This window comes from Eumetopias jubatus, unplaced genomic scaffold, assembly GCF_037043125.1.
Source record: "Eumetopias jubatus isolate StellerSeaLion01/CBP00866 unplaced genomic scaffold, mEumJub1_p1.0 scaffold_8, whole genome shotgun sequence".
In the NCBI taxonomy this organism is placed as follows: Eukaryota; Metazoa; Chordata; class Mammalia; order Carnivora; family Otariidae; genus Eumetopias; species Eumetopias jubatus.
The window spans coordinates 121,195,504-121,339,682 of NW_028274814.1; the positions used below are offsets into that span (position 1 = coordinate 121,195,504).

Here is a 144,179-nt window from a genome sequence, read left to right on the forward strand (position 1 = left end):
CTAGTGAATTTCTTTTATTTTTTTAGAACTTTTTTTAAAGATTTTATTTATTTATTTGACAGAGAGAGAGACAGCGAGAGAGGGAACACAAGCAGGGGGAGTGGGAGAGGGAGAAGCAGACTTCCTGCGGAGCAGGGATCCCGATGGGGGTCTCGATTCCAGGACCCCGGGATCATGACCTGAGCTGAAGACAGACGCTTAAAGACTGAGCCACCCAGGCTCCACTGCCTAGTGAATTTCTTGGTTTGTAAATGAGACCCTTCAATATCTGACATCTATCTATTTCTCTAGTTTCAATTCTTGCCACCCCTTGGCTGCAGTTACTAGCACTTACCTGTTTTTGCTCACAATGTTCCATTGTCCAGAATATCCTTCCCTTCTCTACTCTTTTGGTTTAATTAAGATCTAATTATTTAAGACTCCTACTAAGCACTATCTCTTCCACAAATCTAGCCTGATCCCCTCAAACAAGATCAGGTAATCCTCCTCCAGTCTTCCATGATTTCCTCTGGCTTGACCATATCCCTATTATATTTTATTGTGATTGATTTATAACGGTTATCTCTCTCATACATCAATTCTTTCACTGAATTAATTTATTCAACAAATATCTAGAGTATCTACTATGTGTCAGTTAGTTTAAACAATGGTACATGAGCGGGTGCCTGGGTGGCTCAGTTGGTTAGGCGACTGCCTTCGGCTCAGGTCATGATCCTGGAGTCCCTTGGATTGAGTCCCACATCGGGCTCCCTGCTCGGCAGGGAGTCTGCTTCTCCCTCTGACCCTCCCCCCCCATGTGCTTTCTCTCTCTCTCAAATAAATAAATGAAATCTTTAAAAACAAAACAAAACAAAACAAAAAACAATGGTATATGAGCTTATTGCAAGCAGGGACATTATCTTATCCATCTTTGTATTTTTTGGTGCTTATACAAAGTCTGGTACATAGTAGATAATTCAAAAAATGTTTAGTGAATAATTGAATAGATGGATGCGTGAATATTTGAAATCAGGAGCATTTTAAAACAACACTTATGGGGCGCCTGGGTAGCTCAGTCAGTTAAGCATCTGGTCATGATCAGGTCTTGATCCCAGGTTCCTGGGATCAAGCGACGTGTGGGATCAAGCGACGTGTGGGGCTCCCTGCTCAGCAGGGAGTCTGCTTCTCCCTCTGCCCCTCTACCCACATGTTCTCTCTCTCAAATAAGTAAATAAAATCTTAAAAAAATAATAAAAAATAAAAAATAAAACAACACTCATGAATTTAAGTAATCAATTCAAGTATAGGGAAAAGAGCGTACAACATAAAACAGAAAGAGAATTTAAAAATTCAAGGGACACCTGGGTGGCTCAGTCAGTTAAACATCTGCCTTCAGCTCAGGTCATGATCCCAGGGTCCAGGGATCGAGCCCCGCATTGGGATCCTTGCTTAGCAGGGAGCCGGCTTCTCCCTCTCCCTCTGCCTCTCCCCCTGCTTGTGCTCTCTCTCTCTCTCTGACAAATAAATAAAATCTTTTAAAAAATTCAATTAAATTGTATAATGATATAATCTGACAGTTTTACTCAACAAGGGATAAACTTCAAGAAGAGACAAAATAGTTAAGCTATTTAGGGGAAAATAGTATGAAATCATTTTTCACTTTCCAAATGCTTGACGCACATCGCACTGTACGAGCACTTATATTCATTATCTCTCTTTAAAGCATGTTGTTGAACAGAAATAAATATTAAATGCCTACAACTCCTCCACTTCCCTCAAAAGCCAAAAGTAATGAGAAATTGAATGTAAAAAGCTAACGTAGTAATGGCAGCCAAATTAAATTTAGTAAGATATGATTGAATTAATCCAAGAAGATTCCAGATGCTACGTTCAGAATACTTCCTTAGTATTGCTGTTTAACTGCATCCAACAGACAACATACCTGTTGTCATATACCTTGTGTTCAAAGAAGGGAATGAGAGAAAATCTATTAGCTGAGAAGTTCCAAGTAAGTCAGGCAAATAAATTTATGTCCTATTCTATAAATGCTTTTCCAAAAGTTAGTAATGCCTCAGAAACTTTTTTTAAAATATTTTATTTATTTATTTGAGAGAGAGAATGAGAGATAGAAAGCACGGGAGGGAAGAGGGTCAGAGGGAGAAGCAGACTCCCTGCTGAGCAGGAAGCCCGATGCAGGACTCGATCCCGGGACTCCAGGATCATGACCTGAGCCGAAGACAGTCGCCCAACCAACTGAGCCACCCAGGTGCCCTCAGAAACTTTTTTAAGGAAAAAAATATTACCCACTTTTCTAGTTTGCCAAGTTAATTAACTTCTCTCTAAAGCTTCAGTTACCTTACCTATAAAATGGGATAATAATAATGCCTACAAAAAATATTGTGTAGAAGAAATAATTTTATAAGTCCATATTAATGCTCAGCACAGTGTCTGACACATAGTAGGGCTCAATATTAGTATCAAGTAATAGTAAATGTTAATAGTATTTAATATTTAAATAATAATAATACAATTTAAATTTTTGTAATATTTTAAATTTACAATACTAATATTGAGTATAAATATTAAATATTTAATAATTACTCAGTGGGGTAGATGCCATTATTATTCCCATTTTGTCAACGAGGAAGCGGAAGCACAAGGAGGTTAAGTGACTTGCCTGGGTAATTTGGCTCCAGCACCCACAGTTAGATCTATTATGTTATTTTGTCTCTCGCATGACAATCTTAGGAAATTTATACTGAAAATATTTGGTAGTTTAAAGAAAATCTAAACTAAGGAATTAGATCAATTGCCACAAGACATCAAGTGAAACAATTCATGGCATCTATTCAACTGGGAAGGTCAGGTTCCTCTATAAAACTAGGTCATTTCCTAGAAAGGAGAAGGGAAAGGGAGAGAGAATGACACAGAAGAGAAAAAATCTGAGAGAGTCAGAAAAAGAGATGAGAGAGAGCCCAGGAGCAAGGAAACAGGCAGGTAGGTAATAGGCAGAAAGGGAGGTGAGACTTGGAAGCAGCATTGAGAGAGAAAATTTTCACCTTTTTAGATGAAAGGTAATCAGACAAAAGGCTTTCAAAAAGAACTACAGAAGAACTTGCTCTCGAGATCAAAAAAATAACCTTCATGTAACTACTTTTTATAACATTATATATTTATTACATACTCACCCTCGGCTCCTTTCCAACTTACTTGGCTATAATAGTCTCCTGATGATAAAGACGGAACAAACCTGAATCGATACCTGATATGGCATCTGGATCTTCTCCATGTAGAAGCTTCTTAAGTTTCTTACAACCAGATCCAATAAAGTAACTGGAGTCTACACAAAAACAGGTATTTTCAAATATTTAATATGAATTTTTTTCTAGCCAGGAATCCAACATAAAAAAACTCTCAATATTTTTGACCAATGAGTAGGGGAAGAGGATTGCAGATGGGGAGAGGGGGCGGGTAGCAGAAGGCCTCTGAATTATAAAGGGTATAAATACTTGAAACTTTTTTAGAATTCTTCAAATTCTATTTTCTACTTTCATGTATGTAGTTTAACTGAAACTAGGTTAACCAATCCTTAGTGTAATGCTCTCTTATAATAATGAAAGTTATTTGTACTTCCATAATAACAGTGGTCTAAATAATCTTACATTGTAATTACATGGTCCATATATAAATGGTTGCTTTAAAATACATTAAAACTTTATTATCTTAAGGAGATAAATATCCTGGGGCGCCCGGGTGGCTCAGTCGTTAAGCGTCTGCCTTCGGCTCACGTCACGATCCCAGGGTCCTGGGATCGAGCCCCACATCGGGCTCCCTGCTCAGCGGGAAGCCTGCTTCTCCCTCTCCCACTCCCCCTGCTTGTGTTCCCTCTCTCTCTGTCAAATAAATAAATAAAATCTTTTAAAAAAAAGATAAATATCCTTTTCCAGTTTGGGTTACACAAAAGTAATCCTAGATTATGTATCTGGGGTAAATAATCCAACAGCTAATATTGTTATACAGGGCACTCCCTAGACATACTAATGCTGAACCTCCATGTCCACGCAGCTCTTTTATCCTGGACCCTGGAATACCTATCCATTAGCTTCAAGTGTACTGCCAATTTCCAGTCATGGAGCTGTCCCCATTAATTCATTCTGTAATTCAGTGAAAATTCCAGGCACTGTCCTAGGTGATGAATAAACAGACCAAGTTTCTGAAGTAAAAAAAAAAAGGAAGAAGAAAAAAGAAGAGGTTCTGAATTCATGAAACTTACATTCTCTTGGGAGAGAAAGACAATTTAAAAAAATCAGCAAATACATAATATAATTTCAGGCAGGGTTAAGTGCCATTAAGAAAGCATAAAGCAGGGTAAAAAGCTAGAGCAGAGAAGATGGGTAGTTTTAGGGAAGGCTTCTGTGTTTCTGAGAGGGTAACATTTTAAGCAGAGGCCTTAACAGGTGTGAAGGAATAAGCCAAAAGAAGGTTTGGGAGACAAATGTTCCAGACAGAGAGTAGAGAGAATAGGTAAACCATGTAACAGGGGAAAGCTTAGCATGTTTTGAGAGCCCCTATCATAAATAGCCCTATCTCAGCCTCCCTGAAATACCCCGGCCCGGTCTCCAGAAGCCCTTCCCCCTGCTTCCTGAATCCCACCCCCACTTCCTCCAGCCCTGGTCAAGTTCTTTTGTGGCTTGTTACAAAATTTGAACCAGTGAATTTCTCTATGACACTGCTAGTTCTGACAAGACAGGGAAGTAAAAAATGAAAAACTTCTTTCATACTTCTCGGCCATAGGTAGGAAAGATCATTTATTTGCCCAAAGGAGGAGGCAGGGTGAGAAAGAAGAATATGCAGAAGTTAAGTGATAAGGAAGAGCAGGGCAGAGGAAATGTTCATTCTAAATTCCTAGTTGGAATCTGGGGGCTATTTTACAAGTAAATCATACACATGAATTTTGGTTTAGTGACAGTAGAATTAAAGATTTATGTAACTTGGGCCCTAACCTCCCTTTGTTATTATTTTGATGAAAAACTAGGTACAGAATAACAACTGACTTAAAAATGAGTTTTTAGAATATATTTCATTCAAAATTCATGAATGGGGGTGGGGCACCTGACTGGCTCAGTCAGCAGAGCATGCAATTCTTGATCTCAGGGTTGTGAGTTTGAGCCCCACAATGGGCATAGCATTTACTTAAAACAAAACAACAAAATTCATAAATGGGGAACTGCTTCCATTATATATACTTAAAACCATCTTTTTCTCTGAAATAATGGGTAAGAAACTTCAGTTAAGATTGACAGAACTGGTACAAAATTTGAGCTAATGTGTTTCTTGTGACATCAGAATTTGTTTAAACAAAGAAATTGGAGAAGGAACAATTCTTGTAGACGCTTTAGAGACATAACACCACTAAAAGTGTCACTGCCTGTTACTAAAATACAGAGTGAGGCTGAAAGACAATCTTTTTCTAAGATATTTCAAAAGACATCAAGGATCTGACCCTATCTTACTAACTCTATTGCTACTCTTCTGCTTCAAGTCACCGTATCTCTTGCCCAGATTATTATAACAGCCTCCGAAAAGGTATTCCCACTTCTACCTTTGCCGCTGTACAACACATTCTCAACATAAAAGACAGGATTATCTTTATAAATGTCAGTCAAATCAGACTACTGTTCTGCTCAAACCCTCCAGTGATTCCCCATTTTATTCCAAGCAGAAACAACATCTCTCCAGTGGCTTATAACGGCCCCCACCTCTCTGACCTCACCTCCTACTACTCTCCCCTCTGCTCACCGCTTCTTGCTGTTCCTCAGCACCCAGGCATGCATCACCCCTAGGTCCTCTGCACTAAGAACCATTCTTTCTACCCAAGAACACTATCCTACCCTCCCAGGCATTTGGCTGATTCTCTCTCCCCCTTCCAGTCTTTGCTCAACTCTTACTGTCTTAGTGAGGTCAATCTTGGCCACCCTAATACTGTAAGTTCCTGCTCAGCCTCACCCTAGCACTCTAAATCCCCTTAACCAGCCCTTTTTCCCTTTTTATTGCAAGTATTGCCTTCTATAAACTATATGACTTGATTTATTGTGTGTATTTTTTTGTTGTCTGTTGTCCCTCACTTGGATATAAGCTCCTCAAGGGCCTGCATCATTGTGTTTTGTATGCTTATGTATTCTAACCACCTATAACAGCACCTGGCACATAGTAATGCACCAGAAATGGGTTGAAGAAATGAATCAGTATGCTTGCAAATATTGATAGTGTTTTAAGTCTGCTTTCTTCTTTTTAGTGGGTATGGAAAAACAGCATTCCTTCAAACTTTGCACATTACAGGTACTCAGTAAATTATTTATTAAGTGAATGATTTGCCTTTTTGCTGGACGCAAATAGCTTAGTAATAAATGTGCCCAGGCAAAATGCCAGAGATACCTTGAATATCTGAGTGATACTTCAGTAAAAACCAGACCAGTTGTTCTGCCCATAATTTTAATAATGATCTCGTTTGCAAAACTGCTTTGACAAGAGTTTTAAGGACCACCGTTTTGTTATTATACTGTAAACAGAAAGATTAACCTTAACTTGAATGATTTTTTTAAAAAGACCAGAAAATTGTAAAACTTATTGTAATTTTTTTCACCTGTTTTTGTAACTTGTGGGTGTTTGGTTCTGATACAATAGGGCATAAAGGTAAGTAGCCCTCATATTTCTCTAATGTAACAATCTTAGATACAGTATGTTGCTTCAAGTGTTTCAAGTTGCTTCATGGGATACAAAAAAATGGAGATTGTAATATTTGGTAGTCAATTATAACGCTCTGATATTGCATTTGGTTTGTGGATTCTTTTTTACACTAAGAAGTTTTTATGGTGAAATATTTCAAACACACAGGAAATTATTTTTATAATTCTATAGGCCAGGGGTGCCTGGTGGCTCAGTCGGTTGAGCGACTGACTTTTGGTTTCGGCTCAGGTCATTGATCTCATGGGTCATGGGATTGAGCCCCTTGCCCGGCTCAAGCTAGTCGAGAAGTCGACTTGGGATTCTTTCCCTCTTCCTGTCCACGCCCCCAGCCCCCACCCCCCACTCTCGCATGTGCCCACACACTCTCTCTCCTCTCTCTTTCAAAGAATAAATGAATAAATCTTTATAATTCTACATACCAAACACCTGCATAATTACATCCAGCATTATCAAATAGTATTTTGTTTTTAACATGAAATTACATGGCTACCTACATAGCTAAAAAAGTGACATGATTTATGTCACTCAATTTTTATTTTGGTAAAAGATCGCCAAATTACTACTTCAGAAATTAATATTTCCAAATACCTCAGCTCTCTAATCCTATGCTATATTAAAATATGTTTCTTACAATGCCCCTGTGATATAGTTACCTTAGATCTAATGTCCTATACTACATTAGTTACATTTAATAGTGCAATTTACATGGCAGGTAACATTAGTGAAATGAAAAAAGACTTCATGAAGTACTTTGACACCACTGAAGAAAAATATTAAAATGTAATACTCAGTTTCTTAAATGTTCTATTTGTTTTTTGTTTGTTTGTTTAAGTAAGCTTTACGCCCAATGTGGGGCTTGAACTCATGACCCTGAGATCAAGATTCATAGGCACCACCGACTGAGCCAGCCAGGTGCCCCATGAAACTTGTATCTTTAAAAATATTTTAGGCAGGGCGCCTGGTGGCTCAGTTGGTTAGGCGACTGCCTTTGGCTCAGGTCATGATCCTGGAGTCCCAGGATCGAGTCCCACATCGGGCTCCCTGCTCAGCAAGGAGTCTGCTTCTCCCTCTAACCCTCCCCCCTCTCATGTACTCTCTCTCTCTCTCATTCTCACTCTCTCAAAATAAATAACTCTTAAAAAAATATTTTAGGCACACCTGCGTGGCACAATTAAGGGTCTAACTCTTGGTTTCAGCTCAGGTCATGCATGATCTCAGGGTCATGAGATTGAGCCCCGTGTCGGGCTCTACACTCAGCTCAGAGTCTGCTTGTCCCTCTCCCTCTGCTCCTTCCCCTACCCCTGCTGTCTCTATTTCTAAAATAAACAAAATCTTTTTAAAAAATATTTTATTCTACAAAAAACTAAAGTTTACATATCTTCTTTTACCTAAAATTTCAATAATTCCTAACTGAATATCAGAACACTCACCAGTTAATAGGCAATCTCTCTCTTGATTATAGTATTTTACTACAACATCAAAGAGTATCTTCTTCTGTATACTCAATCCTGTCTTTTCCATTTTGTACTAACTGCTGAATAACTCTAACTATAACTGGTCAGGGAAATAGCCAAACATTTAATTGCTGCATTAATAAACCAGTTGTCAACTCCAGAGGTAAAAACCAAACAAAACAAATCAATAGTTAACATTTCCATTTAACTACCTAAAAACTGTTTGATAAAATATAATAAAGTCTAGCGTATATTTAACCAAATCTAAAGAGACTACTTTTGAGAGAATAATTTTAATATTTTTTGCTGGATGATTATAGGAGTAAATTAGAGGGAATAGCTTTTTCTCTTCACCAAATACCACCACAGCTTTCTGTACCTTTATTTTCAAGGAATTAAAATATTTTTTGCCACCTTTTCATTATTTCTAGTTTTCTTTTTTTAAAGATTTTATTTATTTATTTGACACAGAGAGAGAGACAGTGAGAGAGGGAACACAAGCTGGGGGAGTGGGAGAGGGGGAAGCAGGCTTCCCGTTGCGCATGGATCCCGAGGTGGGGCTCGATCCCAGGACCCTGGGATCATGACCTGAGCCGAAGGCAGACGTCCAGTGACTGAGCCACCGAGGCGCCCCTCTAGTTTTCCTAGATTTTGTTCGGAGGAGTTCATCTGCACTGTTCAGTTCCATGAGTGATTCCCTTGTTTTTCCCACTCCAATAATTAGGTGCATGTGGTTTTATTATTATTTGAAATAAAGATACTAAAATATTTCCCCAATCAAGATGCACTTCTATTCCACCACATACCGTTTTCTCTTTTTTATCTCCCCACCTGAGTAAAATAAGAAATTCAGAATCCTTTCACTCCTCCCTCTCTTCAGTGATGCCTTTAATTCCTCCTTTTCCTCATGGGCCACCATCTGAACACCCAGGTTTTATAGCGATAGGTTGGTATTTATTCTAATTTCCTTTAATACTGGGTCCCTTTTGTTTTGGCTTCTTATTTAGCACTTGTATTTTATACATTCTTCCATAGTCTTACCATGTCAACTTGGAATTAATGTGTGTGTGTGTGTGTGTGTGTGTGTGTGTGTGTGTGTGTGTGTGTACACATACCGCATGTGGGTACACAGAGAGAAGAGAAAACAGTAGGAGGTCACAGATTAAAGTTCATTGCCCACGCTGTTTTCTTCCTTCTCTGTCTCCATCTGCCTATTCTTTGTAGCCTGATTGAAATCTTTCCTCAAATATTTTCTTAGGTGTGACTATCTTCTAGATCCTCATGTTGCAGATGAAAAGATTAATGGCAGTTGAATTACCTTTCTCTTGCAGATAGCCTACCCTTTCTGCCTGGAAGTGCCAACTGATATGAGGCCAACTTACTGTTCTTCCCTGTGGAAGTGTCTAAAGAAATCCTGTTTCTCTGATAGTGTCCCTATACTCTCCCTGTCTCAAGGGCTAGGGAAGACTCAGTCATTTGTGTGGGTCTTTCTTGGCCCATTGTGAATTAGGGAAACCAACCATGTGCAAATAGGACCACAGCTGACTTTATAAGTGGGTCCACATGTCCCTGATCACCAAACTCCTCCCAGGATCTGAAACTTTCTGGTCCTCAGCCTTGGAGTCTAATGTTCTTTTCTTGTTTGGCCCATGTGGGAGAAGGCATCAGATATCAGGGTCTCCATGAATAGTACCCAAGGTTTTAGACTTAGAGTTCCTAGAAGCTAGTTTGTTCAGGAGCGACAAATACTTTGGTGATAGGAAGGAAGGAGAAGGGAGCCTCATTCAGGTTATATGGTTCCCTGAACATCTCTACAAATGAGGCTGATTTTATGATAGGGCTTATCTCATTGGACTGTAATGTTTTGTTCCATGAATATCGCTTCTACTAGATGGTAAGAGTCTTTTAGGGCAGGAATAAACAAACTGGTAGAAACTGTGATGGTTATATTATTTTAGGGTCATAAAACGAATGATGAAACTTTGGAAAACACTCAGGGTGGCACAGGGAATGGATGATTCACAAGTCATTACTGAATTCATATGAATGAAACCACTCTGATTTCCAATGATCTCACAGGTCATAACCAGTGATTTTCTATGTTAGATCAAATGAGAATTCACAGTGATTATAAAACAGAGATGCCAGTTTATATGTATGGATATGTTCTTACAACTTAACATATAAAGGGCAAAATATGTGAAAGGATTTCTTAGTTATAAATTTTTTAACAATAAAAATGATCACTTACAGGGGCACCTGGGTGACTCAGTCGGTTAAGTGTCTGCCTTCGGCTCAGGTCATGATCCCATGGTCCTGGGATTGATCCCCACATCGGGCTCCCTGCTCAGCAGAGAGCCTGCTTCTCCCTCTGCCTGCTCCCCCTGCTCGTGCTCTCTCTCTCTCTCTCTCTCTCTCAAATAAATGAATAAAATCTTTTAAAAAAATGGTCACTTACCAGGTAAACATAAGCTTGGAATAACCTCTTTGAGAGAATAAGATCAAGTGTTTGAGAGAATAAGATCCTCCTCTTTACTTAATTGAAGATTTTGTGTTTTAACAGGAGGCTTCAACATATTTTCCAAGAATGGAAGGTGAATCGGTCAAAAAATACATAGAAATGTCTGTTGTTTCCAAACATCTTCCACAGCTTAGAAACAAAAGTAAGTAACCATCAGATTGATAACATACACACATTCAACCAATATTATAAAATTCTTCCATATCTAAATAATATAAAAGTTACCTTAATATGATATAATGAATGAATTTAATGCTAAGATAATTTAAATTTACTAAATTACAATTTTTCTTTTCAAAATTAACCTTTAAATAGACATCAAAGTCATGAGCCATATTGATTTTATTATCTATTATAAAATAATATGATCTAGTTTTTATTTATTTATTTATTCATTTATATTTTTCTTTTTTTATTTTATTTTTTTTAAAGATTTTATTTATTTATTTGAGAGAGAGAATGCGAGAGAGAGAGAGAGCATGAGAGGGGAGAGGGTCAGAGGGAGAAGCAGACTCCCTGCCGAGCAGGGAGCCCGATGCGGGACTCGATCCCGGGACTCCAGGATCATGACCTGAGCCGAAGGCAGTCGCTTAACCAACTGAGTCACCCAGGCGCCCTCATTTATATTTTTCTTAAGTAGGCAGCATACCCAGCGTGGAGCCAAACATGGGGCTTGAACTTACAACCCTCAGATCAGGAGTTGGCTGCTTAACTGACTGAGCCACCCAGATGCCCCTGATCTAGCTTTTAAAGCCAACAAGGGGTTAATTCCAAATACAAAAAACTGCTAGTCAAGCTTATGAATTATTGTACCTGAGAGAACATGAGATTACCTAATTACAATTTTATGTAAGCAGCACAGACAACTGTATTTCTTATTTTTAAATTAAAATATAGTAGTAGGTTAATCTCAACTTGGGTTTTTGGTTATTCCTTTTTTTTTAAAAGATTTTATTTATTTATTTGACAGAGAGAGAGAGAGAGACAGCGAGAGCAGGAACACAAGCAGGGGGAGTGGGAGAGGAAGAAGCAGGCTTCCCGCCTGGGCAGGGAGCCCGATGTGGGACTCGATCCCAGGACCCGGGATCATGACCTGAGCCGAAGGCAGACACTCAACAACTGAGCCACCCAGGCGCTCCCTGGTTATTCCTTTTAAGAGTTAATGAAATTTTTCATTATCCTAATCATGAGATCATAATTAATGTTTTGTTTTTCCTATAAATCAAACAAAATTATAGAAGTAGTAGCTATAGTAAATCTCTTGCAGAGCTCCCAAGCTGGTAGCCTATGCATTAAATTTGGACCACAGCTATGGTTTGTTTGGTTATAAAGTATTTCGAATAAAATTAACTTGTATAAAAATGACAGATTTCATGTAAAATGTTGAGTTTCAAGCTTCCCTATAAAAAAAATCACAAGATCTCATAAAACATTGGGTTTGAATTCAAATGCCTGACCACAGAGAGTTGATATGAATTAATGGATACCCCTTTTGAATTGGCATGTCATTTCCAGTTCACCACAAACCCTACCACTCCATTGTATCCCTAACAGTGTGGCAGGGTCTCAGTTACCATTTTTTTTGATACTTTTCTGTTGGTTTTACTATAGTAAAAATCAATTTCCCTATACATATTTATATTTCTGTGTTAAGTGGGAAAAGGAAAAATAGCCTGAGAAGGCCATACATTTCAAGCAAAACAATGGTACATATATGTTTACATGTTTGCTAATTAAGTACTCCCTAGATTTCTGATCTGTCTGGCTCCTAAAGGCATCTCAGTTTGCTACCTTTGAGTTAATGACCAAAAATAAATCAAATTAACAGTATTTTAGTAAAAACTTGAGTTCATAAATAGCCTCTAATCAATCAGTCCACGTTTGTTAGTACCAAACTTTTGGCATGGCACTGAACAGGTGTTAGAAAAAAATACATAAAAACTGGTGGACCTTCAGCAGCCATACTGTAAGTAAGGAGGCTAGGATAGCCACTTATGAAATGGGAAAGGCAAATTTTATGAAGTCACTGAAAAATACAAGTAGATATATTATAAATAAGTCCAAATCTGGAAAAAAGAGTATTCTTCAAGAGCATCAAGGCAGAACATTAATTTATTCAACAAATATTTATTGAGACCTATTTTGTGCTTGGCACTGTTCTAGGTGCCAAGGATATAATGGTAACCCAAAAAGGCAAAAATCCTTGCCTTAATGGAGCTTATATTCTATGGTGGGGGAGGGGGCAATAAACAAACAAACACATAAACAAAGAGTGAAATATGTAGTGTGTTGGTTAGTGGTAAGTTCTATGGAGAGAAATTAAGCAGAAAAGAAGAGAAGCAGTGCAAGATGGGGTAGTATTGCAATTTTAAATAAGATGTGCGGAAACTATCATTGGAAAGATGATATTTAAACAAGGATCTGAAGGAGACAGAGCAGAGAAATGTGCATGTCTAGAACATACTAGCCCAAGGCAGTGATGATAAACAGAATAGCTAGTTCTGTGTAGAGAAATCAAACTCAAGATGGATATATTTTTTAAAAGACTTATTTATTTATCTGAGAGAGAGAGCAGGGGGGTGTGGGGGAGGGGCAGACAGAGAGGGAGAAGGACAAACCGACTCCCCACTGAGGACAGAACCCCACACGGGGCTAGATCCCAGGACCCTGAGATCATGACCTGAGCCAAAATCAAGAGTCGGCCGGTTAACCAACTGAACCACCCAGGCCCCTCCCAAACTCAAGAAGGATATTGTGGCAACACATACCATCACCGTGGTTATCTTTATGAAGCACTTCATCCTCAGTGATCATTGTGCTGAGTGCAGGATACAAGGGGGATAGACTCTGCATTTGATGAATGTACAGTCTATCCAGTGTTTGGGATGGCCTATATACACACATATATATGTGCATATAGGTGTGTATGTATAGAATCTATATATAAAAAGAAAATATTTATTCAATGAGGAGACTGTACTTGCGCCGCTCATCCATTAAACATTTACACACTTTCCAACAGCTAGGCCCTGTGCCACTCAATGGGGATACAATGATGAACAAGGAAAGGACTGTCCCTAAGTACCTCACGCTCTAGTGGGAATAAAGACAAGTGAGTAAACAGGCAATTTCATTAAGTGTGCAAATGTTTCCGTAGGAGGAGTACAGTGTGTTCAGTAGGATGCAAACTTTGTTTCCACTGAGGAAACCTTTGTCCAAACATATTCTGGAAGTCAAGTAAAACATATTAACAGTGGAGTTGCTCTAGCTGATACTCCTCGGAATATCAGCATTCCTGACACCTACCCCACAGAGATGAGGGAGAGGTGCTATTCTGTACCCTAACATTTCTAAAACAACACATGAAATATTAGTCACGATATTATTAGTAAAAAACCAGATAACTGTAAAAAGCAAACAAATGTCAGCAAAGGTGGGTCACCTTAACTGTTCGTGTCAAACAAACGCAAATTTGCAATGAAACCTGCAGTGATCACACTGCTTTACCACTGCTGGCAGTCCTCAGCTCAAGTGAAGTAGTTTCTACAGTTATTTGGAAATTAAGAAATGGCTTTTCTCAAAAATAGAGGAACTAATACTCCTATTTCTTGGATGAAATTTATATAGGTGTGTTGCCAATTGCATACCTTTAACCAGCCTTTCTTTTTTTTTTTTTTAATAAGTTCTACACCCAACGTGGGGCTTGGACTTACAACCCTGAGATCAAGAGTCACATGCTTTATTTATTTATTTATTTAGATTATTCATTTATTTATTTATTTGAAAGAGCGAGTGAGTGTGAATGAGAGCATGAGTAGGCGGGGAGGGTCAGAGGGAGAGAGAGAAGCAGACTCCCCACTGAGCAGGGTGCCCAATGGGAGGGGGGGCTCTATCCCAAGACCCCAGGATCATGACCTGAGCCAAATGCAGATGCTTAACCAACTGAGCCACCCAGGAGCCCTAAGAGTCACATGCTCTTATCAACAATAGCCAAATTATGGGGGTGCCTGGGTGGCTCAATCATTAAGTGTCTGCCTTCAGCTCAGGTCATGATCCCAGGGTCCTGGGATTGAGCCCCGCATTGGGCTCCCTGTTCAGCGGGAAGCCTGCTTCTCCCTCTCCCACTCCCCCTGCTCGTGTTCCCTCTCTCACTGTGTCTCTCTCTGTCAAATAAATAAATAAAAATCTTTGAAAAAAATAGCCAAATTATGGAAAGAGCCCAAATGTCCATTGACCAATGAATGGGTAAAGAAGAGGTGGTGTACAGATGCAATGGAATATTACTCAGCCATCAAAAAGAATGAAATCTTGCCATTTGCAACAGTGTGGGTGGAGCTAGAGAGTATTATGCTAAGTGAAATGAGTCGGAGAAAGACAAATACCATATGATTTCACTCATACGTGAAATGTGAGAAACAAAACAGATGAACGTGGGGGAAAGAAAAAAAAGAGAGAGAGGTAAACCATAAGAGAGACTCTTAACTATAGAGAACAAACTGAGGGTTGCTGGAGGGGAGGTGGGTGGGGGAGATGGGCTAAATATGTGATGGATATTAAGGAGGGCACTTATTGTGATGGGCACTGGATGTTATATGCAAGTGTTGAAACACTAAATTCTTCTCTGAAACTAATATACTATATGTTAACTAACTAGAATTTAAATAAAAACTTGAAACATAAAAAAAGTCACATGCTTTGCCAACTGAGCCAGCCCGGACCTCTAACCAGTCATATTTTGCCAAATAGAAAATGGCTTAAATGTTCTTGTTGGCCAGCTAATTATTTAATTTTATTAAACCAGATAGTGTCTATATTGTTTTATTCCTAATTTTATGTCTGTTAATATGTCTGATGGGGTTGTTTTGTGCTTGAGGATCACAGAAAAATCAGATTTCAGTGGATAACAACAACGAAAACTCCATGCATGCCTAATTTGTTAGAAATTGGAGAAACTTCCGAATGCACTTTCTCCAAAAAATTTTGGTTTGAAAATTTATATTCTAAGCAAGTGAATTTTTTTTTACATTAAATACAAGAGCAGTCGGTCAATTTTAAAGTTAGTTATCTTTTGCAAGGCTTTTTACAAACAAAAATGAACAACAACAACAACAACAAACCCAAACTACTAGATTTAAAAGACTTTTGAAGATAGATTTTTTTTTTAAAGATTTTATTTATTTATTTGACAGAGAGAGACACAGCGAGAGAAGGAACACAAGCAGGGGAGTGGGAGAGGGAGAAGCAGGCTTCCCGTGGAGCAGGGAGCCCGACGCGGGGCTCGATCCCAGGACCCTGGGACCATGACCTGAGCCGAAGGCAGACGCTTAACGACTGAGCCACCCAGGCGCCCCTGAAGATAGATTTCTTATTAGTAACCTATTAAAAACTCCTCTGAAAACTATGCTTTTGTTAGAAGAACAACTAAAATAATTTTTGTTTTTCTATTCTGAAGGCTGACACATTCAGTTGTGACAAAGAGCAAACATACCAAATACAATTCACTCATTCTCATTTCATGTTAGCAATACTTTGCTGCAACAATAATGATAAAACACTGATAAAAATATGGAAATCTAAGTCTGAATCTTGTTGTCATTAGTTAAGTGTGGAAACTTGGCAAATTACCTAATTTCTCTAAGTCTGTTTCTTTATCTATAAAATAATCAGTCTAAACTAAAGCAGTGGTTCCCAGACTTGGCTGATCTTTGTTTTAACATAAAAAACTCTCTTTTTAATTTTGACAAATCTTAATAGTTTATTCTTTTGTGACTTAATGCTTAAAATTACTGGCTAAATGCAATAGTATTAAATCTACACATATTCCTCCTAATTTCATCTAACATTTTCTGTTAAATATATCACATATAAAAGAGTATATAAAAACATATGTACCACTTAAAGTATTTTGGGAGGGCCTGGGTGGCTCAGTCGGTTGAGTGTCTGACTCTTGGTTTTGGCTTGGGTCATGATCTCAGGGTCGTGGGATTGAGTGGACTCTGCACTCAGTGCCAAGTCAGCTTGAGATTCTCTCCCTTTCCATCTGCCCCTTCCACCACTCGTGCTCTCACTCTCTCTAAAATAAATAAAATTTAAAAAAATGAAGTGTTTGGGAGATATATATTAGGGAGGGAAGAGACCTAAAACAACATTCTCCTCTGTAGAAAATTAATAGATGTACCTAAAACCGAAAAGATCGTGAGATGGCATTATAAGCATGCTATTTAGAAATATGAGATACAAGTTGTAAATTGTTGTCTTGGGGAGGGGGACATGAGTGAGAGGAGAAGGGTAGGGAACTCCTAGTTTTCGTTAATAAAACCTGTAGGACTATTTGAATGTTTCATATTCAATAATAATAACATTTCAAAAAGTACATCAGAATGCCAGGTTTCTTTTCCTACTGTGCCTTAGGTATTTATTTATCCTTCTGAGTCTCAGTTTCCCTAACTATAAAATGAGAGTTTTAACCCTTACTTTACAGACCTATTGTTAGATTATAAATAATACATACAAAATGCATAACAGATTGCTTAGCAAGGGAAAGGCCCAGTAACTGGAAACTATTTTTATTAACATATTTACTGATAAATTACACCCATCTTTAGTTAAGAATTTCTAGAGGTACCTTATATCCTCAAGGGTAAATGATGGGACAACTTTTTTTTTTTATTTGTAGTAGATAAGAATCACTTTTGCTTGGCTCCTCTTCTTCTGAGTGTCTACTAGTATTCCTCAGAGTTCTCTTCCAGTCCCTCTTCTCTTCTTATTGCCCTTTCTTTGGGCACTTTGTCTTTCCCTTATCACACGTCTCCTAATTATTATCATCTTTTGCTCCTCCAAGGTGCAAATCATTCTTGTCTTGCTTCTGTAATGGTTTGACCAAATGCAGTAAAAGATGTAACCATTAATGAATTATGTATGCATCCCTCTTAACTGCCCTGGGTATGGGACTCTTCTTTCTACCTTTAGTGGCATCATAAGGAGAAAACCACAAGTAGATGAAGTAAATAGTAAAGAGAAGTAGAGCAACAGATTGCTTAGTTTTGTCCTGAAAGGTAAAGGGTAGGGAGATGTTTGGGAAGGGTCGTAGAAGATGGTCTTGGATTACAGAGTAAGGACTGGTAATGAGTCTACATGTCTTTTTTCTGGTAGTATGGCCTATAGCACCTCAGTTAATCTGATCATGGTCATTGTAAAAAATAAGTGTTATTGGATCTATGTTGCCTCACCTGTCCTGTGTGATATAATTATGATGTAGAAGGAAACGCTAATAGAGGTGTAGAGAATCAATACACAAAATACACTACTTTTATCATATTTGAAAAGTCAATTTTTGGAGACAGTAAAGAGATCAGTGGTTACCAGCAGTTAGGGGGAAGGAAAAAAAGATGAATAAGTGAAGCAGAGAAGATTTTTAGGACAATGAAACTATTCTGTATGATTCTATTGGCAGATACATGTCATTATACACTTGTCAAAACCCGTATAATATACAACGCGAAGAGTGAACATTAGTGTAAACTATAGGCTTTGGGTGATAATTATGTATCAAAGTAGGTGCACAGATTTTAACAAATATATCACTTTGGTACAGGATGTTGATACCTATGGGGGCAGGGGATACATGGGGACTCTACTTTCTGCTCAATTTTTTGTGAACCTAAAACTGTTCTAAATATTTAAAAAAATCAGTTCTTCCTTACAAAGTTCTGGAAAAAATAATGAAAACTGAAATTACCTTTTTTTGAAAGTGAGAGAACAGGTTTATCAACTATGATATTTGGAGGTAAAGCCATATTCCCACTCATTGTATGAATAGGTTCCTCTATTCTTTCCTCACCAATCTCTTGTGCTAGAGGATTTGAAATCATTTCATCTCGTCTGTTAAGAAATAATATGTGGACTTTTCTATTATATTATATGTGGGATCAAATTTCAAATATACATTTTAACTTATTAAAACTTATTTAGACATTCCCTATTTCCACAAAGGATTTCAGGGAGCTTACAATAAAAAACACAAGTAATAAATTTATTAGATAATAGAATGTCACCAGAAGAGGACAAATTAGGATTGTAAATAAAGAGAAAGAATATATACTAATATTAAAGTTAACATGATTACTATGATGTAATAGAAAATTTTTACTGTGAGTTTCCAGATAACCTTGGCTATTTTTACTTTGGGTAAGTCACTTTTCAAAATTATAAAGCATATAATTCATCAAAGAAGATACAAGTTCTTCCTTGTATAAATTCTGAAAAAAATTTATGTGGTAATGTCTTCCATAACGGTTTTAGAGCAAACACAGACATGGATTAATTTTCACATGGCTTTTCTTTTATTGGCTTCTGAATAAAACTGAAAGCATAACATTTAAGTTGAGCTCAATGAAGCCTGTTCTGTTAGAGTCTAAACACAATATATTACAGTATATTGGCTAACACTAACCTTAAAGATTCCTTTGCTTTTATTTCATCAGTTAACCCATTCCCAGAATCCTTTTCTTCTTTTGCAAAAAATATAAGATGATTTATTGTCTAGAAAACTGTAGAGACTACTGTTTGAATCTTCAAATTCTAATTCCTTTTCATTTTTCAATAGCTTCATTCCTACTAGTTCAAATACTTTATGATTCATTAGAACGTGGCAAAGACAAACTCCTTTAAGAAGTGAGGTGTCATTGCACTACTTAGGCATGTATTTTGCCAGGGATGACTTAATACTGCATCAACAGCAACAGAACCAGTAAAATAGTCTTTGTATGTTCATAAATGATATCTCCTTTTTATTTCCACTTGAGTCTGAAGGGAGTGAATAATACCACCCCATAACTGACTGAAAAGGACCAGAGCATCCTGAAAAGAAAAAAAATTAAACATGTTTCTTACAAATTTAGATTACACAAAAATATGTAAGTTTCCCAGTTTTGACAACGTTATGCTTTTATATGGCGTATCTGTTGCCAGTGTCTCTCTTAAGTTTCTTTTCCTCCCATCTTATGTAAACCATAATCTATTTACTAAGACTGCACCATGTTTGTCTGCCAATAAAAACAGAGTAAACCCAGGAACTTGCTTCACTGATATGAAATAGATTATTGTGTGAATTTATATACCCTCAGTGTTACATGATTAACTACTAGTTACACTTAATCTTGAAGAATATTATTTTAGGGCATATTTAAAAGGAATGCACGCACACATTGGAGTCTTGATTATTATAGTTGTGGCTTCATGAGGCTCTTTGCTTTTTCTTTCTTCTTTTTGCCTTTCTTGACCAATGGCAAGCTCTTATGAAAGAGATCTAGGTCAAGGAGCTGAACAAAACTAATCAATTTATCTGTCAGTTGTTCTGTAAGGAACAGTTTGTGGGAATAATGAAAACCTGAAAACAATAAAAATATTCATCACCTGAGAACATTTAAATCAATTATGTCATAGCCTTCCTGTGGAATATTAAACAGCCAATTTGGAAGAATGAGATTTATAGCATGGATGGATTTCATTAAGTAGGAAAAACAAAACAAAAATGAAGAGCAAGTAGAAAATGTGTATACTATCATCTTAGTTATATAAAAATGAATTCCTGAATTATACACAAATATATGTAAATAAATAGAAAGGTCTAGAAGGCTAACTTTCAAACAATTAACCTTTGTGTTCACTTTTTATTACATGTATTTGTGAACTTTTTAATAATATACATATACACATTTTTTCAATTCATTGGAGACAGTAAAATTTTTCATTGATATATATATAATTCACATACCACAGATTCACCTTTATTTTTTAAATTTTTTTAAAAAGATTTTATTTATTTGAGAGAGAGAGAGGGAGTGTGAGAAAGAGGATGAGCAGTGGGGAGAGGGAGAAGCAGGCTTCCCAATGAGCAGGGAGCCCAACGTGAGACTGGATCCCAGGATCCTGGGATCATGACCTGAGCCGAAGGCAGTTGCTTAACCAACTGTGCCACCCAGGGGTCCCTATTTTTAAATTATTATTTTTTTAGTAGGCTCTATGCCCAAGGTGGGGCATGTGAACTCATGACCCCATGATCAAAAGTCACCTGTTCTAACAACCAGGCACCCCAGAATTCACCCTTTTATAATGTAGAATTCAATAGTTCTTTTTTTTAGTACACTCACAAAGTTGTGCAACATCACTATTATTTAATTTCAGATCATTTCATCCCTTCAAAAAGAAACCCATACATTAGCAGCCACTCCTCATTCTTCTCTACCCCAATGAATTTTTAATTAAACAATTTTAAGAATAAGGGAATAAGTTGAAACATCTAGACTGTTGTTTCTAGGTCTTTTGTTATTAGAATCCAAGAATTTAAGCTCTCTCCTCCTTTGACTGGAAACAGGATGCCCAATTTTACATAATGTTCTGATGTTATGACAAAATGACAAATAAAAGCCCCATCACCTTCAAATGTCTTTCGTAACAGAAACTGTCCATCTGTTTATCCTTGAAATATTAGCCGAAGACCCTGTGAATCGTGCGGAGACAGGAGTAAGGGGTAGAGGGTGAGGAGTGAAAAGGGAGCAATTAGAGGAGGCGAGGGAGTGATGGGCGAGTGGGTAAAAGGGTAGGGTGGAGTGGGGTGGAAAAGGCTGAGTCTATGATCGGTGCAGACAAGGGTATGACCATCTGTGTCTCTAACTTTCATAAACAAGTAGGCTGGGTTAAGGATATGATTCTCGTGATTGCCACCTCGTCCTTTAACCCTTTGTTGTTCTAAGCGTAGCCTGGCGTCATCTGGACACTTATTAGAAAGGGAGAGTATCACACCCTGTTCCTGAATCCAAAGTGCATTTTAACAAAGTCCTCAGATGATTCGTGTGCATATTAATGTTTGTGAAGCACTGCCTTCCTGGACAGCCCAGAGAGAGTAGCTCGGGAAAAAGCGGAGTGCGATTCTTCACCCAGGACAGGAAGGGCAGGTGGGCTGGAAAAGGGCGGGCCCTCGGGAGCCAAGCCCAAACCACCCGCTCCTGAGAGCTGCCCTTCCCTTCAGGACACATTTGGTTAGGATCTATAGGGCTCTCTGTCCTCTTTTTCCGGCAGAAGGCACCGTTACGGCTCACAAAACTCGGCCAGCTCGGTCGGGCCCGGGAAGCCGGCTCTGGCTGCCAAGGTTACCGAACCGCGGGGTCAAAAAAACCGCCACCAACTCGCGCTCCGGCTCCTCCCGAGACTCGTAACCCCGCCCCCGAGTACAAGGTTGGGGCGGGGCCCAAGGCGCATAGGCCCGCCCCTTCCGAACCTGCCGGAAGTGACGTCATGCCCAGGCCGGCCGGTCTTTAGGTCTTCTTCCCCCTCCCGTACTCTTCTTCCCCGGTCCCTCCCCTCCCCTCCCCCTTCCCTCCTCCGCCTCCTGCCTTTGAGGCCGCACGGGTGCAGGAGGCTATGGAGTAAAGCCGGTGGCAGCAGCCAGGCTCTGAGGCTGAGCAGGAGCACCTAGGAAGCGTTTGGGGGGGCGGGGGAAACAAGCCCCAGCACCGCCCCTCCCGGGAAAGAGGAGAAGAGGTGAGTGACCGCCCACAGGCACCGGGCGATCTCCTTCACCTGCCACACTCCTGGGCTCTTAAGGCTAGCGCGGAGAGAATGGGGAAGGACCTGCACCCAAGGTAGGCCTTCCCAAGGCCCTTAGAGCTGGTGATTGTTGCCTGGTGACTGGCCTGCCGGCTGCGGGCCGGAACAGTGGGCGCCCGCGCGAAGCCGGGCTGGAGGAGCGGCGAGCTCGGGGGAGCAGATCCGAGAGGCCCGAGTCCCCCGAAGAGGCCTTGAGGCGACGGGAGACCAGGGCCGGAGTCATCTGCGGGAGGGAGAGCCCTCTCTCAGGCCCTGGAGCTCCGGTTTCCGCGGTGGAGATCTCGGTTCCCTTTTGGGAAATTGGACACTACTCCGCGACGGGGTGAGACAGCTCCAGTCAGTTCTGAGGTCTGCAGCTGATTACCTGGGTTACGGAACAGCGCCCTACCGCCAGGCGTCCTTTTCAGACTAGCTATAGTTCTGGAACGGAAGGTTATTGTGTGTAAGGTGGGTGGGGCAGGTGTTTTGTGAAGACCAACACCCCCCTCGGTGGCTCCTGCACTCTTGTTTTTCTAAGCGGGAGAGAAAGGGTGGAGGAAGGTTTAGAGCGGTAAAGCTTGCAAAACTTCTTGGGATCCGACTGAATACGTACCTCTGATCGCTAATTAAGGAGACCAATACTGTCAGGTCAACCCCTATAACAGTCTTCAATGAGACTGGACTCGAGTGACTTAAAAGTGCCATGTCAGTAGTGACTTAAAATTGTAAGTGCAAACTAGTTTTTTGTAGATCAAATTCAGGCATTATTTGTATGATGACTTTTATTTTTTTTAACAAATTGGATTCTGTGAATAATAAGTTTTATCCGTTCTGGAAATTTAACATGGTTTAACGAGAATGCTCCAAACCTGTCACTTTAAAACCCGATCATTTTCTGGTAATGGCTTGAAAGTCAGGTACTTGAAGCTTCCTTCTAGACTTTGCAGGCCTTTTTTGTTTGGCTTCCTGTCTTATTCTTCAATATAAATATTAATGTTAAAGCTTAAAAATGGTTTATCAGCTGAGTATATAAGTAGAATTCTTGAGACAATATTAGTCATAAAAGACACTTGGAGGATTGTGTAAAGGGAAGGAACCTGGTGGAAGGTAAGGACCTTCATTCTGTTCAGACCCATTTTACACACATGCCAAAACCTACCTATTCTTTTGTCTCTGAGATCCATAAACACTCAATAAAAACAGACACATTGTACTTCTATACAATAGAATACCTCTGAACAATACACTACTCGTGTTTGAAATTCATTATTTACGCCCCCCCCAGGTCCTCTTACTGTGTTTAACTCGAGTAACTAGCTTCATCATTCCTTTCTATAGGAGTAGAAGTGTGACATCTTCCTGTCTTGCATGACCCATATTAATCTTTCTTGAAGTCTATTAACTTGCCTCTTGAAAATGTCCACTCTTCCTTTTCACTACTAGTACTCTATTTCCAACCATCATCATCTCTCACCTGAATTACAACCAGCTTCCTAATTATGGGTTACTTGCATTTACTGTGGCTGGATCTGTAGTTTTCCACACCAGATTGAGTGACTTTTTCAAAAATGCAGAGCTAATCACATTGTCTTCATGTGTAAAGCCCTTTAGTGACTTTCATTGTTTTTAAGAGAAACTAAAATCCTTAACCTGTTTGGGTCCCTAGTTACCTTTCCAACCTCATCCCCACAGTGTGTTTTGGCATTCCTTTCTCCCCTAATTACTCTGTTCTTTCTGTACTGCTTCAAGTACGTGGCTTTTGGTTATGATACTTTCTCTGCTTGGAAATGCACTTCTTTTCGTTTTCATCCAGTTACTACTGCCTGTTCAGTTCAGGGAAGACTTTCCTGGTTAGGAGAGATTCCTAACAGCATTGCAGAGTTGCCATATTTATTAATACTTAATAAATTAATGAGATGTTTCTCATGTAATACTGTGTAAGTGCTAAATAAATGTTTGTTCAATGAATTCGTTCAGTGCTTACTAAATGTCCTAGAAATTATATTAAGCATTTTATGTATCGTCCTCCTTAATCCTCCCAACAGCCACTTGATATATTTGGGTGGCATGTCCTCCTTCTTATGGATTAGAAATAGTGTTAGGGAGATAGTTGGTGGTCCCAGTGCTAGTACGTATTAGAACAGGCATTTGAAATCAGGTTTCCTTGCCACTGAAGATTGTGTGCTTAATCACATAACATTTAATTCTCACACTGTGCATCAGAACACCTGGGAAGCTGCTCAAAATACAAATGCCCTGACTGCACTTTATAGATTCTGATTACAAAGGTCTGAAATAGTAGGTAGGCATCTATGTGATTATCAAGTTGTCCGGTCATTTGGATGTTACTAGATGTATTTAGATGTTCATCAGTGTTTGAAAACCATTGCCTTAGACAACAGTTCAGTGCTTTATGAGTTTCAGTTTTCACACATTCACTGTATTTCAGATTTTGTATGTTCTTTAAAGGAAGGAAGAACTGTAGACCTAAGGAAGTGAGCCTAGTGGTCATTCTAATTTCCTACCCAGTTATTCCTTCTCCCCCTTCTCCAGCTGAAGGGGCTGAATAGTGAGATGCTGCCCCAATGCTGCTACTTTTTTGAAATTATGGTAATTTTAAGAATCTGTTTTGAGTTGCTAGTAAAAACTACGCTAAGTACGTGGGCTTGAAGTGCCTTCAGAAGAGTTGGATGTGATCTCTCCTCAGATCTTATTGTTCAGATTACTAGTTCGATATTAGAGCATATGTTGCCTTATAATTTCTCATGTTGCTTTTTTAAGTCTTATGGTACAATGGCCTTAAGTTTGTAAATAGTGATGGAATGTTTTACTTCTTGTTTCTCCTACTGCACCTAGTATGGTGCTTTATTATGTAGTAGGTAACCAATAATTTGTTGAACACACGTGTGCATCACTGTTCATTCCTAAGGCTCTTTAGTGTTTTGTGTTTTTCTTAAATAGGTTTGTCTCCTGTAAGTAATCTGTTCTAGCTCAACTGATAATTACTAGATACTTTTTGTAGTTGTAAAGAGAATGGTTTTACTCGGCTGGTATAATCTTTGTTTTCTGAATGAGATAAAACATGATGGAAAGGCCAGTGTTAACCATTTTTTTGAAAACTGTATCTTTTTAAAGCTTATAGTATTCTCTGAGTGCTCTGACAAGAAACAAAAATGTATTTCAAGAATAAATCTCAGAATCATCTTACTTTAGACGTAAATAGATAAGCACTGCATATGGGAACGTAAGGTATGACATTTTCCCCAAATTTTATGAATCACTTTGCCAGAAGTATTTGTGTCATGTTAATGTAATTCTTATTTTGAATCACAAAATTTCATTTTATGAGTACATAGCTATATAAATCACTGTAAAGTGGTATTCTTTTATTTTCAGGCATTAACATAGAAAGAAATCTCAGACTCAAAACAAACTATTTTGAATTCATTGGTATTCATTTGTATTGTTCATTAGTGGTCAGTGTATATTATTTTGTGCTTATTGAAAGCCTAGTTTCTGCTGGGTGCCATGAGACTAACAAGTACTGAACATAATTTCATTATCAGATGTAGTTATAGTAACTATTTTATTTGCATTACAGTATTTCCATAATACATAAATACATAAATGCAAACTAATTCTACTTTTTAATATTTTATTCTTGGGGAAGTAAGGGACTCTTTACAGTTGTGTTACTTAAAAATGCAGGATTTTTTTTTAGCATAAATCTAATTTTACCCACTATATTCCTGCTATCTCTAGAGTTTATGAGTAGGCAGAACTGAATTGCCAATTCCTTTCAGCTACCTGCCATTAGGTGCTGTAACAGTCAACCCACCTTCTGGCAGGTGCATGTAAAATCAAGTTTGCATCAGATTTACCTTCTGGTTCTACCAAAAACCAAGTGATGGCTGAGCCAGATGGTAGAGAGATATAGTCTTGGAATCATAATTAAGTTGTCCCAAATCTTATTTTGACTGAGATTTAGGAGGGAAAGATGATTGAATTTCAAGTGAATTCTGCTAAATGGTGTACAAGGGGAAATGGCTTATATGAATGGACATTTCTGTCATTTATAGCTTTGTCTTTGGAAAAGATAGGCTGTTTTCTTCAACAATCAAGTGAGAATTTGAAAAGCTATCATTTTAAGAAAAGATATTTGGACTTATATAAGATTTCTTTTATGTCAAAGGGATGTTGCTAATAATTCAAAATCTCATTTAAGTTCAGGTCTTCTTTTAAAAATTCTTCCAGTTCATCTGTCTTTAGCCTTCTGTTACTTTCATGATATTCTTGGGTCTCCTTGACTAACCTTTTTCAAGGTTACAGACTTAACTGCTGTACTGCTTATAAGCTCATGGTACCCAAAGTTTTGTCTTCAATCAAGACTTTTTTTCAGAGTTTTTGGCCTATATATCTAAAAACCTACTACATGTATCTCCATGTGAATGTCATTCAGGCATCTCAACTTCAACATGTCCAAAATTGAATTCTTCCTCTCACAAAACCAAGAGTTATCTCCTCTAAGTCCTGCCTGGGTAAATAGCTTCACCCTCCACTTAGACTCTGAAATGGGAGACCTGATTGGGATTCCTAGTTTTGTTCCTTTTCTTTATCTAATTGGTCACTAAGTTCTCTTAGTTCTAACTCGTACTTGTTTCTTACTTTTTCCTTTCTTTTCCTTCCTTACTATTACCTTACTTGAGCAACCTCTTCCTCTGTTAAAATTTGTTTAAAATTTGACATATAGTACATAAAAATACACAGCAAAGTTTAATATGTAATTATAGAATAAATATCCACATAACATCTTTGAAACACCCCCTCTTCCCACCATCTCTTCCTTGTCTTCCCTGTTTCTAATTCCAAGTGTCCTTTCCTTTGTCTTCTTGCTTTGTATACATTCTAAATTATCTCTATCTGTGTCATCTATATCTATCTCATCCCTGAACTACATATTGATGTTCTCTTCAGTTTTGCCATATTCCCTGCTTCCACTCCTAGTATATCTTTCATTCTGCTTGATAGAGTGATTGATCTTACTCATGCTTGAAACCCTTCTGTGGCTTATGGCTTGATTGCTTACTACTAATTGCTCTTGGTGATCTGGCTTTTCTGTTTCTTTTACCATATTTCCCTGTTCCCTCCAGCTTTTATCGGAATTGCTTTGTTTTTACTTTATCTTTATTTCTATACTTCTCCCTTTCTCTGTCTACGTCATTCCTATTCACCTTCAGAGACATCTGTAGCATTACTGTTTTGCTAAAACCTTCTTCCCTCTGTTCCTGGTTTTTGTTTGTTTGTTTGTTTTGTTTAGACTTTGTATATATATTTTGTAGATTTTATCACATGGGCTAATACTATAAGACTTTGTATATATATTTTGTAGATTTTATCACGTGGACTAATGCTGTGGTTCGTTTACTTCTCTGTCTCTTGCCCGTTTGATGGTAAGATCCTTCATGGCTAATTTTTCCTTCTTTCTCCCACATTTCTTATATAGTATCAGGTACACAGTGGGTTCTCAATAAATATTAAATAATTTACCAGGTGAATTTCCATGTCTATTCCTACCATGTGTACGCTTTACTGTTGGCTCTGTTTGGGTGACTGAAGAGCTTCTCAAATTTGAATATTACCTCTGAAAGTATCCTTTGTTTTCATACTGAGCTATTTGTAGTTCTCAAATCACATCATGGTCTTTCTCCCCTACTATAGCATGGTATGTACTTCTCTGTTAATTGCTGTAAATCTTTGCAGATCTGAGTCCATTGGCTACAGATTAAGTCCCTAAAGAGCAGAAATGTTTCCGTTTACATCTGTATTCCCAGTGTATAACTAGTGCATGGCATATAATATGTAGCTACTCAGGCAGAATTAGAGGAATGGATATGTAGGTTTTAAATCGGGTTTTTATGTCCCTTCACCTCCCCCATCAAAATCAGCAGCAGATGTTCATAGAGAACAACTTGGCATAGCAATAAATATTTTCACAATGCCAATAGCAACATTTTCTAACTGCTCACAGAAATGCAGCATTAAATTAAAAAGGGAGAGTCTCTATTTCTGTTTACAGACAGTTCAAATCTTTCATAGAAGTAGGTCATATTTATATAAATATAATTTAATTAACAGAGAAAACTGGATACAAACTAGTGCTACCTTAGTCCACTGGCCTTCCAAATATTTTTGCTTGTGTGTTCTAAATAATTTTGAAAAACAATGTACTCCTTTGCACGTTTTTAAGTTGATGGTATCTAAAAATTTTTCGTCAAGTGTTTTGATAGTTCAAAAGGATCTAATTTCTAGGTTGTTGCATATTGTGTATGTTTTACTTTTATCAAAACCTTGGAGTTTTTGCTTATTAACTGATACAAACTTATTCTTATACATCCATATGACAGCCATCTTATTTCTTAATTGTAATTCTGTGATAGATAAGGCATGGGGTCTCGTTGTTAATATCTGGAAGAAATAAAGCACAGCCTTTTTCAGTATTTTTTCCAAATTTCTTTTTGCTTTGTTTTTTTTTAAGGTGTTACTTATTTATTTGACAGAGAGAGAGAGTGTGCGTGAGTGCAAAAGAACAAACAGGGGGAGGGGCAAAGGAAGAGGGAGAAGCAGGCTCCCCGCTGAGCAAGGAGCGTGATGTGGTGATGTGGTACTCTATCCCAGGACCCTGGCATCATGACCTGAGCTGAAGACAGATGCTTAACCAACTGAGCCACGCAGGCACCCCTCTTTTTTGCTTTATTCTTAAGAGACTTTCAGTTAATGCATTCTTGAATTGCATTTGCCCCATTCAAAGTTTTTTATATCCAGGGAAGTGGCATGTTATAAGATTGTGATGGCTGAGAAAAATACTTTTCTTTGGTCAAGTGGGAAAAAATTTTGAGGAAAGAGTTGATTAAGGAAGATTTGTAGGACACAGACTTTGTCAGACAAATCAGTTTTAGGAAGGAGTAAACATGGAAGCGGAAGATTTGAAGAGTGAGAGGGTTTTAGACCTCTTTTTGTGCCATGGACCCTTCACAGTCTAGTGAAGCCTGTGGACCCCTTCTCACAGAGTAATATTTTAGGATCAGCTTGTCAGTTTCTACAAATCCTCTGGGATTCTGATTGGATTGTATTGCATCCATAGGGGGGATCAGTGGGGAAATTGGTATCTTAACAATACTGAGTCTTTCAATTCATGAACACAGTCTTTCCTTTTAAGTCTTTGTCAGTTTTTCTCATCATGTCAGTTTCTCTCATCAATTTTTTGTTGTTTTCATTGTAGAAGTCTTGTATATCTTGTTAAATTTATCCATGGGTGTTTCATGTCCTTGAAATGGTATTTTGAAATTTCAGTGTTTGTTTCTAGTATATCAAAATAATCTTTTTTTTTTAAAGATTTTATTTATTTATTCATGAGAGACAGAGAGAGAGAGAAGCAGAAGGAGAAGCAGGCTCCCCACTGAGCAGGGAGCCCGATGCGGGACTCGATCCCAGGACCCTGGGTTCATGACCTGAGCCGAAGGCAGACGCTTAACCATCTGAGCCACCCAGGCACCCTCAAAATAGTCTTTTTAAAAATGTTCCATTCTTGTATTCTATAATGCTAAACTCATATTAGTTCTAGTTTTTTTGTAGATTCCTTCTACCTTTCTGTGTACAAGATGTGAATACCTTTTATTTTGTTTTTCTTAATTGCTTTGGCTAGGACCTCCATTAGAATATTGAATTAAGGTGGTAAAAGTAGATATTTTTACTTTGTAATCAAACATAGGGAAAAAGCAATCAATTTTTTAATTTTTTAAATATAATATTAGCTGTAGGTATTCAAAGATTCCATTTATCAGGTTGAGGAAGCCCTGCCCTTCCCTTCCCTCCCTCCCTCTTTCTTCTCTCTTTTCCTTCCTTCCTTCCTTCCTTCTAGGCATCATGTCCAATGTGGGGCTTGAACTCAGAGACTCAGATTAAGAATCACCTGCCCGATCTACTGAGCCAGCCAGGAGCCCGTGAAGTTTCTTTCTGTTCTTAGTTTGCTGAGAGTTTTTATTGTGGATGGGTATTGAATTTTGTCAAAATTTTTTTCTGCTTTTATTGAGATGATTGTTATGTCCCTCCTCCATTATTCAGTTAATATGGCAAATTACATGAATTTGTTTTTGAGTGTTAAATCAGCCTTGCATTCCTTGGTCATCGAGTTGGATTTATTGGACTTGGTGTACTAGTATTTTGTTAAGGATTTTTACATGTTGATGAAGGATATTGGTATGCAGTTTTCTTTTGTGTTATTTGTTGGTGTCAGGGCAATACTGACTATATAACATGACATGGAAAGTGTTCTCTTCTGGAAAAGCTTGTACAGACCTGGTTATTTTTTTTTCCTTAAATGTTTGATAGAATTCAGCAGTGAAGCCATTTGAACCTGGAGTTTATTTTGTTTTTGTTTTTGTTTTTAAAGATTTTATTTATTTATTTGAGAGAGAGAGAATGAGAGATCGAGAGCATGAGAGGGAAGAGGGTCAGAGGGAGAAGCAGACTCCCTGCTGAGCAGGGAGCCCGATGTGGGACTCGATCCCGGGACTCCAGGATCATGACTCCAGGATCATGACTCCAGGATCATGACCTGAGCCGAAGGCAGTCGCTTAACCAACTGAGCCACCCAGGCAGGCGCCCACCTGGAGTTTATTTTGTGGTAAAGTTTGTACTTATGAATTGGATTTCTTTTTTATAGGACTCTTCTGGTTTTCTGTTCCTTCTTGAATCAATTTTGGTAGTTTTGGCTTTCAAAGATTTTTTCCATTTCATTCAAGTGGTTGAATTAATTGGCATAAGATCATTTATAGTATACCTTATTGTTTAAAATCTATGGGATTTAAATAGGATTAAAATCTGTAGGATTTCCTCTATTTCCGATATTGACCATTTGTGTCTTTTAAATTTTTTCTTAATGTAGCTAGAAGCTTATCTTTTAAAAAAAACAGAGTTTTTGGCTTCATTGATTTTTCTTTGTCATTTCTCTACTAAATAGAGTATTACATTAAATTCAGTCTGTTTCATTGATTTCTACTCTTTATTTCCTTTCTTTCTACTTATTTTGCATTTAGTTTTCTTTTTTTTTTTCCTAAGATGGAAGGTGAGACCACTGATTCTGGCATTTCCACGCCCCCCCATATAAACATTTAAAGCTGTACTTTTTCCAGTAATCACTGCTTTACCTACATCCCATAGATATTTCATTTTCAGTCACCTCAAAGTGTTTATTTCTTTATTTTTTAAAAAAGATTTTATTTATTTATTTCACACAGAGAGAGACAGCGAGAGAGGAACACAAACAGGGGGAGTGGGAAAGGGAGAAGCAGGCTTCCCGCCAAGCAGGGAGCCTGATGCAGGGCTCCATCCCAGGACCCTGAGATCATGACCTGAGCTGAAGGCAGTTGCTTAACCAACTGAGCCACCCAGGCGCCCCCACCTCAAAGTACTTAAAATTTTTCTGTGATTTATTTATTTTAGCCGTTGGGTTATTGAGAAGTGTTTAATTTCCAAATATTTGCATTTTTTTCTAGATATTTCTCTATTACTGATTTCTAGTTTAATTTCATTGTGGTCAAAATATGTTTTATATTTCAGTAGTTTTAAATATGTTGAGATTTGTTTTATGGTCCGGAAGAATACAGTCTGTCTTACTGAGTGTTCCATGTACACATGAAAACAAAATTCATTGTGCTGTTGTCAAGTAGGGTGTTTTGGGTCATGTTGTTTGATAATGTTGTTTAGGTCTTCTATATCCATACTGATTTTTTGTCTACTCAGTCTAGTCCATCTGTTACTGAGAGAGGATCCTTGAAGTCTCCAATTATTATTTTAGATTTGTCTGTTTCTTTCAGTCATTTTTTGCTGTATTTATTTTAAAGCTCTTATTCAGTATGTACACATTTAGGATTTTATGTTTTCTTATGAATTGACATCTTTGTTATTATGAAATGTTGCCTATTTTGTTTGTTATTAATATGGCCACTCTAGCTTGGTATATTTTCACATTCTTTTAGTTTTAAGTCATCTTGTAAAGTGGGTTTAAAGTGGATTTCTTTAAAGCAGCATGTGATTGGATCTTGCTTTTTAATCTAGTTTGACAATCTCTGCCTTTTAATATGAATTTTAAATCATTTGCACTTAACGTAATCATTTATAGGGTTGGATTTAAGTCTACTATCTTGCTAATTTCTACTTGTCACAATTATTCTTTGTTCCTTTCTTCCTCTTTTCCTACTTTTTGTATTCATTTTACTTTAGGATTCCATTTTATTTCCATTATTGACCTTTTAGTTGTATCTCTCTTATTTTACTTACTAGTCTAGGATTTCTTATATGTCTTTAATTTGCTATATCTATTTTCAACTGATATTATACTACCTAACATATAAGAACCTTTCAAAAATATACTTCCATTTCCCCTCTCCTGTCCTTGTTTGTTATATTTTTTACTTCTTTATATGTCAGTATGTTTTTGTTTTTGTTTTAGATGGTCAGTTATCTTCTAAAGACAACATGAGAAGTTTTTTTTAATATACCTGCATAATTTTTATTTCTAGTGTCCTCCATTCTTTTTGTGGATTCACATTTCCATCTGGTATTTATTTCCTTCTGTTTGAAGGACTTCTTTTAATATCTCTTGTAGTGAATATCTGCTGGCAACAAATTCTCTTAGATTTTGTTTTCCTGAAAAAGTATTTCACATTTATTTTATTTTAATTTAATTTTATTATTTTTAAAGATTTTATTTATTTATTTGACAGAGAGAGAGTGAGAGAGCACAAGCAGGGGGAGCAGCAGAAGAGGGAGAAGTAGGCTCCCTCCCCGCTGAGAAGGGAGCCTGACGTGGAGCTCCATCCCAGGACTCCGGGATCGTGTGAAGTGAATGAAGGCAGCTGCTTAAGCTTAACCGACTGAGCCACCAGGCACCTCTCACATTTATTTTTGAAAGTTTTTTTCCCATGGCTTATAGAATTCTAGACTGATAGGTTTTGATTGTTTGTTTTTTGTTTTGTTTTTGTTTTAGCACTTTAGAGACCTCCATTCATTTGTCTGACTTGTATAGTTTCTGATGAGAAGTCTGGGGAAAATTCTTACCTTTTTTCCCCTTTATATGTAATTTTCTTGTTTTCTCTGGCTGCTTTTAAGATTTTTCTCTTAATCACTTATTTTCAGCTACTTGATATGACATGTCTAAGCATGGTTTTCTTTGTGTTTATCCTGCTTGTAGTTTATCAAATTTCTTGACACCTTGTATAGTTTTCATCAAATTCAGGAACATTTGGCCATTTTTTCAAATATTATTTCTCCCTTTTCCTTCTCATTTTTGGGATTCATTTATATATGTTATATAGATATTATCCCACAGGTCACAGAGACTTTGCTCATTTTTTTTTCCCTAGCCTTTTACTCTATCTTCAGGTTTTACTAATTTTTTTTTTTTTTAAGTACACTCCACGCCCAGCATGGAGCTCAGCATGGAGCTCAACATGTGCCTTGAACTCATGACCTGAGATAAGACCTGAGCGGAGTTGGAATCTCAACCAGCTGATCCACCCAGGTGCCCCATGGTTTTCCTATTTTTTTTTTCCTACTTTGTCTAACTTGTTAATCGTATCCTCTGAATTTTTTATTTGAGATATTTTATTTTTCATCTCTAGAATTTTCATTAGGATTTTTAAAAAGTATTCCATTTTCTTTCATCATGTTCATGCTTTCCTTGAAATACTTAGATATATGATAGCTTTCTAATGTCTTTAATGTCTATAATCTCTCATTTTGGAGTCTTTATTGATTGATTTTGGTCTTGATTATGAGCACATATTCTTGTTTCTTGGCATGTCTAATAATGGCATGCTGAACATTGTGAATGTTACATTGTTAGATATCTGAAATTTTTTTGTCTTTCATGAGTATTGGGTTTCATTCTGGTAGGCAGTTAAGTAATTTATGATTAGTTTGATCATGTGAGGCTTGCTTTTAGTTTGTTAGGGCAGCTTTAGAGTACATTTTATTCTAAGAACAGTTTATTGTACTACTATGGCATGGTCCTTGTGGGGTTTCTGCTGAATGCCTTTAGTGACCAATGAGGACTCTCCAGTCTAGCTTGTGAGATATTAAGTGATTTGTAGCCCAGTGTGAACTTGAACTATTCAGCTTATAGCTTTCTGGTTGGTCCTTGACTGACCTGGTTGAGTTTCACACCATGTATGGGCATCTTAGTGTTCAACAAAGCATCAAATTTCTGTCTCTTTTTCAGCATAGTTCTCTCTCTCTCTCCCCCTGATTTTCCCTTTTCTCCTTGGAATTCTCTCCCAGAACTCCTAGCCACCTGTGCATCCTTGAATTCCAGTCTGTCTCCTCAGCTCTTCTAACTCAGGTAGACTACTGCTTGGCATCCTGCTCTCTACTCCGTTTGCAGTGTACCTCTAGGCAGAAAGGTGGGGCAATCCTAGGGTTCACCTTGTTAGTTTGCTTTCTCACTGGGATTATATGCCTGTGCTGCCTGTTCAGTATCTGAAAACATTTGTTTCATATATTTGTCCAGCTTCTAGGTGCTCAAGGTGAGAGGATAAATTTCAGTCTTTGTTTCTGCATCATGACTAGAAGTGTGTAAAATTTAAAAAATATTTTATTACCTGTTGTTTGTGCATGTTTTACTGTGCTTTTGCCACCAGGGCTTTTCTTTTTTTTTTTTTTTTTAATATTTTATTTATTTATTCATTTATTTAAGAGAGAGAATGAGATAGCGAGAGTACATGGGGGGGGAGGGTCAGAGGGAGAGGCGGACTCCCTGTTCAGCAGGGAGCCGGATGCGGGACTCGATCCCAGGACTCCAGGATCAGGACCTGAGCCGAAGGCAGTCGCTTAACCAACTGAGCCACCCAGGCACCCTACCAGGGCTTTTCTTTTAGAAGATATTCTCAAGTGATTTCATAGTTCAACAGTAATTATTTTATTTACTTATTTGTTATTATTTTTTTAAAGTTTATTCATTTTTTAAGTTAATCTCTATACTCCGCATGGGGCTCGAACTCAAGAGTCACATGCTCTTCTGACTAAGCCAGCCAGGTGCCCCCAATCAATTCACTATTCATTATGTTAGTGGTGAATAAAACTTCTATAAAATACAAATTTGTTGTTGAGTATAGTGTTAGCTCTTTTCAGGTTTTTTTTTTTTTTAAATAAAATTTTATTTATTTGTCAGAGAGAGAGAGAGAGTGCTCATGCCCAAGCAGGGGGAGGGTTAGGCAGAGGGAGAAGCAGGCTCCCCTCTGAGCAAGGAGCCCGATGCGGGACTTGATCCCAGGACCCTGGGATCATGATCTGAGCCGAAGGCAGAGGCTTAACCTACTGAGCCACCCAGGCCTTTCACCCGCTCCTTTCAGGTTTTATATGGTGGTTTTTAGTGTGAGGAAAGATTTAGACCCTCTACACCACTAAAGTCTTGAGGGTCCATGTTATATAGAGTTGAACAACATTCATGTCAGTGTCAAGTGTGAATATGTCTTTTCCTGTTCTGTAATAATTGAGGTTGAAAAGAACAATTTGGTTCCTAGATTTAAATTTATATTCAGGTGTGTTGGGTTCTTTGAAGACAAAACCAACATGTAGCTTTTGTCTCTGTAGGATTTTTTGTTCACTGTTTGGGGTATATTAAGTTTTTCAGACTAAATAATGAATGTTAAGTGCTTAAACAAGTAAAACCAAATGATCAGTGCTTCCCTTTCCCCCTGTGTTTCTAGGTAACTATAACTACTCGATATTGCAGCCATGGAGTCCATGCTTAATAAGTTAAAGAGTACTGTGACAAAAGTAACAGCTGATGTCACTAGTGCTGTAATGGGAAATCCTGTCACTAGAGAATTTGATGTTGGTCGACACATTGCCAGTGGTGGCAATGGGCTAGCTTGGAAGATTTTCAATGGCACAAAAAAGTCAACAAAACAGGTAAGTTTCGATTCAGAGTCCATTTGGCAAAAACACACATACTAATTAAGTACCATAATGTGCATATGCATATTTATGTTAAGAAATGTCAAAAGTAATGGTTCTTTACTTCTCATTTCTATCTAACAAAGTCATACAAAAATAAATGCTTTTAAACATGCCCTGAATCTCCTGGTTACAAATATATTGTTTGATATATCATCCCATCTTGTAATTTAATTTTGCTTCCTTAATAAAAATTAATGTATCTGTTGAGCAAAGAAGCATATTAGATTTTAATTTTTAAATTTAATTTTTGAAAAAATTTTTAAAGATTTTTATTTATCTGTCAGAGGGAGTGAGAGGGAGAGAGCACAAGCAAGGGGAGGGGCAGGCAGAGGGAGAAGCAGGCTCCCCACTGCGCAAGGAGCCTGATGTGGGACTTGATTCCAGTACTCTGGGATCATGACTTGAGCCTAAGGCAGACGTTTAACTGACTGAGCCACCCATGCATCCTGCATATTAGAATTTTAGTGTTTCTTTCAGAATAAAAATTGCAAAATACTCCATTAAATTTTTCCAGCATTACATGCATTCTTATTGCCCTTTTATTTTATAGCCTTCTGGAAAGTAGACTTCTGTAACATTATTTTGTGTTTAACTTGATAGTTTTTATTATCAGAAGGGAGTGCCTTTGTGGAATAGTAATGTGTTTTACAATACATTGATTTCAAAGTTATTTTAAAACTGTTCTTTCAGTAGAGTCATTGGAATGAGTTGTTTTTTTTTAAAGATTTTATTTATTTATTTGACAGAGAGAGACACAGCGAGAGGGAACACAAGCAGGGGGAGTGGGAGAGGGAGAAGCAGGCTTCCCGCTGAGCAGGGAGCCCGATGCGGGGCTCAATCCTAGGACCCTGGGATCATGACCTGAGCCGAAGGCAGACACTTAACGACTGAGCCACCCAGGCGCCCAATGAGTTGTATTTTTATTTTTATTTTTTTAATTTCACTTAAGAGACCAACAGATGGTTCTTAGAAATGTGGAGGATTGTTAGTGTTAAATTTTACTAACAGTTTTCTGTTGGAATTGTTAAAGAATTGAAAAACCTCCAGGTTTAAAACTTCTGTAGAAATAGGTTCTTTAAAAAGAAAAATCATTGTTTCCAAAAGTACTTTGATTTCTCTACAAGTGAAACATACGGATTATAAGATGTTTGGGATTAATTACACATATTTTCCAGTGACTCTGTCTCAGTCATACACTTGTGGATATGCATTATTTTTGACTTTTCCAAAGTCAGCTTATTTCCCAAACAGCAAGTGTATTAAAGACTGAATCGGCTTTGGTTATCCTTTTATGAAGTAGGAATCTTGGTCTTGTGATAGATTGCTGGTATGTAGTTTATATCTGACCTGTAAATCTTGTTTTTATTGCCGTTTGGTTGAAAGTCTTTAAGTCCAGAGCTGATCTGTATTTTAAATGCTCATTGATTTGTCATTTTTGAACATTGTTTTCTCTCTCAATTCATCAAGAGCTCAAAAAAAAAGTGGTTTCTTGAGTATTGAATGCTTAAACTATTAATGAGGCCATGAAGTTATGTAAATGACCAACCTCTAACACTAGCTTTTATAATCAATTATATAAGGGGAAAATGAAAGAACACCAAATGTACTAAATATTGCATTATTTATTAAGGATGTAACATAATAGTGTCTTTGTGCTTAGCCAAAAGAGTACTAGTTGTTTGTGTTTGTATCAGAAGTCCATACGTGGAAATTCTCTGATAATGTTGAAGCTTCTGTTACTGTTCATAGAACATGAAAACCAGGCATAAAAAATAGGTAATTGGTTAGATATTGCACAGTAATACACCAGTTCTCAACTGCTGAGTGCCAGAATTGGGTTCTTTTAGGAGACTACTATATTTTTCCCCCTGAATTTATTGCTTCGCGGAAAAAGATAGTTTTGGAATATATCCGTGCTCTTTCTGGATATAGTTTTGAATCTTCTTTCTTTACTTCTTTCAGACCTAAGGTGTCTGACCTGAGTATCCTATCTGGACTACTGGCTAATTCGTTAAGGAACAGCTAAGTCTTTAACCAACCTTGGCATTGAAGCCTCATTTTAATTTCTCCCTTTATTGTAGTTTAATTCTTTTTCAATGATCTCATTTTTTTTTTAAGATTTTATTTATTTATTTGACAGAGAGAGACACAGCGAGAGAGGGAACAGAAGCAGGCGGAGCAGGAGAGGGAGAAGCAGGCTTCCTGCGGAGCAGGGAGCCCGACATGGGGCTCGATCCTAGCACCCTAGGATCAGGACCCGAGCCGAAGGCAGACGCTTAATGACTGAGCCACCAGGCGCCCCTCAATGATCTCATTTTTTAATAAAAAGGAATTAAAGAAGATAGATAATCTAGAGCTGTGCTATCCACTATGGTAACCACAGGCTACATATGTCTATTTCAATTAGTAAAAATTAAATTCAGTTCCTCAGGTGCACTAGTCGCATATTCAAGGTTCCTTAGCTCTGTGTGACTAGTATTACCATACTGGACAATGCACATATAGAACTTTTGATCATTACTGAAAGTTCTGTATGACAACACTGATCTTAGAGAAACCAGGAGAAAAATAATGGAAAAGGATATTCTTCTTGGTCCTTTTTTTCCCCCCTTGCATAAAGGGACACTGAGAGCATTTTTCTTAACCCTCTCAGCCTTTCTTGATCTAGTATACAGTGTACTTGGTTGCATATGTGTTTTATAGCAGATTATATGTTCTTAAATTTGACTTTGTGGTAACATCAGGTTAGGGATTTAGGGGTAGGAGATTCTGTGTACTTTTTTGTTAGGGTTATTTCAAGTTCATGGTAGTACATGATGAATTACAATTTTCAAATCACGTACAACTTTTGCCTTTTTAACGTAAATGTTTGAAAGCCTCTTAAAGGAGTGGAGTAGTAATAAAAGCACCTACAGAACAGATGAAAAAAGTACATATTTATGAAACTTGGAATGCAGCAAGGTAAAAAGAATTGGTAAATAAAAATTTACTTGTGTGCCTCGTAACATCATTGTACCTGATTGGACATCTATATTATTATTATTCTGGGTTTATGCTTCCAAAAACCAATTTCTGTTGTTTTTGTTTTTGTTCTTGAAAGATATTCTTTGAAGAAACATCTCCTAATAAGTAATTTATGAAAGTTCAATTAAGGGGCGCCTGGGTGGCTCAGCGGTTAAGCGTCTGCCTTCAGCTCAGGTCATGATCCCGGAGTCCCAAGATTGAGTCCCATGTTGGGCTCCCTGCTTAGTGGGGAGTCTGCCTCTCCCTCTCCCTCTCCATCTGCTTCTCCCCCTACTCATGCTGTCTCTCTCAAAATCTTAAAACCACAATGAAAGTGCAATTAAGAATTCCAAGAGTTTTTAAGAAAAGTTTAGAGTTGATTTTTTACAGTTAAATAAGGTGTTTAGGCCAGTTTTGTATATAAAATTAAGATTTTTAAAAGTTATTATTTGGGTAAACTTAACACAACATGTAAACGTGTTGAAATGGATAGATCATTAATTATAGCCTATGAGCATTTGAAGCTACTATTTAGGCTTATGTATTATTTAGTTTCCTTTTTGAATATTCAGTTAGAAGCAGCTCTTGGTTCCTAACCCTTACTCTTTTTAGAATTTTAGTAGAGATGTTACAAGACATTTCAGGATGACATTTAGGGAATAAAAATTGTGTCTCTTCAGTTTTTAAATATAAGCATATTTTTAAATTATCTGGAATAGTGCACAAATCATGAGTGTACAACTTGATGAATGTTTAGTATGAGCACACCAGTAACCAACATCCAGATCAAGGAAGCATTGCTAATCTTCATCATGCCTTTTCATAGTCATTACCTCTCCCCATCTTCTCTCCAGTGGTAACTGCTATCCCGTCCTTTGACTCTTTAGAGTAATTTTTCCTGTTTTTGAACTTTAATTTGTGTGTGTGTGTGTGTGTGTGTGTGTTTGTGTTGCTTGTTTGTTTGTTTAAATGGAATCATGGTAGGTGCTCCTGTGTTTGGTTCCTTTTCCTTAAATGTATGTTCATGGGATACATCTAGGTTGTTGAACATAGCAGTTTTTCTTTTCACTAAAATATAGGGTACTGCTATGAACATTTGCTGGCATGTTTCTTTTGCCCTGACTACTGCATAAGCTTTAAAACACCCCCAGTTAAATGACTGTTCCTATGAGGATAATAAAGATAGATTGATTTTTAAAATTATGTAATAAATATTTAACTGATATTCATTATTATAGCCACTCTACCAGATGTAGTCTTGGACATGTCCTTTCCTTACTGCAAAATCTACATTATGTTATCCAAATGACAGTATTTAGGTGAGGCTTGCTGATACCGTATAGGCAAAGGCATAATTAAATTATTATGAAAAGCTAAAGTATAATAAATTAGCAGTTTTAAATAAAAGAAACAAACAAAAAAACCATTGTGCAAAGCTAAATGTGTTAAGTTGCTTAGGTCAATAATGATCATAGACGATCTTTAATAATTTTAAGGGGTATATCTTGTTACCCCTCAGTCTTCTCAAATATCAAGTTGTTTTAACTTAATCTAAATACAAATTTAAATTTTGTTTTCTTGTTTTAAAAAAGGAACTTTGCCCTGAAATCACATGAAAAATGAAGAAGAGTATGATGGTTGGCAGTCATCACTGATCAGTCATGAAAGGTCTATAAAATAGAGTTCACAGGGAATATCTGTGTCTCAGAAACCATCCCTGGTGGCTTTGAGGGATAGGTTAGTGGAGGTCATGATTACTACTAGGAATCCTACTAGACACATTGGTATATATCTACTTAGACTGTCTTGTTTTCAGCAAGAGTTCAACTTTGTAGTAAGCTAAGTAGCTTTAAAAAGTTATAAATTAGACTTGTATCAAAAGGTAGTCTCCATTTTGATAAGTATTAGTTTTTAGAATAATTTATTTTATAGCCATTTTTATTTACAGATAGGCAATTGAGAAAAAACACTTTTTAGTAGGTAACTTCCTTTGGCAATGTGTTTTCAAGACTATGAAGTGAATAAAAGAACAAAAGAATGCCAAATACTCTTACATTTTGTTTTAGTAATTTTTGTATAAAAAGACTCCAAATTTAATTAGAATTAACAGTTGACTCTTAAGTGGAAGATATTTCGGGTAATTGCACTACGTCATCTTTTCTGTATATTTGAAAATCTTCATAATAAAGAGTCAAAAAAGGTTTTAATTCAGGATGATAATGGAAAGCTTCCAGTAACTTCTTGTTTTTATTTACCACTAGGCAATAAAAATCTGAATGTTGTCTAGGTGTAGATCCTGTAGTGGATACAGAGACACTTAAGTTATGGTTTCTTTGTTCTTGGGAGGGGGCATGGTTTCTTTTTTTAAGAAGCTTGTAATATGCGTAGGGTAACAGGACTTTTACACAAGTGATATGTGTTAACAGAGTGTGTAGTAAAGTAGTAGAAGGAAAACATAAAAGATAATAGTCTGTTCTGAAGAAAAGTTTTGAGGTGCAGGCTAAGAGTTTTTAGGAAGTCAGTATGAGGTCTGAGGATTAGTCAGTCACAACTTTATTGAAATTGGTTTATATTATTTTATTTATTTATTTTTTTAAAGATTTTATTTATGTGTTTGACAGAGACACAGCGAGAGAGGGAACACAAGCAGGGGGAGTGGGAGAGGGAGAAGCAGGCTTTCTGCGGAGCAGGGAGCCCAATGCGGGGCTTGATCCCGAGATCATAACATGAGCTGAAGGCAGACGCTTAACGACTGAGCCACCCAGGCGCCCCGAAATTGATTATTTTTAATTAAACCAATTGGAACAAAGAGAAAATCTTTTTAAGATGGTTGATAATCTTTTCTGATCTATGTAAGAATCTTTTTATCTGTGACTTAAAATAATAAATGAAGTGTTTTTCCTTAAGAGTGGTGAAACTGCAAGAGCTCAAGAGCCATTTCATATGATCTTTTTTGTAAGGACTTAAAACATCTTGAAAAAATAAACACATTTAAATTAGATGCATTTATAAAATGTGTTGTAGCAGAACACTTACTAAAATAAGATTGTGCGCACAAATAGTGAGATAGGAACTTGAACTTCTAGGTCATTTGTTTTTAGTTCAAATTAATATTACATAACACTCTTAGCTCTTGATAGTCCTTTGTCTCATAAATGATCAGAAGAGCTAAGATTATGAAAAAAAAGCTAAGATTATATATTTATACATGGGTGCTATTTAAATATCTCAAATGATTGTTTTCCTGAAGACATACGTTGTGTTTTCCTGGGGTGCTCTATATTTATTGTCCCTATATTATTTCTGGGGAGACAGAATGGTGTATTGGCTAAGCATGTGGTCCTCAGAGTGGAAATGACTGGATTTGAATCTTGATCTCACCAATTGTGAGATTTTAAATAATACATATACCTTCTCCACAGTGTCTTCATCTCTGAAATGAGGATAATAACTTGTCTTGTAGGATTGCCGTGAGGAATGAAATCACATGCTTTGGGAATGGGATGTTCAAGTTGAGTTACTAAATAGTCCCTTTGTTATCACTTTTCAGAGACTCAATCTTCTAAAATCCTTAACTTACTTATATACATATAAGGAGCCTCCAACTTAAAACAAGTTGTGTTTGAGAAATTTATTGGTTTGGGAATTCTGCAGTGCATCTCTGTTAGGTAATTAGGTTGCCAGGCTAACTTGTAAAAAAACAATAATTCCAATGTAGCAGAAATAATAAGAGAACAATAAAATGGAAAAATACTGTCTTGGATATTGATAGTTGAGTAGTAGTAGGTTTGAATTAGAGACTTGAAAGATATTTGTATATAAATTCTGAAAGTCATTCAGAATCTTTCAAGGAATTTTGGTAGGCCAGCATTGATTCTTTGCTAATTTTGCTTCCAGCTTTATCATTTTTCTTTCCATTGTGATGGAGATCTAGCATCACTGATGTGTTACACGGTGGTACTGTATCAGCTGTCAATACAGCTATTTTTTGATTGATTTGTTAAGCTTGGGTAACTGGACAGGAACTATTTTTCCTTGGGTAACAGAAAATGAAAGGAAGAAGATAGTTAAGGAGGATGTGTGCTTTTAGTAGTATAAATAAGCTGTGAATGATCTCAAAGAGAGTGGGAGAGCAGCTTCCGGGTACTGGTACCATTCATTCCCAGTTAACTGCCCATAATAGGAGGGGGTAGGCTGGAAGGAAAGAGTGAGTATAGGTTATTCATATGTAAAAGTTGCTTACAAAATGCGTTTTTGTATAAACAAGCACTCCTTGACATACACAACTTTTCTTCCAAAAAAATAATTCAAGATTTTGTAGGGTTATCAGGTTATCATTATGAATAATATTTTGAATTTTTAAACATTTTAACTTTTATTTGAATTCTGGTTAAATAAGAGATAACTACATAGGGTACAGCACATTACATACACCTTGTGTGTATCAGGGTTCAAAGATGGAGATTTTCCTATGTTCTCTTTAGATGGGGTTCTAGGTCTCATACTTTTAAAAATATTTAGATTTGCTAATCATGAAGGAAACAACTTTTTGATATCAGAAAAGTATTACAATGGTGCTATAATTTCCATGACATTAGATTTTAGTTATTTCTATTTGTAGACTGTTGTGACACTTGAATAAAATCTTACTACGTTTGTGTATTCTTGATTAAAATTAGATGCACAATTCTTTCATTAGGAAGTGGCTGTTTTTGTCTTTGATAAAAAGCTGATTGACAAATATCAAAAATTTGAAAAGGATCAAATCATTGATTCTCTAAAACGAGGAGTCCAGCAGTTAACTCGATTACGGCACCCTCGACTTCTTACTGTCCAGCATCCTTTAGAAGAATCCAGGTAAATTTTCATAAAAACTTACATAAATGACTTGTTGAACAAATAGTTAATAATTGTATGTTTAAATTCTGTGGAGCATGCTGTCAGTGAAAAATTCTTAGAAACTGAGTGTTGCGTTCTTATGGATTTATTATTTCTGTAAAATTTATTTGCATATTCTATGTATTTGCCTCTTTTTGAAATATTAATAAAAGTTTTCTTCACAGTTGCCATCAGTCTGTGCCATCAGTCTCTATGCTCAGCACTACAGTGGTCAAAGTGGAAGATACAGAAGTATAGCATACAGTCCATGTCTGAAAGGAGCTCTCCTTGTTTATTTGCTAGAATATTTTGTACCCTTTGCATTGATTACGTATTTGTGGGCTCTTTTTAAATGTGTGTTTCAGGTACTCTTCTAAACATGTAACCTGATATGCTAAGCATATCAGTCCATAACCTGCAGTTACTCTACCGTTTATTTTTCTCAAGGATGAGCTTGGGAACTGTTGCTGAGAATGAGAATATAAATGAAATTTATATATTTATATTGTGTAATCTTAACTGGATCCTCAAGCCTGTGGTGCTTTTACTAGTCCATTAGATACCCTAGCTATATAAACTTTTCTCGCATTACTCGTAACCCCTAATTTCCTTCTTTCTTCCTTCCTACCTAGCAGACTATTCGTCTCTCTTAGTTCAGAAGATCTTAACGAAATGGTTTGTCATTTGTGTTCTGTGGACTCTAGAATTTTAAGGATAGGGGAAGAACAGATAGGTGAACAAACAGTGCTGGCAGAGTTCTAGGTTTCCAATTTCCCTTCAGCCAGGACACTTTTACTTTTATCTTTTTATGTATTGGATTTCTGTATAATTATTACTTTGGAATCTTCAGTAACCCCCTGTCACTTATCCCTCTCTGCCAAGAGCACGAGTTACTTTCTTTCAACCTAAAAGAAAAAAACCTAATATTTACCATGAAAACTGTATTAAATGCTTTACATTTGTTTAACTCATTCAGTTCTCACAGTTACATGGGAGAACTGAGGATCAGAGACATTACTTAAGCCACATAGTTATGACACCTTGATTCCTCAGTCCGTTTTTTTTATTCCACTGTATCATGGTGTGCCTACCCAGAAATATGTCCATCTCTTATGATGATAATATTTTTATTGCTCTCCTTTTCATGAATAAACCCAAAAGAAGAGTATAGTTGTTGACTCTTACGTAACATTCACTATTGTGAACTCTCTGTCCTGAAGTGGGTAAGTTTTGTTTGCCACACTTGTCCTGAGTGTTCTGACCGATGCTGTTTCCTCTGGAGTGTTTTCTATCAGTGTCTACCATGTCACCTATCAGAATGCCCACCCATCTTTGTTATTTTAACTGGTATCAATGTGTCTTATATTTCCTCATTACATTTCAAGACTCTTGAGGGGAGAAGCTGTCCCTGCAGCTTCTTTTATAGTGATTTAAATATTATAGAAGTGGGGATTTATTGGTGATCATTAAGAGAGACAATTCAAAGATTACTTTAAGGCATCTTCACTGTTAAGCTGTAAAACTGTAAAATTGATAGGAATAGGACAACTTTAGGGAAGGAAAAAACGACTTCCAGTTTTTTATGAATTAATAATTAGAAATAACACTGGAATTATCCAAAAGAAATGTGCTATAGTAAAGTCATCCAGGTGAAAGCTCGGAGTTGGTGATATGTTTTGAGGGTAACATGTAGGCAGTAATTAAAACCATGAAAAAAAGAATTTTTCAAGAGCATGAGTCGAAAGAGCAGAGTACTGAGGACAGAACTTGAAATGTAGAGGGAAAAGAAGAGCCAGGAGAAGAAAGGAGCGATCATTGTTACATGGCGGGAGAAAAACAGGCAGCTGAAGGTCATGGAAGCTAAAGGAGGGGAGAAGGGACACACTCAAACTGAGCACCACTGAGGAAAAAGAAAATAAAGACTGAGAAGAGTTCATTACATTTGACTAGTGAGAGGTTGTTACTGATCTTTAATAATATCGGTAGTAGGATGGTGGTTTGGAAGCTAGAAAATAGATAGGAGCCCAGCAGAGAAGACTTCATTATGTGAATAAAGTCCCAGAGGAGGAACTGAAAGGAAATTTTGGGATGGTAGTTGAATCACTAATATGGTGAAGTTTAGGGAAATGAGGTCATTCATGTTAGATGAACTTTATGCTTTTTTTAAGTAGAAAGTGTATAATAGGTGAGTGGTGGGTAAAGGGGGCCATGGAATGAGGAGCTAGGAAGAGGACAATAAAAGAATGTTCTTGAATGTTGGAAAAAAGAGCAAGGTTAAAGCATACTATGTGACTTAACACTTAAAAAGACTTGGGCTTTCTGTTCTTTGCTGGTGCTTATGACATAAGCAACAGAGTAAAAGGAACTTGTAGTGGTTATTACAGGGTTAGTAGGGGTTTGCTCAGTAAAGGGTAATTTGGGTGATAGTTTATTGTGATAGGTGGGAGAAAGAAAGGAATCAAATATGTATGGTCAAGACTGAATACTTTGAATTTGGTTAATAAAGGTGTTGGGGAGCTAGATTTTGTGGAGGTAGTAAAGGGGTAGGAGATAATGGCTGGTAAATAGCTGTGGTTGGGGAAGTGGTTTTTGAGAAGAGGATATAGCCCTTCTGGTATGTGACTATAATGATGATGGAAGTGAATATTCATGAAAGATAAGAGGGCTTCCAGCTTGAGGAATAATCATACGGATGTTGATGTGGCCAAGGATGATGTTGGGGTCAAGACAGAGAGGAAACAAATAGGAGTAGCTCAGATACGTGAGTCATGGGAATTATAGAAAACTGGAGAAAAGACTTGAGAGTATTTGATCAGTTTTCCTCCAGGACAGTTCAGCAAAAGGAAACCTGGTGTCCACTGTGTTTATGAGCATGGTGAGAGAGTAAAGAACAAGGTAGCATGTTTTTTGATGACTGAGCAGGTGTAATAACTCTCTCCCTCAGCCTAAGCAGCTCTGTCGTAATCTTTCATGTATATTAAGCTTCTGCAAATGTTTTCATTAGAAAAATGGGTTCAAGGTGAAAGAAAACTTACACAGGTATAGTGGACAGATGGAACAGCAAAAGGTGTACTTGCCATTAAACAGTTACAGTCCAGGTACAGAGGCTTGGTCTAGCTTTGTTACCACAGTACCTTGTATGTAGTTCTTCATTGCTAGAGCCTAAATAAGCCCAAGGCATAAAATGTTAGGACTTGAGTCTCAAACACTTGGTAATTACAATAGCAGTAGTAAAGATTTATTAAGTTTACCTGCTAGTGACTCTGCTATGTACTTTACATTCATTATCTCCTTTGATCTTCACAGTAACCCTTCAAGGCTGTTTTTTATCACCATTTTACAAATGGGCAAAGTGAGGCTCAGAGCCGAGGTGTCCAGGTCACCTAGTCAGGGAATAGGGATGCTGGGACTTGAAGTTGGGTATTTGTCTTCAAAGCCTGAGCTCTTTATGATTACTCCATAAGGCCTACTGAATGTTAATATCTAACATTTTCTAGATTTCTAAATATTCTTATACATAGAGCAGTAACTTAAAAATTTAAAAATTGTGATGCCTTTTAAAATTATATATATATAATAGGTAAAATCAGAGCTGCCCTGATTGAAGTAGTTACAGGGGACCTGGAGCTATGCTCTGTGCCTCTTTCTGACTTCTCTTGCTTCAGAGGGGTCTGGGAAATCTGCAGGTTCCCTTGAGCGTATTCTGAAAATGGTGGTTTAAATGTTTTATTAATGCTGAAAGCAAATCTAAGTCTACCTTCTTGTTGACTACTAATATTTTATGTATATTTGACTTTGATAATGTGGGAAAAAAATGATGGTAAATAACTCTTTTTCTTTTTTAAAACAGGGATTGCTTGGCATTTTGTACAGAACCGGTTTTTGCCAGTTTAGCCAATGTTTTAGGTAACTGGGAAAATCTACCTTCCCCTGTATCTCCAGACATTAAGGATTATAACCTTTATGATGTAGAAACTAAATATGGTTTGCTTCAGGTATGTATTTTTATTCATCACGTGAAAAGAGTTTTATCCTTCAAAATTGTTTTTGGCTATTTAAAACTTCTTAGCAATATCAACTGCTTTATGTAAACCTTTGGATCCTCTCAGTAATTTGAAATTTATTTCTATGTTCAGTTTTTCTACAGTTTATTGTTAGGTTTAAATTATATTTTAAATTTATGAAACATAACATTGGTAACCTTTGTAGAAGGGTACTTACTGACTAGTTAATGGGTTGGTTCCCTTTTGATTTTTTTTTTTTTAAAGATTTTATTTATTTGAGAGAGAGAATGAGAGACAGAGAGCATGAGAAGGAGGAGGGTCAGAGGGAGAAGCAGACTCCCTGCTGAGCAGGGAGCCCGATGTGGGACTCGATCCCGGGACTCCAGGATCATGACCTGAGCCGAAGGCAGTCGCTTAACCAACTGAGCCACCCAGGCGCCCTCCCTTTTGATTTTTTTAAGTGCTAACCTTGTGAATGCATTTCATAAACAAAATATTAAGTTGAAGTACTAAAGTATTTAATAAAAAATAAAAATTACATCTTTAAGGAAATTATTTAATAGGTATCAAGAGATCTTTTTAGACTTTTCTTATATGTCCACTTTTTCTGATTTTCCTTTCCCTGCCTACCAAAATATCTTCAGCTCTATAGAGTACATTTATACAGTAGATTCTTAGTTCCTTGGGGACAGAGATCATCTTATTTATTATTTTTTAACAGCTTTATTAAGTTACTAATTGACATACAATAAACTTCACATATTCAAAATACTGTATGGTTTTATAAATTTGACATGTATACCGGTGAAACCGTCACTATAATCAGAATAATGCAAAATGCAAATATTCATGGACCACCCCCCCCCCCAGTTTTCTTATATCCACTGTAATCCTTCCCTCCTACTTCTTGCTTTCTGTCTTTCTGTCTCTTGTCCCAGAAAACCACTGACCTGCTTTCTGTCACTGTGAATTGGTTTGTATTTTCTACAGTTTTATAATTATAATCCTAAGTATGTATTTTTCTGTCTACTTCTTTCACTTAATTCTTTTGAGATTCATCCATATTGAGTGTATCAATACTCTTTTTATTGCTGAGTAGTAGTTCATTTTTTTGGATATACCATAATTTGTTTATCCATAATCTGTTGATGATCATTTGGGGTGTTTCTAGTTTTTGGTTATTGCAAATACAGCTGCCATGAACAGTCATACACAAGTTTTTGTATGTACATATGCTTTAATTTCTCTTGGTTAAATACCTAGTAGTGGAATGGCTAGATCAAATGGCATGTATATATTTTGGCTCTTTGGGAACTACAAACTTTTCTAAAGTGGTCATGCCATTTTATATTCCTGTTGCAATGTATGAGAGTTTCATTTTTTCCACATATTTGCCAAAAGTTGGTATGGTTGGTCTTTTTAATTTTAGCTATTCTAATTGCTATGCAGTGTTATTTTGTTGGAGTTTTAATTTGCATTTCCCTGATGAAAAATGATGAACACCTTTTCATACACTTGAATATTTTTTGGTAAAATATCTGTTCAGCTCTTTTGCCCATTTTTTGAATGGGTTGTTTTTTATTATTGAATTTTGAGATGTCTTTGTATACTGTTGACATAAATCCTTTGTCAGACACATGATTTACAAATATTTTCTCCTAGTGTCTGGCTTATCTTATTCTCTTAACAGTATATATATTTTTAATTGTGGTAAAATACACATAACATAAAATTTACCATCTTAACCATTTTTAAGTGTACAGTTCAGGGGCATTAAGTACATTTATATTGTTGTGCAACCTTATCCACCATCCATCTCCAGAACTCTTTTCACCTTGCAAAACTGGAGCTGTATCCACTAAATAATAACTCTCCATACCCATCCCTACCACTCCCCAGCCCCTAGCAGCCATTCTACTTTTGGTGCCTCATGTAAGTGGAATCATGTATTATTTTTCCTTTTGTGCTTTATTTCACTTAGTATGATGTTCTTGAGGTTTATCCATGTTGTAGCATGTGTCAGAATTTCCTTTCTTTTTAGAGCTGAATAATCCATTGTATGTATTTGCCACATTATATTTATTCATTTGTCTATGGACACCGGGGTTGCTTCCACATCTTGGCTGTTGTGAGTAATACTGCTCTAAACATGGGTGTAGAAGTTTCTCTTCAAGATCCTGCCTTTAGTTGTTTTGGGGATGTACCCAGAAGTGGAATTGCTAGATCATATAGTAATTCTATTTTTTTTTATTTTTTGAGGAACTAGTGTACTTTTTTCCATATTGGCTGTCCCATTTTATATTTCTACCAGTAATGCAGCACAGAGTTCTAATTTCTTCATGTCCTCACCAACATTTATTATTTTCTAGTTTTTGATAGTGGCTGTCCTAATCGGAGTGAGGTGGTAGATCGTTGTGGTTTTGATTTGCATTTTTTTTAGGAGTTAGTGAATTTAAGCATCTTTTCATGTACTTATTATCCATTTGTATATCTTCTTTGGAGAAATACCTATGCAAGTCCTTTGCCCCTTTTTTAATCAGGTTGTTTGTTTTGTTGTTGTTGAATTGTAAGTGTTCATTATATATTCCAGATATTAACCTCAGTATATAATCAGATATATGATTGGCAAATATTTTTTCCTATTCTGTGGGTTGCCTTTTCACTCTGTTGATTTTGTCTTTTGATGCATAGAAGTTTTTATTTTGATATATCCAATTTATTCTTTTGTTGCCTGTGCCTTTGGTGTCATATCTAAAAAGTCTTTGCCGAATCCAGTGTTGTGAAGATTTCCTCTATGTTTTCTCCTAAGAGTTACATAGTTTTAGTCTTATGTTTAGGCCTTTGATTTGAGTTGATTTTTACATATGGTTTAAGATAAGGGTCTCTAACCTCATTGTTTTGCCTGTGGATATCCAATTTTCTCAGTATCCTTTGTTGAAACTTCTATCCTTTCCCCATTGAACGGTCTTGGTACCTTTGTCAAAAATCATTTCACCTTTCTAGACTTGAAAAACTTTGTATATTTTATGAATTATATTTGAGGAATAAGCATTTTTTAAAATGCAAATCTTACATGAATTTCATGGGTTCCAATGTGTTAGACCTGGAGAACATTCATTTGAGAAATATTAAGCCCCTAAATGCTTATTTATATTAGTCGCTGAGGATAAATATTCAGGCAGTTAGAAGTAGCAGATTGCATCTCAAGGAGTGGTGAAAAATGAAACTGGAAAGATAGAGAAAGAACACTGGAGGATTTTTTATGTAGAGTAAATGACCTGGTCTGATGTGCATTTTAGAAGTGTCATTCTAGAAGAGTGGAGCTTGGGCATAGGGAAAATGTATGAGAAATAATCACTACTATGTAGGGTTATTTTCAATGTGTAAATTTTAAGTACTTAGCATAGTGCCTGCATGTAAAAATAGTTAATGGTATTTAAAAAGTCTTGCTCAAAAATCACAGGGAGTATTAGAGGGATGAATGAAGTTAGGTGGTTAGAATAGGCCCTTTTGACTGACTATGGGGATGGGATTGGGAGTGGGTGGAATCTAATATGATTTCCCACATTTATTAAGAGGTTAATATACCATCGTTTACCAGCTGGGACCTAGAGAGGTTCAGTGACTTGCTCAAAGTTGCGAGGCTAGTAATTAGTGAAGTTGGGACAGGAATCCAGATATTTTCTAAAATAGTACTCTTTACATTCTTTACTGTTGACTTAACTTGATGTTGAAACTGTGAGGGATTTTTTTTTTTTAAGAGAATTCATTCTCATATCCATTCATTAAGTGTATATTTATTGGATAGCTATATTTCTGGCACAGTTCTGGGTGCTGAAGATATGCCAGGGGAAAAAATGGACACAAATTCCTGCCTTTTAGAATTTATATTCTCATGGGGGAAGAAGGACAATAAAATAAGTAAATATATAGTACATTAGATCATGATAAATGCATGTGGAGAAAATAAGGGAAGGGGGAAGAGAGAGTAGTTTGGATGGGGAGGAAAAGGTTGTACTTTTGAATTGGGGTAGTCAGGAAATCTGTAACTGAAAATTGGACATTTGAGTAAATATCTGAAAAAAAGCAAAGAAGCGAACCATATAGATACCTAGGGAAAGAATGGTCTAGGCAGAAAGAACAGAGGGTGCAAAGTCCCTGAAACAATTCATGCATGACTTGTTCAAGGAATAGTGAAATACCTGGAGTGGTAGAAAGAGTTAATAAGATGAGCAGTAGGAGAAAAGGTCAGGGAGTTAATGAGTGGCTAAGTCATGTTACTCCCTAAAAGCCAGAAAAATACTTTGAAGTTTACTCTGAGAGGAAGCAAAGGCCTTTGGAAGGCTTTGAGCAGGAAAGTGACATGATCTGATAGCTGTTTATTGAGAATTAAATTCTGTAGAAGGGTATGAGCAGAAACGAAGTGAAGTAGATGGCTGTTATAGTAGTACAGGCCAGAGATGATAATGGTCCAGGGTAGGGAAGCTGGTAAGACAGGGTCAAAATATATTTTGATGGTGAAGGTATTGGAATTTGTAGATGGCTTTGTTATATAAGAAAAATAGAGTAGTGCAGAATAACTCAAAGGTTTTTGAAAAATGGAAAAGTGAAGTGGCCATTAATGGATATGGGGAAAAGACCATAGGAGGAGAGAACTGAATTGTAGGGGAAGCTCAGTTTTTGATTCTTCTAAGAATGAGATGCTTATAAAACATTCAAGGGGAGAGAAGTCAAGAAGGCAGTCAGATAATCAAGTCTTGACTTTAGAATAGAGGCCCAGCCTGGAGATAATTTGGGAGCAGTCAACCTCTGGATGATATTGAAAGTCGTGAGAACACTGAGAAAGAGTAGATGGAAACTTCAGCTCTCCAAACACTGAGGTTGGGGTACTGAGGAGGAACCAGCAGAATAAATAGACTGAAAAGCAATGAATCAGTGGAATTGGGGGAAAGCCTGGGAGAGTGGTGTCCTGGAAGTCAGGGAGTGTTAGTTTGCCAAAGTCTACTCCTGGAAACAGAAATCAGTCTTCATTTTTGGTTAACAAATTCCATGGTAGTCTCAAGCAAACATGTCAAAATTACCAAATACTAATCCAATTTGAGAATGAGTGAACATCAATTAATATATGAAAACTGAGCAAAATACGATTCAGAAAAACTGAATTTCAATATGAAGTGTAAATATATTAAAATATTAAGAATTAGAATCAAATTGACAAGGAGTCCCTTGATATTTACTATCTGTAACTCGGGAACTGAATATTCCTTCACATTTCAAACACGGAAACAATAAATTTGGATGGAAAAGTGGTTTTAAATTATCTTTGACTTTGCTCATATGCATATGGAAAGGACATTTAATGAAGAGTTGTATTCTGGTTTTATAACTGGATTTTTCCCACTAATGCTTAGATCATTGTGGCAACTGAGAATATCTACTCTTTTGCATTTATAAGAAATTTAATTATTCCCTGACATGTAAAAAAATCTTTTATTGGGAGAAGCAGCAATGACGATTTTCAAGAGACATTTTATTATTATAATTGAAAGGAGTTTTATTTAATGTAAAAGTATCTCTCCCCCCCCCCATTTACAGGTTTCTGAAGGATTGTCATTTTTGCATAGCAGTGTGAAAATGGTCCATGGAAATATTACACCTGAAAATATAATTTTGAATAAAAGTGGAGCCTGGAAAATAATGGGCTTTGATTTTTGTGTAGCATCAACCAATCCTTCTGAACAAGAGGTAATGAAGGTTTTAGGACTTGTAATTTTTTTTTTTTTATAAGATTTTAAGTAATCTACAGCCAGCGTGGGGCTTGAACTCACAACCCTGAGATCAAGAGTTGTGTGCTCTATTGACTGAGCCAGCCAGGTGTCCCAGTCTTGTAATATTTTTAAAGCTGTGGAAATTTGTGATGCATCTGGAATGGACTAGAGATTTTGCAAGTCTGATAAATGTGTAGAAATAGGTTATGTGGTACAATGTATGTTTAAATGTACAACTTTATAGAAAATTTCTAATGTTCATTTTACCTGAAAGTATTCTTCAGCTTGTTAATTCCACAGTAGTGTTACTTGAGTAAAGGATGCTAGAGTTAAACAAATTTGAGAACTATTGGGTTAAGTAGGCTTTTTTCCTCAGGTTATCAAATACACTAACAAACATTGTGAATCTCTAGCAGTGTTTTCCCAACATTGGACCACAGAATCTTCTTTAGGGAGCATGATAACACAGTAGCAGTGATAATAAGAGCTAACATTTATTGAAGTACTTTTCTAACAAAGCACATTTTAACGTATTTACTTATTTAATCCTCACCACAATCTGTGAGATATGGGAATGATACAGATGGGTAAGTTAGGCTGATAGAATAAAATAATGTACCTAAGTTTAGGCAGGTGGTTAAGTGGTAGAGGCAGGATTTGAACCTATTCTCTTTGGTTCCAAAGTACCTGTTACGTAGTGATTATGATATATGCCTATTTATACTTAGGAAAATACTGCAATATTTCAAGTTTTTAATATACATACATGTATATATATATATAGTTGTTAAAGGCACCATGATTTGACCTAAGATATATTTGTAATTTAAGTAAATACTTTTAAGGGAAGCAGAAAGAATTAGTATTGGTTGAGTATATACTATGGGTCAGACACTGTGTTAGGTCCATTTTTTCCCATACATTTGTTTAATCTTACAACAACCTTTTGAGCTTATTAACTAAATCACACAGCTAGTTAGTGAAAGAACAAGGTTTCAAATAATCTTGAGTCCATATAAACTTGAAACCTATGTATCATAGAACATAGGCTATACCTTTTCATATTCATATTGCATTTTACAGTGATAATTTGTCTTCTGGAAGAGAGCTCCGATAATCTGAAGGTTGCAAGAATTCTTTTTTTTTCTTTTAATATTTTATTTATTTATTTTGAGAGAGAGTGAGTGAGCAGGGGGCCAAGGGCAGAGGCAGAGGGAGAGAATCACAGAGCCCGTCATGGGGCTTGATCTCAGGACCCTGAGATCATGACCTGAGCCGAAATCAGGAGTCAGACGCTCAACTGACTGAGCCACCCAGGCACCCAGTTTGCAGGAGTTCTTATTCATATCTCTCAGTTTGTTTAGTGCCCTTTCCAGATTTGAGAATTTGGGAATTTCAGGTGGTAGTGATATTTTTACTTGCATGACTGAGTATGATTTAAAACTAGGTTACTACTGCTTGGTAGTGTTTTTTGCTTTGATTTGAAATATTTCATCTGTATAATCTCTTTTCTGTCTTCTTATAGCCTAAGTTTCCTTGTAAAGAATGGGACCCAAATTTACCATCATTGTGTCTTCCTAATCCTGAGTATTTGGCTCCTGAATACATACTTTCTGTGAGCTGTGAAACAGCCAGTGATATGTACTCACTAGGAACTGTCATGTATGCTGTATTTAATAAAGGCAAACCCATATTTGAAGTTAACAAGCAAGATATTTACAAGAGTTTTAGTAGGCAGTTGGATCAGGTAATTTGCCTTATATATAAATAATTGCTTACATTAAAAGTATTAAATGTTTCTTTGATTTAAAAAATGTGTTCAGAAAATTCTCTAAAATGAGATGATGTCTCATATTTTAAGTTTGCATAAAATCAACTTAACAAAAGTAATTCTGTAAATAATGAGGATTAAAGTTTGTTACCACAACTTTAATCATGGCATTTATTTACTAGAGTGAATACTGAAATATGATCTAAAATGCTGCGCATTTGTTTCAGTATTAGAAACAACTTCAGGTATTGAAGATAAGTGTTTTAATTATCTTGCCACAGTAGAATTAGCAGTTTGTTCACTGTAACATATATTTTTGAGTAAATTTCAAAAAGGTTTTTTAAATAGACTGTTGACTACAAATGCATTGTCTTTTTGAATATTTTATATTTATATTTAATATTATCACTTTTTTTAAATAGTTGAGTCGTTTAGGATCTAGTTCACTTTCAAATATACCCGAGGAAGTCCGTGAACATGTAAAACTATTGTTAAATGTCACTCCAACTGTAAGACCAGATGCAGATCAAATGACAAAGGTGAGTACACATGAATTCCTGTCTTAGGTGGAGGGACAATGAGTTAAAGTAGGTTAAGTGCTTCTAAAGCAAGATTTAGTCAGATAGTGTCCCCAAATAGCATCTCTATCCTTGAATGTGTTAAATATTCAACTTCTTTTAATCTTAAACAGTTAAATAATTTATGTATATAATTGCTCTGATATAAAATTAAGATTTCAAGTAATTAGAGTCTTAACAGTCATGTAGGTATAGAAATTCTGGACACAATTCATGGCCCTCTGATTTACTCATGTAAGTTTGGATTTTAATAGATAAATGGTACTTATTATGCCTTCAAGATATTTTACTTAATCTTTCAATATTTACTAGTTAGGTAAAGAAAATGTTACTGCCCAGCCAACTTATAGGTAGTGACTGAAAATTTAAACTTGCAAAGAACTTTGGTTATTACTTCCTTATTTTGATTTTTATAATTAGAATTATTAAGTGATCTTTTGCATTTTGCTAAATGTTTCTGAATTTTTTTTCACTATATTATGGCAGTTTCAGGCATGAGAAGTACTTTAATATTTATCAAAATAATTTTATTTTCCTGTTTTTAGATTCCCTTCTTTGATGATGTTGGTGCAGTAACACTGCAGTATTTTGATACTTTATTCCAAAGAGATAATCTTCAGAAATCACAATTTTTCAAAGGACTGCCAAAAGTTCTTCCAAAACTGCCCAAGGTTTGTTGTTGATCAGTTTTTTATTATAGTCAGGATTTTTATTTACTATAATAACTCTTCCAGAGAAATAAATGTAACTTTTGTCATAGGTGCATAAATGACTACAGAAGGCTGCATACTGAAGCTAAAAGTTTAGTGAACCTTTTTTGCAGGGTCCAAAAATAATTTAATAAATTAGATAGGTAAGAAAATCAGAAGAATATTACCTATGCAAAGGTAGCACCGGGACATTAAATGTCAGAAGTCCATAAGCTGTCATTGTGGAGATCATTGCCTCACCAGCAGCTAAAGGGGTACATCTATATTGATACTAGCCTCTCCAATTCCTTTAACGCCCCTCTCTGGCTTATTAAATCATGAGTGTAATATAGTCTAAAAAATGTTGGTGAATACCTTGGAAGTCAGTGGTTGAAAACCGGTGATTCTTGGTTACAAAAATATCTCCAGTGTTTAATCTGTCAGATACTCATTGATTATGCACTGTTTGTCCAGCCCTTTACTTGGATGCTATAGAGATAAAAAAGGAAACATAAAATATTGTTCTTGCTCTCAAGACTTAGAGTATGTGTAGATAGAGTTAACGTGCATGAAACAACAATTAACAATACAGAACAGTGTTTAAGTTGTGTGGTATGACTCATAAGTAATGAAGAAGAGAAACATATTAGTGAAGACTAATGAGGGAATGTTTCCTAAAGGTATGGTGACCATATGTCCCCCTTTATCTGTAACATTCCCAAGTTATTTCTTTTGTCCTGACATAGTTAGCAGGAGCACCCCATTTTACTCTCAACAGTGTCCCAGTTTCAACCATAAATTATATGGTCATCTTCCCCAAAGAAAATTGGAGATTTAAGACTTTAACTTCAATATTAATACTAAAGATCTGAAATTAAATTTAGTTTTATGAAAACATTTTTGCCTTTCAGCGTGTCATTGTGCAGAGAATTTTGCCTTGTTTGACTTCAGAATTTGTAAACCCTGATATGGTACCTTTTGTTTTGCCCAATGTTCTACTGATTGCCGAAGAATGCACCAAAGAAGAATATGTCAAATTAATTCTACCTGAACTTGGCCCTGTCTTTAAACAGCAGGAGCCAATCCAGGTATGTGCATAGATACTCTTTCCTATTGATCTGCTGTTATTTAATGATGTTAGTCAATGAGGACTATCATTGAAAACAAAAGGAATGGATATGCGACTTTTTAAAAAATTGAGGTAAGTTTAAGAGACTTTCTTTTCCATTAGTCAGAAGCTATTTTGCATATGTTTGAAGTGAACCATTCCTAAAATTATAAACTTTGCAAGTAAATGTCTATAGCTCTCCATAACTTACCATCTCAGAAAATAAATTGTAATGAGATTTGCCATGTGTTATACTGTGTATTCTTATTGGCCTTATTAAAAGTTACAGGTTTGGGAAAAGTATTTCTTTTTCTCCTGCACCTTTAACCATTTGCTTTTTGTTTGTTTTGTTATTTAGGGTCTTTAATTTGTAGAAAGTTTATGCTGGTTGTTTCTCTTTATTTTACTGGTAATAAATAGTTTCACCAGAAGAGGGGAAATGGTTACAGCATCACGGAAGTAACATATGTGTGTATTGTAATTGAAAATGTAATTAGTTTCCTGATGTAGACTCTATTATAATATTTACTTGTCAGATTCTAGGTAGTCTTGGATTTAAGAGCAGTAGGGTTACACACCTGGGTTTGAATCTGGTCTTCATCTTTACTAGAAGTATGACTTGGACAAGTCTTTACTCTCTTAAAGCCTCTGCTTATTTCTAAAACAGAAAGGGTTGTTGAGATTAAATGAAATTTCTAGGCACGGTAAATATTATTACATGTTTCTGGCACTATCTGGCAGTAGCTTTTTAGTAAACCGTCAACTACTTAATGGTTTTATGGCAAGCTATTTGTGGTCCTTTCTTTGAAAGGAGGGGAACAAAAGGAAAACTGTGGTGATAAGCCAAGAGTTCCTATGGCTAAGAAAGGGTAGGTGAGGGAACTATAGGCTTTGAAACAGGGTTTCCTAAACATGGTCAAGATGTTAGGAGGCAAAATGGTAGAGCCACATGTTCACTAAGTATTCTGCATGAATAGAAGGGACAGTTTGTTCCTTATAATGTAGGTATGTGTGGCAGCTAGGTGAGACAACAAATGATCTGGGACAATTGAAAATGTTTCTTTCTAAGGGGAGCCCTCGTATACTGTTGGTGGGAATGCAAGCTGGTGCAGCCACTCTGGAAAACAGTATGGAGTTCCCTCAAAAACTTGAAAATAGAACTACCCTATGACCCAGCAATTGCACTATTGGGTATTTACCCCAAAGATAAAAATGTAGTAATCCAAAGGGACACCTGCACCCCAATGTTTATAGCAGCAATGTCCACAATAGCCAAACTATGGAAAGAGCCCAGATGTCCATCGACAGATGAATGGATTAAGATGTGGTGTGTGTGTATACACACACACACACACACACACACACACACACACACACACAGTGGAATGCTATTCAGCCATCAAAAAGATGAAATCTTACCATTTGCAATGACGTGGATGGAACTGGAGGGTATAATGCTAAGTGAAATAAGTAATTCAGAGAAAGAATTATCATATGGTTTCACTTGTGTGGAATTTAAGAAACATAACAAAGGATCATAGGGGAACGGAGTCCCTTCCATTTCTGTACGTTTTCTTCTAAAACTTAGAAGCCAAGTGAATTTACTACTTTGGAATATCTGACTTTGCTGTTCTCAGGCTTTTTTTTTTCTTTCCAATTCAGTCGATTCCAGATAGTGGTAGTTATGGGTGAGTGTTGCATTACTGAAGATGTGTGAGAGTTAGGAAATTAGCCTTCATTTAAATATTTAAACTGAGAACAGATACTAAATATTGTGCTTCTGGAAATGTAAGGAACTTGATTTGTATGTTTTTGTCTTCCATGCCTTCAGGCTAGCAACATGGTGAGTGTCAAAATATAGAACTTACTCTTGTGAAGGTACTTTAAATTTTGTCATATGTGAAATCTTACAAAGATTCTAGACTTTAATACATTGTTCTCCCCTTTCTTACACAGATTTTGTTAATTTTCTTACAAAAAATGGATTTGCTACTAACCAAAACTCCTCCTGATGAGATAAAAAACAGTGTCCTACCAATGGTTTACAGAGCGCTAGAGGCTCCTTCCATTCAGATCCAGGTATAATATTTGATTTTTTTTCTTTAATAATGTCTTTGATTTATTTTTATTTTTAAAGCAAAAGAAAGAAGTACATTTTGGGTTTGAGTTATAAAATCTTTTCTATAAAAACTCAATAGTGATATATATTAATCCATTGAATTGGATTGTATACTATTACTAAAATGTATCTAATCCCAACTAATTTAAAGCATCAGTTGACAAATACCTGTATTAATGAAGTGTAATTACTCATTACTTTTATTTATGAAAAATGTTCTATCCTGGAACATTTGAGTTATGGTAGTTTGGATCAGTATAACTTCTTCCTGAATGAGTAACTAACATAGGAATGAATATGTCAAAGATACATGTGCCTTTTTCTTATGAAAACATTAAGTAGGTACTCCCGTACTCATAATTTTCTTTCATGCTTGATAACTCAATCTTCTAAGTGTTCCTTCTATACTGAAGTTAATTTGTATAGCAAGTAGATAGAAAACCAGACAGTAATTTAGTGTGACCATTCCTAATGCATTTATACTCATGCTTGTGTGTCACAAAGGTGATGTTAAAACATCGTGTATTTTGCCAAACTTTCAGTTCTTTAGTTTTGCTATTAAAAGTTTGGCTCTATAGTGCTGTCTAGAAAAAAATTTTGGATCATTGTTAAAAGTGTAATTAATTTTTTGATTTTTTACTTTGGAAAATAAGTACTTATGTTAAGATCATCTCACTGCTTAATGGTTTTATATTTAAAGTTTCTTTGCCAGTATAGAAATTCTAGTAAAGAAAAACAGAATTTTAATTTTTTAAAAAGATTTTATTTATTTGGCAGAGAGAGAGAGCACAAGCAGGGGGAGTGACAGGCAGAGGGAGAAGGAGGCTCCCCGCTGAACAAGGAGCCTGGTGCGGAACTCAATCCCAGGACCCTGGGATCATGACCTGAGCCAAAGGCAGAACATTAACCGACTGAGCCACCCAAGCATCCCTAGAATTTTAATTTTTAAAAGTTATTGACCAAAACCTTCTTTTTCCTAATGTGAACCTAATATTGGGGGCGCCTGGCTGGCTCAGTCAGTAGAGCATGTGACTGGATCGCAGGGTTGTGAGTCTTGAGCCCCACATTGGATGTAGAGATTAGTTAAAAATGAGTGATGTGAACCTAATACCACATATATAAGGTCACTTTTTTGGCTCATTTTAGTCTTTATCTAAGTTCTTTTGTTTATTCAAAGTTGTGAAATTATTGTTAAATTTTGTCCTTACAAGGTCATACCTTCTTAAAGGTGAGGATATGCTGCCTTTGTCCAAATGACATGGGATGATTGGGGACGGTGTACTTATTTCTACTTTTTAGCCCTTTCCAAAGGAGTTATGAATTATAGCTTCTTAAAACATTCCTACAGGTCCTGTGTAGCCAACCTGGTTTTATAGTCACTGAGATTAGGAAGGAGAGAAGAGGTTGAGTGACATGAAAGCCCATTTTTTTTCCTAAGGGGGTTCATTTAGCTAATAAGTATCAGCCAATAAGTATTTATTGAAATAGTTAATATTTAATCCAGATTGACCTGTGCAACTTCGCTGAATTTTACAAACCAGCATTTCTTGTATCATTCAATATAAGTCTTTAGTCACCAGTCCAGTTAATTAGTATCAGCATTGCTTGGTAGAGTCTGATAAAGTTAAAAGACTAAGCTTTGGGAGAATACTAGAACAAGAGCAAGAAACAAAAATCTTTTCAAATTTCATGCAAGTAGAAGGCTGGAAGGTAACTTCTGAAATTCATTTTGGACTGGCATTTTTAAAGTGAAGTTTGATTAGAAATATTTAAGAGGCTAAAGAGTTTAGAAAAACACTTGGGAAAGTAGAAGATGGTTTATTAAACTTAGGATGCTTAGAGGCATGAATAAAAATATGTTTGTGAACCAATTTAAAAAATTTTTACCTTTAAAATTAAACATAGAAGCTATGTTTATTCTCCCATCTCCATGACCAGTTATAAAGTATAAACTAAGAGGTAGAAGTTCCTGAGAATGAGCTAATAACAAGTTTGTTTCAGTGTCCTGTTCTTAGGTTCTTAATCCTATTTCCTCTTTGGGAAAGAGCTCTTCATCCTTTCCTTTAGCTGTATGATTTAGACATAATTTAACCTACTTTGTAACCTTCTGCTGGGTTATACAGCACAATGCATGTACATGCTCACTCTCTTGAATTAAATGCTGACCTTCCCTATGGAGGCACCCTCTGGTAACAGGAGCAGTGTCTCGCGAACTGCTCACCCTTGCCTATTCTCTCTCATCTGTGGAAAATGTCCCCTTGAATGTAGCATGTACTTTTTATCCTCGAGTTATGTCACCCACTTATTTGTTATAGTTCTGAGTGGAAATAAACATATAATTCATATCTGCCTTTTGGAAATCTGGGAATAAAGCAAATAAAACAGGTGGCCATTATTTTGATAACAGATTCTTAGTGGTTAATTCATTTCTATCTTCTAACTACAAATTAATGTCTTTAAGTATACCAAATATTGTTTAACTATTTCCCTGATACATATTTATGCCTCCATTTTCTTCAATAATCCCTTCTATGCTTTGCTACAAGGATCATTCTGCCCTTATAAGGTATCTGAGATATATGTTCTTCAGCCAGTTAGTTATCAAGCCATTTCTTGTTCTTTTCCTTAACTCATTTAGTTCCCTTTTCCTTAGTCATCTCCCATTTTCCTCTGTTAGCCTCATTCAGAGTCCCAGTTACAGTCATTTACATTATGGCCAACATTAGTTAACAGTGTTTTAAACTTTTTCCTGTTTCTATGAGTTATACTGGCTTAAGTTTCAGAATTTGGAAGTACTTAAAAATATAAAGAAAATTAAAATCCTTTTTCAGAGATACCCAGAGTTAACATTTCCGGATATATCCTTATATCTTTTTCCCTAAGCCTATAGACAGATATATGTACCTACACATTTTAAAAATTGGGATTATATAATAGTGTCTTATTGCATTTTCTCCCCGGTATTATTAAACAAACTTTTAAAATATATTAAAGAAAATATTTGTATTATATTCTGTCATAAGGATATATGTAACAGCTAAGAAATCCCTTATTTAAAATGAATAATTGTGTGTCACTTTGTACTTGATTTTCCCTCATTGTTAAAGATAGCAAAACTTAGGTGTTCCCATTCTTAAATAATAAATGATGAATTGTGTTGTCAGGGAAAGAAATTAGGTATGAGACCAAGGAATGTTGTTACTATATGCTAGGTTGTATGACCTTGCATGATTTTGAGGAAGGTCTTTTGGGTCTGTTTCCTCATGTGTAAAATTGAAAACTAGTGATAACTCTTCTTCTTTCAAATAGTTGTTGAAATGAGCAAATGATATACATAAAAGTTTATTTCAAACTGTGTGACAAATTAGCCATGCAAATGCAAAATGTTTTTTAATATGTGGGAGAAAAGGTGAAGAGAATCTTTCCCTAAGATTGAATCAGTGTATTTTCTTAATAGGAACTCTGTTTAAACATCATTCCAACCTTTGCAAATCTTATAGACTACCCATCCATGAAAAATGCTTTGATACCAAGAATTAAAAATGCATGTCTACAAACATCTTCCCTTGCTGTAAGTAATTGCATATTAATTTTTGCTTTTCTTTAACTTCTCATTGTTTTAAATTATTTTCTTATTGTTAACCCTTTTATAGTTTGTTCGTATATTTCATCTTGGCTATAGGTAACCTGTATATAGTGCTATAAAAGTGATCAATAGCTGTAGTTTTCCCTGATACATAATTTTGCAGTATTACATCCCTGACCTTACTCCCATCCTCTTTGAGTGCTTCAGTAGAAAATTTGAGTAATTTTTCTTTCTTAATACTTTTCTGCTTTAATTCACAATTTATTTTGTTGTAGTTTTAAAATAATCATGAGAGTTTAACTTGGTGTATAAGCCTAAAAACTTTTTGAACAGCTTCCTTTTATAAACTGCCTTTACTTTTAGTTATCTATATTTTTGTATCTACCACTTACTTGCCTACTTTTAAAAAAATAAGGGTACAGTAAAATAATACATTAATAAGAACACAAGTGGGGAGAAATAGTACTCAAAAATCTAGCAGCTGATTCCTTTGAATACAGAATTTTAACACTTAACAGTTGGTAGTCAAGGAACTAGTAAATAGCAGTAAATATCAGTTCTCATTATCTCATACTGGGAGAAATATATATTCCCAACCTTTTCTCCAACAGTAGATCATAAGAATTTATCCCACAGATAATTCTTTATAGAAGTGACATTGAATATTCTCTTCAAACAGTAGCTTTAGAAAAGAGGAAAAAATGTCCTTCATTCATCTGATCAGTTCTTTATATTGATGTTTGATAATGGTCATGTTATTAAGTTTGCATTTTGTAAATATAGTTCTTTGGAGACCTCTTCCATCTTATTAGGTGAAATGTAAATTTAAATAAATATAAGCATTTGTAGCTTAAGCTTTTGCTTAAGGCAAAAGCAATTTAAATGACATGATTTTACCTTATAGCGATCCAATCCATTTTAGTCATGGGTTTTTTTGTTTGTTTGTTTGTTTGTTTGTTTTGGTATAAAAGCTCTGAGATGGAAACAACACCAAAATAGGAAAAAATATCATTGTTTACCAAAATGAACAAGTATGAAATGAAGTCAAGAAACCCAAGTTCATATTCTGACTCTACTACTAACCGTCCTGTGCCATTGGGCAAGTTAATGTACCCCTCAGAGTCTTTTCATAAATATTAAAAAGATTTGAAATCCAGTTCTTTTCCTTGAAATTTTCTAAATTTTATGATTGAATTTTCAAAATAGATGGTAGTATACAGCTAAAAATTTCATTTTCAGAATGCCCTTTAAAAATCTGCAGGCACCTGCTGGCTTGGTCATAGAACATGTGACTCTTGATCTTGGAGTTGTAAGTTCAAGCCCCAGTTTGGGTGTAGAGATTACTTAAAGTCAAATAAAAAATAAAATCTTCAGAAAAAAAAATAAAAATATAAGTCACACTGTATTTATGGCAGCATAAATTTATTTTAGCATACATTTTGTCAAAGTACATGTTCTAGTTCAGTTCTAAGTATTTATGCAGAGTGAGGTGGGAAGCACTGATACTTAAATGATGTGTATTAATGCCTGGGGATGTTTATATCTCTCTTTAAGATGCCAACTGAGCCATTAAAGACATGATTACAAAGAGTTATAATGAATGTGTTTAGAACAGTAATTCTGGAATGGATTTGCATTTTATATACCACATACAGTGTTCCTATCTTCAGAGGGGCAAATGTGAATTCTGAATTGCATTTATAGACATGGACCTCTAAGGTTAAAAAATTCTAACTGGGAAATTAGTGAAACATGAGTTGTGAGTTAGAATTGTATTTTAATACTGTTTCCTGAAAATAAAGAAAAATAAATTCTACATAGAGGTAGGTAAAATGCTCCAAGAGTTCTATTTCTTCATGACTTATATGACTAGTATTTTATATTAAAAATAAAAAAATTAAACTAGTATTTCTAGCATCTCTCGACACACATACACACACTTATAAAAATGTAGCAATTCCTTTTATAGCACTGATTCTAAGAGCATATTAATTAGATATCTTTTTGAGTTTGTAATATTCCTTATGTTTGAATTTCAGAAAACAATTATACCTTATTTTTCAGAGAACTTTTTTCCATCCTTCTTGTAGAAATATGATGCTTTTTTTAACCAACTAAATTATTTCTGCTTTGCTTAGGTTTTTTTTTTTTTGAAACTGCAGTTCTATTGATAGGACCCTGACTCAAAGTATTCTTTCTTAAAAAATTGAAATATAATTAACGTACAGTGTTATATTAGTTTCAGACGTATAATACAATAATTGAACAATTCTGTACCCTCCTCAGTGCTCATCACAATAAGTATACTCTTAATCTCCTTTATTTCACCTAGCCCCCTACCCACCTCCCCTTTGGCAACCACCAGTTTTTTGTATTTAACAGTGTGCTGTATTTTTTTGATTTGCCTTTTTTCTGAACATATTCTATCTTAACATATTCAAGCTAAAAAAATAGGGTGTGAAATATTTATCAAAATTGTCAAGCAAATATAGATAAAATTTTGATAAAAGCACTCCTAAGTATCAGGTTTTAGTATCTGTGTTAAAGAATATATTTAGAAATAGGAAACTTTTTGTCGGGTAAAATATAGATAGTTTTCACATGTTGCTGAAATATTTAATTTAAGAATGAATTAAGCCTGAGGAAGAGAAAAGTATTGGAAGCCTAGTAAAATCCTCTCATTTGATAGGAGAATGTAGTCCCTTTTATAAATCAGATGTCCCCAAAGAAATATTGTTAGTAAACATATATATAGCAAAGCTTCTCAAATCCTAATCACTTCATTTAGAAGGATACAAATTGAAGTCATTCCTTACCTTTAGCTAACTAGTGTCCTGGTAAAGCAATCATGAATTCTTTCTGAAACAAGTCCAGGGGAATTAGTAAATACATGGATTTCCTACATTATTAAGGGATGAGAGCTTTTAAACCTACTTTTATTCTTGAGATTTTAACATATCTATATGAAGATTAAATTTGTAGTTAAACATTTTGTTCTAGATTGCAAAAACTTTAAATGACTAATGCAATTTACCTCTTTTAATAGGTTCGTGTAAATTCATTAGTGTGCTTAGGAAAGATTTTGGAATACTTGGATAAGTGGTTTGTACTTGATGATATCCTGCCCTTCTTGCAACAGATTCCATCCAAGGAACCTGCAGTCCTCATGGGAATTTTAGGTAGCTGAAAACTTAATGTCATTTGATGCAGCTTTATTATTTTATAGTCATGCAAATGAATCTTCCAAATTACAAAACCTTTGTATCCTTTTTTCAAGTATATAGCATTTAGTAATTGAGGAATGGTGGGATAAATACCATGATATAACTTTTCTTTGTGTTAATTTTAGCAAAAACTGTAGTCTTCCTTGACATTTACAAAAGAATTAGACATTTGGGAATCCTAGCTTCACAAATATCGTGATCACATGTAGTTTTCTCTGTAAAATGATTCCAAATAAGAGAGGCAAAAAAAGCTGCTTGAAATGCTGATACCAGTCGTAATAGTAATACTTGATGGTTATTTGGTACTCAGTTTGTAAAAGGCACTATGCTGAGTATTTTTGCTGCATTATCTCATTTTGTCCTCTCCAAATTCCAGTGAGATAGGTACTGTTATTTCTGTTTTACAGTAAGGAAATTGAGGCCCAGAGTTTAAGTAAGTTATCCAAGATAACACAACTGATAAGTGGTAGAGCTGGTTCTTAATTTATATATGTCCAAATCTTAACAAGTATGTTTCACTATTAAGTGATGTGCTTATGAAGCATATTAGCCTTACAGCACATTCTATCAGCATAATTACAAATTACTCTGTCAAGAAACTCTGAAATTATTATTAGTTAAAGCTTTGACAGTCCAGTCTGGAAATTCTGAGGTTCTGCTATACTCATGGAAACAGACATAATTGTAGAAGCACAAAAACATTAACAAGTTTACTTTTTACTAATTTTAAAGTCTGTTAATTTTGAAGAAAAACCAAATTACTCAGCTGTATATTTTTAACACCTACTGTAGTGCCTGGTCTATAGAAAGCTCTCAGTAAATATTTGTAGGAATGGTCAGCAAATAATTTATTGTGGACCTCTGTAAGCATGGGATGTGGTATGAAACTTTTGGGTTCAATGAAATTAGTCTTCTTGAGAAGGAGTTTGACATAGTGGAAAAAGCCCTAGCTCCAATCCTGGCTGTGTCAGTTCTTGGAATGACTTTGGAAAAGTTGCTTCATCTAACAAATGAGGATGAAAATGCATCATTATGGGAGTCTTATGAGAATTCAGTGAGAAAATGGGAAGGGAAGAGTAATGAGCATAGCAATTAAGTGCCTAGCGAATAAACATTTAGTAGGTGTTAAGTAAAGTTACTCTTTGAGTATTTAAGTGAAGTGTACATTAACAGCAAAATGATAGGATATGGTGTGTTCTAAGGCTATGGGTTATATACAAAACACAACAAAAGCATTCAGAGAATGAGAAACAAATGTGCTTAGTTTACCAAATGAAGGCTTTGTGGAATAGGTGTAATAAGCAGGGTCTTGAAGTTTGAGTAAATAGGTGAGACTATAGGGAAGGATTGTGTGGAGTTGAATTAAATTATTAAAGTTTCAAACATGTTAAGTCTGATTAAAGAATGAATAAAGGTGTAGGACCTATACTCACACACTTGTGAAACAGGTGTCTCAAATTTGAATGGGAAGTCTGAACTATATATTCAGATGTTTTCAGGATAGAGGGTCATTCTGTAACCTTGCTGCTGCACTGTGGTAAGGCTTTTAATGTTATGCTAACAAATGTGCTCTTAAGCCAAAAGAATTCAGGATAAATATGTCATGATATTTAAATCTAAGCTGGTGATAAAACTGAAATCATTCTGATCCATATGTAAGAACATCCTCATTCTAGGTGCTGACAAGGAAAAATTTGTAATTATATTAATTATCAAGAGATTTCATGTAGATATGGTAATGTCTATTAATTTGTGGTATTGAACTATAAAATTTGTCTCATTCTTTTCTATCAGGTATTTACAAATGTACTTTTACACATAAGAAGTTGGGAATCACCAAAGAGCAGTTGGCTGGAAAAGTATTGCCTCATCTGATTCCCCTGAGTATTGAAAATAATCTTAATCTCAATCAGGTAGGAACAGTTTTGTGTTTTATTCAGTTTATTCAGCTTACTGTTTTCTTGGCACTAAATATATAAATACATTACATTTAAGTGTTGCTAAAACAAGGAAAAATAGCCGAAGAGTTCAAAAAAGAAAGTTTGTGGATTCAAAGTAAGGAGTATGTGAGTTGGAAGGATTATTGAAGGCCTCACTGGGAGATAGTAAATGACTAGAACATAGAAAGATGTGTAGGATTTTGGGCTACTTCAAATTTGGGGCTGGGAAGTTGACACGAACAAAGAAAAAAAATCAATGTAATGTGTCTGGGGTGTATATCTGTTATTTATTGCTTCATAACAAATTACCATAAACTAGATGGTTATTTCATTGTTTCTGTGGATCAGCCAAGCCAGGGCATGGATTATCTGTTCAGAGTTTTCACAATGTTACAGTCAAAGGCTGGTGACTCATGTGAAGTCTCAGTTGGGGGAAAGAAGGATCTGCTTCTAAGCTACTTACATGGTTGTTGGCAGGATTCAGTTCCTTTTAGGTTGTTGGACTGAGGGCCTCAGTTCCTAGCTCTCTGTTAGCTGGATGCACTGTCAGTTCTTTGCTTCATGGGCCTTCCAACATGGCAACTTGTTTCATCAGAGTGGGAAAGAGAATCGGCTAGACAGATGAAGGTACAGCATCCTGTAGTGTAATCAAGGAAATGACATCCAATATCTTTGCTGCATTCTCTTGATTACCAGCAAGTCACAGCTCCTGCCCACTCTCAAAGATAGGGAGTTACACAAAGCCCTGAGTAGCAGAATGAGGAGATAATTGGGAACCAGTTTAGAGTCTATCTGCCATAGGAAATGAATAATCCAGTTTGACTGAGAGATACCTATAAATACAGTAGGGGAGTAATGGGAGAGAGGTAAACTGAGACTAGTATAAGTAGACTTTAAATTGCTCTCTGATTTAGGTATTTGCTTTTTTTGTTGTTGTGATTTTTATTTTAATTCCAGTATAGTTAACATACAGTGTTATATTAGTTTCAGGTGTACTGGTTTAGGTATTTGAAATTTCAAGATGTGGTAAACATTTGCTCAAAGAGGTAATGTATTCAAAGATTATTATATAATTATCTCTCTGCATAGCTCTATCACTGTAGTTATCACAGGTATGTACTCATGTGTCTGCCTTTCCCAGAAGGCTGGTTATTGTATCTTATACTTTATTATACCCACAGCACTTAGTGCAGTGCTAAAACCAAAAATATTTATTGAACTGAGAGAAAATTTGAGTTAAAGTAATGACAAGTCATTTTATTCACTTTAGAACTGGTGTTTAATGGAGTAAAATGGAAAAAAGACTGGGATTGGTTGGTTACTGTTTACCAGGGAGTGTCAGAAATGGATAGGCAGGGAGGATTGGGAATTAGGTACTGAAAGTGAATTAGAGCAATTAAGGAAGCAGAAAGCTGGGAGTTAAGCAGGAAAGCTTTTGGCCTTAGAGGAAAGTGCTGAGTGAATAGAGTTTTGGAGTTAGAGAAATTTATAAAATTAATCAGACCCCCTCTGCCACTCTTGCTCCGGGATCCCCCGCGCCAGAGACGCAGCAGCGCTCCCACCGCCCACACCCACTGCGCCCTCGCTCGCCTGTCCTCCCCAAGCCGGTCCGTGCCGCCGCAGGCGCCCGGTCCACCACCACCCACTGCAGCCATGTCCACCAGGTCCGTGTCCTCGTCCTCCTACCACAGGATGTTCGGTGGCCCCGGCACCGGGAGCCGGCCGAGCTCCACATGGAGCTACGTGACCACGTCCATCCGCACCTACAACCTGGGCAGCGCGTTGCGCCCCAGCACCAGCCGCAGCCTCTATGCCTTGTCCCCGGGAGGCGCGTACGCCACGCGCTCCTCTGCGGTGCCCCTGCGGCACAGTGTGCCCAGCGTCCGCCTGCTGCAGGACTCGGTGGACTTCTCGCTGGCCGACGCCATCAACACCGAGTTCAAGAACACCCACACCAACGAGAAAGTGGAGCTGCAGGAGCTGAATGACCGCTTTGCCAACTACATCGACAAGGTGCGCTTCCTGGAGCAGCAGAACAAGATCCTGCTAGCCGAGCTCAAGCAGCTCAAAGGCCAGGGCAAGTTGCGCCTGGGGGACCTCTACGAGGAGGAGATGCGGGAGCTGCGCCGGCAGGTGGACCAGCTCACCAACGACAAGGCCCGCGTCGAGGTGGAGTGCGACAACCTGGCCGAGGACATCATGCGGCTCCGGGAGAAGTTGCAAGAGGAGATGCTTCAGAGAGAGGAAGCCGAGAGCACCCTGCAGTCTTTCAGACAGGATGTTGACAATGCTTCTTTGGCACGTCTTGACCTTGAGCGTAAAGTGGAATCCTTGCAAGAAGAGATTGCCTTTTTGAAGAAACTACATGATGAGGAAATCCAGGAGCTGCAGGCCCAGATTCAGGACCAGCATGTCCAAATCGATATGGATGTTTCCAAGCCTGACCTCACGGCTGCCCTGCATGACGTACGCCAGCAGTATGAAAGCGTGGCTGCCAAGAACCTTCAGGAGGCCGAGGAATGGTACAAGTCCAAGTTTGCCGATCTCTCTGAGGCTGCTAACCGGAACAACGATGCTCTGCGCCAGGCAAAGCAGGAGTCGAATGAGTACCGGAGACAGGTGCAGTCCCTCACCTGCGAAGTGGACGCCCTCAAAGGGACTAATGAGTCTCTGGAACGCCAGATGCGTGAAATGGAAGAGAACTTCGCTGTCGAAGCTGCTAACTACCAAGACACTATTGGCCACCTGCAGGATGAGATTCAGAACATGAAGGATGGCCCGTCACCTTCGGGAATACCAGGACCTGCTGAATGTCAAGATGGCTCTCGACATTGAGATTGCCACCTACAGGAAGCTGCTGGAAGGCGAGGAGAGCAGGATTACTCTGCCTCCTCCAAACTTTTCTTCCCTGAACCTGAGGGAAACCAGTCTGGATTCCCTCCCTCTGGTTGACACTCACTCAAAAAGGACACTTCTGATTAAGATGGTTGAGACTAGAGATGGACAGGTTATCAATGAAACTTCTCAGCATCACGATGACCTTGAGTAAAGAGGGCACAGAGTCGATGCAGCAATACTACCAGCAAGAATAAAAAAAGAAATCCGTATCTTAAAGAAACAGCTTTCAAGTGCCTTTCTGCAGTTTTTCAGGAGCGCAAGATAGATTTGGAATAGGAATAATCTCTAGTTCTTAAGAACCAACACTCTTAAAAGATTTAGGAGAAAGTTTACAACATAATCTAGTTTATGAAGAAAACTTGTGCTAGAATACTTTTTAAAAAGTATTTTTGAATACCATTAAAACTGCTTTTTTTCCAACAAGTATCTGATCAACTTGTTTCTGCTTCAATAAATCTTTGGAAAACTCAAAAAAAAATTAATCAGACCCAAATTTCATCTGAAGTGGTAGGGTAAGCCTCTGAAAGTTTGTGTCCCTAAATTTCAATTTTTGGTTTGATAGTTTCTTCATATCTTGGGAGGCAGGGTTGAAGTTACAATTGGAAAAAAGGGAAACAGTGAATATTGGGGAAAAATTGGATGATGATATAGCTAAGTCCAACTTTTGGTCATTTCTGTTCTTAGTTCTCACATTTATGATTTAGGATGTTTTTAAGTATTCCCAAATGCTTATAATATATAATTTCATTTGAAATGTGATGTTAGTTTTCTTCAGCTTTATGGTTTGAGAGTTTAGGGGCCTATTTTCATCAACAGAAATACTTTGATTCATATTTTCTGGTATTTTACAATAGTTAACATGGGTGTGGTCTTCTTTCCTATTCACTTCATGGAGAGGGTTCCTAATTTAAGATTCTGATTTAAAATAATCTAAGTATATTTTGCATTATGGAAAATGATAACTTGATTTAAGAAAGTACATTTTTTTTGCATTTGATTATAAAACAGGAAATACTAAGTAGCAATCAAAACATATCACAACTTGTGTTGGGTGAGGGTTCCAAAGACTACCTCCAGATTCAGTGATTCACGAAAAGGAGTCACAGGCCTAAGCATATAGTTGTAGTCATGGCTATGATTTTTTATGGCGAAAGGATATAAAGCAAAATCAGCAAAGGGAGAAGAAGGCTTATAGGGCAGAGTCTGGAGGAAACCAGATCAACTTTCCAGAGTCATCTCCTCAATATACTTACTCTCCCTGGTAATGAGTTGTGACAGTATATGTGAAGTATTGTAGCTCCATCTGTCTGTCATGTACTCAAATTCCAGACTTCCAGAAGGAAAGCAGATGTTTGGCATAAAACAGTCTTTGTACAGTTTAGTGAGCCACTATCATCAGTTAATGATGGGAACTCTCCTAAAATCTGAGTTCCTGGACACTGGCCAAGGGCCAACCTTGCAAGCAGGCCTTTTCAAAGATAGCAGTCCAGGCCCACTGTGTTAATTCTTCTGAACCACTACATGCAACAGTATGGATGAATCTCACAAACATAATGTTGAGCAAGTGAAACCAGACACACCAAGATCTGCTGAATGATTCCACTTATATAAAGTACAAAAACAGTCAAAACTATACTACCAGAAGTCAGACTAGTTTTTACTCATAGGATAAGGGGGTGGGAAGTAGCTAGAAGGGGGCACAAGGAAGCTTTTGGGGTGCTGCCAGTGTTCTTTTTCTACATCTGACTACTGGTTAAATTCAATTTGAAATTTTTGGTATGTGTGCTTATATATGTATACTTTTCTGTTAGTATGTTATACTTCATTACAAAGTTAAAAAAACTAATCAGAGTGTCCATCCAGGTAAACTGCTAAGGAAATAATGCCTTTTGTTACTTTCATGGTAAGACAACGGATGATTGAGCATGGTGAGAAGCAGTGTCAAGTAGAAATGAGCACAAACTCTGGAGACAGACTTACATGAATTCTCATGCTGCCATATGTTAATTTAGGATCTCTTACTAAGTTGCTTTCTCTCTCCCTGAGCCATAGTTTCCTCCTGTATGGAATAGAAATATTAATAAACCTACTATGAAGAGTTGTATAAGCACCCAGTACAAAAAGAAGATTTGGGAGGGAAAGAAAGCAGTTTCTAGATTCCACTCGTAATATATGATATTGTTAAATAAATTGTTCACGATGATCTGAGATACCCTAAGAATCATCATTTAACCAAAGCTTAAACTACATTATGACATAGTATTAGACATACTTTAGGAACTATAATTATTTGGAAGTTAAACTATATACATTTAATATTTCTACTAACTTTAAAAAAGATTTATTTTAGCCAAGCATGTCATTTTTATAACGATCTGAATAAACTGATTTTGTTATGCATTATTAAATGGGTTGCTTCCAGATATGTACAAATTCAGATGGTCAGTTTTGGACTATTCTAGGAAAATCAACATGTAATAACTGCTGGGGGTAAATTTATAAGATCCCTGAATAATAGCTGTTAGAGAACTCAGGCTATAAAACTAATTGAGACATATTTTCTGGAACTTAAAATCCTCATCAACTTTATCACCATCATATAGAAATACTGTAAAAGCTTGCTCTGATATGCTGAGTTTAAATATACTATTCTTGTGACCTCACTACTATGAGTGGGTCATATTCCGGTAAAAATAGAGGATATTATGATTAACTTGTTGAATTATTTTATTAGATTACATTTGCTGCTAACCTGAAACATTATAACTGTATCACTTTCTTGTTGTACCAGTTCAATTCTTTCATTTCCGTCATAAAAGAAATGCTTAACAGATTGGAATCTGAACATAAGACTAAACTGGAGCAACTTCATATAATGCAAGAACAGCAGAAGTAAGTAGGTTGCATATGAATTGTACATGACCCCGGAGTGAGATTAAAGTTAACTCATGATTGCTTTTCTGGAATAAGTACTAGAAAAATTGATGGATTTCTGTTTTTTTTTTTTCTTTTAAGGTTAAGTTTATTATTTTAATTTCAGTATCATTAACGTGTAGTGTTATATTAATTTCAGGTGTACAGTATAGTGATTCAGCAGTTCCATCATTACTCAGTGCTCATCATTAATCCCCTTCACCTGTTTTTACCTATCCCTCCTCCCGCCTCCCCTCTGGTGACCGTCAGTTTGTTCAGCATAGTGAAAAATTGATTTCAATTTGATCACATGTAAAATATTTAAAAATTTTCCAGCATGTTAACTTGAACTGAATGAAAATAGAATGTTGTAGAAAATCTAATGTCATTTCTGAGTCCAAAAGTGTAACATGATATAATCTTAGCATTTTCTATATATAAGGAAAATTCTATTTCTGAGACGGTCTCTTGTTAGCATTAGCTACTAGAGGTGTAAATTCAGGGTGATCGCTAAGAGCACCACTTAAAAATATTTTTCAAATCTATGAAACCCTGGTGTTTTGATTTCTCCCTTTTTCTTTTCCCTGATTCCAGAAATGTTTATAGAGCATTCATTTCATATTTAATACCACAAATCCACTTTTTTTTTTTTTTAGGGAGGATTTTCTAAGTTATTTGCAAAATACTAGTATTCAAAGGAAGAAGGGAAAGGTGAAAATGACTGGAGTTTATTAAACTCCAGTTTACTAAAATAAAATCTCCACTATATTTGTTTCCCAGAGAAAAATACATGATTTTAGGATGCCCATTAAATCCTGAGCCAAAAGACATCAGTAAAAAGAGAAATTAGGGGCGCCTGGGTGGCTCAGTCAGTTAAGCATCTGACTCTTGATTTTGCCTCAGGTCATGATCTCAAGGTTGTGAGATCGAGCCCCACATCAGGCTCTGGGCTGGGTATGGAGCCTGCCAAATACTCTCCCTTTCCCTTTACCTCTCCTCTCTCTCACTCCCTCTTCCCCTTTCCCTCTCTCTCTAAAAGAAAAAAAAAAAAGACATCAGAAATCACTAAAATTGATACCAATTATGAGCTAGGTTCCCAGATAGAAATTTTTTAGCTTCTGCCCCAGTGTAAGATGAAGGCTAATGGAAATAAATATGCCAGGTGTAGAAAGACATGAAATAGCCCTTTGTATGCTCTAAATATTCTGTGATGTATATATTTATGTTTGATGGATTGACTATTAACATAAGAACCCTGAAAAATAATTTTTAAAAATTTATAAGAGAAAATGTTAATACCTAGTATTTATACTTCAGGTGTAAATGAACCTTTTTTCTTTTTCCTGTCTAAATCTTACCAATTTTTCAAGGCGTAGATCTGGCTCATCATAGTGATTATAGCATTTATTGTGAAAATCAGATTCTAAATTTAATCACATCAAGTTCCTCATATCATACCTTGTCTCTCAGTGAGCTATAAGCTCTCTGATAGTAAGAAACATGCTTGCCTGGTTTTATGACACACTGAGTAAATTCTCCAGTAAATCTCAAATGTTGAATTAAAAAAAATGACTTGTATATGCAGTGTTACTTTTTTGGGGCAAGCAGACATTAATTATAGTAAATAATAAAGGTTATGACTGTCCTTAAAGAATAAAGTTGCAGTTTGTTTAGATTCTAATAAACCCCATGGGGAGGAACTATTTTTGTATGAGTATTTCAAAAATAAGCATTTCTTTTTATTGCTTTGTCATAATTCAACTCTCCTCCAGATCTTTGGATATAGGAAATCAAATGAATGCTTCTGAGGAGAAAAAAGTTACAAATGTTGGGTCTCAGGTAAGAGATTTAGATTATTTATTTATTTATTTATTTTCTTCCAAAATTTTATTTAAATTCTACATATAGTGTAATATTGGTTTCTGGAGTAAAATTCAGTGATTCATCAGTTGCATATTAATACCTAGTGCTTATTACATCAAGTGCCTTCCTTAATGCCCATCACCCATTTAACCCCACCCCCACCCCCTGCAGCAACCCTCAGTTTGTTCTCTGTAGTTAAGAGTCTCTTATGGTTTGTCTCCCTCTGTTTTTACTTATTTTATTTTTCCTTCCCTTCTCCTATATTCATCTGTTTTGTTTCTTAAATTCCACATATGAGTGAAAGCATATGGTATTTGTCTTTCTCTGACATATTTCACTTAGCATAATACACTCTAGTTCCATCCACATCATCACAAGTGGCAGGATTTCATATTTTTTGATGGCTGAGCAATATTGTATAAATACACTACCTCTTTTTTATCCATTCATCAGTTGATGGACATTTGGGCTCTTTCCGTAATTTGGCTATTGTTGATAGTGCTGCTATAAACACTGGGGTGCAAGTACCCTTTCGAATCGGTATTTTTCCATTCTTTGGATAAACACCTAGTAGTGCAATTGCTGGGTCACAGGGTAGTTTATTTAGATCATTTTAATTTTTGTAAATAGAGATTGACAGTGTGCTTCATTTGAGGGGCTTTTGATCTTTAAGCAGTAAAATCACAATTTTTTGATGTCATTCAAGTGGTTGACATTTTTCTTTTTCAGCAAATTGACAAAGTCTTTAACAACATTGGAGCAGACTTTCTGACTGGCGGTGAATCAGAAAATAAAGAGGATGGGTTACAGAATAAGCATAAAAGAGTAAGTTTCTTTACTTGATCTTACAGTGCACTGATTATATTATAGGACTTCCTGTAAACTACAGATTTTAGTTGGGAAATGCTGCTGTTTAGCATCTTAACAAGAAGCATACTTTAATAATCTTTATGAAGTTTAAAAATTATCGTGGGAACATGACTCACATTGAGAATAAACAGGCTTGAGAATTTTAACTTCCTTTATTACTCAGCTTCCCACGTGGTAACATTTCTAGATTCCTGCCTTCTTTGTCCTTTTTGTTGCACTTTATCAGTCACACCTCTTGATAAATTCCACTGTGGCTCTTCTCTGCTTCTGATTTTGAATGATAAATTTTAAAGTGATACTTTTCAGTTGAAGTATTGGTTAGTATTCAATATAATAAATATGTCAAATTTGAATTTCTGCTGAGGGCAATTTTTCTTCTGTTCATTTGACAAATACTGGTACCTATATGTGCAAAGCCAGGAGCTACTGGGCGTTGAGTTTACAAAATTGTAAGAACATACTGTGAGCTTATAGTTTAGCAAGGTTGATAAAAGAAAAAGATAAATGTCAAATTTGATTCAGACATTAGCAGTGAAAGAAGCTGTTCACGTTTTCCTTAGCTTTTCGTTGAGTTCCTAAAGTATTTTTGGAGTGAGATAGATTAGAGTTGAACAAAAGTCTCCCAATTTTATAAAGTGAAATCACCAAATCATATTCCCCTTGTCTGGAAAAAGGTCAATCTGATGAATGGTTTTAAAACAGTAACTTTTTATGCTGGAAGTGTTTTAGCAGAGATTTTGTGAGTTTCTACCTCAAGTTAAGTCTTGTCATAATTCCAAATATAATTTACTTGTGGCAGTCACCAGTACAGGAGTAGTTTGCAAACTACTTGGTATTGTCAAACATACCAAGACATACTTTACAAAAAAAGACATCTTCTGTTTTACAAGTGGAATTATGAAGTTGCCAGTTGATGTTTTGTTTTGTTTTGTTTTGAGGCATCACTTACACTTGAAGAAAAACAAAAATTAGCAAAAGAACAGGAGCAGGCACAGAAGTTGAAAAGCCAGCAGCCTCTTAAACCCCAAGTACACACACCTGTTGCTCCAGTCAAACAGGTCAGAATTCATTTCTTTTGCATAATTTCAAGCATACTTACTTTCAGGTTATACCTTTGTACAATTTCAAGCATACTGTACTGAAGAAGTAAGTATATAATTAATTCTACCTACTAGTGTCTATATAAAAATAATGCAGTTTCTAAGAAGTATGGGCAGAAAGGATTTTCCAACAACTCCTCAATAGCCTGCCTAATGTATAATGTTTTATGATAGTGACTGTAACCAATAAAGAGAAAGTTACATGAATAGGAGGGTTTCTTAAAAAATATTAGGTTTAATAGTACTAAGTAACTCTGTCCACCTTGAAATGATCAGGAATATTATGTTTATGCATTTATGCATTTTTGAGCAAAAACTAATTTTTAATTTTTGACTTTTCAGTTATAGTCAGGTCTGTAACTTGATTTAGGAATACTTAACTATATGTCCTGACCAATATTTATTTCCTGTTATGTCAGGCACTATTCTAAGTTCCTGCTTGTAGAGAGTTTACACTCTTGCTGCAGAAATAACTTTATCTTAAAAGCTTTCTTTAAATTATTTTTTGCTATCTCCTAATCACTAAAATTCTTCCGAGAAAAATCTTTGTGGGCCAAGAGGCAAAATAAAAAATATTTTGTAGGTACTTATATAAGAATAGAGAAAACAAATTTCCACAAAATTGTGATACAATTCAAAATATAAAAGTAATGGAGTATCCTTTTGCAATATGGATCTACCAATGAGAAGAGCACATTTCTATTTTGGGGAGCATTTTATTTAATTGGAATTCAAATTTAGTGTTCCCTGTCATCAAATTGATTGCAGGTTGGTTTCATGTTCAGTGTTCATGTTCAATTCAATGTTATCTGTAAAAACCATATAAAAATATGTGGCTGTCTGGATTTGGCCTGTGGACTGTGGTTTGCTAACTTGGTAAAGACTGCTGAGCTTAATTTTAACTTGTCATTTACTGACTTTAATTAATTTAGAAATCTTAGAGATAAAGTAATTCCCTCATATTTTTCAGACTAAGGACTTGACAGACACGTTGATGGATAACATGTCATCTTTGACCAGCCTATCTGTTAGTACGCCTAAAATTTCTGCTTCAAGTACCTTCACTTCTGTTCCTTCCATGGGCCTTGGCATGATGTTTTCTACACCAACTGATAATACCAAAAGAAATTTGACCAACGGCTTAAATGCTAACATGGGCTTTCAGACTTCAGGATTCAGCATGCCAGTTAATACAAACCAGAACTTATTTGGTAGTCCAAGCACACCTGGAGTGACCAAGATGACACTGGGAACACCTTCCACTTTGCCAAACTTCAGTGCTGTGAGTGTTCCTCCTGCTGGTGCAAAGCCAACTCAACAAAGACCCACAGATATGTCTGCTCTTAATAATCTCTTTGGCCCTCAGAAACCCAAAGTTAGCATGAACCAATTGTCACAACAGAAACCAAATCAGTGGCTTAATCAGTTTGTACCTCCGCAAGGGTCTGCAGGTATGGGCAGTTCAGTTATGGGAACACAGATGAACATGATAGGACAATCTGCCTTCGGTATGCAGGCTAATCCTTTCTTTAACCCACAGAACTTTGCACAGCCACCAACTACTATGACCAATAGCAGTTCAGCTAGCAATGATTTAAAAGATCTTTTTGGGTGAGGTGTCTTGCTCTATTTTTGAAGAAATACTTCAATTTTAATCATGGGTTTGCTGATTTACATCTTTATATAGTTGGCTTGGAGGAACTACTTCTGTGGGGAAGTGAATGGTTCTGTGACAGAAAACACCTTGTTTCCATGCCAGCATAGTAGTTGTATGGACTCCTAACAGCTGAGTTTTTAAAAGCATTGAGGATTTTTTTCCTCTTACCACCTCCTCTTCAGGTTTTTTAAAAGACCCAACCCTTACCAATCTCAAAGAGAAAAAAGACACCTGAGTATCTTGAATAGCAGAATTTTTAAATCAAATGTTTATTTTAGCTTGTAAATCTTGGTTTATTTAAAAAATTGAGTTGCTGGTTAATGCAAGTTTCATATGTTAAAATGAATATGAACATGGTACACAGTCTGCCTTCACAAGTCATTAGTCTTCATTTTAATGTATGAAAAATCTTGATCCTCTGTTGATTTGTTTGCATTTAGTCTGACTGAGATAATGATAACGAAAAGGATCAGGTCACTTGCTTTTTCCAATCTTATTCTCAGATGAACTAATGTTCAATACAAAAGACTGAGCAAATACTGCAAAATTTTACTTAACGTTGATTTCATTGGTTCGAACTAAAGCCATTATTTAACCATCTTAAATGCAAACTAATCATTGTAAATGATATTTTAGCATGGTCTGCCTCAAATAGTAATGTATTTTTCTGCATTTACTTCGATATATTTAGAATCACTTTCTTTCCTACTGTATCACAGACAGAAGAATATGTACTGATTTGTATAGATATTTGACAAAGCCCTCTGACATGATTTCTCTGACTCTTGCCTTCATATTTCATTTTGAATTCAAACTTCTGAGGTTGCAGCATATATGAATTGCATTTTCAAAAGGATATTTGTAAGAAACTATATTTAATGAGTAAACTTTTGAGATTTCTGCTGTATTGTTTCAAATGTAATAAACTTTACTTCTCTAAAAATGAGCAGTTGTATCTTCTCGCTACCAACATTAATTTTCAGCTTATCCTGGTAAAGTTGGACCTCATCAATTATTGCAACTAAAGTTTAATCGTTTTCTAGAAATTTAAGGAACTTTTTGTTTGAACGTTTTTATGTCCACAATTAGCCATTTTTAGGAAAGACAAAATTCTTCTAACAGGAAACATGCTTTTTTTTTTTTAAAGCCTTTCTCTGATACTTTCCTTTGATGTGCTGATTGTTCAACCACAGAGCCTTACGCTGTAAATGTCCTTTGTATTTTGTTTAAATTATATTTCACCATTATGTGATAACTTAAAAATGATCTTTCAGAGAACTTTATATGCATTATAGTTGCTGCCATAGAGTTTGTGGTTTTTAAGTCTCTGAAACCAGCAATCATTTAAAATAAATCATATGAAGTTTAGTGTGTCATTGATACACACACACACGCTAAAAATATACATGGAATATACATTACTTGATTATAAAATGTAATTTGGTGTTAGTATTGCTGGCGTTATTCAGTAAGGGGGTACTTTAAAAAATAAAAGGTCAGCTTTGTATCTGGTTTCTGTATGAGTTGTATTTTGTTATTATATGGTTTTAGAAAAAAGATTCATGGGAATGTTGAAGAAATTTATCCAAGAAATGAAAGGCACTAGGAAGATCAAATGTTTCTGTCAAATACATTAACATCGCGACCAGATTATCTGTCTTGTTTATAACACAGTACTAATTTTCTCTTGAGAAAAGTTCGCATATGGAGTAAATGCCTAATGTTGAAGAATTTCCTTAGTAACAATTTAGTAGTCACTGTTTATGAGGAATTTGCTTTTTATTTTGTAAAATAACTTGATAATCAGTGTTGAGCTCCTAATTAGAAGGAAAGCTGAATATAACAACATATAATTTGAACTTCTAAATATAAAGATAGATTATTTGAAAAAATATTTAATTCTTAGATAATTTTCACATCTTGAAATTTGCTAATTCATTCAGGTAATGGTGCTACATTTTTAGAAATTTTTTCCTACACTTTTTCTGTTTTCTTGAAGATGTATTATCTAAATCATTTCCATCAATTGAACTGTTACCATTGCCTGTTGAAAAGTTACATCTGAGGGGCGCCTGGCTGGCTCAGTGAGTAGAGCATGCAACTCTTGATCTCAGGGTTGTGAGTTTGAGCCCCACATTGGGCATACAGCTTACTTAAAAAAAAAAAAAGGAAGAAAGAAGGAAAGAAAAAGAAAGAAAGAAGGAAATTACATCTAAAAGAAATATAGTGCCATTTTTAGGCTTGTATTTCTATGTGAACAAAATTTTCAAAATATTAACATCACTTTAAAATTATTTCAAATATTGACAGCATTTATTAAGCCCTTGTGCTTAGAGTAGAAATTTGGTGGGTAAAAAGTACCTGTAGACAAAAATGACAAGAAAGATTCCCTTTATTTGAGTTGGTTCCTTATTCTCCTAATGCTAAAACGTGTGAGAAGATGTGTAAAAGGAGATGGAAATGGACTGTGTACTTGGCTGGTTTTTGTTTGTTTTTGTTTTTATTTTGGAGTGCTTATAATTCTTTTCACCTGAACAAGTTGAGGAAGTGTAGGTTTTTGTTATTTTTTTGACCTGTAAAATACCTGACATGGTTGCTTTTACAAGATTAAAAGAAAAGATATATGTGAAAATACCCGATAGCAGCACAGAGTATGTACCAAATAAATTTTAGCTTTGATAAAAATCTCCATATTAAGTTGTGATTTTATGCTTTGTGATTTACTGGTCTTGAAATAATTTTTGAGCCAAATGAATGTAAGAATTTAAACTAGGATTTTAAGAGATCATTTACGTTGGTGGCTTTCAAACTGTAACTGTGACAGTAATATATCTTCCACTGGAAACCAGTATATAAAATATATACCTGAAACAAAAGTTTCAGAAAATGTCTTTAATACATGTGGTATATTCTGATTTTTTTTAAATTCTATCCTGTTCATTACACACACACACACACACACACACACACACACATCTTTACAATCTCCAAAAGAATTTCATGATAATTCAGCCCATTTTCCAAGCAGATGTAGAAATAGAAGACCAGATACTTACATGGCCTCACCCAAGGAGGTCAGAGCCAGGAATAGAATGCTAGATTTTTTTTTTTCCTAATATCCAATCTGATACTTCCTACCATGTTGCATGTTTTGTATCCCTTATTTTACGAATTCTTCTGGAGTTGCTTTTGTTGAGACTATTCTATGTAGCAAGTATGTGTTCAGTAATCATTTGATACCAGAAGTATATTTATGTTGGAAAAAATTAGCATTGAAAAAGGAGAGGGAGATGACAAAACAAATGTTTGTGGTCAGAATCAGCCTCTCTGCTTCTCTGAATTGTGGGTGAGGAGGTGAGGAGGGCTGAGGGAGCCGGGTTAGCAGTGCTTGCAGTTCCCAGACATGTAGCAGAATTAAAGTATGTAACCTTGAGGAGGAGGGGTGCAGTGGGAAAAACCATTTTACCAAAATGGAGCTTGTTGGATATTACAAACTTTTTCTGTCCAAAGTAGCCAAGTTTCTCCAGCCACTCACTTGCGGTGGAAGCCACGTATGTAATTTAAAATTTTGTCGTAACCTCATTAAAAAGCAAAAATAGGTGAAGTTAATTGTAATAATATATTTTAACTGACTAGAGCCGAAGTATTTCAACATAGAATTGATATAAAATTTAATGAGATATTTTACGTTTTGTTTTGTAACCTAGTCTTTGAGCTGCAGTATATATTTTACACTGAGCACATCTCAGTTCAGGCTAGTTACATTTCAGGGACTCAGTAGCCACGTGTTGCTAGTAGCAACTGTATCACGTAGTGTAGGTGTATATAGAGGCTAAGTAGCCGTAAGAGTGAACCATGGCAGTTACCAACTTAACTCTCTCCCAGCTCCAAACCTATCCTTTTCTGCCCTGCTTTGTGATGCTGCAGCTGGACCCTGTAAACTTGTCTCTTTCGACAGCTTGGCAGAGTGTTAGGCTTCATTGATAGAGGGCCCTGAAAGTGGCACTGCAAAGGAAGAGCTGCAAGAAGACACGTGACTTCTGGGTCTGAGTTCTCCGTTTTCAATTCACCGTAGGAGCTCAGCAGTCCCAGCAGGAGAGTTCCAGCCGCGCGCCGGTGAGGTTCTCCCAACCGGACTGTCCCTTTGGAGCAGCTCCCATGGGCTGCTTCCGTGACAGCTCAGCCATTCCCTCAGGCAGCTAGCTGTCTTTAGTTCCTTAATTTTTTTCACTTTCTCCCAGTCACGAGGTAGCTGCTTTTTTTTCTGCAACTGCTGTTCCTGTACTCAAAGGTTAAAGTCCTCTTTTATCCCTTGAATTAGTTAACCACCTTCTACTACTGGGTAACAATTATTTTAAGTTTCCCCATTCAGATACCTGTGGGTTCTCTCCTGACCTCACCCTTACTGGTAGACTCCTGAATCTACTATGCCATTTTATTTATAAATTTTAAAATAGTATTAATTTTTTTTATTGAACTATAAAGTTGATACAATGTTATATTAGTTTCAGGTGTACACCTTAATGATTTGACAACTCTATGTTGTTACTAAGCCATTTAAAAATGGGGCCATAGGATATACATTTATGCTGCTAGCAAAAGTGATAATGGGGTTGATTATATATACCTAGCCTATATTAAAACTTTCCTTCCTAAAAGTTCTTTAAATGTGCTCATAGTGGAAATATGGTTTAGCTACTTTAATTATTCCTATTTGATGCAGTTACAATTTTTATCTTTTTCCTTCTACTTTTTCTATCTGTTCCTTTGTTGATGGCCTAGGTTCCTTGGAAAGTCACCTTATAAATAAGTCAGTGAGACTGAGACTTTAATGTCTAGAGTTTGAAGGTAGGAATCAACATTCATACAGGTCTTCTAAGTATGTCCTTAAGCTTGCCAGTTTTTCTAAATGCAATGATCCAAAGAAAATCTGATATGGGGCATTTTCAGGGGACACTAGAAGCGTAAGAGTGCATAGGACTGGAGCCAGATAAAGTTGGGGTTTTTTGGGTATGCTTTTAAAAAATTTCGAGCTAAAATGATAGCATTCATGCTGTATGGAGGTGACATGATTTATACATTTGTTCGTGTGTTGAAACAGATCCAAACTTATTTTTAAGAAAATCTTGTCTCTAACAGTAGGTACTCTTTTTTTTTAATTTTTATTTTATTATGTTAATCACCATACATTACATCATTAGTTTTTGCTGTGGTGTTCCATGATTCATTTTTTGCATATAACACCCAGTGCTCCATTCAGTATGTGCCCTTTGTAATCCCCATCACCAGGCTAACCCATCCCCCACCCCGTCCCCTCTAGAACCTTCAGTTTGTTTCTTTTCTTTTTCTTTTTTAAGATTTTATTTATTTATTTGACAGAGAGAGAGTGAGAGATAGCACAGGAGGGAAGAGGGTCAGAGGGAGAAGCAGACTCCCTGCTGAGCAGGGAGCCCGATGTGGGACTGGATCCAGGCACTCCAGGATCATGAGCCGAAGGCAGTTGCTTAACCAACTGAGCCACCCAGGCGCCCCTCAGTTTGTTTCTGAGTCCATAGTCTCTCATGGTTCCTAACAGTAGGTACTCTTAAGATCCCTTCTGTGAAGAGGGGGAAAGGCCTCTCCCTGAAGCAATATCCTCATGAGGCTGCTCCACTTTCTGAAGGGATGTCCTCTCTCTCCCAGCACCAGTGATTATGCACGTGCCCTTAATCAGCAATAATACCTGTGCCCCAGGTAGTTGTCAGAGAACAACCTTTAACTCTATTGTCCAATGTTCAGAATCTCATTTTTGAGAAATGTATGGAAGAGGCCAAAAAATTGAGTAATCAGTCCATTTCTCTAGAAATTGTGAATGAAATTAAGCCCTCTATGGAGACCTTTGTGTCTGGGGCACCTTTGGCTACACATCCAGTTCCTTTACCACACTTAGCTTTGGACTGTATTGTGAAACTTAAATTCATGCCAGGGATGACGATGGTTCACTCTTAAGATACAATAGCTTCTTTGAGGACCCATAGGAGAAATTTCAGGTTTCAGTTCAGGAGTAAATGTGCTTCTAAGTAACTGGTTTGCCTTTATCTTTGAAAGAATGTCTCTGAATAATGTAACAAATCATATTAACAGCTAGGAAGTTCAGCCAAAGAAGCAGTTAAGAATGAAGTCCATATATGCAACCTGTAGCAAATGTATAGTATGTTAATTGTATGCACTATGCACTGTTTAGTGTTTACCTTCTGGTTCTGATTTTTTAAATTCCTCTTTCTCCTTTGTTCTGATTTCCTTTTTTTTCCTTTGCAGTTTTATATCATTTCTTTAGAAATCCTCATTTTGGAATAAGGGTATAATAAATAAATATATGGAATGAATGAGTTTAAGTCTTGTCTCTTTCACTAGCTGACCACAATAAGTTTTCCCAGCCATAAAATGAGGATCATGCTTTACAGGCTTATTAGGACTAAATGAAGTTAAAGTGTGTAAAGTACCTGGCAAGGCTCCAGGCACATAGTAGGTATTCAATAGATATCCTCATCTTCCTAATGATGGACCTAGGCCTCTAAAATAATATCTGTTTGAATGAAGAACAGATACCTCACCTAGCATGGTTTGAATGCATTCTTCAAAAAAGTCAAAAATAGGTTATAGGTTTGGCAAAGTGAGATTTTTGGGACACAAATAGTAATGAGATATAGGCCTTGCCCTCAAGGAATTTGCACTGTAGTTATAAAGATAGCTGAGTAAGCAGACGATCACAGGACAGTAACGTGACAGATCTACATAGGAGACAAGCCCAACCTAGACTTAGGAGTGCAGAAGGCTTCCTCAAGAGATGGGACACGGGGTCAGCCGTGCATGCTGCCTTTTTTTTTTTTTCAACATGCTGACAGTGAGTTGTTTATGCTGCCCTTTTAAAATTGTTTTTGATGCTATCAAATGATTACTTTAGGGATCACATTTTCCCAAATTAAGCTGTATACACTGTGGAGGGGAATAGGGAGCAGGTTTTTTGGAATTTGAAGATTATATGAAAATGCTTGAATTAAGGCAAGTCTGGTTAAATGACTTTGATTACCAGGAAAAGTGGAATTGACATTAGCTGCTTAAAACTGTCCATATTAGATGAACCCAGGGATGAGAAGGCAAGGAGCAAGTGAGCTATATAATGTCCTTTTTTAGCTAATTTATGTTTCGTTCATTTCAGAAATTTAAGAATTTGCACTTATGGGTACAATAAAGGTATACCAAATAGGTAAGTAAATCTATTCCTTTAAAACAGTGGCTGGTTTCCACTGGAAAAAAAATGTCTGGCTAATGTATTTAGTCTGGCATAAATGTATTTAGTCTATAAACTACCAGAAGATGTCACTGTCTCCCAATAAATGGTGTACTCCATTGGCACTTTTGCAGGTTATGTTTGAATACCAGCAGGCTGTGATAGACTGATTAGAGTATTTGGCTTCTAGTATTGAATTTATGAGGATAGGACCTCACAAGAAATACACGTCCAAGGTGTAAAGGTTTGTTTCATCTTGATTCTTTATGCCCTAAATATGAAGCCTGTTAGTTAGCTGCTCCATATATTGAAATTATGTGGACACTCTGGGTTCCATCTGAACTTGAAAGTGAAGGTGGTGAAGAATTCTTCAAAATATCCTCTGATCTTGATTTCTGCTCACATTTTCAGGTTGCCTTATTATGATGCAACTGCATTTGCTAATTATCAGATTTTCTAGGATATTTTGGCCTTGGACACAACCTAAGCTCTTGAATCTTATTTTCAAGTCACCATTCATTGTGTGTAAAGCAGAGCTGGAAAGTGTTTCCATGGATGAAATGAACCAGTATTTCCCCAGTTACTTACAAATAGGGATATCAACTGAGTCTGAACCATTATATACTCAAGAGTGTCCAGACAATAACACATGTTAAAGAAAAATAAATTCTCTCATCTTTATAGCCAGAAAACAGACTTGGGAGTTGATAATTCAGTGTCTTGTGCTGGGTCTGTGGGGAATGGGATTCTCTAAGATGAAATGATAAGTAATTTGTTAAAGGCATCCAGTGACAGCCAGCAGATGAATATATGGGTATGATTTCTAGTGCAATTCTTCCCGGGATGTCAAAAGAACTAAGTACGTTACTGGTCTCCTACGTGCTGTTGGCTCCAACAGTAAAGTGGGGTAGTCTGCCCAACCTGGTCCTCTAGGTAGTTGTAAGCATCAAAGAAGCAGTTAAGAATGAAGTTAAAAGTGCTTCATAAATACAAGGAATTCATGTCATAAATAAATTCTTCTTTGAAAAATGTGAAACACTTAGAAATTATTCCATGCTGTGTGGACATCCTGCCTTTCTATATTTTTATTATTTGACTGTCTTTTAAATTTTCATTAATTGGGAAAAAAATTAATGACACCTAATATCTAGGCAGTTACAGTGATGAACCAAAAATAGAATTGGATATATTTCCAGGGTGTCCATATATGCAACCTTATGTTTGCAAAGTATATGGAGATGTATTTTATTTAATGGTATAAACTTACATTCCTATGATTTAGGAACATAGAGCCAAATTAATTGAATTCTAGTACCCAACTCACAGTGAGCTGAAATATAATGGGACCAACAATGCTCTATTGATGGACCTGAATCAGCAGGGCATAATGAACATTTGTAATCAGGTTTAAATCCTGGCCCTACCACAAACTGTAACTTTGAACAAACTATTGATTTTCAGCCTCAGTTTCCTGATTTGCAGAATGGAGATAATATCTGGTCATTCTACTTTGTGTATATACTTCATCATTCTACTTTGTGAGAATAAAATGCTATCAAGAAACTCAAGTCAGAAAGAGAGATAAGGAAGCAATTACTATAGAATGGGCTAAAGGTTGCCATTAACCTTAGAAAGAATATCTCATCACACTTGGGTGGAAAGTGGCACTCTCAATCCAGGGCCTAGTACATCAGTGTTTCATGTCAATTTCTCTGGATTTCACTACTGGTTGGCCCTACTTTTTGGTGGAACTTTTTAGTGAAAGCCAACAATTTAGGGTGTAATTTTAAAAATCAGCACCCAACTTTATTTATTTCTAAAATTTCCACAGTAGCTGCACAAGCTTACCTATAGTTAGGTGCTCAATGTTGTTATATTTATTTATTTATTTATAATTAATAAATTAGCTTTTTTAAAAAAAAGATTTTATTTATTTGAGAGAAAGAGAGCATGCATGAGAGAGCACCAGCAGGGGGCGGGCAGAGGGAGTGGGAGAAGCAGGCTCCCTGCTGAGCAGAGAGCCCAATGTGGGGCTCAATCCCAGGACCCCAGTATCATGATCTGAGCACTTAACTGAGCCACCCAGGCGCCCCTTTAATTTTTTATTTACATTCAGTTTAATACATAGTGTATTATTAGTTTCAGAGGTAGAATTTATTTTTTAGAGAGCTCAAGATGGGGGAGGGGCGGAGGGAGAGGGAGGGAGAGAATCCTAAGCAGGCTCCATGCTCAACGCAGAGCCTGACTCGGGGCTCCCTCTCAAGACCCTCAGACAGTGGCCTGAGCAGAAATCAAGAGTCAGACACTTAGTGGACTGAGCCACCCAGGCACCCCTCAATGACGTTTTTAAAGGTACAAAGATTTTGAGCACACCTTTCCTGAGTTATGTTAAAGGCTGTCTTCAGTACCCACAGTAGGATTATAGGATCACAGTGTGCTGTGTACTGTGGTATTATCAACTCAGGAAATGGGTGTAAGGACCTACCCCCAGATCTCCACATTCTACTAGTCAGGTTGCCTTGGGCAGAATTGAGTCTTGATATCCATATGTGTTCCACAGGGTTGTTGTGAGAATCAAATGAGATACTTGAAATTGCTTTGCATACAACCTTGACTATTAATAAAAAGAATGAATGTTGAATATGGAAGTGTGATGAAAAAAATCGTTTTATATACATTCTGATTAGTACTGATAGTTACCAACAATATAATTTTAAATGGTAAAAGGTTGAGGGAAGTCCTGGAAAAAATAGAAATTTTTATGCTGGTCTCAGTATGTGATGGAGGATGGGTAGAAGGGGTGTGGAGCTGGGGTGGGGAAAGGGATTGGCTGGACAAGCTGACATAGAATTCAGGAGAGAAGGGACCTCAAGATGGTTAGTTTTCTTCATTACCTTTGTTTCCTTATGAAGTTTCTTATCCGAAAAGGTGAATAACTTTTGGTCATAAGCTTAAGCCTGGTTACAATTCTCCACGTGACACTTTGAGTGGATTTGGTGGAATTAAGTTCTTGAATAATTATCTTCAGGTTGTTTGGGATTTGTTTGCTTACCCGCCCTCTCCCCGCACCCCCATCCCAGGTGGATTGGAATGTCAGCTCACAACCAGCCCAAGAGCTCTACTCCTTTCCCTGCTGGGGACTAGAAATCCTGTCTGTCATTAAACTGGACAGTCAGGCTTTCCTGTATGGTGTACGTAGAGGCAGTCTTGGCGTTATAGGATTTGAGTTTTAACTCACTGCAATGGTCAAAATTCTTTATCCGTGAGGAGCAGAAGCTGTCTTTAACTAGAGTAGGCTACAAAAGGTCAGTTTGTTATAAGGGTGTGGGTATTTCATGAAACCCAAGGGTAGGACAGCTGGGTCTAGACACAAGGAACTGGAAGGCCATTACAAGGAGAGCCATACTCACCCTGGTAGTTTCATTCTGTTTCATTCCTTTCTTTGCCAGACCAGTGTTCTCTGCATCTCCAGTCCGGAGATGAATGTAGCCACTTCACAGTTACAGCCCTGGGGTTCTGCCCAATTAACTAGCAAGCTTTCAATTCCAAAGTTAAATTACCAGGAGAATCTGGCGCCTGACTGCCTCAGCTTGGTGCAGGGGCCCACCCCTGATCCATCCAGCAGTGGTCAGGGGAGTTGGGAAACATTATAGTGTCTACAGAGGCCTATCACCATAAAAGGCTTGGAAGTTCCCTGAGAATGAGGAATTGCTGTGATCTGGACAAATATTTCTAAAGAGGTCTTAGTCTAAGGTCTTCCCTTAGACTCTAAGGGAAGAGTCTTTTTTGGTACAGGATGCCATTAAGTCATCAAATACATGTCGATGGCTGGAACTTTTCTAATAAACATTTGGTCTACCTATCCCAAAACAAGCCAAAACTTTCGTTTCATGGCCCTCAGGAGGTTCTGTTCTACACATCATTTCCTGTATCTTTACACTATTCGATATTTTGAGATGGGGATCTAGTGTTTAACAGTCGGAATTATATAAAGCTCACAATCATCACTCTGACTCTGTTTTCTACCTCATGGCACACTCACCCAACCCTGCAGGTAGGCAAGTTTCCCTCAGATGCCACGCTTTCTCATGTAAGTCTTTGCTCCCACATTTTTTTCTCTCGTTTGCCTCACTCTCTCATCCCTAAAAAGTAACACTACCACCCCCTCCTCTAGGAAGCCCTGTCCCACTCCCCATCTGCAAGCCAAGGGCAGTGTCCTTGCCTGCACTCCCGTAACTCCAGATGTGGCACTCGCTACGCAGCACGGACTTGTTTTCTGGTTGGTTGGTTTCTTTAAGAGGCATTTCACATTTCAGCCTTTCACAGTGCCTCAAAAGGGCCTGCCACATAGTAGGCCTTCAAGAAAAACAAGGGAATAAAATAAGCCTCAATTCTTTAAAGTCTGGTTTTATATTTTCTTGTCTCTATTGTCCACAGTTCTAGTGTCAAAGCTAAAAGTACAGGCTCTGATGCCCGACTTTCTGGGTTCATCTCCCATCTCTGTTTAGTTTCTTAGTTGTGTGCACTTGAGCAAGTTTACCTCACCTCTCTGTGCCTCCATTTCCTCATCTGTAGATGGCATAATAATGAATGGCACCTATCTCAGAGGGTCGTTGCAGGGGTCACATGAGTTGAGTGCTTAAAGTCTGACACAGAGAAACTACTCCATAAAGGTCAGTTATTACCATTATCAACCATCTAAAATCACCACGAAGAAACTTTTGTAGACTTAAGTGTGTTTCATGAGCAACATGAAAGCTAATTCTTTAGGAATGGTTAGTGTTTTCAGCAGCCATTGACCCTTCAGAAAGAGGTTCTTGTGGTCTCTGTCTAGTACTGCTTCCATAGTGTGCTCTAAGAGATAAGCAACCTAAGAATATCTAGGGACTGAGAATTGGGTTAGAAGTTCTACCAGTGGATGCTTTCTGTAGTGAGAGAGTGTACTTACCATATTGTGATTGGATTTGCTTTTTTTAAAAAAAAATTTTTTTAAAGATTTTATTTATCTGATAGAGCAAGACACAGCGAGAGAGGAAACACAAGCAGGGGGAGTGGGAGAGGGAGGAGAAGCAGGCTTCCCGCGGAGCAGGGAGCCCGATGTGGGGCTTGATCCCGGGACCCTGGGACCATGACCTGAGCCAAAGGCAAACGCTTAACCGACTGAGCCACCCAGGTGCCCCTGGATTTGCTTTTGATGAATGAGTGAGCTTTTTTGGAAACAGGTAAAGACTTGGTGGAGTGATCGGATGTGTGATGTCCTGGGGTCTTAGCATTCTCAGCCTTGAGGGTTTGTGGATGGCAAATTTGGTGGCCAGAAACTATCCTTTTAAGAGCACATGGCTGACAGGAATTTTTGCAGAAACTGACAGGCTGCTTCTAAAATTTATATGGAAGTGTAAAAGACTTAGAATAGCCCAAACAATTTTTTTAAATAATAGGGGCTTTCATTTCCCAATTTCAAAACTTATTATTAAGCTATAGTTAGGGCATTGTGATACTGGTGTAAGGATAGACATGAAGATCAATAGAAAGAATCGACAGTCCAGAAATCGACTTTTATGTTCAACTGATTTTTTGACAAAGGTGCCAAGGCAATTAATCCAGGATAGCTTTTCTAACAAATGGTGCTGGGACAACTGGATATCCACATGGAAAATGATGAATTTAGATGCTTACCTCACACCATATATAAAAATGAGCTTGGAATAATCATGGACTTTAAGAGCTGAAACAAAACCTGTAGAGGAAAAATTAGGAGAAAAATCCTTAAGACTTCAGGTTAGTCAAAGATTACTTAGATATATAAACAAAAGCACAGTCTGTAAAAGAAAAAACTGAAATTGGACCTCATCAAAATTAAACATTTTTTGTACTTCAAAATACAGCATGAAGAAAATGGAAAGACAAATGGCAGACCAAGAAAAAATATTTGCAGAACACATAATCTGAAAAGAGGATCGAAAACATATACGCTTCAATAATAAGACAAAAATCTCATTTAAAAAATGGTTAAAATACTTGAATAGAAATTTCACCAAAAAAGACATAAAAATGGCTAATAAGCACATGGAAAGGTCATCAATGTCATTAGTCATCAGGGTAATGCAAATTAAAACCACAATGAGATACCATTTCATACCCACTAGAATGGTTATACTAAAATAGATAGCAAATATTGGTGAGGATGTGCAGAAATGGGAGCCCTCATACATGCTGGTGGAAATATAAAATAATGCAGCCACTTTGGAAAATAATTTGGCATTTTCTTAAGAAGTTAAACATATACCTACGGTATGACCCAGCAATTTCACTCCCAGTATTTACCCAAGAGAAATGAAGAGATATGTCCATGTGAAGACTTGCACAGGTATGTTCTTAACAGTTTTATGCATAATAACCTGAAACTGGAAACAACCTAAATGTCCATCAACAGGTCAATGGACAGGCATCATGTGGTAAGCCCATATAGTGAAATATTCCACAGAAAAGAAAAAAAGAAGGAACATACTACTGATATGAGCTGTGACTTGACAAACCTCAAAATTATTATACGTGATTATTATACGTGATTATTATACGTGATTATTATAAGTGAAGGAAGGCAGTGTAAGTATTATATATAGTATGGTAAAATCTACTATAGTATAAAGTAAAGCATAAGTATTATACTTATTATTATAAGTGAAAGAACAGACACAGGAGAGCATATATTGTATGATTTCATTTATATGAAGTGTCCAGAAAAGACAAATCTATAGAGCCAGAAAGTAGATTAATGGTTGCCTGGGACTGGGAGTAGGGATGAGAGATGGGGATTAACAGTGAACATAAGGGATGTTTGGGGGGTGATAGATCCATTCTATCTGCTTTGTGCTTTAGCATAAGCACATAATAACCACCATTATTGCGCAATTTGGTAAATTTACTGAAAATCATTGTCCACTTGAAATGGATGGACTATACAATATACAAAATATCCCTCAGTAAAGTCAGAGGAGGCAAAGCGGAGGGTGTGATGGGGAGGAAACAGAGAGAGAGAGACACAAAGAGAGACAGGTGAGAACAGCTGTAGCCAGGCTATTTGGATCTGACACCTGGCAAGTCTAACCTCTTTGCCTCAGTTTCCTGTTCGTGAAATTGGGAAAAATGAGTTACTAATCACAAAGCAGTGTTGGGAGGATTGTGATAATACATGAAGCATGCTTAACAGCATTTGGGCCATAGAGCTCGATAAAATTTTAGCCATAATAATAATAGTTATTATTGGTAGTAGTATTTAATCTACCAAGGATCCAGCTCTGATTTAGATAACTTAATTCAAATCTTGAAGAAGGGTTGGACTGCAGCTTGCAGTTGGCAGTGCCCAGTCCTGTGGACGTGACTTTTGGGCAATCTGAGAGCCCACAGCACAGGACTTGTCAGGCGTGTGCAGACTGGGAGATTGGAGCACTGGAGCCTTGCAGATGAAAGCACTGTTTCTTCATGGCAGTGTCGTTTACAGAGGTGTCACCTGCTGCCAATAAATATGGGAGCAACATGTGCTATTTTAACCCCACTCCAACTACCCTTTAGGTTATACCCCACTATGTGCCAGGTCCTACCAGGGTAGAGGCCAGGTGATTTGGAGGCGTGGAGGAGGGACATCTTGTGGCTGAGGGTTACTAGAGGAAGAGATGTCTTGGTGAGACTTAAGAATCCCCTGACACTTCCCAGATGAAGGGTGTGGAGTGTTACCGGGGCAGAGGGTACAACTTGAGCAAACCCTGGAGGCTATGTGGGGCTCCATGAATTCAGTGAAGGGCTGATATGAAGAGCAGAGTGACAAGAAACAAGGCAGGGGTCCCATGGAGGGCCTTGTGAGCCATGATAAATAATAAAGAATTTGGATTTCTCCTGCGGACAATGAGGACCCATGAAGAGGTCTAAGCACGTACCAGGACTGGCTCCAATACCTTCAGTTAGGCGGTCCCAATGGCACCTCCACACCACACCTTGAGAGATCCTGCTCTGTTGATTGGGAGCAAATGAATGCCTTCCTAGATACTTGCAGTTAGCCCCCCGGAGCGCAAGTGTTGCTCCAAGGACCACATCCACACTAGTGTCTGGCTGAGAAACTGTTTCATGGCTCCCACGAGGGACATATGAGGCGTAATGGGGTGGCTGAGAGCCCGTCTGTAAGGCTAGACCTCAGAGAAGCAGAGACTTGTAAATGCTTCATTCACTTCACCCTGGGTGTCTGCTCTGGCTGACAGCCCATTAATAAGCCCCAGCGGCTGAGGGGCAGGTATTGTGCTGGTTACTATAGCATCACCTTGGAAAGGATCACTCAGTGAGAGCCATGGGCTGGGCTGAGTGAGGCAGGAGAGGGATGTGGTCAAAAGCAGCAGGAGGGGCTGGAGAGAGGCTGCAGATGCTGTTGCTGGTCTCAGGACACCTCGTGGGCTGGAGCCCACTTCAGCTTCTCCAGCTGCAGCCCCGGGGAGGGAGCGAGGCTGCACTCTGCCTGAGAGTGGCTGCCTGAGACAGTGCCACGGGCTGCTGCTGAGCTCTAGCTTTCAAGGGACTGCTCTCCCAGCCAGACACTGCTTGGCTTCTTTTTTTGGTGGTGGTGGTGGGGGGGGACTTGGGGGTATTTCATCTTGGAAGCTCTGGGCTGGGTTTCATTTCCTTTCTGATGTTAAGTAGTTACCTCCATGAGAACTGACTTCAGGTTACTCATCTAGGAGGAGAGCAGAGTGGTCCCCACGCTGGAAATGAGAAAGGATGACAGTTTCTGAGATTTAACTGTTAATGCTTGGAGGTCCCCCTCACCCATTCAAAATGCCTTTTAAAACATTTGATACCTTCAAAGAAAAAATTCTGAAACCTGGAAAGGAAGGAGTGAAGAACGCCGTGGGAGATTCATTGGGGATTTTACGAAGGTAAAGTCTGAACGCAAACTTTAGGTTTATTTCTGAGTAGTTTCACATTGCCAGTGTTTGAAAGACTTTGCTTCATATTTTAAAAAGTCACATTTTTAAAAAGGAATGGGTAGGTCCGATTAGACAGCTTTTAGAGCCCCTTCCAGCTCCAATACACTGTCTCTGGAGGGAAAAAAAAAAGATGCCTCGAAAGTATAAGATTGAATTAGGAAAATAACAAGACAGACATTCTGCTTATATGGCAGAGCCGGTGATTTTGTATATTGTGTGTTTGGCATTGAATCAGAAAAGATATAGGGAGATAATATTTCCTGTTAATTCAATAATAATGACAAAATCAGGAACCCCATTACATGGTTATGCTTTTAGTTGAAATAATTTTTAAGAAATTTTCACTATAAATGAAAATTAGATGTGTTTAGCTTGTGATATAAACTATATAGGGTGGTTGCTGATTGTATGGTTTTGAAAGAAAAGAAGAGTTACACAATAGTTTGAAGAAAGTATCTTTAAAACTTAGTATTTAGGTAAAAAAAACTTACATGGTTACAGTGGGAAAATATTATGTACTATCATTAAAATGAATGTTTTTGTCCAAACCAAAAAATAAATATTTTTTAAAGTAAAATACATAATTATTGGAAGGAGAGTTTGCCGCAAATGAATGAATTGATGTGACATTTTAATTTGTGATTTTTTAAATAGATATAGCCTTTCTAGGTTTTATAGATGAATTAATAAGCAGTCCTTATGTACAAGGTAAGGTGACTTCTTTAAACCCTAGATATAAATAAATGTGAAAAATACTCCTGATAAGATTTTTATATGTTTGAATGACTATTTCTAATCCTGATGAGTGAAAATGCCATCTGGCATCTCCTTTTAACTTTTATATGGTATCCCTTAAATTAAAAAAAAAAAAACAACTTTAGCATGCAAAGGACTATTTGTAGGCACACAGAGATTCACTCCATTCCTTGGGTTTTATAACACAGGGGCTCCTGTCAGTGTTAAATTTCCACTGTATCACTCTTTTTTTTAAGATTTTATTTATTTATTCTTAAGAGACAGAGACAGAGAGAGAGGCAGAGGGAGAAGCAGGCTCCCCTCTGAGCAGGGAGCCTCATGTGGGACTCAATCCCAGGACCCTGGGATCATGACCTGAGCTGAAAGCAGACGCTGAACCATCTGAGCCACCCAGGTGCCCTCCACTGTATCACTCTTGATGAATTTTCATAGGAAGAGAACTGGGTTCAGCCCTTCCTTTAATTTAAAAGTTTAAAACAAAAAGGTTTCAATTAGACCCACGCTGAATTACCGTGTATAGATAAAAACCTAGCTGACAGCAGGATAAACCAGCCAAACATAGGAAGTGATTATAATGACCTTTTCTTTGAAGAATGTTTTAGCCTTGTGTTTTGTACTCCCCAGGTAAAGTCCATCTTACTGTGGTGGTGTTCATTTGATTAAAAATGAAAAAGGAAGGCACAATGGCTTGGTTGTCATATTCAAGTATGAGGACAAAGGAATCTGACAAAGCCAAGAACAAAAACCATGACTTTGGACTATAGTCAATTACAGTCCCCATTATAATCATCAAACTCTGCACCTTAGTTTATACAATATTTGACAAGGAAGCACTTAAGAATTTTCTTTCCAATATTAAGTTGAATTGCTTTTTTTTGAAATTAAATCACTTTCTTTGGTAAGAGACTTATTCTAAGAGCTGGTTTTGCAGTGTTTGATTAGATGATCTACTTGAAGATTCTTTTGTTTGCCACACTGGTTTGCTTAGGAATATAACAAAATTCATAATTTCCAAGTTGTACTACCTCAACCCGAAAAGGAGCTATGTGTTTAGGTCTCTGGATGGTTTCCTTGGAAGTGAATCACAGCACAATAGATAAATGGCTAACAGGGCTTGAGATGCAGAATGCACTAAATGCATGCTAGATGTTATCACTGTTGGCTTAATAGTAGGATGACTTGAGAGATGTTATCACTGTTGGCTTAATAGTAGGATGACTTGAGAAAAAATAGAGCCAAACTCGAACCCCTTCTTTCTGTGATCCTAGAAGGAAATTATTGGCAGAGGAAGGCAAAAAAAAAAAAAAGGCATTAATTGACTAGCAACCCAAGTTGACCCTAAGTAAGCTCTGACAGTCTTTGAGCAGAGCTCCAGAATTAGGGCTCCTCCAGGGAGACCAACTCTGTCACACACTTGGTGTTCACCTTGTCTATAAGATATTTATATATAAAGTGCCTTGCCCAGAGCCTGGTATATGATGAACATTCCCTCCCCTTGCTGATTTTTTCACCTAAAACCAGTTAGCAGAATCCAATGGGGAAAAAAAATCAGAAGAAAACTGAAATCATCATCTAAATGGAATTCTTGGGGTGCTTTTTTTAAAAAAAGATTTTATTTATTTATTTGAGAGAGAGAGCACACACATGCATTGAGGGCAGAGGAGCAGAGGGGGAGAGAGAGAGGGAGAGAGAATCTCAATCAGACTCTGCGCTGACCGCTCAATACTCGATCTCACCACGCTGAGATCATAACCTGAACGGAAACCAACAGTTGGGTGCTTAACCGACTGAGCCACCCAGGCTCCCCTCTTGGGGTGCTTTTTAATTACCAAGAGTTCCTCATGATCAGGGGAGTGGCAAATGCATAGGGAAGCATTTGAAGTTCACACATGGGCTGATTACAGTCAGGCATTGTTAGCCTTGCTGGAGAAGAGTCATTGATAAAAAGCAGCTGAACAATTTCATCAGCTAAAAGTTCAATAATATTTCAGAAGTGTAGGAAGAAAGAATATGCTCACTTATAGTCCAGTATTAGAACAGATGACATAGAAGGCATTAAATTTGGAAGTTGTTATCTAGAAATTGACATGTAGATTTATTCAATTTACATGACAATATGGGTGTCCTCTAATTGCTTATGTATAATAAAATAATAATGGCAGACATTATCTATTCCAGGCCCTGTAAACACATTTAATTCCATTAAACCCTATGGGGTGGGGCTTATTGCAGTTAACCATTTTAGATGAGAAATCTGAGGCACAGAGAGGTTAAGTAAGTTACCCAAGGTCACATAGCTTCTAAGTGGCAGAACTGGGTTTCAGACCAGATGTTCTCTGCCCATCATTCTTGGTCATTACACTCTGTGACCTCTCTGTCTTTGCTCTTCCCACTTACTGTGTTGAAACTTAATGACTCATTTAGGTTCAGGGAGTTACTTGGGCTGCAATGTAGCCAGCAACCTCTGGATCTTATGGCAAGTATGGGCTTTTCTCCTAATCAGTTGTAGTATTGTGGTATTCCCTAGGGAAACGGAAGGGGTGCCTGGCCTCCTTATAAGTGTTTATATCTTCCCTTTAAAGAGATGGAATCAATTCTTTTGTGTTGTGTCCATCCTCAGCATGCAGTGACCGTGTATTCAACTTATGTACCAGACATGCACTGTCTACTCCATTGCCAAATGTCAGTGTGTGAGAGCGGCCTCTGAGGTCAGGTGAGCCCAGGTTCTAATGGCTGTGCCATCATTTATTTCTCCCCGCACAACTTCAGGCAACTTGGCTTCCAACTGGCCAGGGTAATTCTAGTAAAGCAAAGTCAGGTTGCATCTCTCCCTTGCTCAAAACCTCCCCATGGTTTCCCACCTTTCTCAGAATTAAAGCCAGCATCCTTTCAATGGCCTTTAAGGCCCTACCTGATCTGTGGGAACTTGAGAACTCTGACTTCATCTCTGGCCTTCTTTTCCTGCCTTACCCGACTCCAGCCACACTCTGCACTCTTACAGAAACTCCCCAGACCCACTCCTATGCCAGCTTTTGCATCCTGTTTTTCACCCTGAAAATTTTTCTAATTGCCTGATGGCTTATTCTCCTATTTTCAAGTCTCTTCTCAAAGGTTACCTTCCCAGGGAGGACTTTCCTGACCATCCTATTTAAGGAGAAAGCCCTCCTTCCCTCCTCCTCTTCCCTCCTCCCCATCTCTCTCCCCTGCTTCATTTTACTCCACTTCTATCTTAGCTAGGGTTTCCTAAAAGTAGACCCTGAGACAGGGATTTGGAGAGCCTAGGCTGTGATTTACGGAGGTGGAAATTGGGAGGCAGGGTAGGAAAGGAGAAAACCAAGCAAGGATATGATCTCAGGTAATATATAGGGGCCAGATCACAGGGGGAGGGTCTGTGGCATAACTGGCACTGAGCTGTCCCTTTAAGCAAAGGGGCCAGTCTTTTGTATCTCTGCATCAGTCAGTCGTGGGCTGTGGCCTGCCCCTGCTGAAGATCAGGACCAATTCAATCAGCCTCGCCACTGCGGTGACCCCTGGCCTTGCCTTTTGGTCTTGGCATGAGGACCCCAACCTGACTGGGCAGCAGTGATAGCTATATTTAATGGGATTTTTATTGTATCCCACGTGGAAGAATTCTTCCGTGGGCATCAGGGCTCCTGGACCCACAGAGTCTTAAGTTGAAGAGATGAGATATTCCGTAAGTGAGTTACTGGGCATGATGGTAAGTGGGCTACTCCCACTTCCACCCTGTGTTTCTCAGACCAATATATTCTCCTATTGGGGACCCAGCACCATTATAATAACTGTTGGTTTATGGAACATACTGCATCCCGAAGGACAGCACCCTATCTTCACAGGGATTCCTCTCTGAGCTGAGGCCTCAGCTGCATCTCTAAGAGGCTTCCTTTGCACCAGCTTCGGCACGGTGCAACTCGTGGTAGGACCAGTGGCACCATTGTCCTGTGCCCCCTGCCGTACCTCCTTTGCCATAAATTGTGTGTCTTGGTCTTAGGTGATGTTATGTGGGATCCCATGTTGGATAATCAGGGTTCTGTGAATCCTCAGGTAGTGATGCAGGCCAAGACTTGCAGGCTCACATATGGAATATATGTCAGTCCCAGTCAGGGTGAACTGCTACCCTTTCCAAGATGGGAGGAGTCTGATATAAACAATTTGCCACCAACAAGCTGGTTTGTCTCCTCAGGGATTGTGCCATATCAGGGGCTCAGCATTAGTTTGGTTGCTGACAGCAGTGGTAGCTACATCAGTCTTGGTGAGTGGGATCCTAGACATACCTTCCATCTCTGCTACCACGGCTACCCGACGTGCCACTCGTCGTTCTGGAGGCCAGAAGTCCAAAATCAAGGTGTCAGCAGGACCACGCTCTCTGTGAAGCCCCTGAAAAAGGGTTTGTCTTTGCCTCTTCCTCGCTTCTGGTGGCTGCAGGTAACCCTGGGCATTCCTTGGCTTGTAGACACGTACATCACTCTAGTCTCTGCCTCCATGGTCACCTGGCCTTCTTCCCTGAGCTTCTGCGTCTGTGTTCAAATTCCCCTCTCTTTATAGGGACACCAGTCATTGGATAAGGACCCAACCTAATCCAATAGAACTTCATCTTCACTTGATTGTAACTGCAAAGACCCTATTTCTAAACAAAGTCATATTTACAGATATCAGAGGTTAAGACTTGAACATATCTTTTTGTTTTTATTTGGGAGCACTCTCCTGATTTTTAAACTCTGGAAATGAATCCAAATTCTGAAAAACCACAACCCCCCCCAAACCATACAAACAAAACGTGTCTATGGACTAGACTGGACTTTGAGCTGTCTGTCACCTATAAGCTTAGGCTTTTGGAATGAGAAAGCCATAGAGACCAAGTCTTTTAACTCTTATTTTTTTTCTTATTGTCCATCTTATCATTCCCTGATTAGCTAATAATCACTGACTCTCTGCTTGAATGAGGGGAGAGGAAAGGATGAAATTACCAGGAGGAAAATCAAAAGAGGTTAACACTTCAAAATCTGCGTGACTGTGCCAGGTGCTAGGGATATTTGGTTCCTGACTTTGAACTTATTATGGTCTACTGGAAGAGGGAAATATTAATTTTAAAAATAAAAAAAAATACAGGTAGTATGACAGTATTGACTGGGTAGGAGTTGAATTTTATTGAGATCTTTCAGAATTTGATGTCCTGAGAGCCACACTGTTGAGATACTATTGCAAATCCCAAACTAGCTCTGGGAGTCAGATTTTAAGTACCCCCGCCCTTCTTTAAAAGTTACCATTTATTGATTATTTATAGAGCGCTAGGAATGATACCAAATGCTTTACAAACTTTATCTCCTCTCGCGCTCACATTAGTCCTGTTCCCTTTCAGGGAACCGAGGTTCAGAGAGGTTAAGTATCTGGCTGACATTCACACAGCTAATAAATACCGGATTCAGCATTTGACACAGGATTGTCTGACTCTAGGGCATGTTTCCTCAATCCTTCTTCAATATTCTTTCTCCAAAACCTTTAAAAATGTCTACTTAGGTGAAGCCCTTGATATGTGTAAGGTGCTTTCTAGTTCGGTCCTGGGGCATACTGGCAGGAGGGGGCTTGATATCAAATCTGGGTTGTGTTTCCACTTTACCCACTGCAGCTGGGTGCTCTTGGGCAAGTTTTTGAAGTGTTCGGAGTCTCCCAAGCTGTAAGAGAGAGATGAATTCTACCTCTCAAGATTGTTCTGAGGATTAAGGGAGATTATGTATATAGATGTATATATAAATAGGTACCTCACACAGTACCAGTGTAGAAGGTAGTAAACATCCTTCAGCCCCCTAATACTGTATTAGTTTGCTTGAGCTGCCATCACAAAGCACCAGAGACTGGGTAACTTAGGAGACATTTATTTTCTTACAGTTCTAGAGACTCGAAGCCCAACATCAAGGTGTCGGCAGTTTGGTTTCTCCTCAAGGCCACCTACTCGCTGTGCCTTCACATGGTCTTTCCTCTGTGGACATGCAGTCCTGATGTCTGTGTGTTCAAATTTCTTCCTATAAGGACGCAGGTCTTACTGCATTAGGGCCAACCCATATAATCTCATTTAATTACTCTTTTTTTTTAAGAATTTTTTTTATTATTTATTCATTTGAGACAGAGAGATAGAGAGATTTTAAGAATTTTTTTTATTATTTATTCATTTGAGACAGAGAGAGAGAGAGAGCAGGCGTAGTGGGGAGAGGCAGAGGAAGAGGGAGAAACAGACTCGCTGCTGAGCACGGAGCCCAATGCAGGGCTCGATCCCAGGACCTGGAGATCATGACCTGAGCCAAAGGCAGACGCTTAACCATCTGAGCCACCCAGGCGCCCCGACATTTAATTACTCTTTAAGGCCCTTTGTCCCAATACATTCTGAGATCCTGAGGGTTAAGTCTTCAAAGTAAGAATTTAGGGTCGGGCAGTGGCGGCACAATTCAGCCCATAATGAACATTTACCGTAAGTGAGCAAGTGAATAGATTTTAAAAAGCCATAAAATGATCTGTAAGTCTGCTCGTTTTGTGTTCCAAATGTTGACCTTATTGCCTACAAAACCAAACCAAACCTGCTCCACAATTACTGGGTACATATGAATTGTAAGTAAGTAGTTCTGTAAGTGCCTAAAGGCTAGGGAGCATATCTTAAGCAATTAGACTCCCGGGGCTGACATGTTTACTGGACAACTGTGTTTGTGAACACTGGGCTTATACTTTCCTAGTGTGTAAAGGGCCAGCAACCCACAGAATGTAGCTCTCTGCATTTGGAGAAACAACCAGACACATGTTACCCTGGCAAGAATGAAGATTCTCTGATCTTACAGACCAAGTGCGGGCAAACACCAAAACACCTAATATGATAAACAGCTCTTTTGGATAATTAAAGCCCTTCACTTCTTATGACCCCAACCCTCTTTAGAAAAACAAACAAACTAGTTTCTGGGCAGGGGTGAACAGATCTTCACCTCTGCATTTAAGTGCTTCAAGTCAGGAGTGAGGTCTGGAAGGGGTCCACCAATTCCATTCAGTTGAACAGGGATTAATCATGTCCAGGCTATACGCTGAACCCTGGGAATAAAGAGGAGTCAGAAATGTCTCCTGCCTTCAACATGCTCACATCTCCTGGGGAGGCATTCATTCACTCATTCACTTTCTCAAATCAACAAATATTTACTCAACACCTACTATGCTGATGAAAGCAAATAACTAACTCAATGTGATAAATGCTCCAACTGAAGAAGTGTGAAATACGTAGGACACACGGGGGATGGTGTAGGCCCTAACACTGAATCAGTGTCTACTCATTCGTGCTGGTAATGTTTTACTCATTGTTGTGTAAGCTCATTTAATCTCAGCAACAGCTCTGTGAGATAAATACCGCATTCATTTTACAGATGAGGAAATGTGAGATTTAGAGAGGCCAACTTGCCTTGCCCAGAGTCCCACAACTAGTACAATTTGGCAGAGCTGGCTATCAAACCTGGGTTGACTGATGGCAATGAAGCCTGGCTTGTTCCATCATACAGGGGGAGGGGGTTGAGAATCTTCCTCTCTGAGCTTGGCTATACAAGAAAAACAAATCAAATCTGACTCTTAGCCCCAGCCTGGTGGAAATGAACTTTCTGTTGATGTGGGTCAGTCCTTCCTGCCACAACTAGGTTGTACAAGGGACACACAAACAGCTCAGGGGGTCCCTCTAGTGGTTGATCCATGTTTGTGCCCGGTCGCACAGTGGCTTGAAGTCTGGTGGCTCCGCGAGCACTTGGGGCAAGGGAAATTGGGACCCAGCGCTCAAGTCTTTTCTCCACAGCTCCCCACATCCTACTCCAACTTGGGGTAGTGTTGTAGGAGGCGGCTCAAGGTCAGGCAGCTGTAGGTTCTGCTACTTGGGGAGCCCATACCTCCTTCCGTGAAGCTTATCTTCCCCTTTATCACACTACTTTTCTCTCAGCCCCTCTACTATTGTGTCCTTCCTCTGGAAACTCTCAGGAAATCCCAGATGGCATCAGGCACACAGATGGTGCTTGTGTTGGTTCAGGCTCTCTACAAAGACAGGGACAGATACATAAGAGATTTATTGAGGGAAAATGGGGAAAGAGCTGAGGGGGACTGGGAGAACATTTGGACTGTGATGCTATCTGTGTAGGAGAAAGGGAAGGAAGATTCTATAGGAAGAGTCTCAGACCATACCCCAGTACTAGGAAGTTTTGCAAGGCCAGTGGGGAGCCCTGGAGCCAGATGCCTGTCAGACGAGTCTTGCCTCTTGCAGGAAAGGGATTGCCCTCTATCCCTGCTGTGCTCAGTGCTTGGTGGGGAGCAGCCTGTGGGAAGGTAGTCCTCCAGCCAAAGCCCTGGTGCGTTCAGAGCATAGCAGCTGGGGCTGTCTTTAATTAAGCTCCTCAAGGCTCCATGGTGCCTGAAAATGTTAGTCTGTCTTACTCTTCCTCCAAACATCTGCATGATTATAGAGAGATGCCGAGCTTATGACTTGTAATAATTTTATTAATAGCAATAATAGTAGTATTTACCATCTGGCAATAAAAAGCTCTTTCATGTACCAGGCACTGCACTAAATAATTTATGTGCATCATATCATTTAATCATAAACAACCCTATGAGATAGCTATGACCATTAGCCCATTTTAGAGATGGGGTTTGTTATACACTGAGTTGTGTTCCCCCCAAATTCATATGTTGAAGTCCTAACCCCCAGTGCCTCAGAATATGACTGTATTTGGAGATATGTTCTTTAAAGAAGTAATTAAAAGACAGAGAGACCAAGAGACAGACTCTTAACTATAGAGAGCAAACTGATGGTTACCAGAGGGGAGGTGGGTAGGGGTTTGGGTGAAATAGGTGATGGGGATTAAAGAGTACACTTATCATGATGAGCACTGGGTGATGTATAGAGTTGTTGAATCACTGTATTGTACACCTGCAACTAATATAACACCATATGTTAACTATACTGGATTAAAATTAAAAATTTAATAAAGAAAATAAAAGAATGTAGAGATTAAACAAAAAATAAAAGAATGTAGAAATTAATCAAATAAATAAATGAAAGAGGTAATTAAACTAAAATGTGGTCTTTAGGGTGGGTCCTAATCCAAATGACTGGTGTTATTATAAAAAGAGGAAATTTGGACACAGAGATATGCAGAGGGAAGGTGACGTGAAGACAGCCATCTTTTTTTAAAATTCTTTAATCTTTTATTTAAATTCAATTAATTAACATATAGAGTATTATTACTTTCAGAGGTAGAGTTCAGTGACTCATCAGTCTTATATAACACCCAGTGCTCATTACATCACGTACCCTCCTTAATGTCCATCACCCAGTTAACCCATCTCCCCACCCCCCTCCCCTCCAGCAGCCCTCAATTTGTTTCTTATAGTTAAGAGTTTCTCATGGTTTTGGCGATTTACAGGTCAAGGAGAGAGGCCTCAGAAAGAACCAATCCTGCCAACACCTTGATCTTGGACTTTTGGCCTCCAGAATTGTGAAAAAGTAAAGTTCTGTTGTTTGAGCCACTCAGTGTGTGGTACTTTGTTATGGCTGCCCTGGCAAGCTAATACCAGCATATTGTAGCTTCAAATTGTCAAGTAGCTTGGCCAAAGTCATAGAGCTAGCACATGGGAGAAATAGCACTCAGCTTCTCTCATTCCAGTTTGTTCTCTTAAATACTTTCCTCTACTGGGTTGTCCACGGTGGCTAGGGCAAGGTCCAGAATGCAGATGCTCACTGAGACAGAACACAGCCTGGTGAGCCGGGAAGCACACGTGAGAGGGAATCAGTGGACCTGATAGTCAGGGGAAAGCCTTCCCACCCTGCCTTTACCCTCTTCTGGCTCTGTGGTCTTGGCCAATCCACTCTTGCTTTCTGGACTACAGTTGTATTTATGTCAAATGGAAGTATTAAGTTTCCTATCACTCACTGAGCTGTTTTAACCATATTGAGGTCATTATACAAAATGGAGAGAGAAAACTGAATTTGTTTTATATAAATATTAGTGTAGTTGTTATATATTATCCCTGTTTTAGCTAATACTGCTAATACTATGGTAATGGTGTGTCAACATTGGAGCAACAGTTTTCCATACTATACAAATTATAAATGTTCTGATGCCAGAAATTCATGGAGACCATCGGAGCTATGCATTATAAATAGTCCTGTGATCCAAATGATTCTTGGACATCAGTATAAGTGACATTACATGGCATCAATGCTCAGTCTAACAGAATGGACTCATTAAATGATTGTGGGGATTAATGTAAAAAAAGTAGCTGGTCTGTATTGAGTGTTTACATGTATTAAGTTCTGTTCTAAATATAATAATCCACTTATGAAAATCCTGAGAAGAACCCCACAAAGAAGAAACTACTTTTATAATTCCTAGGTTACGGATGAAGAAACAGAAGAAGCCCAGAGAGGTTAACTAGGCCAAAGTCACACAGCTAAGCAAGTGGAAGAGTAAACATTCAAACTAAGTTACACTGGCTCCTAGTTTGGGTATAGGATGAAGAAGAAATGAAGCATCCAAGATGACTTCAAGATTTTTGCCTGAGCAACTGGTGGAACAAAATTATCATTACTTGGGAAAGATTTCAGGAATTAATTTTTTTTCGGGAAACTCAGCTTGGATATGTTAAGTTTGAGATGCTGATTGTGTGTCCAAGGAGATGTCAAATAAGTCTATTTATGAAAATTGGGATCTGTATCTAAAACCCACAGATAGGATCACCTACAGAGTGTAGATAGAAAATAAAAGAGATCTTTGAATTGAGTCCTGGGCATCCCAGTGTTTACAGGTCAAGGAAGTAGGGAATCAGTTTACGAGACAAAACAGAAAGAATGGTCAGAGAATTAAGAGGAAGAGCACATGAGTGTGGTTTCTTGGGAGAAAATAAAGGAAGAACTTGTGTTAAGTACTGATAGGCTGATTACATGAGGACCTAAGATGACCATTGCATTGAGTCAAAGGTCAATGGAAGGTATTGATGACCTTAAGAAGAGCTGTTTTGGTGGACAAGTTAGGGGATGCCTGGTTGGAATGGGTCCAAGAGAGAATGCGAGGTAGGGAACTGAAGAAAGTGACTTCTGAGTTTTCTTAAAAAAAGACGATGAGAATGGAGGTAGCTGGAGGAGAAAGTGATAGAAATTGAAGGAAAATGTGCCTCCCTACCTCTACCTAATATTTTATTAAGATTTAGATAAAGAGGAAGAAAAGAATCTGCAAATGGATTGACTTTCTACTGTATATCTTTTTAGCATGCTTCAGGTGACACTAAAATCAAGGTCAAGTGCAATAGTTAACTAGGTCATGCAACGTGGATGAAATCTGTCAATACTCTTCTGGCAGGAAATTCAGTAAAGCATATTGTTGAGGACACAGACTTGGACTTGGATTTGCATCCCACCTCAAATGACTTAGTTTCCTGACCTGTATAATGGCAAGATAACACCATCTATGTCATGGAGTTGTTGTGAACTCAAAATGACTTAATGCCTATTAAAGTGCAATACAATACCCAGAATATCAGTAATTTTAGCCACTGTTATTTATTTTCATGACAATAACAACTTTTAAAAAGGCAGGCTGCATCCTACTTTGGGTTTCCCCTTTTCTTCTTTGGTAGACCTTTTCTTTTTGCCTAGTATACTTCCTTTTTTCTCTAATACTGGCCTTTCTTCTCTGACCATTTTTCTTCCACTATAGAAAAATTGATGGGACCAATGAGGAAGAAGATAACACTGAGCTGAATGAAGAAGGAAGACCAGTGCAAACTTCCAGGCAGAGGTCCCCCCTCTGCAGCTGCCACTGCTGTGGCCTTCCCAAGCGCTACATCATTGCCATTATGAGTGGGCTGGGCTTCTGCATTTCCTTTGGGATTCGGTGCAATCTTGGAGTAGCCATCGTGGAAATGGTCAACAACAGCACTGTATACGTTGATGGAAAACCAGAAATTCAGGTCAGTGTCTGTGTTTGGTGGGAGCTCTTTTGGCCACAGTTGTGCCAATACTTTGTTATAGGAAAGAAAGCACCTCACCTCTTCCATTGATGTGACAAAAAGGTAGAATGGCTACCATGTGCCAGGCACCGTGCAAGGTGAAGGGAAGAGAATGATGAAGAGCACAGGTTGGCCCTTGTCATCACAGAGTTGCACAAGTAAGTCAGCATAATTCATGGTTGCAGGTACTACATTGGAGGTGTTCAGAATGCTGGGGGCCAAATAGGAGAATGCTGACCCAGATATCAAGAAAGAATTCCCAGAGAAAGTGATGGCTGGTTCCGAAAGATGAGGAGGAATTGACTGACAAAGTGTGTTTTAGTGAAGTGCAAGGAAGAGTGAAGAAAAAGGAACATCTTATGTGAAAGACTGTAGGAGAGAAGGAGAGGGAGGGAGAGAGAAAATGATGTGTTTAGGAACTGAGGTAGGAGTTCATCTTTTCTGAGCCATGGACCCCTTTGGCAACCTGCTGTAGACTTATGAGCCCTTTGTCAAATAATGTTGTTGTTGTTGTTTTAAAGATTGTATTTATTTATTTGACAGAGAGAGAGACACAGCAAGAGAGGGAACACAAGCAGGGGGAGTGGGAGAGGGAGAAGCAGACTCCTCACTGAGCAGGGAGCCCGATACGGGGCTCGATCCCAGGACCCCAGGATCATGACCTGAGCCGAAGGCAGCTGCTTAACGATGGAGCCACCCAGGTGCCCCTCAAAATAATGTTTTAAATTCTTAAAATAAAATGCATGGGATTATAAAGGAAACCAATTATATTGGAATACAGATATCAAAGTATTTAAAAATAAAATTAACGATATAGAAACATATGGGCTTCTTTATAAACACATCGATGACAAAATTTAATAATGGGTCTAAAATTACTGTAACTTTGGGGCGCCTGGGTGGCTCAGTCAGTTAAGTGTTTGCCTTCGGCTCAGGGTCCTGGGATCAAGTCCTACATCAGACTCCCTGCTCAGCAGGGAGTCTGCTTCTCCCTCTGCCTGCCACTCCCCCTGCTTATGCTTTCCGCCCCCCTGTCTCTCTGACAAATAAATAAATAAAATCTTTAAAAAATAAAATAGGGGCGCCTGGGTGGCTCAGTCGGTTAAGCGACTGCTTTCGGCTCAGGTCATGATCCCGGGGTCCTGGGATCGAGCCCCGCATCGGGCTCCTTGCTCTGCAGGGAGCCTGCTTCTCCCTCTCCTCCCCACTTGTGCTGTCTCTCACTATCTCTGTCTCTCTCTCTCTCAAATAAATAAATAAAATCTAAAAAGAAAAAAATTAAAAAAAAAATAAAATAAAATTACTGTAACTTTGAAGTTTGAAGTATAAACCATAGTTTAAGATAGTGATGACAACTGTCATATGAACAGGTTTATAATTTCCACTAGTGATGGAGTCACAGGTACTGATAATACTACTTTGGTTTGTTGCCTACATTCATAGCCACAGGAAATGCTAAATTTCAGCTAGCAGTTAGTGAAAATAAAAATGCTGATTTTTCCCATCAAAGTTCACAGATCCACAGCATTCCATCCTGGGACAGGCTGAGAACCCCTGTAAGAGAGTAGAGCATGATTGAGCTTCAAGAGAGGGAGACACCAGGGTGATCAGGGGTTAGGCCAGGGAAAGCCTGATAAGCCACGTAGGGAGTCCTGGGTGGGCTTTGCACAGAGTGGCGGTATGATTGAATCTGTTCCAGAAAGATCGCTATCCAGCCTGTGGTCTCCCAGTGGACTGGGATTGAAGCGAGTGGAAGCAGGAGGCCCAGTTCAAAGACTGTTGTAGTCATAAGCAAGTTTGATGTGACTTAAAAGCATTAAGGAGGGCACATGATGTGATGAGCACTGGGTGTTATACCAAACTGATCAATCATTGAACATTACATCAAAAACTAATGATGTACTATATGGTGGCTAATTGAATTTAAATTTGAAAAAAAGCATTGTTTTTATGAATCACTGGAAAGAAAATCTGGCTTATTTCTTCCATGGTATACCTAGAAAAGTATGGAGGCCATGGGGAAAAAACCAAAAGTGTATGCCCAATGGATACATGTTTCGTTGTATTGAAGACGCGCCCGGGAATGACTCGTGCAGAGGTACATGCACATTTCAGAGAGGCATCTAGTAGTTCTCTGGTCCCTGCCCATATGTGGAGAAACATTTACATCAGAGTTTCCCAAACTGGTGTTTGGCACATCACTGTTCTGTAGGCTGTGCTAGGTAGAAGGTGTTGTATGAAATGGGAGCTTTTATTGTGCTGTGTCCTGTGAGAGTCTCCAAGAGGGGGCTGTGGTATGCATTATTTCCCAAACTTTATTGTAGAACACTTTCTTTCATGCCACATCTATTAGCATTACCTGGAACAGTTCCTGCCAAGCACTGGTTTGGGGAAATTTGATCCTGATCCATTAAAAAAAAGTCTTTAGTTGGCCCTGCAGGCTTTCTTTTCTTTTAGCTAAGAGATTATTCTGCCAGAAGAAAAGAGCACAATGGAGAGTTTTCTAGCCTCTTTTTGATGCCGCAGCTGAATTTGTTCTAAAAGGATATGCCAGTTGTTTATTTTTTGGTGGGGAGGGAGGGCAGGAGAGGTGTGATGGGGCAAGCCATGCATTTTTTAAATAATGATATATATTAGTGAGGTTTCAGATGTGTATCACATGTATTCTCCCAGCCTTTTGTAAGCAAGGCCAGCTAATTAAAACTGGTCTGCCGAGGCCCAGATCAAAATGAGATGCTGGTGTGCATTTCTTTGTTGCCTGGAAAGATAGGCCTAGGTCAACAGAGTCTGTTTGGAGGCATATGGAAAAGACATTTTGATAAACCTAAGGAACAATGCTAGTGTGTGCTCTCTAGTTTCTATGGTTTTCCCTTTGGAGTCTTAGAGAAACTGATCGAGATCTAAAATATGCTTTGCATCATTTCTTCTGGTCTCAAAAATAGGAGTTTGGGAGCATTTCAGAAGCTCTAGGCCAACTCCAATTTATAGCAGGCCATTTCTCTCTACTCAAATAGAACAAGGCTTACATGTCAGCTGAGCATGTTCAACCTGATGACAAAGATTTTACTAATTGTATTAAGAAAGACTCTGAATGACTGGTATTTTGTTTATTTGGTTTTTCATTTTATGGGGTGAACTAGATATTTTTCACTGAGATATTTTGAAATCCTCATTTTCAAAAGAGGGAGAGAAGTAAGCAGTATGAATATATAGGTCTTACAAATATTTGGCATATACTCACTAGTGGTATACAGGGTAGTTTTAGCTGATGTGTGAATTCTCATTTTTAGTTTAATAATTACGAATTTTAAAGCACGTGAATCACTTAGAATAGCGTCTGGCATATGGCAAGCAATCAATGATTGATGTTTGAGAAACTTTGTGATTATCTCTTTTTACCTTCAGGAAAAGTCCAAACTCCTTCCCATGAATCATGAGTCCTGTAGAGAGGATGGGCTTTCGAATTGGCCAGACCAGGTTTTACACTTGACTTCTTTTGTTTATTAGCTCTGGGACCTTGAGCAAGTTGTCCTTATGTCCTGGTCAGGGATTGCTGGTTGCAAGGAATAGAAATGCAGTGGAACCAGGTCAAGTTAAAAAGGGAATTACGGTAGGGCTGTAGGGGATCTCATGAGAGTGAGGGGAAGAAAGCAGGTCTGATGTGTATATTTGTGCAGTCTGTGCCCTGGACAGCGGGGAGTCCAGCCTGCAGTGGGACTGAAATCCTGGCTGTACTCCATGAGGGGTGGAAAAGGAGTCTTTACCTAATTCTTTGCAAGGCATAAACAGAGGCTCTGCCAGGAAGGGCAGAGTGGAGCTGGCCCTCCTAGGAACGAGGAAATCCTTAACTAAGGTCTCCAGCTTGCTTGCTCCACATGGTCCCTCATCTGCTTCTCTCTGAGTATGCTCCACTTTCCCAGGTCTCTCCATGGACTGTTTTCTTTCCTTTTCCACGACTTCTCACTGTCCTCCAAAGCTGAAATGTCTTGCTTGGGAACTGACTCACTTTGGCCCTGACTAAAAGGGGACTTGCTTCAGTTCAAGTATTCAGTCTTGTCTAAGTATAATTTCTGGGTTCAGATTGGAGAGTGAGACAGACGGAGAAAGGCAGAGCGAGACAGAGACAGAGAGAGCCTGATTGGCCAGATGTCCAGTCAGCCAGGGTGAGGATGGGGAATGCTTTCTGAAGGAAGTGTGAGCAGGGAGGCAGGAACTGCCATTTCTAGCAGTTTTTTGCTGACCCTCATTGCCCTTATTGTAGAATGGGAATAAAAGGCCTGCTTTATAGATCAAAGGAGATAATTTGGTGCTAATATGTTAAGTACCTATATTAGTTTCCTAAGGCTGCAGTAACTAATTACCTCAAGCATGGTGGCTTAAAACAACTGGAATTTATTCTCACACAGTTGTGGAGACCAGAAATTTGAGATAATTTCACCAGGGCCACACTCACTCTGAAGGCTCTGCTGGAGAATCCTTCCTTGCCTTTTCCAGCTTTGGGGGCTCCGGGTGTTCCTTGGCTTGTGGCAGCGTAACTCCATTCCCTAGCTCTGTCTTCACATGAGCTTCTCCTCTCTGTGTGTCTTCTCCTCTTCTGTCTCAAATCTCTCTCTGCCTTTCTCTTTTAAGAACACTTGTCATTGGATTTAGAGCCCTGCTAGATAATCCAGGTTAACTGATCTCAAGATCCTTGATTTTATTACATCAACAAATGCTGCTTTATTTTTCCCAAATAAAGCAGCATTCAGAAATTCCAGAGATTTTGTGTATAAATCTTTTGGGGGTCTTTCTTCACCCAACACAGTACCTGACACAGTGGTTGGCTTATAGTAATGGCGCATGCATGGGGCCATTATGATTCTAATGGGGCTCAAGTGATGATGAAATTCAGTTCTCAGCAGGCCCAAGTCCTGTTTGTCATGTATCATCTCCTTCAGAGAATACCTGGAAGAACCAACGCTTTAAGAGAGAAAAGTATGAGCAAGAGACATTGTGATTAGTAATTAGCCTGTGGATGAAGTGGACCCCTCTGCCTTGGATTTTTGGTTCCTTGATCTTGGCTCTCCTTGTAACTAGTTGCATGACCCTGGGCAAGTAAATTAATCTCTCTAAGCCTTATTTTCCTTATCTACAAAAGAAGAGCCAAGAATTACCTCTAGGTGTTCTAAGAAATAAGGGAGGAAATACATGGACAGTGCCTAAACAAAATTATGTCCCTATTTTGCTCCAAGCTTCCAATGGTTTCCATCCCTCTTTGAGTAAAAGCCAAGGTCCTTTTGGTGACTTAAAGGGCCTATCATCATTTGAACCTCTCTTACTTTAACTCCTATTCTCATATCCTTCACTCATTACCTTCCACCTATCCTGACATCTTGCTGTTCCTCTAACCTTAGGGTCTTTACACTTGTTATTTCTCTGCCTTAAAAGTTCTCTCAGATGATGAACAGCATGATTTACTCCCTTCTTTCTTTTAGGGCTTTACTCAAAAATCACCTCCTCAAAGAAGCCTTCCCTCTCTATCTAAAATTGCACTCTACCTCACTCCTAACTGGCACTTCCTGTCGCCTTCCCTGCTTTATTTTTGTTCCTCACCCCTGATCACCATCTATCACAGTCTGTACTTGTTTACTTGTTTACTATCTGCTGTCCCTACTGGCATCTTTGTGAAGACAACAATTACTGTTGTTCTGTTCACTGTTGTATCCCCAGTGCCTAGAACAATGTGTGGCACATAGTAGCACAAAATAAAAATTTGGTGAGCTGATTTGAATGAATGATTGTGAGTTTCATTTTACTTTTTTTTTTTTTTGAGTAACCTCTACCCAACATGGGGCTTGAACTCATGACCCTGAGATCAAGAGTCATGTGCTCTACCGACTGAGCCAGCCAGGCACCCCAGTTTCATTTTACTCTTAAACTTCAATTTCTTAATTGGTAAAATGGGAAATATGGTATAGAGGACAGGCCAATGTTACATGGACTGTGCTCTCCTAGAACACAAAGGCAATTCTTGTTTGAGTTAGTATTTACACTGTCTAGCACCTAACCTGGCACACAGGAGGCACTAGGTGACTGTTGAATAAATGAGCAAATAAATATATAACAACTCGTGATGGGAAAATAAACCGACAAAAGTTGATAAGGCATAATATGTTGATAATTAAGAACCCTTCCTCCATAACAGGAACACCTTCTGTTTTGATATTATTGCTTTTTTTTTTTAAAAGATTTTATTTTTAATGGAGTTTGTTAATATAGTCCAGTACCATACACGTTTTGCCATGTGAGTAGTAGGGCCTTGCCTCTAGATTGCAAGATGTCTTTAATGCCCTTGAAATTCTATAGTAGATGTTTGAGCAATTAAAAGTATCCAAGACAGAATGAGCTGCCTCAAGGAGCAATGGAGTTCTCTGTCACTAGAGGTATTCAAGCAGAATCTTTACACCCAGTGTGGGGCTCAAGCTAACAACCTTGAGATCAAGAGTTGCATTTTCTAGGGACTAAGCCAGCCAGGTGCCCCATGCCCTCAGAGGAAGGAACATTTGCAAGGAATCTGAAAAGAATGAGTTACTTTGGGAAGAAGGGGAGGAAAGGGGGTCTAGTCCTGGAATTTTCAATGGCTTAAGAGTTGTATCATTATTAAATATGTATTTATATATTTAATACATACATATATATGTATTTAAGTTTGTACATAATCTCTCCTGCTCTCACTAGAAGGCAAATTCAATGACAGCAGGGACTTTGTTGTGTTTGTTACTATATCCCAAGCATACAAGAAGCCCTCCACAAATATTTGTTGAATAAAAGAAGGAAAGAAGGACCTTGTGGGTTGGTATGTATGATCATCAGTGAAAAATGGTAGTCAAGTGTTTTCTTATAAACACAACTATATCTGATTTCTCATTTCAGACAGCACCGTTTAACTGGGATCCAGAGACAGTGGGCCTTATCCATGGATCTTTTTTCTGGGGTTATATTGTGACACAAATTCCAGGTGGTTTCATTTCAAATAAGTTTGCTGCTAACAGGTAAGGCAAACTGAAATAACATGAATGCAGTACAGATCATAACATGATTTTGTGTTATAAAATCATAGTTTGCTCTCAATTTAGAAATGCGGAATGAAAGATAGGAGCCATTCCAATAGATGTGATTCACAGATACTGATATGATTCTGTTCTCAAGAGTCTCTTGTTATTTACTTTTTTGTCTAACTTAATTTATCTTGTAATTCTTTTAGTGATTATGTAGTAAAAAGAGCAATTGAATCTGAGTCAGAAAAATAGTTCCTGGACTCTAATAACTCACTTGGTGACCTCTGCTGAGTCGCTTTTTTTCCTTCCCTGGGTCTGTTTCCTCATCTGTGAAATAAAGCATGATTTAGATTGTGTTTGAGTTTCCTTTGACAAGTGACATTCTATGTACTATGTTAATATAAGTCCAGTACCAGACAGATATTGTCATGTGTGTAGTAGGGGCTTGCCTCTAAATTGCAAGATGTCTTTAATGCCCTTGAAATTTTATAGTAGGTGTTTGAGCAATTAAAAGTATCCAAGACAGAATGAGCTGCCTCAAGGAGCAATGGAGTTCTCTGTCACTAGAGGCATTCAAGCAGAAGAAGATGGCCATTTGGAGGAAACGTAGGACGTATATGTAGCAGAAAAGGTGTACTAAATGTCTCCAGTTTCCTTCCAATTGTATGTCCTGTGTCACTGTGCATGTATAGATTTCATGAACTATACATTTTATAAAGCAGTGTTTCTCAAACTCTACAACACAAATCATTAAATGGTAATGAAATCAACATAGTGATTTACCAATGAGCATTTTCTAAGAAAAAGAGAGAAAAATAGAAAAGAGGATAATCAAATAGAATAAAATAGAGTAGAAAATATCTTAGGGCGCCTGGGTGGCTCAGTTGGTTAAGCGACTGCCTTCGGCTCAGGTCATGATCCTGAAGTCCCGGGATCGAGTCCCGCATCAGGCTCCCTGCTCAGCGGGGAGTCTGCTTCTCCCTCTGACCCTCCCCCCTCTCATGTGCTCTCTCCCTCTCATTCTCGCTCTCTCAAATAAATAAATAAAATCTTTAAAAAAAAAAAAAAAGAAAATATCTTAATTCATTGCACACTTAAGTATTGGTTTTTGAAACTTGTTTTGGTTACATTTGTGTGTGTGATTATGTATCGAGTTGCAATATAAAATATATTTTGCTTTATGGGTGAAGGTCAAAAAGTTTGAAAGTCAATACCATAAGATCTAAATATGTACAAGCATGACTTTATTTACTTAAGTTTTGGTCTAATTTGTGTCCTTCATTTATTATCACTTACCTATTATAGTCTTTTCAAAAAGTGATAAAATACTGGCTCACAGCGTCTCAAGGTTTACTGCTTACAATTCTGCCATAAAAGAAAATCACACATATTTCCCAACATGTTAAAAGGGCTGAAGCATCATTAATGTGTGAGAAAAGAAGAAAATGCTGCCTGCTCTCTTTTCCCAGGACACTCTGGTCCAGGCAGGGAGGAGAAGGCATGGGGGGACTGGGCAGCGAGCTGGGGGCTCAGACAAATACACAGCCTGTTTTGTGCTCGACTAGTCCCAGGACATAGCCTGCTTTCAGATAGTATGGCCTTCTGGTAGAGTGACAGCAGAATTGTGAAGCATGAGACACAATCCCAGTGTGCTGATGTCATGTGGTAATAGTCAGAATGAGTCAGTTGGGTAGAACCAAGCAGAATGGTGCATCTCCAGCAAACTCATCTCACGTTGGTCAATCTCCAGCTTCAGGAACTCATTCAGGAGGGATATTCCTGTATTGCCAACAACCTGTCCGTAATGGGTCCAAGGATGAGCTCAGGATTCAAAGCCTCCCAACAGTCTAGCTTGGGACACATCAGACCCTAACGACAACATCTATTTCTCTTTTTATTAATTTCCATGGTAATTTTCCATGAATGGAGAGGTTCATTCCTGATGTTTAACTGAAGTGCCACATCCACAAGCAGGCCTGCCCCCTAACACAGTGTTTTGGTCCCTCAGGGTCTTTGGAGCCGCCATCTTTTTAACATCAACCTTGAACATGTTCATCCCTTCTGCGGCCAGAGTGCATTACGGCTGTGTCATGTGTGTCAGAATCTTGCAAGGTCTAGTGGAGGTGGGAGATTCTTTCCTTAATGGTTTTTGCTACTGCTAAATACAGAATGGTCCTTTAGATAATTCAGCTTCTGAAGAAAACCCACTTTACTTAGTTTTCTGGTCTTCCACCTTGTCCTGCTATTTCTACTCTCCGGTTTTAACTATAATTATGAATACTTTAATTAGAATGCCTGTGTGATTACAAATGTGTACACAATAAAGGACCGTTTCATAGACTGCAGAATCTCACATGAGCCAGGAATGATCTTAGAGATAATCTAATCCAACCCCTGTCATTTAATGAATGATGAAACTGAAGCCCAAATCCTATAGTTCACATAGCAGGGGCCCTTTCCACTAAAACAATTTAAATGCATTTATTAATAAATCTGTAAACTTCCAAGGTGTAGTGTTACACAGAGATTTAACTCAGGGAATTGTTGAATCACTATATTGTACCCCTGAAATTAATATAACACTCTATATTAACTATATGGAATTTAAAAAACTTAGTAAGAAAATAAAAATGTGAGCCTTGGAAAAAAATGTAAAAACCAGTCCTTCCTCAAGAGCAGTACAAAAACAGATGATGAGCTAAATCAGGCCATAGTTTACCAAGCCTCGATGTAGAGCATTGTTTCCCAAGCTCAGTCATTCACCTCTAACCTCCATTGCTTCTGTCATATCCATGTACAATTTGTACTATTATTTACCTACAGTTTTTCCCTAGATCAATTCATTAAAAAAAAAAACCACACACAAAAAAGAATCTCATTTTAAGCAACAATATCTTTGAGATCATGGGTTTCATGCATCAGTTACATTGTTTTCTAAAGTGTATTAGAATATATATGCACCAATTATGATAAAAAATGTGGTTTGTTGTAGCAACTCAAATCCAACTCTAGTTCTACTAGAGGGACATATATTGCATTTTGGAAAATACTGATGGGTGGAAAGAACATGTTATTAACAGCCATGAAGACCAGAATGTGGTCACTTAATGGCTCTTAGCCTCAGGTTCTGTATCTTGAAATGAGGGGATGGACCAGCTGATTGCAGAAATCCCTATCTACACCAATATTCTATAATAATATGAAATCTAAAGACCCCTTCCCCATTCCCCACCATTCTTACATTGGAACTGATATTCAAATTGTAGCATATGTGCTGTGAGTTAAAATAGCTGACACAGGCTACTTGGTATTTATGAATTGGGTACTTATCTTGTAGCCTCTCTTAAAGAAGCAGGATCCACATTTTAAACACAAACAGAAACTGAAGTGAAATCAAATAATCTATTTTCAACTGTTTTGCCAGGGTGTGACCTACCCTGCCTGCCATGGGATGTGGAGTAAGTGGGCACCACCTTTGGAGAGAAGCCGACTGGCCACAACCTCTTTTTGTGGTAAGTGTATTAGAATCATAAGTTTTACTTAGGAATGCTTTGTCTTCAAGTGAAGACCCTACTACATAGGATTTATTTTTTTCACATAACAGAAGTCCAAAGATGAGTGATTGCTGGTGTTGGTTTTACCGCTCAATGATCCATCAGGGCCTGAGCATGCTCTGACTTCTATTCCACTGCCCTAGAAGTGATAGCTCTTTACTCTCACACTTGTTCCTCAGGCTCACAAGATGGCTGTTACAGCTCCAGGCATCAAGCCCACATTCCAGGCAGGAAGAAGTGGAAATGGTTGTCCTAACCACATCTGTTCCTTTTATCAGCAAAGCAAAAGCTTTCCAGAAACCTCTTATCAGGCTTCCACATATTTCCTTGGCTCTAATTGTGTCAGATGATTTACCAACTGCAGAAGCAGCTAGGAATCCAAGTACTAGCTTTTCCAGCACTGTTAGCAGAGAAAGGTCAGAAAGAAGGGGTTTGAAGTGGTTGTTGAATTTGCCAACACATGATATTTGCCGAGGTCAGAAGCAGAAAGGAGAATCATCAAACCTTTCTCTCCTCTTCTTTTTACGGACAGGGAAACAAACTAAAGTTTAAAGTTTAGTTTCATTGAATGAAAATCAAGATCCAAGGTCACACTGGGCATGGAACGGGAGCTAGACCACCTGATGCTTTTTTTATTTTCTTTATTTATTAGAGAGAGAGAGCAGAGGCAGAGGGAGAGGGAGATGCCCCGCTGAGCAGGGAGCCCTATGCGGGGCTCAATCCCAGGACCCTGGGATCATGACTGAGCAGAAGGCAGACGCTTAACAGACTGAGCCACCCAGGGGCCCCTAGACCACCTGATTCTTAATTCAGAATTTTCCTCACTACACAGAACTATGTACACATTGTCATAGAGATCTTTTAATTATTTTTTGCCATTATATTCCAGATGAAAATGGAGGTCATCCGTCTTACCTGAAAATACATTTAGTGGTCCTTAAGTAGTGAAGTGACTTGAATTCCTAGGTCACCACACTTCATCTTGTTAAGGTTGTCTTACTCCAAGTCATGTTTCTGGGACTGGCCCTCTATGTATCTCCTGAATAATCAGTGTTTGAAGGGTCTACCTAGATACCAATCAATAAGGACAGTGCCTGCTGAAACCATCAACACAGTTGTAAAATATATTTTCCAATATTTTTTTTTATGGGGAAAGGGGCCCAGGAAGATAAAAGTGCCTTAGGCCATTAAAGTCACAATGGGGACTGAGCAAAATTAGGATCAGAATTTAGCTGTGCCTACTTTTTCAAGCTAGTATGTCTTTCCTAGGAAAAACCAACCTGTATTTCTTAGCGAAAGGCAGAAATAAAGCTTCCTCTTAATTTCTGTGAATATTTTAATTTATTTCTCCCTTGCTCTTTCTCTTTACCTCCTTGAATAATAATAATATTCTATATATAATAATTATTATTATTATTTAGAATCCCTGGGACTTTGGTGTGAAGTATTCACCAATGTGCCTATTTTATGCCTAGCTTGGAACTGCATGCACAGTTGAGATGTCTTCGCATCTTTAGCCTCTTTTGTCCTTAGAAACCATTTCTGTCCTCGTTTGTAGTTCAAGATCATCTCCACTTCCAGTACTGACCTTGTGCCAACTCTAGAACAATATTAAGATTCTGACCTTATGAATTGTCAGATCCTTGATCTTATTTTCTTTGGATGGTTTATTTATAAGGCTTTTCATTTTGATTTGCCAGCAAAGCAAGAATGACTAGCTGCCACGCCCCATTCTTAGTGTCTTTATAGCCCTTCAAGGGCTGGTTTAAGAAATGGTTGACTCTCAAGGAAAGTTACCTGATCAAAGTCATAGGCTTTATTACTTCAGCTAAGGTGTGGCCTTGGTTTGAAATACAGCCAAGGAAAAATGTCATTAGAAGGAAACCCAAATTTGAGGTTAATCTGCTCTTACACAAAAAATACTGGAGTTGGCAGGGACTTTAGGAGATACCTAGTCCACTAAATTTTCCCAGCTAGTGAGGGCAGAACTGGGGACCCGCCCACTCCTAATGGCTATTCCCCCTCCTTACGCCATTTAACAATCCCTGGAGGGCTCCTGTCTCCTCCACTGTCTGCCCACAGAGGGATCAAAGTGCATTGAGCTCCCCCAGGGCAGTCTGGGTGGCACGCCCCACTGAGGTATGCTCAGGGGCTGTGGGTGTGACAGGAGATTACACTCAGCCATGTCTGGAAGGATGAGGAAGAGTTTGTCTACTAGACAGGGAAGGACAGTTTCAAGTGTAAAATTTCCTGAATGAGAGAATGCTTCCTACTATGAAGAATTAATGGGAGTTTTGGAGTGGAGGAGTTAGGACCAAATTACTAAATAGTTACAGGTAAAGGCTCTGGATTCCTATGGACCTGGTTCCTGTCACTCACAGCTGTGTGACCTCAGGCAATTTATCTCCCCTCCCCCAGCCTTGGTTTCCCCTATAAAATGGAGATTATATTGGTACCAACACCAAGAGGTTGAAGAAGGGTTAGCTAAAATCATGGGTTGATTTTTTTTTTAAATCAACCTCAAGAGCAGTACAATGCTCTTGAGGATTCCAGACTCTCAACATAGTAGTGGGCACACAAAAAGCACCCAAAGAAGGGTTAGCTAAAATCATGGGTCTGGAATCCTCAACATAGTAGTGGGCACCCAGTGCATCTTAGGTGGGGGGTTATCCCTGGACCCTCCCTGTCCGGGGCATTCCCCTAACCTTATCCCTCACTTCTAGGAAATTTGGCCCAGAGAAGTCCACCCTCTCCACACCCACAGCAGAGTCAGGCCTGCAGCTCTTTCTAAACAATATGCCTTGGAATGCTTGTCTTACTGGATTGAGGAAGTCTGGGCTGAAAAAAAATGCATTGTCATTTTGTACATTACAGTCAAGTGATAAGTTGGGGTTTGTGCAGCACTAATTATAGCTTACAAAACATCTTTACACACATAGTTTATTTAATTCTCAAAACATCTCTGTTCACAGCCCGGAGGGACTTTCAGGGAGTAATGTTTTTGATTTAGGTAATACTGATTGGGAGTTTTTAGGGCTGTGTTTCTACAGCAGATTATCATGGAGCTGTAGGGGATGGTGGAGACCCACGGCCTCCAGCCTTCGTGACCTTGTCTGGACAAGATAAATAGCAACATATAGGTAAGCATTTACAAGGTCAAGTGTTTTTACAAAGAAATAAACTTAGAAATGGGCCCATTCTGGAGGTAGGTGGAGAGAGGAGCCTTCCTGTTCATTCTGCCATCCTGGAATAGAACTATTTCCTGATTTTTTTTTTTTTTTAAGTCATTCTGCCATTCTGGGATAGAACTGTTTCCTGATTTTTTAAAAGAGATCAAGACTCTAGAAAGTATGATTTTCTTAATAGTTTGAAGTCTCTCATTTAAAGACTGAGGTGATAATTCTTCTAGACTGTGAGCTCTGAAAGGCAGATCCGTTTGTTCCTTTGCTTGCTATCTTATTTAAAATCCCTGATATTGTACCTGGTTGAATTCTTCAAATTTCTCTTAGATTTTTTTCTCATCTTTTTGTCCGATTCTTTCATGTAATTCAAAATTGCTGTGCCTGAGTAGTCTTTGTCTCATCCCTCCATGGTACCTGGATAAAGTTAAAGGGCGTCCAGTGCCCTTTCTCTCCCGGAAGCCCTATTTTAAGGCACACGGGAAGTCTGTCCCTCTGCACGGAGACATCTGGCTCTCGCTCAGTTGGATTCATCTTCATCTCCACAACAGGAACTCTAGATGGGCCGAAGAGGCCTGTGTGGCAGTAGTCAAGTTTCCTCCGTGTTTTCTTATTCTAGGTTCCTATGCAGGGGCAGTGATAGCCATGCCTCTGGCTGGGGTGTTGGTGCAGTACATTGGATGGGCCTCTGTCTTTTACATTTATGGTGAGTAATTTGACTTCATGAGTTCCCATGGAAGACTCACAGAGATGGTATTTTACTGTATAATGGGGTTGGCTAAGAATTTACTATATGAAGATAGAGATTATTAAAACAAGTTTATCATATAAATGGAATACTTGTCTGCTTAGGATTCTTTTAATGCTTATATTAAAGTTGAGTTTCTTAATGAGAACAATATTATCTTTCTTTAAATACCAGTTAACAACAACAACAACTACAACAGCAGGAAAAGCAACAAAATACTTTCTCCTAGATGAACATCATGCCATCTGGGAATATTTTGAGAATTGGAATATTTAGAGATGGAAGACAAGGAAACCATATCATTAAGCCTTTTGTCTTTTACTGCAGGCATGTTTGGGATTATTTGGTACACGTTTTGGCTATTGCAGGCCTATGAGTGCCCAGCTGCTCACCCAACAATATCCAGTGAGGAGAGGACCTACATAGAGACAAGTATAGGAGAAGGAGCCAACGTGGTTAGCCTCAGTGTAAGTATAGATGGAAAGACTTGTCTCTTCTCTATTCCTCTTCGTTATTGTGTTGTCCTCGTAAGAAAAATTATATGTCAATATAGTCACTAAAAGTCTCATGGTATTTTTACTCTCTAGAAATTTAACACACCGTGGAAAAGGTTTTTCACATCATTGCCGGTTTATGCAATCATTGTGGCAAATTTTTGCAGAAGCTGGACTTTTTATTTGCTGTTAATAAGTCAGCCTGCTTACTTTGAAGAGGTCTTTGGATTTGCAATAAGTAAGGTAAACACAGACGCTTCAGATGTTCTTGAGCTTCAAATCTCTTGCTTCTACTGAGAAAATTTCTGTATGATAAAATAATTAAATTGCTGATCAGAATTCATAACAGTTTTATGACACCTCATACCGTAGAGGTCAGACAAGTTCTACATTTTGGGCATGGTATACATAGCTATTTAATTTCTTCTTCCTAAGGATCAGAGCTGTATTAAGCTGCTTTTAAAGATTTATGTTCTATTCAATCTCAAAGTGGTTTTGAAGCTAAATTCAAGGACTGCATATTAGTAAGGATAAAAAGATTTGAAGGTAAGAGGTTTTTGTGGGTTTCCCCCCCTATTAATTACTCAGTGAGTAGCAGTAAGAGCCTTAAAGCTCATTTTGCAGACTACCCCTCACTCTGTAATGGTAGTTATACCACTAACAACCATTGCCTTGTATGGTTTACAAAGAACCTCTTTCAGTATCCCCAGCCATTGTCATTAGGTTGTCTGTGTTTCAGGGAGGAAAGATGTAGATGGTGAAACATAAACCATCATCATGAAAGATGTAACCTCCTTTCTACTAGGGGAAGAACAGCGGCCTAGTAGAGGTCCATGTCTACACCGCTCCAGGTACTGTCTGAAGTGACCTTGGAGGAGCTAGTATACTCAAGTCACAGTGGTTGCCATCAATGAATGCTCACTCTGCACCAAGTGTTTGACTAGCATGTGCCGGGAGCTATGGCAGGTGCTGGGGCATCTGTGATGAATACGAGTCATGTCTGCCCTCAGGGAGCTTCCAATCTGGTGGGAGATACAGGTCTATACTTAAAATCATTCACTCGTTCATTATTTATTACAAAATTCAGGCCCATCTGGGTCCAAGGTAATTAGATAATTAAACTTGGTGGTGGGGGGGAAGGCAAGGAATTAGGGAAGTGCATCTCTCCAAAGCAGCTAAAAATAGCTCATTGTTTCTTTTCATTCCAGGTGGGTCTCCTGTCAGCAGTCCCACACATGGTTATGACCATCATTGTGCCTATTGGAGGACAATTGGCTGATTATTTAAGAAGCAGAAAAATTTTGACCACAACGGCCGTCAGAAAAATCATGAACTGTGGAGGTACTATGGATTTCATAGGCGGCTTAAGCAGCCTTTACAGAATGGGACGAAACTGAGCTGCAGAGCATATTTTGGAGGTTATGTCTACCCATTAGAAAGGATCTTGGGGCACCTAGGGGCTCAATCTGTTGGGAGGCTGCCTCTTGATTTTGGCTCAGGTCATGATCTCAGGGTCTTCGGGATCAAGCCCCATGTTGGGCTCCACGTCAGTGGGGAGTCTGCTTCTATCCCTCTTTCTCTCCCTCTGTTCCCCCCGCCCCAAGTCACTTGCACTCTCTCTCTCAAATAAATAAATAAATCTTAAAAAAAAAAAAAAAGAAAAGAAAGGATCTTAAAGGCCCCTAAGTCCATCCTCCGGTAGATACTTGAGTGTCCATCACATCCCTGCCAATGGTCCTCCAGCCCATACTTGTGCAGCCTGAGATGGGACAACTTAGTTGGTAAATCAGTACACACCCCCAACTGCAGAAATGCTTCTTTCATCTACTCTTAAGCCAAAGTGAACCGAATTCCTGTGACATATCTTTATCGTTTATCCTTCCCATACATTCTCCCACACACATAATCCTTTGCTTATGTAGTTTATTCCCTAATCCCTTTCCCTTTCTACACATACAGGTTTTGGTAAAAAACACAAGAAAAATATTTCCTCTGAATAGACTTCTTTCCTCTTAACCTTTGCTTGTGTATGGGATACACACACACACACACACACACACACACACACACACACACATCTCATCCTCTTTTCTGTATTTAGTTCCTGTTTATGTTTTGATTTTGCAAAGACAAGGAAGCTGGGTGATTTTCCAAAAGAGGTAGGTAAAAGTAATTGTGAACCCCTGCCATGTTTATGACTGCTCACCTTTTTTAAACCTTCCACTTCTTCCTTGTCCTTTTTGTTCTTGTGTTTTAAATTAGCATTTATTGGATGCTTTCTGTGTGAGACACTAAGCGACATCTTTTATACACATTATCTTATTTAATCCTTATAACCACACTGTGGTTTACACTGAGGAAACTGGGGTAAAATGAAGTGACTTGCTCAAGTGGCAGATGCTGTGCAAGATCCCAGGTCTGTCTGAGCTCATTGCCAATGTCCCGGTCACTGCTGCGACTCCTCCTGGGGACTGGGGGGGGGGGGCGGTGGTCAGGGTGGGCAGGCAGGAGGCAGAGAACAGCGCCATCTATGGGTGAAAAGTTGCAACAGATATTACATTGGAAAGGAGGGAAGGGGTGGACTGTCATTCTAGATTAGATGGGTCAGGGCCACTTAGAAGTGAAGATTATATGGAGGTTGCACAAGAGCAGACATGATCTGATCCCACAGTATTTCAGGTATAAAGTCTGACCAGGGAGTTTGGGAGTTGGCATCAGGTCTCCCAGCCGTTTGACTACTGGACCCAGGCAGAGATGTTTGGCTCTAATTGACATGAACTTTTTTACAGGAGTTTGGCAGGTGTGGACCTGCTCTCTGGCAGGTGAGAGGTGAAGCTCTGGGGCACTGGGTTTATGGTAGCTGAGGTAGACAGATTGATGCCCCCCTGAAAATATTCAAGTTCTAATGCCCAGAATGTGTGCTTATGTTTCTCTACATGACAAAAGGGATTTTGTAGATGTGATTAAATTAAGGATCTTGGGATGGGGAGATTATCTTGGGTTATCTGGGTGGACCCAATGTAATCACAAGGTTCCTTCTAAGAGGGGGCAGGAGGGTCAGAGTCAGAGAAGGAGATAAGATGGTAGAGGCAAATATCAGAGTGATATAGCCACAAGCCAAGGAATGCAGACAGGCTCTAGAGCTGGAAAAAGCAAGAATGGAGTTTCCCGAGAGCCTCCAGAAGGAACACAGCTCTCCTAGCATCCTGATGTTAGCTCTCTAGGACCCATTTTGGACTTCTGACCTCCAGCACTGTATGATAGTAAGCCACTAAATTTGTGATAATTTGTTACAGAAGCAATCAGAAACTAATACAGGAGCCAAATTCCTCGCCTCTGATTATCCCGTTCTGCCCCAGCTGATTAGCTGCCTCTACACCAGGCCCTGGATATCTTTTTCCATCTCTGACTTTGCTCACTCCCTTGCTCTTTACTGTGAGCTCTGCGCACCTTCACCTCTCACCCTAGTCCTCACCACATGTCCTTTCACATGGGTTCATCTTCCCTCCTGTGAAGTCGGCATCAACCTCCAGTGACTGCTCCTTCCTATGCATACACTTGGGTGGTAACTCATCATGTACTACTTTATTGTAGCTCTTTGCAGGAAAGTGTTTTAGGCAGAAGGAATAGCATGAGCAATGGCCCTGAGGCAGGTATGAATGTGGCATGTCAGAGGGCAGAAGGAAGGAAAGTCAGAATGGCTGGAGCTTAAGGAGTGAGATGGAGAGTAGTAGGAGATGGGACCTTTGGGCTGTGCTCGACTGGGGCCAGATCTTGGGAGGCTTTGTAGATACACACAGAGCTTGGATTTTATCTGAGATGCCCTGGGAAGCAAATAGAGGGTTTAAAACAGAGAAAGTGACATGATTTGATTTATGTTTTCAAATCTGAAGAATAGAACAAAGAACATAAAAGAGTGAAAAGAAGGGAAACCAGCTAGGAGGCTATTTCAGTTACTTTGTTGAGAGAAGATGGTGTCTTGAACTAAAGTGGTATCAATGGAGGTAGAGGGAGTGGGATGGGTTTCTAAATTATCTGAGCCTAACTTTCTTCTTTAAAATCTGAATAATGGTATGTACTTCCAATGATTGTTATGAATGTTAAATGGACTCATCATGTACTACTTTATTGTAGCTCTTTGCAGGAAAGTGTTTTAGGCAGAAGGAATAGCATGAGCAATGGCCCTGAGGCAGGTATGAATGTGGCATGTCAGAGGGCAGAAGGAAGGAAAGTCAGAATGGCTGGAGCTTAAGGAGTGAGATGGAGAGTAGTAGGAGATGGGACCTTTGGGCTGTGCTCGACTGGGGCCAGATCTTGGGAGGCTTTGTAGATACACACAGAGCTTGGATTTTATCTGAGATGCCCTGGGAAGCAAATAGAGGGTTTAAAACAGAGAAAGTGACATGATTTGATTTATGTTTTCAAATCTGAAGAATAGAACAAAGAACATAAAAGAGTGAAAAGAAGGGAAACCAGCTAGGAGGCTATTTCAGTTACTTTGTTGAGAGAAGATGGTGTCTTGAACTAAAGTGGTATCAATGGAGGTAGAGGGAGTGGGATGGGTTTCTAAATTATCTGAGCCTAACTTTCTTCTTTAAAATCTGAATAATGGTATGTACTTCCAATGATTGTTATGAATGTTAAATGGAACAAGGTACAAATGCACCTAGCATGGGTCTAACCTATAGAAGGTTCTCTATATATGTTAATGCCTATTTCCTGTCCTGTGTTTAAGATGCTGACAAAACAGAAGTTTTTCTAAGGAGGCATTCAATAGCTATCTGCTATTCAAATGTATTTCCCATGGCCAAAAATATGCAAACTCTTAACCTGGAACTTGAAAGAAAATTCTGGATTTCAACCTCACTTGCACAACCGCTTCTCAAGCCACATGCCTTGAAGACTCTGAACATATTGTATAGGACTGTCTTGTTTATGTTTAATTTTGCCACAGTCACTTCAGCCACTGTTCCTCCATAATCGATAGTGTCGGTGTTGGGTGGCGGTGGTGAGGACTCTCAAAGATTTTAAAGTACAATGAAGTGACTGTTGAGAATAAATCTTTTTTTGTTCCAAAAGTAGAATGAAAACATAGAATCTCCCTAGTCTCTCTCCCATCTTTAAAAAACAAACAAAACAGCAACAACAAAAACCAACCCAAACCTGTTCACATGTCTTTTCATGTCATTTTATATGTTGAAATAGCAGGACCAGTGAGTTCTACATTGTATGTTTTATAAAATGGTTGTCCTATTTTGCTTATATATAAAGATGCTAGAGATAAATACATGGAGAGTTTTGTGCCATCACTGAAGAAACCAGATTGATTTGGACATAATGAAGCACTTGCATGATCTTCTAGAGAATTTAGTTGGTTTCATGTTCTCTAAGAGGAAATATAGAAGACATTTCTCATCTGAGAAGGAGCACACATTTCCTAGAGTCTGTCACCTTCTTTTCTTTCCATAGGCAAGGGATGTTTGCTGCTAGAATCATTTAAAGCAAACAGATTACCTAAGACATGAAGCTCTATTCTAGTTCTTTCTCAATCAGGGCATGTTTCCAAGATCCTCAAAAACAGATGTCAAATCCTTGTACTTCCCTCTGTAGTACATGTAAAGCGTGACTGAAGTAAAAAATTCTAGTCTGGCTGAATCGGTTGCCTGTGTGAACTTTAGATTGTCTAATATGAAATGAACATTTTTCTCTGACCTTTAAGCCCTAGTTCTGTTTCTCTTGTCAGCCCTGATAGGTTCACTTTCAAGGTCTCTTGATCACTTCTGAATTTCAAGTTTTATCCTCAAGCTCCTGAAACATATAGTCCTGTCTCTAGCATTTTTTCACTAGGAACCATTTAAATTCTTAAATGTTTTTTTTTTTTTCTCCCTTTGGAAATCTATTTGGCAAAGATCATTTTTTTTTTCCCTTACAGATGAACCAATGTATCATTCATAAGTTTTATTCTTCACAAAATGTCTGCATTCTGATTGCTCGGAGGAATTCATTTTTTGGTACAACTTTTGTCTAGAGTGTTAAGGAAGCGTCCCCAATAATCCTGCCCTTCCCCCCACCAGTGCAGCTGACATCTCTTCCTTCTTTCTCGTTTTACAGCCAGATGCCTTGCTATTTAAGACAGGGCATTTCTAAAGCACATATAGTTACTATATAAAACACTAGCAATTTTCCCTTATATTTAATTTAAAATGTTGAAACAAAATTGATAATAAGTAGCAGTGGTACAAAGCCCGGAGTTGAGAAAAACCGCTTTTTCCATTTCATGTGATTCTCTTTTAAAGATTTTTTTTAAAAAAGATTTTATTTATTTATTTATTTATTTATTTATTTATTTATTTAGAGGGTGTGAAAGCAGGGGGAGGAGCAGAGGCAGAGGGAGAGAGAGAATCTTAAGCAGGCTCCATGCCCAGTGTGGAGCCCAATGCGGGGCTCCATCTCATGACCCTGAGATCATGACCTGAGCTGAAATCAAGAGCCAGAAGCTTAACTCACTGAGCCACCCAGGTGCCCCATCATCTCTTTTAATGTACCTCTAAAACAATTACCGATGCTTGCCCCGTTTCTTTGAGAGTTTTGAGAAAATGAGCTCAGAAGTTAAGCAATTTACCAAGGTCTACAAAAAGTGTTTTAGCTTGTATTTCAACCAAACTGTCCTGATTCTGAGTCCCATTTTCTTTCCTTTGCATTAATTCATTAAATATTATTTATTGAATGCCCACTGCATGCTAGCCAGGCTCTGCGCTATATACTCAGTATCTTTGTGGGGGAGAGAGAAACACAAATGAAAAATTGCAAAGCAATGTTGAAAAGTTCTGTAAAACGAGGAAGAAGAAAGAGATGTCAGCTTCAGGGGTGGGGGGAAGGGCAGGACTGTCAGGGATGCTTCTAGAAGAGGCAATGTTTGAATTGGACTTTAAAGGATAGTAAGGTTTGTCCAGAAAAAAGAGTTGTAAGTGGCAGGAGAAGAGTATCCCGAGCAAAGGAAGAGCCTGTGAAAATACGTTAAGGGCATGTAATAAGTGTTGGGAGTAGGAAATGGCTCCTGGATCTGCTTGACTACAACAGAGGGCTTTATATGGCCTAGGAGCAGGGAAGTGAGGGCTGGCAGATGGAACAGCAGGAAAGGCTTATTATGTATGCTATACCAATAATGTGGAACCCTTGACGAAAGTTTTAAGCAAAGGGGCAATGGACTAGATTTGTGCTTTCGAGAGAGAATGGTGTGGAGAATGGGTCAGAGGAGGAAGAGATGGGGAGACCAAAAGGAGCTGTTGAAGTTGTCCAGGTGAGAGGTAATGGGACCAGGACAAGACAGTGGCAGAGGAGAAAGCAGAGGTCAGATTTGATGCCCATAGATTTGTCTGTGAAACCTGAGGAAGAGTGAGAATTATCCAAGGTGATTCTGAGATTTGTACGTTTGACTTTTGTTGGCTTTTTTCTTTTTAAGATTTTATTATTTGTTTCAGAGGTACAGATCTGTGATTAAAGAGGGCACGTTCTGCGTGGAGCACTGGGTGTTATGCACAAACAATGAATCATGGAACACTACAGCAAAAACTAATGATGTAATGTATGGTGATTAACATAACAATAAAAAATTTAAAGGAAAAAAACAGCTAAAAAAATTTTATTATTTTTTTAAGTAATCTCTATACTCAATGTGGGGCTCAAACTCACAACCCCAAGATCAAGAGTTGCATGCTCCACTGACTGAGCCCTCCAGGTGCCCCACTTTTGGTTGACCTTTGGGCTGTGCTCATGTGACAGGCACTGTATTTGATGCCTTATATACTCAATTTCAAATCTTCCAGCATCCTACAAGTTGTATTATTAGCCCCATTTTGGGGTATGAGGCTTCTAAGGGGGGGGAGTGACTTGTCCAGGGTCACATAATTCGTGATTTGTTGTGGAATCTGAGCCCTGGCTTTTGTGACTCTAAAGTCTGGGTTCTAAACACAGGTGGACAGATTAATTTAGAGAGGAAGAGAGCATGATGGAGGTGATATGGTGGTGGTGTTCTTTGTTTAGAAGTAAAAAATAGGGGAACAGAGATTTGATTGAGTATGTAGTTTTTGAGGTAACTACAGAACAGTCGGGTGATGTCTGGAATCAGCAGTCTACAGAATGAAGCATCAATGTCTTTCATCTCCCAGGGCACTTCATATACCTGGAAATGGCACTTATATCATCTTTCTGTCTACTGTTGACTGAACTCGTGTGTGTGTATGTGTGTGTGTTTTGTGAGAAGGAACATCTTCATAATTTCCTCATCCTTTTTTATTGTACTGGATTCACTTATTCAGAATGAAAGGAACAAAAAGTACTTTTGTCCTGCTGTACTTCTGTGCAAATATCTCATGGCTTTTATGAGGAGGCCTGAGAGCTTGGCGAACTTCTGAAAGGGAAGAATTTTGTCTGATGCTTTACAAGAAGTGAGGTGCTGCTTTTTGTTTCAGATATTCACTATAGCTTTCTGGTCATTTCTGGCAATATATATTAGAGTGTTGTCATTTTTTTTTCTGTGAGAGGCCATCACTTATATAATCAAAGGGGGATCATTGACAGTATATAAGAGAGTTTTAGCATCTAGAAATGGCAGGGGCAACTACCCATGAAGCAACTGATAATAAGCATTCCCCATCCTAGAGACATCATTGGGACCCGCTGGAGCCATTCAGTATTCAGAGTGCACCAGGGTATAAATTGGAAGGCTCACAGAACACCTGGGTAATGTTAACATAGTCATTAGTCATGAAGCACCCAGGTAATATTGTAAGCAATGGGCCAGAAGGTAGATACTAAAAACTTAGGTCTGTGGAAATAGGAATAGATTCTTATTTGATAAATGCATGAACTGAGCTGACAGACCTGAAAACAATATATTTTTTTTCCTGCTGTTTCCATTTGCAGGTTTTGGCATGGAGGCAACTTTACTCCTGGTGGTTGGCTTTTCCCATACCAAAGGGGTGGCCATCTCCTTTCTGGTGTTTGCTGTAGGATTTAGCGGCTTTGCTATTTCAGGTGAGGTGTCCTTTGGTTTTCCAAATCTTTTCTACAGATTCAGCGAGTCTTGGGAGGAAGGAAGGGAAAGGGAATATTGTATCACTTTCCTTTAGTAGCCAGGCCGTTCCTAAGGAACAGGCTCCTGGCTAGAGAGTTTCATCATGTGGGAATGACTTTGAGGACTAGGCTTAGGAGCCCAGTCAAGCTGGAATTGTCCCTACTTCCCTGCTTTGAAAAAAGACACAAAGTGCAGTTAACCCCCCTGAGCCGTGGGCAGAGGCACAGGCACGTGTCCTGGTGAAGTGGCCCTTTCATACTGCAGGACCAGGTCATCCCACCTCACAGAGGCTCTTGTGACATTTTCGATCCTCACCTCCAACTAGAGAATGGCTAATATTAGCTCAAAAGTCTGGTGATGTAGTCATTTGACATCATGTTATAAAATCGGAAGTTTTTTTTTTTTAGAGTGGAAAGATTCTTCAGATTTTGTCTTCTCCATGGCTTTCATTTTCTCAAGAAGGAAATGCAGGTCCAGAGAGGGGACGTGATTTTCCCAACAGGTGAGAGCAGGGAGTAAGAATAATAATGATGCTAGTGAGAGCTAACCTTGACCGAGCACAGACTCTGCCTGGGACTGTTCAAAGCCCTCTGTAGAATTCTCACACTACCCAAGGCGGCATCAGTCTCCCTGTTTCGCGGGAGCGGAGACCAGTCTCCTTAGGGCATGGGAAAGGCCAGCGCGCTGTCCCATCATGTTTTTGGGCTTCCGAAGCGCCCTATGAACAACTGGACGAGAAAGTAAAATTTCATTGTTCTCCTACCTTTAAACCAGACTGACACCCTGACAGTGATCACCCACTGGAAGATTTACATGGACTGTGTGTATGTCACACCACTGTGAAGCAAGTAGGTAATATCACTAGTTCACGGACGAGGTACCTAAAACTCAGAACAATCAGATATTTTTCTACTGTCCTACAGTTGGTGGCAAAGGAAGAAGTAAAGTGCAGTTCTGGCTGGCTCCAAGCCTGTGCTCTTTCTACTGTTCTAGGCTGCCTGAAAGATCAGAGTAAGAATATCCCGGAACAGAAAAATATGGAGCCTCTGATAGTTTTTTCAACCACCCTAAAATAAAGCCTTGATCTTTTCAAAATAAATAGAGCTGTTGGACAATGAAATTGGGGCAGGGGGAAAGTCTATTTTAAAAGTAGCATGCAGCTAAGAACCTGGGTTTGGAGGTGCATAGACCTGATTTCGAGGCCTCTGTTTACTATTTGCTATTTATAAAATAAAAATGCTAAGCTATTTAAATTTTCAAGCCCTGGTTTCCTCACCTAGCAATTGGAGAGGTATAATGGCAGCCTCACAGGGTTGTTGGGAGATGGCCATGCACTTGAGATAAATCATGCATTCACTCACATTTCCTATGAGCCAGGTGCTGTTTGCAGCAGGAGGGTTGTTACAGCAGAAAAAAGTAATCAGATGGTGTCCTCATAAAGGTTACATTCTAGTAGAAATAAAGCATTTGAAACCCTTAGCCCAGAGCCAGATGCACAACAAAATTAGTAAGTATTCACAATTGTGAATTGTGTTGTTCACTTATTATTCACTTTTAGCCTAGGACTTCTCAAACTTTGATGCATGTACAAATCACCCCAGGATCTTGCCAAATGCAGATTCTGATTCAGCCCGAGATTCCACATTTCCAACAAGCTCCCCAGTGCTGCTGATGCTGCTGATCTATGTTCTATACTTTGAGTAGCAAAGAAAAAGCAATCATGACTTGTTTCCACCAGATGTGAAGCACCTTCCTCTGATAGCTCCATGAGGCAAAAAGGATTCATATCCTGTCTCCAGAGATAATGAAATATTTAGGCTCACATTGTTCCTGGATTGCCAATTATACCATGATCAGAAGGAGAGAAACCCACTATACCAAAACACAGCACCTGCCTTTTTTTTTTTTTTTTTAGCACTTACTCAATGCTAGTGACTTTTGGACATGATCTCGTTTAATCCTCCTGACAACCCAGTGAGAAGGATATTGCTACATCCATTTTACCAGTGAGGACACTAGGGCTTAGTGAGGTGACTTGCCCATGTAAATTTCCTGGGATTGGAAAAAAGGTTTATATGACCTAACAGAGACACTGTGGGAGGGACAAGGGCCCTGGGGGCAAGGATTGCTCAGGATCTGCTATCTACCCACTTTATAAGGAGTTCATAGGGATGCCAGGGAAGACTGGTACCATTTAGGAACTGATTATCAATAAGAGAGCCAAGACAGGTGAGATTAGGAAGATTTAGGGATGCGTGATGCTTACGTTGAGAAATGTCCTATGTAGAGAAGACAGACTCTCCTAGCTCATGTGCATTTTTTTTGTATCCACTACAAAAAAAGCTATGAGTATCTCAGTTTCTCAATGATTTTTTTCTCCTAAACACCAGGATTGTGCAGCTAGAAATCTAAATGGCTTTTCTCACATTAGCTGAACGCAGATGCCTAGGCTTTGTATCAGAATATAATACTCAACGATCATACTAATTGCTTCTTATCTCTGGGTTCTTTTCTAATAAAGTGTTTATCGCTTTCAAATCAACAGTAAGATTAATTAATCTTGCAGCTGTTTTATATTCTGATTGTCTGCCACTTTGATCTGAAAGAGAAGGTATATTTATTACAAAAAGATTTTCTCAAAATTCTCCCTGAATCGGAGGTAGGGAAAAACAACCAATGAGCCAGATTAGGGGAAAAAAAGATTTTTTTTTAAATCCTATTTTCAGGTTCTTTGCACAAAATAGAGAATTAAAAGCAAGGCAAAGGAAAACAAAAACATGAATAAACAAAACCTACAATCCCCTGCTGTAATTTCAATGGCTCAAATGCGTAATTAAACAATTATTTTTCAAGTGCGTACTATGTACCAGACACATTGCCAGTTCAGGGAAGATAGTGGTAAACAAGACAGATGGATTACCAGCCATAAAGTACATTCATGTTGGTTTTCACTTCTATGTACCATGTCCTTAACATACATTATTTAACTTAATTCTCAAAATAATTTTATAAGAATGATTATGCCAGCTTATAGATGAAGAAGAAGAAGCAGAGAGGTTCAGAAGGTTTAAATCCTTTGTCGATGTTTGCATCTCAATTGGTGGCGCCTGGGGGGCTCAGTTGTTGGGCATCTACCTTCAGCTCACGTCATGGTCCCAGGGTCCTGGATCGAGCCCCGCATCGGGCTCCCTGCTCCGTGGGAAGCCTACTTCTCCCTCTCCCACTCCCCCTGCTTATGTTCCTTCTTTTGCTGTGTCTCTCTCTGTCAAATAAAGAAATAAAATCTTAAAAAAAAAAAAAAAAGCTGCCAGAGACAGGTCTGTCTGACTCTAGAATGCTCCCCTGGGCAACACTAGTAGAGTTGGGTCGCAGGGCCGGTGGTCTCCTCCTCTTTTGGAGCCTAGTCCCTTCCCCTGCCTTTGCTCCTCCCCCTTCATTCTTTATTCTTTTTTTTTTTTAAAGATTTTATTTATTTATTTGAGAGAGAGAGTACCAGCAGGGGGAATGGCAGAGGCAGAGGGAGAAGCAGTCTCCCCACTGAGCAGGAGCCCGAAATCGGGCTCGATCCCAGGACCCTGGGATCACGACCTGAGCCAAAGGACCGCTTAACCAACTGAGCCACCCATTCATTCTTCTCTCTTGATATATAGTGAGGTATTGCCAATTTATTATCTTACCACTCCCAGCAGCATTATCTTCTGATAGAAGACCAAGAGAGGAAGACCTCAAAGAGAGGGAGACCTCAGCCCAGCAGCCGCAGTGGGCGGTCTCCTGGTGGTGGTAGCCGCACTGGTTAGCAGAGCTTAGCAGCTTGCCAAGGACTCTTGCATACGTATTTCCTGAGGCTCATCTCACAGCATCTTTAGGAGTTAAGTAGTCATTTTACCCCCCTATTAGGAGAAAACAAAGGCCTAAAACTTACTGAAATGGTGGAAATAAGATTTGAATCCAGATTTACAGACTCCAAATCAAGTATGTATGTGAAAGTCTTTGGTAAGTTACAGAGGATTCTGCCAATGTTTGTGCAAATATTTGTTATCAGAAAAGGACCTTTCCATTGTGCCATGTGGCCACTAAGACGGGCTTACCTCCGGTGGCCTTTCGGGAGTGAGGGTATTATAAGCCAGGTTTGGTTCTAATCACACTGTAAACAATTAGTATGATTGTTTACTCTGAGTAAATGTGATCCTTTCGATTTTTTCAGTATTGCCCAAAACACTGTTATTTTGGAGTTCCACCTAGGAGCACAGGTGTCATAATTCTCCCCACAGAGAACCCATGGGAGCCACTGCTGATCAATCACAGCACGTTTTTCTGCTATGTGCAGACACAGCTTGACAATCCTCAACCCAGCCATCTCAGGAGAGGTGTCCATTAGTCATATGGTAGAGGGAACCAAATAGATTGATGAGAGTTGGGATAAGCTGTGTAGTTCCCCAAATGTTCTTAACTCTGACTTTGAGGTTTTGGCTTCACTGTAGGTTTTAACGTCAACCATCTGGACATTGCCCCCCGCTATGCCAGCATTCTCATGGGGATCTCAAATGGAGTGGGGACCCTTTCTGGAATGGTCTGTCCCCTCATTGTCGGTGCAATGACCAAGCACAAGGTAATGGTCACCTTTGGGGCTTTGGGTTGCAGTATCAGAAGACTGAACTACTGTGTAAACTTGAGATCTCAAGGCCCTGCCCCAGCCTGTGAATGTGTATGTCTTCGACCTTGGCTGTGTTGTTTGAACTTTCTTCTTCCTTCTTCTTCTTTTTTTTTTAAATTGTTGTTTATTGACGGTAACAGGGCTGATTGATGTTTGGTTCCACATTTCCTCAACTGAGAAGTAAAAGGGGTGTGTGTTGGGATGGGGGGAGGAAAATGAACACCATAGGGACTATTTAGAGACACAAAGAAGAAACTGAGGTGATCAACTCAGGATAAATAATTTACCCAAGATTGTTTTATAATTAAACTTTATAGCCCATTTCTATCTATTACTTAGCATGTTCCAGAGTAAAGATATTAGTGCTGTTATACTTCCTTATTATGAAGAAAATGAACAATACATTAATGGCCTAACCTAAGATCCTACAAGGGTGGGGCACTCAGTCATTTCTGAGCCTTTGTGTATTTAGACGAGGGTGGGTAGTAGAGGAGGATCCCAGATCTACCCAGAGTTCAACCACCGGCCACATGGTTTTTCTTAATCTCTGTCGTTGAAAAGGTTTTAGGATGCTGCTTCCCACAAACAAGAATTTTTTGATTCTATGGAGTTTCTACCCGACTATTTTCTTAGTTGGATTGCCTATTACTAATATGATTTCAGAAAGTCTTCCAGCTTCTTGGAGAAAAAAGTGTAGGTTAACTTTTCTTCTTCTTCTTTTTTTTTTTTTTAATAGAAAAGGAAGGTGGGCTTTGGGGATTCTATAGGCAGAGGATCTGTTTTCCCTCTCTGTTCATGAGATGATGGGATGGGTAACATGACCACTAAATCTCAGATATTGACTTCACCTAACTTTAAACACAAATTCCCATTATTTTTTGATTTACTGTATTTTTCACAGATAATATGATTATAAATAAGCTATTGACAGTCAGGAGTGAGCATTTTCATAGTTCAAATATTATTATGTATCCACCAGCAAGCAAGAAGGAGACCTCTGGTGTTATGCTGAGCGAAATAAGTCAATCAGGGAAAGACATGTATCATATGACCTCACTGATATGAGGAATTCTTAATCTCAGGAAACAAACTGAGGGTTGCTGGAGTGGTGGGGGGTAGGAGGGATGGGGTGGCTGGGTGATAGACATTGGGGAGGGTATGTGCTATGGTGAGCGCTGTGAATTGTGCAAGACTGTTGAATCACAGATCTGTACCTCTGAAACAAATAATACATTATATGTTAAAAAAAGAAGAAGAAGAAGAGAGCAGGAGGGGAATAATGAAGGAGGGGAATCGGAGGGGGAGATGAACCATGAGAGATGATGGACTCTGAAAAACAAACTGAGGGTTCTAGAGGGGAGGGGGTGGGAGGATGGGTTAGCCTGGTGATGGGTATTAAAGAGGGCACGTTCTGCATGGAGCACTGGGTGTTATATGCAAACAATGAATCATGGAACACTACATCAAAAACTAATGATGTAATGTATGGTGATTAACATAACATAATAAAAAAAAAGGAGACCTCTGATATTTAAAATGGTGGGTTCTTAAAGCAAGTTTAATGTAACCTATCATATGAATGGAAACCCCAGTTGTATATTTAAAAGACCCGTGAAATGCTTGTGCATGTATTTTTACATATTGTTTATTTTAAAAATAGTTTTCTAAATTATAAAAATGCACGTTCATTAGTGTTTTTATATTCACTGTAGTGTTAACTTTCATTTTTTAAACACTCAAATTCTGTTTGGCTCCTGGGCATGCATCTGAAACATGCCTTCCCTAGAAGCACAGCACTGCCATTGGGTGTGGGCAGATTTTTGTCCCATTGGAAGCCTCTAGAACAAACTGCTAATCTCTATTTTTGGTTAAAACACTAATTGGTACTGTATTTCCTTGTCTAGACCCGTGAGGAATGGCAGAATGTGTTCCTTATAGCTGCCCTGGTGCACTACAGTGGTGTGATCTTCTATGGAGTCTTTGCTTCGGGGGAGAAGCAGGTGTGGGCTGACCCTGAGAATCTCTCTGAGGAGAAGTGTGGAATCATTGACCAAGATGAATTAGCCGAGGAGACAGAACTCAACCACGAGAGTTTTGCAAGTCCCCAAAAGAAGATGTCTTATGGTACCACCACCCAAAATTGTGTAGTCCAGAAGAAGAAATGGAGAGGACAGAGGAGAGTGACCCTCGATGAGGAAGAGCTGACATCCTACCAGAATGAAGAGGGAAACTTCTCAGATACAGCCTAATGTCTGAGGGGCACTTCCGTCTTCTCTTAACCTAGAGCCAGAAAGTATCCATACCTATTGCCTTTCCCATAGCCCAGCTTGCCAGAGGGTCAAATATGGCGACATTGGAGGTAGGAGAGGGGAGGAGAGGAAAGCTAATCAGCAATAGAGAAAGAAAGGAAAAATATTATCTTGCAATGACATGTTAGGGTATGGAGCTTGCTCCCAGTTGACAAAATGGGGATAAATATATAATTTTTTTTGGATTGGCAGTTGACTCTTCTCAAAGAAGTGTTCTCAAAGTTTCTCAAAGAACTGAACTTACTCAGAAAGGAATGACTAGAAGAATAAGGGAGACAGTACCATGCTGTTCAAAGAAAAATTGAAGGAATTGAGCATATTTGGCCTGGAGCAGAGAAAACAGTACCTGTCATCTCATTTCCGAGGGCAGCCATGCAGAAGAGGGTTTCCTATTCCCAATGAAGCCTACTGCTCATGGAGGCCCTGCATTGTGCCAGGTGCTTTGTAAACATTCTCGTTTAATTTCCACACCACTATGACATACCTTTCTTGTCTTAATTTACAGCTAAGGACACTAGAGCAACAACATATTGATTTGCCCAAGGGCCAGGGCTGAGACTGGTGGGGTCCAAAATAGGTGGCAGTTTTGGGAAAGAAGTTTACACCTCAAAGTAGAGAAGACTTTTTTTTTTTTTTTTAAATAATGAAAACTGAAACTGGAGAGGGTTGTCTTGGGGATAATTCCTGATTTTGGCAGGCATGGGGGATGGGAAACATCTGGGTTGGTGTGAAAACATTGGTATTTATGAGGGGCTGGATTCAAAGATCCTGGGTTCAGAGAGAGGTTAAAACATAACAAAGAAAGAAAGAAAGGAAGAAAAAAAGAAAAGGAAAATAAGCTAGGTAAGATAGCTAAATCTTCAGGAATCTGATGTCCAGAATGGCTGAGAAGTAAACAAGCGCTTGGCTAAATTTTGACCCTTCATGGTATCAAGAATGTAGTTAAATAAATAATGCCCCAAATTACTTATACATCTTTAAGACATTTAGTAATTTAAGAAGTTGTTTCATGCGTTTTTTTGGGTAAAATTCTCTTAGAAGAGTCTCCTGTTTTAAAAAAATATATGTCTTTAGCCATTTCTCCTAGTGATATTTGGAAGTTTTATCAAACTATGCGCAACTATGGTTGAAGTATTCCTAATGACTGTATTTGGAATGTTATTGGGGAAAATCACAATAATATAGTAGTAATTGAAATGAAATGGGAAATGAAATGAAAGCATGAATGAAAGCACCTGTGACAACTAGACCCATAGCTAATGTTGAAAAATTCATCTTTGATTGCATAAGGCAATAACATGGATACTCTCTGGATATATTTTAAAATCTAATGATATTTTAAAATTTAAAGTTGGCATGTAAAGGATTGTTTGAAAATAAAATTACTTTCCTGTTCATTGGTTTTGCAAATTTTATTTCTACTTTCAGAAGAAAAATATAATGTCAAGGAAAAATTATAGATTTACTTGTATAGCTTATTATAAAGTGTTTTTTGTAAGTTCTCCCATATACATTTATTGTCCCTAACTGTACCAGTAGAGTTGCAGTGTATTTTTAAAAAAGAATAATTTTGAGAGAAAAAAAAATTGCCTGACTCTCTAGTAAATAATATCCTATATGTCATTGGTATATAATTTATGTTATCCTGTATCTCTAAATCTCTTTAATGAGTGAATGCATGTAAGTCCCGTAAAACAGTTCCTGGCATGTAGAAAGTGCTCAATAAACCTTAGCTATCATCATCATGATCATCTTGCAACCTTTCTGGGAACTTTTCAGTTGAAAAGAAAGCATGCTTATATACTTTTCATCCATTAGCCATAGAATTTATTGTGAAGGTTGTGCTGTTTTCTAAGTAAAAAAGAAAGAAAAAGAGAGAAATGTATGGTAGCCATTGTTTTATTTTTTTCTTCTGTTAATAAAGTCAAATAACCATTTAAAAAACTCCTGACAATCCTTAAGGTAATATCGTAGACTGTAATACAAAGTTGTATTTATTCCATCATTTAAAGTTAATGTCATATGCAGAAATACCACATTTTGAGAAATCAAAGCATTTAAGGTGACTGTATAACTTTCCCTTCTAATATTAAAGAAAGAAAAAAGAATGGAGCCCTGGGTCGTGGTGTTGAAAATGAAAACACATTATTTTGTTGTGATGGGTTTTGCAAAGGTTGCATTGCACAGATAATTACATTTGAACACCAGGCAGATGCAGTTTTCAAGTCCATGTATATTTTGCTGCAAATATCCATTTGGAGGTCAACCCTTGGAGGCAAACCATAGATTCAGCAGAAGGGAATGGAAAGCCTGAGCGTGTTGGATTCTTGAGACAAGAAATGTTTGACTGTCTCTTTTTAAAGAATGCAAGTCTTGGAGACTCCTAAATATGACCAAAAAAAAAAAATTATTCAAGAAATCATGGCACATTTGTTATCCCTGTGTGGATGTTAAGTTCAACAGGTAAAAACTGGAACATACTGTTTCTCTTTCACACTGCCTCCTTCTGACCCCAACACACTTGTTCTTCCTTCTCTGTTTCTTATCTAAGCGAATCACATCCCTCTATTGCTGGAGCCAGAAATCTTGGAGTCGTCTTTAACTTTTTTAAAAACATAATCCTTTCTCTCTCTCTTCCCTGCCAAATCTATTTAATTTTATTTTCAGTCTGTGGATCAATGTCTTACATTGGTTTTGGAAAAATTTCAGCTATTACCTCTTCTGATACTGCTTTTGCTTTACTTCTGAGCAATTTCTAAGAGTCCAGTTAAATGAACGCTGGACAGGGTGTGGGACAGTCTCTTCCATATCTCTTCTACATTCTCTATATTTTCTAGCCTTTTTCCTCTTTCTGTGTCATTCTGGATATCTGATTTTTTTAAAGTTCTTTATTTCTGATTTTTTTAAAGTTCTTTACTTCTCTCTTCAGCAAAGTCTAATCTGGTGAAAAAAAAATCCATCCACTGTGTTGTTAATTTCAGTTATTGTATTTTCAGTTTGAGAACTTTTATTGATTCTTTTAAAAATCTGCTATGTCTTTTAAAAAATATTTCTAGTTCTCTACTGACATTTTCAATCCTGTATTTTATTTCCTGGAACACAGTAAGCTAATTATTTTAACGTCTGATCAGTGCCAATATCTGGAGACCATGTAATTTTGTTTCTATTTTCTGTGGGTTTTGCTGACTCTTGTTCACATTATCTTATCTCTGTCTATACTTGGTTTTCTCTGTATCCAAAATTGTATTTGAAAAATTGTTTGTAGAGGGGCACCTGGGTGGCTCAGTGTGAGTGTGTTTGAGCATCTGACTCTTGGTTTCGGCTCAGGTCATGATCTCAGGGTCATGGGATCACCCTGTGTGGTCGGGATCCACACTGAGTGGGGAGTCTGCTTGAGATTTTCTTTCTCCCTCTCCCTCTGCCCTTCCCTCTGCTCACGCTTGTTCTTGCCCTCTCTCTCTCTCTCTGTCTCTAAAATAAATAAATAAATAAATCTTAAAAAAAAGAAAAATTGTTTGTAGAAATGATTTTAGGTTTAAAATGATTCCTTTTTTTTCTCTCTCTCTAAAGGATTTTTGTTCATTATTTCCAAGAGCCCAAAGACCTTCCAGTTGCAAGGTCTGAGATCTTCTGGGCCACCCAGATGACTCAAAGCTGGGCTACAGGCAGCATGAAGGCTCTTTTACTTTCAATTCAACTTTATTCCTGGAGTACAGCACTCCAGGGTCCCAACCCATACTACTGTGCTTTACCGGCACCCAACTTTTGTCTCTATAGCCAGCCATCAGACTGCTCAGCTATCAAACACTGGCTTTGTCATCATTA

At 38.1% G+C, this 144,179-nt stretch overlaps 3 protein-coding genes and 2 pseudogenes across 8 annotated transcripts; 3 read left to right on the plus strand and 2 right to left on the minus strand.

The window, feature by feature from the left end:
* Positions 1-6,330: 6,330 nt before the first annotated feature.
* Positions 6,331-18,572, minus strand: LOC114222959 (DEP domain-containing protein 7). Its single transcript, XM_088025665.1, is given in 11 exon segments — positions 6,331-6,424; positions 6,426-6,538; positions 6,623-6,664; positions 6,666-6,743; positions 7,820-7,830; positions 8,115-8,297; positions 8,300-8,335; positions 9,782-9,784; positions 10,639-10,821; positions 17,931-17,969; positions 18,440-18,572. Coding segments are annotated over 11 exon segments (915 nt in total).
* A 608-nt stretch (positions 18,573-19,180) lies between these two features.
* Positions 19,181-22,531, minus strand: LOC148163808 (DEP domain-containing protein 4-like; annotated as a pseudogene).
* SCYL2 (SCY1 like pseudokinase 2) lies at positions 22,076-82,960 on the plus strand. 5 transcript variants are annotated; one of them, XM_088025302.1, is made up of 19 exons: positions 22,076-22,242; positions 33,757-33,868; positions 36,054-36,258; positions 44,009-44,166; positions 48,038-48,182; positions 53,787-53,936; positions 55,485-55,706; positions 56,153-56,269; positions 56,854-56,979; positions 57,909-58,085; positions 60,062-60,184; positions 63,682-63,795; positions 66,857-66,989; positions 68,829-68,947; positions 74,664-74,764; positions 76,558-76,624; positions 77,378-77,473; positions 78,457-78,576; positions 79,589-82,960. In XM_088025302.1, the coding sequence occupies exons 3-19, from the start codon at positions 36,082-36,084 to the stop codon at positions 80,231-80,233; spliced, it is 2,790 nt and encodes a 929-aa protein (XP_087881428.1). In that variant the 5' UTR covers positions 22,076-22,242; positions 33,757-33,868; positions 36,054-36,081; the 3' UTR covers positions 80,234-82,960. The 5 variants fall into 5 exon arrangements, with proteins under 5 accessions (XP_087881428.1, XP_027977406.1, XP_027977409.1 ...); XM_028121606.2 differs by lacking the exon at positions 22,076-22,242 and adding an exon at positions 22,610-22,656; XM_028121605.2 differs by lacking the exon at positions 33,757-33,868.
* LOC114222932 (vimentin pseudogene) lies at positions 70,613-72,350 on the plus strand (annotated as a pseudogene).
* Positions 82,961-96,362: 13,402 nt separating the features above from the next.
* On the plus strand, positions 96,363-141,713 carry SLC17A8 (solute carrier family 17 member 8). Of its 2 annotated transcripts, XM_028121643.2 has the most exons (12): positions 96,363-96,466; positions 109,012-109,264; positions 116,216-116,334; positions 118,349-118,463; positions 119,765-119,852; positions 123,693-123,779; positions 124,149-124,288; positions 124,409-124,558; positions 125,524-125,656; positions 133,241-133,351; positions 137,873-138,000; positions 139,950-141,713. In XM_028121643.2, the coding sequence occupies exons 1-12, from the start codon at positions 96,366-96,368 to the stop codon at positions 140,292-140,294; spliced, it is 1,770 nt and encodes a 589-aa protein (XP_027977444.1). In that variant the 5' UTR covers positions 96,363-96,365; the 3' UTR covers positions 140,295-141,713. The 2 variants fall into 2 exon arrangements, with proteins under 2 accessions (XP_027977444.1, XP_027977445.1); XM_028121644.2 differs by lacking the exon at positions 124,409-124,558 and having other exon boundaries at positions 96,366-96,466.
* Positions 141,714-144,179: the final 2,466 nt, after the last annotated feature.

Coding starts and splice junctions, on each gene's coding strand:
- SCYL2 (XM_088025302.1), top strand. CDS start 36,082: ATGGAGTCCATGCTTAATAAGTTAAAGAGTACTGTGACAAAAGTAACA. Junction 58,086..60,061: donor AACAGCAGGAGCCAATCCAG/GTATGTGCATAG, acceptor TTTCTTACACAG/ATTTTGTTAATTTTCTTACA. Junction 76,625..77,377: donor TTACAAATGTTGGGTCTCAG/GTAAGAGATTTA, acceptor TTTCTTTTTCAG/CAAATTGACAAAGTCTTTAA.
- SLC17A8 (XM_028121643.2), top strand. CDS start 96,366: ATGCCTTTTAAAACATTTGATACCTTCAAAGAAAAAATTCTGAAACCT. Junction 119,853..123,692: donor GGCCACAACCTCTTTTTGTG/GTAAGTGTATTA, acceptor TTCTTATTCTAG/GTTCCTATGCAGGGGCAGTG. Junction 123,780..124,148: donor CTCTGTCTTTTACATTTATG/GTGAGTAATTTG, acceptor CTTTTACTGCAG/GCATGTTTGGGATTATTTGG.